Source organism: Platalea leucorodia (genome assembly GCF_965183815.1).
Source record: "Platalea leucorodia genome assembly, chromosome: 10".
Classification (NCBI taxonomy): domain Eukaryota; kingdom Metazoa; phylum Chordata; class Aves; order Pelecaniformes; family Threskiornithidae; genus Platalea; species Platalea leucorodia.
Window position 1 is genome coordinate 12,885,718 of NC_138832.1, and position 136,135 is coordinate 13,021,852.

The following is a 136,135-nucleotide window of genomic DNA, read 5'->3' on the forward strand; positions in this document are numbered from 1 at the left end:
TTAAGTACCCTTCTTAATCATAGTGAGCCCCACAAGTCAAGAGACAAGGGCTCCTGATGATGTTGAGAGTGAGGAAAACCCAGTGGTAGTGGCAGGATATTGGGATAGGAGATCCAGGCTTCCCTGGACAGAGGCAGCAGCTGTCCTTGCCTCAGGGAGGCAGGAAAGCAGCTTCCAGTATTGCATGCATACGGCTTGGGAATTTCAAAGGGAATTAAGGGCATACAAGTCCATGTCTTCCTAATCCTAACTCTTTTCATACTACTTCCAGGAATGAATCAAGGACAAACCCCAAACAGCTCTTCTGTTTGCCCAGGTGAATTTACCACAAGAGCTGGTGAGCTTTGCTCTGCAGTCCTGTCTCAGCCCCTACGTGGCCTGTGAGCAGCCCTTAGCAACCATCTCGCTGACTACACATAGTCTTAACTACAGGCTCATGTTGTGCAACTGATCCTTTTGGTTTCTGCCAAGCATCTCTTAGGATGGATTCCTTCACTCACAAAACTCTCACAAGTATTTTTGACACTAGCTCTCCTCCAAAACTATTTCTGTATAAATAGTCACTGTTCTCTGCTTGCAAGTATTTTTGTGCCTGGAAACTCATTGACTGAAGGAAAGAAGGTCCCTGCAGCCTCAACACCTGTCCCTGAACTTAAGAGCACCATTTCTGAACAGTGCCAGACTTTCCCCAGCCTAATTAGGGCTGTCTGAGTCTGACTAAAACCAGTCCTTCCCTGCGCGGCCAGATGCTGCATTGTGCCGCTAGCCCAGAGAAAAAGCAAGCAACTTAGGCTGTACTGACAAAATTCCTAATGGAATAATTAAACTCAAATAATTCAATTAACATTTCAATTGAGTAATTGCATTTAGAGCATTGCTGTAATTGAGCAATATTTATATTGTACCAGCAATGAGGATAGGCACAGTCGCCTTTCAACAGACAGAGGGAGACAGATGGTGCTAATGAGGGGCAGAAGATGAATGCGAGGTCACTAGATTAAGTGCTCTTCCTTTTTTGGCTAGAGAAGAAAGTCAAGCCAGTGTGATCCTGTTGCCTTTTAAAGCCTAAGTAACAGAAACAGAAGACACCCTGCAGGATTGCAGGAGTCTGCTTTACCATTAATTACATTTTATTGAAAGCTCACAGCCTGCTTGGCATTGCATCAACAAGAGGGCAGCTGTGGTCCCTACCCAGCTACTCTGTTATCTTAATCGAGCGCTACTTCAGAGTTCAGACAGCAGCAGCAAATGGGGAGCTAAGACTTTGGGAGGAATTTCTGCCTCCCTTAGCAACTTGAATGAGCCTGCAGCAAGTGTCAGGCCAGAAGTTAGGAGACCAGAAATCAGTAAGATGAAACAGAGACAAAAAAAACCCCAAACATTCAGTTTTAGGATGTCTCACTTGTGCTAGGTGTAGCTGCATCTCGAGAGTCTGCAGGACTGAGACCAGTGAGGATGCTCTGGGTCAGTGAAGATGGCAGTTAAATTACCAATTACCACCCATGCCACCCCCACTTGCATTGCAGCCCAGTTCTGGGGAATAGTGTCCAAACTGGCTGCCCCACTATCTGTCAAGTTTGGCCCAAGCAAACCCACTAACTCTTCTTTCCCTAAAAAAGAAGAAAAAAAAAAAAGTGGTATTGCAGTGAATGTAAAAGCCAGTATCCCCTGTTTACCTGTTAGTACAGGGGCTTCAGGTGCTGAGTGTTTGTCTTTCCCTGGAAGCTCAAGCTGGTGATCAGCCTTGGGAGTACAGGCACTTGGGTTTTCAAGGATTAGGCTCTAACCAAACAAGAGCTGCAGCTTACAGCTTCCTTGCCCATATTTAGAGATACTGGTGTTTCCTGGGAACCCAACTTTACCACATAGCCTAGGGTGCTGGGAATGGAGAGGTTAACACCATGGTTAACCCCTTCTAGTCTGTGAAGTCACTGCAAGCATGATGTACATCACCTTAGCTACTCTGATCTGGGTTCTTCTCAGCTTTGCTACAGTACCACAAATCTACCTCTCTCTTCCTCTCCCCAAGCAATTTCAATTTTGTTTACCCACTCCCAGAGTTCTCTAAGCAATTTAAAGTTGTTTGACAGATTTAATTTTTTTTTTTTTTTTTTTTTTTTTTTAAGAAAGAGGCAGCTGATGCTATTGTGCTGTTTGCAGCTCCTCTCCCACTCTCAGCAACTTCTGAGCTTGGTGGTTAATTACTATGAGACCTCTACGCCTCTATCAGTGTTCGCTGGAATGATGTTTGGTTTTTTTTTTTTTTTTTTTTTTTTTTTTTTTTTTTTTTTTGCTTTTACACCTTGCATATCAACAAGCAACTAGATGGAAAATAAACCTACTGATGCTCCCACTGTTGGGGAAACCAGTGTGTTGATTCAGGCTTTATCAGGTGTCTGAATCCATGTGGATGACAGGCACATCCTGCTTTGCAAGAGAGCTCCGATCACCAAGGTCCGTATTAGGTTCTCCTATGTCTGCTGCAAGACAAATCCATAGAAACTAGGCTTTGTTAGCTCAGCTCACTGCTCTTATTTGAGGCAAGTTATCCACACATGCAATGCTGACTCAGTTTAACTGTACTTGAAATACATTTTGAAGGACTTTTCACAGGCACCCATAGCCAGGAAGGAGCACGGGACCCTCTCTGGGTGGGAGAGCACTGCTAACAACCCCAGGGTCTCTTCCAGCCTGTGACTGGGAAGGGCAGCTGGCCATGGCCCACCTGCATCTCGGTCCCCATGCTGCCACTTGGGTTTGCAGAAAGAGAAAACAGAAGCAGGTCTGTTCCTTTGGGCGCTGAATGTATTGCTGCAGACTCGCGGCAGAGCAAGCCACAGAATTGAGTTCTGGCTCCTTTTCCTTCAAGGCGCACAGCAACGCAAGTATGAGAGGGGACACACATGTCCTTGTGACTGGAAAGCCACGTGATGGTGATGAGTCTGGATCTGACTCATAGACAAGGCGATGCTGTAATACACCATCACCGGCCTGCTCTGTCCACCCGAGCACTGAGGCAGAGCTTTAGCATTCGTGTCCATATTTACTGTAGGACCCCATTTTCCCACCACAAGAGCAATCCCAAATCCAGGGGGAGAGTTAGCCTTGCTTACTGTAGCAGCTTGTCTTCTGATTAAGATCTTGCACACAAGCTCATTCCTAGCTCTCTCGGGGAAGTATTACCAGTGTTTCTTCAGTTGTGCTTGGGTTTTCTGTGTGCTTTGGTTTTATCGGGTGTTTGAGTAAGAATAACTAGCATTAGCGTGCTCCAGAAAATCCCGATGTGCAACTCCAATAAGCCCAGACACACACACAGAGGCATCGTCACAGGAGCAACCCTAGTAGCTCGCTCTCTCTGCACGCTCCCTTTGGAAGCGGGGACTGCATGAACAACAAAAGCAGCAAAACCCCTGCAGTGGCACTGTTTTACACTGAGGCAGGTCACCTGGACCGACTGATACTTCCAATAAACACTGGAAAAATATCTGCAGGTTTGACGAAGCCTGCCCTAAACCTTGGAGGGTAGCAAGGTCTTGTTACCGCAGGAAGGTCCCAAGCAGATTCTCATCAAGAGCTGTGTACTGCCACGGCTGATTGCTAAACTCACTAAATGCAAACAAGAGTTGGGCTGTTCCAGCATATTGCATGCTTTCTGGAAAAGTATATGTTTTAGGGTTTCAAAGCTCCATTCTGGCTTCTGTAGTTGGGAATGCAGTTGCCATTTGCTGCTGTTTCTGCCAGTAGTCCATAGTTAATACGCTTGCTCAGAAAGTGGGTAGATATATACTGGAACTTTTTTTTCAAATAAAAGAATGAGTGAAAAGAGTGCTGTTGTCTGTGTGCGTATGTACACCTGAAACCTACAGCTCAACATCAGCAGGTGACAGCACACATATATCTCCCATCTCTCCAACTGACCTGTTGCACACTAGCTGGTGGAAAAGCAGTTGCTACCAGTCTCAAGAGTCCAGTCTCCAAACTCCCTTGCTTTCCTTGAAGAAACCCCAAACCAGCTGATTTTCCTTCAGACCGAAAGAAGGATTTCAAGTTGTAGGAAACACCTACAGAAAATTTCTTTTGGCAGGGGAAAAGGAACTCAGTCTTCCCTCCCCCATCCCAGCTTTGATTTAAGTTGAATTTTTCACTTGTGCCTCTGGTCTTGAAGGGTAAGGGGTGGGAAATATTTGCAAAGCCCAATTTACTATCTGATGACTTGTTTCATATCAGCCAGTGAATAGCCCATTTGTACTAAGAAAGGTATGCTGAAAGCCAGAACCACTGTCATCTGTCATAGTCAACAAAAAGTGCCAGAAGCTGGCTGCATGATGAGGAATAAGCTGCTCTCCATCACTTTGAGAACGCCTCCAGATCAGTGGGCCACTGCTTTTGGCTTTGCTGCAGACCTGTTCTGCAGCCTTGGGGAAGTCATGCTCCCCAGCCCAAAGACAGGACTCGGCTATTCTGCAGCTTCCAATAGTAAAATCTCCACTGCACAGAAGAAAGCGATGCCTGCATGTCTAGCAGGTTTGGGAGAGACTGAGCAGCGTGGCTCTCTCTGGTGGCATGATGCAGTACGCCAGCTTTCATGTCACCAGGCATCGCACACACTGCCTGCAGAAGGAGAAGCTGTCATCCAGCAGCATTTGGATGCTCTGCCACCTCTAAGGGAACTCGTTTTCTGAAGATGGGTTGAATATGGCACATCTTCTTCCCCCTCTTGTCCTCTGCAGTGCTATCTCCTGCATCTGTGCCCGCAAATCTGGAATTAAGTTTCTCCACCTTCCAGCACTAAGCAAGCTGATCACACAGGCTGCATCAAGGCTCACAGGCAGGGGACAACTGTCTTCCTGCCATACGTTCCAGTGTTGTATCATGTTAAAGGTTGACAGTACACCCTTTCTTCTCCTCCAGTTTGACTGACAGCATTTATTTTATAAACATCAAAACACCACTGCAGGGCTGTTGATCTGTGGGGGCCGACTGGCACGGTGCACAGTAGGGCTACGAGTTAACTTGTTCTCAATAGATATTCTCTGTACAGAGGCCTCAAGTCCCACGAGCTCAAGTGTCCACAGCATGTAATGCTTCTCACAGAAGCAGCCTTCTCCATGAATCTCTTGGCAGCATCCCTCCGACAGAAGACGTGGCCCTGACCACTTCTATGCCTGGAGGTACAACGTACGACGAGTAACTGGCCAGCAGAGAGTCCTGCAAGTTAGAGTGTCTCCAACAGAAAAATGCAGACACAGCACAGTTAAAGAGCACTGCCAAGGCTGTAGCAACCAGCTGGGGAGTGAGCACAGGGTCAGGACTTTAAACCACCACCCTCCACCCCAGGGACCTGCATGCTCTTCAGCTGAGGAACAAGCCCACCAGGACTGCTCCAAATCAAGCACCAAGGGGAAAGAGCTGCTCAACAGATGGCTTCCTGCAGTCCACCACCCCATCTTGCTCTGCAGTTCACCCCACAGGTGCTCTGGTTTCAGTCCCATCCAGATCACTGACACTTTCCTCCAACTGGTTCTGGACTTCACGTAGCAGGCTAATGCCCAAAACACAGCACATGGGTCAGCCCCATCTCCACTTCAGTCTTATCCCCTCCAGTGAGTACCAAAGCATCAGTCTGCTTCCAGGTGGCAAATTATTAAATGAAAAAAAACCACTACCCAGATGGTGGTCTTTTTTTTTTTTTCCCTTTTGGTAGGGCATGTAAGCAAGTAGATTTTCTCTTTTGATCCGCATCACACTTTCTCCTATTTTTGTCATCAACACTGCTGTATTACACAGGGTACATCTTTGTACCAAGAAATACTATAATAAACTCACATGTAACTGGTATTTAAGCTGGTCCATGATGCTTCCAGGGAGAACAATACCAACAGAAAGAAATCTAGCTTGGTAAATGCTGCCCGTGAACAGCCCCGATCATCCTTACGCTGCACTGCACAGCCTTCATTAACTTACAAATGAATTCCTGCTGTGTCTCATGGCTTTCTTCAGATGTTATTATTCCAGCCTCCAAGGACATAAACAATTCTCTTGATTTAAGGAACCAGGCTGAGATGCTGCTTGACAGTGGCCTGGGGAGGGGCAACAGCATCAGAAAAGATGTTTTATTCAAGCAAAAAAAAAATTACTTCCAAATAGAAGCAGAGGTCCAATTTAAATAAACTCACAGAGCATAAGCTAGGGAATTCATGGTTAAAGAGAACAACAGAAATAAGATTTTCCTATTACTTCAGCTATTCTCTTCATTCAGGACACATATCACAACAAACAGCTGATCACCTTCATCTTACTCACCTGAGCACTGGTTCAGGACAACCTTGCAGGATCTTTCTAGATGATGAAACCCTTCTCTTCATCCGAGAAACGTCCTGCCCCTGGTCTGAAGGTAGCACCTTGCTGCCTTGCTGAATAAGAACAACTCTAATCGCCTCATTTACCTATTTACCTACTGTTCTTAGAGCAAAGGCTTGTTGGGTTTTTTTTGTTTGTTTGTTTGTTTTTAAATAAACAAGGCCTGTTCTAAATAGGGAAAAAGATAGAGGCAAGAAGGTGTACACGTGTGGGCCTAAAACTAGATGTGACATTCACTGTTCCAGGCCAGGGCACAGCAATCTGTCACCCAGGCGCTTCACACACTAACTCTGCTTACCCAGAAAAAGGTGTGGCAAGAACAACAGAGAGTCAGGCTGTTGTAAGCATTTGAGAGGGTTCATGAACTGCGGACACATTTCCCACTTTTTTTCCCACACCAATTCCCCTTTCATCCACTGTTGATAAGAGTTATTGCACGTGCCACCTTGGGCTGACTCCTGGAGTGAGACAGGGTTCCCAGCTCAATAGAACTACATGACCTTAGCACTTGGGTCCTCTTGGAGGCCTCATAGCTATCCCAGGCACAGTCCCCTTCCCACAGCTTCTTTTGGCACAGGATTTTCAGCTCTGGTGACATTCTAACAAAGATATCTCATTTGTCCTGAGCTCAGGGTGATCAACCATCTGCTCTGACCTTCTCCTTCAGCACAGCTGTTTTAAAGAAATTTTGATCATTTCTTTCTCCTCGCAGTTGTGCTTTTGCCCAATGCACATCTCTCCCCTACTTCCACTGTCTTGCTCCATCACCACATGTACCATTTAGCCTGTTGCTCACTGCCTTACAACACAGCTCCAGTCCTGCATGACCCCCTACGCCCCTAGCCCTGAATTCCCATATAGCCCTGCCTGCACCCTCCAGCCCCGCTGGTGCTCTCCGTACCAAGGCTCAGAGCCTTGCCCAGCTCTCCACCACACACATCAGCGATGGCCTGCAACACCTTCACCCATATTAGTCACTGGCCTCCAAGCAGCTCCACAGATACACCATCATCCAGGTCTGGCAGCAAGCTACAAAAGGCAAATCACTTGTTGTACTTGGGGCCAGGGTGGCATTTTCAGTGTTTTCCTGTGACCTCCTGTATCTCCTCTCAGCACCCCAGGTTCCCCCCAGAAGCTTGTTACAGTTCTGACACTTGCTGCTGACCAAGAGCCATACATCCAGCTAAGTCACACTGACACCCCAGCCTTCATATAGTGCCCGTGACCCAGAACAAAACCAGAAACATTTCTCACCTTATCAGAGCTTCCCACATCCAGACATTGGCCAATTGTCTCTTGAATCTCCCAGGCACAGCGCAGACAGTCGCAAACCCAAGACAAATCATGCATCTTCCAGCTACCTTACTGTTTCTTATACAATAGCCATACAACTTTCCCATCCCAGGAATACCATGAACATAGCACATACTATCCCTGCTAGCTCCCATCCTTCCTCAGCTTCTCCCAGTGCTGCTCTGCAACCAGTTAACTCCTCCTGGGTGGAGCCCTCTGGCTCCCAGGTGGCTGGGATCAGCTCAGGTGAGACAAGGTAGAGCTGACTATCGCAGGTGAAGTCAACCTCTCGTTCCCCTCTGTATACTTGCCAGCTTGCCATAGTGCCACCCAAAGCTCTGCTTCAGGGATATGGCTACAGGAATCTGAGTCCTCCAGGAAAAAAGTTATTGGTCAGGAGATCCCATCACCTGGGTCCAGAGAAAGCCACGGGGGTGGTAGACTCTCATTACTTGGGCATGTGTGAGGGGTGGAACCCACCCAAAGCTCACAGCATCGTTAAGCTCAAGCATTGATGCTTACATCTGCTACAGTTCCTAGGCTGCTGCTGTCTGGGAAATGCCTGGCTTGCCCACATTATCTCCTTATGAGTTAACAAAATCAGCTGTGTCCATCTCCATTCCTATCCTCTTCCTTTTTATGCAGCTTTCCAACAGGAAAAGAATTTTCCAGAAGAGGTCTATGGCTCTTTTCTTCTCTGCTGAGCAGCTGCAGGAGATAGGTTGCCAAATACAACCTAGCTGCCTTGGCAGTCTTTGCTGGGTTGTGATACCACCGAGTTAAAATGGTGTGGATTAAAAAAAAAATACTGATCAGCATCAGAAGTGAGCTGCTACGGTGCTGGGATCCACAAAGGAGGCTCACAATTAAAGAGAGATGGTCTCTAAGGATTGTCGGTGGGCAGTATACACTACTGTGCTGGCAACTTCCTATGATCTTCTCTTCAGAAATGAGTGCGTGAAGACAGAGAAAATAGATGAAAAGGAGACCTTGAGAGGAGTAAGCCCAAAGTGGTCAAAGATTTCAATGGACTGAGAGAAATACTCCAAAACCAAAGGTACTCTTGTGTTGCCTGTGTCACTGTTGCCATGGACTGGATCTCAAAAACTTCTTTAAGTACTCATCTGGGACACAGAGAGACACATCGGGAAGCAGAAAGAAACTTTACAGGCCTTGGGAAAGGCTGAAATTCTGAATGATTCTGACTTTTTCTGAATTGGCTCATTCCTTTATAACCAGCTCTACTTGCACCAGGGAGCTGTGGGGCTGGCTACGTTTGAAGCATAGTCTCCAGCAGGTCATGCCCGTGCCAAGAGGCCCCTCCTGCATTCTGTCAACACTCCTGACACAGCTTTTGTGCCATGGTCCTTCAATATAACAGCCTTAATGCAACCCAGGTTCTGACTGTGGTGCCCCTGCTTGTGTTCCCGTCCCATGCATGCGGACCGGACGCACAGCAAGGAAGGACAAAGTGCTTCACCCGGCATTAAGCTGAGCGAGGGGAGATGAATCACACACTTCACCAACATGTGGCACATCCAGCAAGGGTCAGATCCATCAACTGCAACCTGTGAGGAGCCTCTGGTGGGAAATGTCCCAGTGTGAGAATGACCAAGGGAAGTGAGATAAGGCACTTGGGAAAGGAGAGAAGAGATCAGAGCTCCCTGAAATGAGCACAGAACAAACAATCGGGAGGGAAAAGGAAAAACAGGGACTGGCTGTTCTGCATCACAATCTGAAAGTAAAATCTACCTGAAGGAGAAGACAAAGAGAGCACAGAGAGACAAAAAAAGAAAAATTGTTTCCTGTTTGTGAAGATTATAGGAAAGAAATAACCAAGCCCTCAGCAGATTCCAGGCACCTTCCTGGAGCCAAGACCATAGGCAGACAACAGTGACTGACTGTCCGTGGCAGCAGCTCTTGAAGGGGATCCCAGAGAATAAGGATGAATCCAAGCTGCAGGTGCTGCAGAGAAGAGGGTAAAGGCCTGCCACACCAGCAGGTTCAAAGCACTGGCTCCAGCACGAGAAGGTGCACAAGCAGTGGATATGTGAGCGCGCAGTGAGCCTGCTGGACGTATTCAAAGCGCTGCCTGCGTGGTTTGGCATTGGTGCGTGCCCTTGCCCATCGGTCTGTTTTGCTGTATATCCAGCAGCCCATGCTGCCAAACATCCTGAGTAGATACTGCTAAAAGCAGTCACCTGCTACCTGAATGAGAAAATCTGGCAGGCCGTGGGGACAGAGGTTATGTCACTGAGAGTTTCCTTTGTGTATTCGCACTCCTCTGAGTGTCGGCGTGCAGCACAGCCTGCAAGGGATGCTGCAGAGCTCCGTTTTGCCCGCAGGACTCCAGTCCTATGCACTGTCGGGGCCCAAGGTTAGATGAGAAAGACAGATGCAATACCAGTCTTGTCTCCTTACTTACTCTGTAGGCTGTAGGGGAGAGATCTTTCTGTACACATAGATACAGATTAGTTATTTTAGATAAACTTTATCTGGAGGGAAGCAGACACCGATAAAGCACTGTTTCACACAGTGAAAGAAGTACATAGAAATTTTGGATACAAACTTTAAACTGAACAGCAGAAAAATGAAGTAGTCTTCCTTTTAAAACAAATACAAGGGGTATATGATGATACCAACAACAGACCTGGAGGAAGATGGGAATGAGAGCAGCCCAGAACTTGACTGCAGGTTTAAGGGAAAAATCTAAATTTAGGTTCTTGCTCTGTCTCAGGTTTTTATATGGAGCAACTCTTCTGGGTTTTCTCTTTCTCAGGCTGTAGAATGAGGGAAGTATCTTCGCCTCAGAAGGTCAGTATGTGGACAAAGGGGAATATGAAGAGAAGTGAAACACAAGCTGGGCTGTGTACTTCATCACACCACCATAGTTCTGACAGGAGGCAGGAACAAGTCAAAATGGGAATGGTGGCTGGCTCTGCCACCACAGCTGGAGGACAGAATGCATGGCCAAGGCGAGATGACAACCTACAGTTTATTGGGATACTACTGTAAACAGCCTCTATCTCATTTCCACAGCTACAGTACCCTCTACTTAACTGCAATACATTTAATCAAGATGTTTCTTAGGGAACCAAATAAAGCTTGATGATGCTTAATGGCTGGGGCTTAATGGCTGGGTTGTTTAACTGGGCTCATAATTTTGATTAATTAAGATGCCTGCAGGTGTTGGAGTGGTACTTAGGCAACCACTTCGATGTTTAGAGGCAAAGGGGGTTTTGTATCCCCTTCAAAAGGATTTCTGCCAGTGCTAGTTCAGCAAAGCAAAACTGCCTTCAAACCCTTGCAAAAAAGTTAACTCTCTTGTAGCTGGCAGTAGCCCCCCAATTTCTGGGAAGCTTGGCAGCCTACATGTCCTTTTGACCAGTTTCCTCTTGGGATGATCTGCGATCAGCCTCTGTCTCCTTGATAGGAAGAAAGTAAGAATGTGAGAGGATCTCCAGGTGGTGACGGTGCATTCAGGCAGCAGACCCGATGAGAACAGCAAGTTGCCCACCCCCAGACCAATGTTTCTACTCTACTGAAAACAGCAGCAGAGCTTGTCCTTTTGAGCAGTGGAAATTACAAAGCCTGGCTTCCTATGAGGTTGTCCCCTGTGTTCATATACCCTAACACTGTGATTTCAGCTTTCCCCTGCTGGCATATCTCCCTTTCCCTGCAGTACCTTCCCTATCCTGCTATGTCACCAACTTGCCAGCTTCTCCTCACGGAGCAGTGTGGATGACCTGCCGTAGCCTGGAGTATGGGTGTGCAGAGTGACTGACCAGCAGGTGCAAGAAATCACACTAGAACTTACCCTTAGGCAGCACTGATTTGTATTTCCCTTTTCTATTCAGCAGCCAACTTTCTTATAAAACATGCTTACCTCAGATTTTTGTCTTGTGAATGCAGATAAAATGCCTCCAGGTTAAAAATATTTGGGGAGAAAACAGGACATGGATACCAGTGTGGCATATGCTCATTTCCATAGGAAACTAAAACGCTGGACAGAGGCACAATGAGCCAAACACATTGTTGTTTTCAGTATCAAGCATTGACATTAAATTAAGCAGAACTTGATGATTTAAGGCTTAGTAAATTACTACTGCCAACTATAAAGGCATAGACCACCATGGACAGAGCACTGGAATAGGGCTCAGAAGAGCAGAGTTATACTCTGCTTTGCCATGGATTTACTGAATGAATTTGAGCAAATGTTATCTTCACATATGTATAAATACAGGTCAATCTTCCACTTTTCTTGTAGTCTGTATAAGTAATGCAAAAATGAAGCAGCATATTGTCTAGGGACCACAAAGACAACCTTTTTCCAAGAAACAGCCTTACTGTAATTTCTTGGCAACCACAGGCAGTACAAACTGAGTCAGGAGGAATGATCTCAGCCTTTTCATACATCTGCATTGTTCCCCTCCACCAGAGCTTTGTAGAGTAGGAATAAGAGGCATTCAAATGCAGTTTATGGAAACTTAAGCAAATACAAATTGGAGTAGCCCGTTAGTGTTATCAGCATATTCAATAGCTTGTGATGAATCATAACTGAGGTATCTGCTTTCCAGTGCATTAACACTAAAGCAGTATTAGTAGTAGCAGTATTATTCTGACCCAAGCAATGAGTCCACTTTTAAGGGAAGTGGTTGAAATGTCCAGACACCAACTTAATTTGTCCTAGAGTTATAATGCAGTATATTACAAACACACTGTGAATTCTGAAAATTCCTGACAAAACAAAAAAGTATACCCGGAAACTCAGTGTCAGTGTCTTCAATCTGTCATGGAGAATTCATCTTCTCATTACAGCCTGCCACAAATTTAGCTGCATGGGTACTGTCTGCAACCTAGCTGGTCAATTATTTTCCTCTACTTCTACACCAGAGGAATGCAGGACCCAAGCCATTTTGTTTTTAAAGTGCTTGCAAGCTTTTGGTTAAGGGTACCTGAAGTCCATCAACATGCAAGGCCCTGCTTGTCCTCTCCACTTTGATCATTGAGCCAATACCTTTGTTTCCTGCATGATTAACAATGTTAAATGAATGTATTTGCCCAGAAGCTAGTCAGAGAAACATTTTGGTTACCCATCTCTGTATTGGACCTGAAGGCCAAAGAAAAGCTTTTGCCGCATTTCAGGCCTTTAAGTGATGCTTTGTTATGCAAAGTTCCTCTTATCTCACTTTTAGGAAGTCTCTTGGGACCTAATATAGAGAAGGCAGAGTGAAAGGTAACTGGAATTGTTCATTGGAACACATTCTTTTATTAATCAAGAAAGATCAGAAAAATAGCTGGGGGGACAGCAGGTGAACAGATGACACTGAACCACACATTGTCAAAAATTGTTCAAAAGAGCTGAGCTGTTCAACAATCCAACTATGGCTGGTTACCTTGTTCTGCCAGTGTAAAGGAGCCTCAGATGTGGATATAGATCCCTGAGAGCTTTGATCTTCTCATCAAGAAGCAGCTAAGACGAGATTCTGAACTGGCCCCAGTCCCAGCACTGGAGGCCAAGCAAGAATATTACCATTTCCAAGTCTTGCAACAGTAATGGAGTACCAGACTCATTGGCCAGAGCCTCACTGTGCCATAACCACAAAAAAAAAGGGACTTTCTCTGGCTTACAGACTTGTAATCTCCTATTTTCTGATTCAGAGCTTGTATCAGACTGAAGGAAGCAGAACATTAACCAGAGCAGCGCAAGAGCTGGACAGCCTCAGCTTATAAAACCTATGGGTGCTATGTTCCTCCCGAGTCATTCGATTTCTCCAGGGATATTCCCCCTGGACTGTTCAAGGGAAACAATCCACTATTTCATGACCAATTAGGTTTCAAGAAGACTTCAAACTAACAGATTACTTTTGCAAACTTTCTCTATTTCTCTATCCATTAGGCAAAATTTATGAAATCAAACATCCTTGATACTCTCAAGGTGACTTCCAAGGTCTCCTCTTCAGACAGAAAACGAGCTTTACCATTCTTGCTGTCTACACGGTAGGGGAGGTGCAGCAGCAGCTTCCTGTAAAAGAGGACACAGAGAATTTCAGTGTCTCAGACTGGGTGAGCAATTGAGGTAGCATTGCAAGTTACTCTTGCAATTCGCCAATCAGTACACCAAGGAATGTTCTTTCAGTATATCTCGTTTTCCTGACAGGTTGTGGGGTTCCTGCAATACCTGGTGCACAGCTATACAGGCCCTGAAATATTTCCAACACTATTCCTTTCTTTTGGCTTTCTTTTGACAATGGCTTCCAATGATGGATTGTAGGCTCTCTCCACTGTTCTTGCTTTTGGACAGTGCTGCATTTTAAATGCAGAGGAAGGAGGAGCTGCATTGATAATGCTCTCCTGGTGGTAAAAATCTGAATAATGCCTAAAGCCTGAACATGTCTTCAGGAGTTTGTCTTTTCTAGTAAAAAGAAATAAGTGGTGCAGCCTGATTACAGATTCTGGCCAGTTCAGTTTCACAAAGGATATATCTGCACTGCAAAACACAGATCAGGTATGAGAAAGGATTGACAGTTATGAAGCTGCTGAGATTTTAACCTACATTGAAGATTAATTCAGTGATCCCCTACCTGTGGCTCACACACATAATACACAAAGAAAGGCTGGATCTTGGACTCAGGAACTATTCCACAGTCCCTCGCTATGTTAGACATACAGCTTTTCCTGGAATGGCTGACAAGCCTTCTGGTTTGTCTCCTCACGAGGATGTCTCACACTGGACCCGTTCAACTCTTCTCATTGACGACAGTTCAAACTTACTTGCTCATGGAGAGTCTGGACTCTTTCCCCTCTTATCCCAGGCTTATATATTAACAATATGAATGATGGGCCAGTCTTGGACCTCCACTCTATTGACAGTGCAAACAGAATCAAGGATGCTTTACGATCAAGAGATGTGCCCAGCGAAACTATAAAGCCCAACAGGACAACATGATAGCATAGATGGGGCTACTTTAAACTGGGGCTTAAGTCACACTGATTCTTTCTCAGACCTTTTCAGCTGTCTTGTAGGAGCCATGGCTGAAAGAGGTACAGCCGAAATACCTTTGCACCACAGCTACTGAAGGCAGCCATTTGCTATAATTTGGAGAAGTCCCTAAAATCAGCTTGGCTTAGAATCAGCCCCAGAACTACAGAGCTGGAAACAGTTCCTTTGAGCACTCCTACACACCTGTGAGAGTACAGTGTTTTTCAGTATCTAAAACTTCAAATCTTGTTTGTTTCTTTCATACTGAGAAGACTTGCACTTATATTTGTGAAAGCAGCACTGGCTCAGGCTGTACCCAAGCAACCATTAGATTTACAGCAAACTTTTTATTTGTTAGGCTTGTGACTAGAGACAGCTGGATACTAAGAAGATAACAGCAGATCTGAGTCACCAAAAAGATAGAATTACAAAAGAAAAAGAATGCTGAGGTTTTCCTACATCTGCAGTATTGCATTAAGCCACCTCTTATTACCTATAGGTTCTGCAAGTCATTAGCTGAACAATTATTCCTCCTGATTTTCCAGTTTCAGAGCTAGCACTTCCAAACATTCTTCCACTCCTGATGCATCTTTGGGTTAAATCCAAGCAGGGGGTAACTGACCCAGCCTGGTTTTGTCTGTGAGAAAGGTAGCTTTTCTATAGTTAGTCCACTAGGGACAGAACTTATTTCGGCCTTAATCCATGGCCTGCACCTTGAATTTATTTGCAGGAAGTTATTCACATATGGATCTTCCCACATCCCATTTAATGCAGCAGGTCAGCCCAGAGAGAGGATTAAGCTTTCTTTTGAAAGCACTCTATTGTGAAGAAGGACTTAAAGCAAAACAGACATGGGAATTACCTGGAAATCTCAGGCAGGGCAATTGCACACTGAGGGAAATGTGGAGGAAGACTGAGAAGTCTGAGAGTATATCAGTCAGTTGATTATCTTCGTAGGTTTGAAATAAAAAAAGAACTCAAATGAAATCTCTTTAGGGAAACCTTGTAACATTTCCAGCTCTGCATCCATGCCTGGATATGTCCACAATTTGGCTTTCAACTTCTGAAAATGTATCTGCACATTTTTGACCACCTTCAGTTATATATTTGTACAAATTAGTATTTAGAAAGCAAACTCCAAAGAAGTCCTTCAAGACCGTGGGCAGTTTTTGCCAGACATTTTGGGCCCTTAAAGCCTTGCTGTTTAAGTAGCCAAAATCTGTCTTAAAGCTATTTTTGCTAGAGCAGTATCACAGATTCAAAGATAGCACACTATACACCTACAGATGGGCTATGGTTGTTTTTGTCTTTATCTATTTCTCATGTGCAATTAATAACCCGATCTTCATCTTTAGCTTTGCTTTCCACACAGCATTCAGCTGGAGGCTTGGGTAAACCTCCTTTCAAACAAGATATTAACTGTACTTCTATCAATTATGTTTCACTTACTTTTTTGGAGTTCGAAGGTCAAGAATCTTGTCCTGGATATCTAATGTGATGTCTGAGTACTTTGTCTCTGGCAGCTTGATTTTAATCTGAAATGATGGGCAGAGGTAAAGCTGAGATTAGATATGTAGCCCTACAAACTATAAAAGATCTCATCTTCATTTATATTTTGATGCTAGTGTTAAAAAGCAACATTCTAAGTAGGTAATTTGTATCAGAGAAAATATGACAGTGATAATCATTGCTTTCAATAGCTTAGTGATGTGTATTGATATCCTATTTTCTTAAAAATCTTGAGCTGATAATGTACTTGACAGGTATTCTACAGCCAGCAGAACCCCTTGGCTTTGTGTATTCCAAGGACAGCTTGCTTCTACTAGAAAAATTGCACAGCAGTTCTACCTGTCCTGAAGTTCAGAAAGCAGGGAGGTTTTCTATCATATAATAATAGGACAAGATCTGATACTTGTACCTTTAAAGACTGTCAGTATTGTAGCATTCTGCTGACACACACCTTGTAATAAATGCAGGCAGATGAAAACCATCTCTTTCCCAGCCGCTCTCCCCTCCAAAATTGTGTCCAAGATGAAACTTCATCTTAGAGCAACTTTTTATTTCCCTCAAGTCTGTATGTGGCATATGCATTTGCACAGATTCTCTTGACTACACTAGGTCCTTGAGGAGATACACAGGAGCTCCTCAGGTTAGCAAGTGTAAATATCATCTACAAATGCTTGAAGAACTACAAGAAAATCCTACAGGAGGCCAAAGGCAGCAATACAGCGTGGTGTTTACATTCTGTCCCTCAAGAAAGCAGCAAGATTGAAAAGAGTGGAGAAAGAGCACAAAGAAGGGATGGGAGATATAGGTTCAGCTCACCACCATATCTTCGCAGCAGGCTGTGGAGGGGTCTTTTCTGCTCATCCCAAAGAAGACATCCTCTGTTCCCACACACTGTTTGAATAAAATCTGATACCTGAGAAAGAGGAGTAGTTGCCTAATAATACTGGAGAAGGGGCAGAAGACTAAAGGAGACTGTATTTCTCAGAGGACCATAAATACCCTCATTGCATTGTCTCTCCTTCTTTTCAGTCTCCCTTCAAGTCTTCAGCCCATCTGCACTGGGTTTCTGTTCAGAGCCATGACTGAGTTAGCTAGAACACAAGTGAAGATCATTCACTCCACCTTCTAATGCACTCACTTTGCTGCCTCTACTTCACTAACCAGCCTTTGCAGGATCAGGAAATGCATCCTAAGTGAATATGATTCTTGTCAACTAGTGAAACACCACAGACTCTTGGGAAACAGATTTGAAAAGGATGCTGTCGCAATTACACGTGTTCTGTTCTGTCATTCAACATATTCTTGCAGCCTGAGCATAACACTCTTTTGTCAAAACTTAATTCTTTTGCATTCGGTCAACATTTATTTTCTACTCCTCCACATCTACAAAATGTAGAATCACGTACTCCCTTGGTCTTGATACTTGATGAATGAGGAAATACAAACTAAAGATTGTATTTGGAACATACATTACTCCTACTAAACTGAGCAAAATAAGTGGAGTGAGTCACTTCTCTAAGCTGTTGGAAAGAGTCTATGGAAACTTTTTCACATCTCCAGTGTTCATATGTGTATGTAATAATTCCTAAGTCAATGAGAAATCTGTCTAATAGCTCTGGATGCACCTCTCTACCCATCTGTTTTCATTTTGGGCCATTTTCCTTGATTCAATTTGATGAACTGTTACAAAGACTCATACTCCCTTTCATCTGTGCAACACAGGTCATAATTGCTTGAGGCTAGAGAAGCACTGCATTTTACCCAGCGTGGAGGGGAAGGGTCAAAAAATGGCATGAGAAAAGCTTCTGTTGTGCTCACAATACAAAGAGAGCATGCTCTATACCTCACAAGTAACGGTTTCAAGAACAATTGTATGTGAGCCTATAGGTGAATGCCAAATCATTTTCAGAAATGCTGAGGCTAAGTTCAGGTGGGTCTCAGTCCTGTGTTTAGATCAGGAGAATGAACACCTAATGGCATGACTTACGTGCAGGGAAAAATTAGGATTCTGGACTACAAACTAGTGAACAATATGCAGCTTCATGGGCTTCAGTCCATCTGCTCCAGGATTTAGCACTCCAGGATATGGCATCAAAACACGATGATTCGAAATGCAAAGGCTGCTTTGTGGATTGGCCTTGAAGGCTTTCTGACCTCTACAAACTACAACTAACATGCCTGATTGTATCTATTTCAAGAACGTTTTTGCTATTGTTTTTTTTTTTATGAGCAAGGGAAAAGACGCTGGTTTTAGGCTGTCCCTTGACAGACTAAGATTGAATGACAAGATTTAAAAGTTCAAAACTGCCTGCATATAGCCTTCCTTCCTGCAGTACTATTTGTCTCTAAAGAGCTTAATTCTTTGAAATGCAAATATAAGTTGGAGTACTTTATGAATTTATGAAAAATGAATGCATCTTGGTTGCAATGGGAAAAGACAGGTATTTCACACAAATGGCATATTTGAAAGCTAGTAAATTGTTTTGCTGGCCTACTTCCCCTCCTAATCTCACTTTATACAACTATCTGACACTGCAAGTAATCTTATGATGGGAGAAACCAACTCTACATTTCTGTTATGAGATCAGCAGTTTTCCAAGGGAGAGGTTAAAATCACTCCTCACATGTTGCTTTAGATGCAACACCAATAACCTTCCTTTCTCCTTCCATGACACAAGCTTATCAGATGGCTGTTTTACTCAAATGCAGTAGGTGCTGTTTAACTCATATTTCCATTAATGCTGCGTAAAGCCCATGCAAGCAGTCTCAGCTCACTTACTCTGGCTGTTCTCTAGGGTCCCAGGTATCATCAAACTCAGATCCTTCTGGGACCTCCTCCGTGTTCCAAATAGTTTTGCTGTTTTCAGATTTCACTTGAAAAGTACCTGTAAGTGATGAGAAAAATCACACTGTCATATTTTGGAATGTCTCTGTTCCTCTAGGTTTGCTGAAAACTTAGATTTTCCTAGGCTTCAGAAAAAAACTTTGAATTAAAAGCATTCTAGTTAATGATTACAGTCTCCTTCACCTCAGTATCTTATGAATGAGAATTTGCAGAGGGAGGATGTTTTCTCTTCCTTTCCCTTAAGTCTCCTTTACCCAACCTCTATGTCAAGGAAAACCTCCTTTCAGGCATAAAATATCTAGCACTTCAAAATGGGTAAAGTGTAGAAGTATGAAATATTAATCTTCCCCAAGCCCCCTGACATGAGATTTTTAAGTGAGCAGAGTCATTTACAAAAGGACCACCTCCTCCTCACATAGAAATCCAGTTCTTACCATTAATTATTGAGCACAGCCCAGATAGGGTACTGAAGACATGTGAAAGTTCACGGGCAGAATGCTATGGTTTATGCCTGTCCTACATGGAAAAATATATTTTTTAGTAAGCTGGTAAATCTGCAACTTGAAGGTTTTTATAGTAGAATCTCTGGTTATTGTTGGAATCCCAAGCAAGAATACTCTGTTGTATTTGCCACAGTCCCTTTCCTGCTATGCTCATCCTGGTCCTTGTTGACCTTTCTTATGGTTCATAACTAAGCTGCCCAATAAAGTGACAGCATTAGCTCCAGGAAGAACTACATTAACTTTGCCAAGACTAAACTTTTATTCCTTTCTTTCCTGAGTAGTCCAAGGTGTTGGCACAAATTCAGGAACCCTCAAGATATTTGTTCTCATTGTCTGAGAGTCTGCCTTTCTATATGATGCCAGAACACCTGGAGTCAGGGAAAACATGTAACTGTCCAGGGTTTCCAGGCAAAGAACTAGATGCAGGAAGGAGAGTAACTGAAAAATGTCTCTCAGTCTATTGAGGGCAGCATTGAACAAAGCTTCTATTTCTTCCCATGTGTGGTCTAAACAGGGTTGTGAACCTTTTGAGGGGAATATGGTATGACTGTGTTTCACGGTACACTTCATAGCTCTTCCTCCTCATTAGGCATAGGCTCAGTTCCATGCAGTTTACTCCATGAAGATCCTTTCAGGTGAGTACTTAGAAGTCCATCTTCCTTCTTTGTTCTAAGTGAGCATTAACAATTCCATGAGAGTACTTATACGGAGCTTTTTGCTGCTCAGTTATGATTCCCCTCAGTCTGTGACCAGGCTGTGCTCTGCACTTTGTCATCACCACTTGAGGCTGCTGTGCTCTGGAGTTACCCTTTCTGCTTCTCTGTGTCTATTTTGCAGTTCAGCTCTCAGGAAAAGGAGAATTTTATGGTGTAATTGTAAAAATGTAATGCTATTTCCATCTCACAGGTCAGTAACCACTCTCTTATTAAAGCAAACCCCATCAGTGGTAACTTACTACAGCTGTTACAGTCTGCTAACATGGGACTGAATGCTAAAACATACAAACACTCCTCCTTACCAGTGGTCTCTTTCTTTACTGGTCCAATACTACCAGGAGTCATGGCGCTAACAGAACAGCGTGGCTGCAAAAAAGGCAAATTTTCAATAGATCCCAGCTCAGTAACAACGATAATGTCAATAAATATAAAATCTTATCTGAGGTCAAATGAATCCCTGCTAGAATCCAAAAAATATTATCCCACAATTTCATGACCAAACTACTGAACGTTCTCTCTTCTTCACTCTCACCCAGCAGAAAGTGACCTTGACACACTGGGTCTAAGCAGGACTCCCAGAAGCACAGTATTACAGACAGATGTGCTTTTTTGAGTATTAGTTTCTATGGCATTTTGGCAAAATTTCCATGTTTTGCCTGCCATGAAAATATTGCAGGAAAACAAGGGTACTTGTGAAAACCACATCACAGCATTTGGACTCCTTTAGACAGTAGAGATCATATGAGGCAACAACATTTTCCTCTAATTATGAATCAATTTAGTGCTAATAGACCAATGCCAGGCATTTCTCTATATATGAAGATTCCTTGGTTTGATAAAAGTGCCTCATATGTACAGAACATTAAATTAAATCAAAATAAAGATTTCAATTTACCCAGATTGACTCAGACTTAATTGACATCCCTTGTGGCAATTTTCCATTTCTGTCTCTGAAGTGTCATTCATTTTATTAATCAGATGTAAACAAATTCTTTTAAAATAAAGATGCTTACTGCAAAGATGTACAGCAATAATGCCAGTTTTAAAAGGCAGGCATTAAACAGCTGAAGGGTAGTTCGATTGTGAAGGGGCACTTCAACCACCTACTGAAAGGAAATTTCAAGGGATATGCACCCCTTTTATCCCAAATATTTCTCCCCCGCACACATGCATGCCTAGATAAAAGCAGCAGCTGCATGTTGCAGGAACAACATACATTTTCCAAAAGCTGTGATTTTCATCTGGTCCTGAGATGAATTGATATAAAAGAATGGAAATACATTTCTCTCATTAATCATTCAGATCATTCACCTCAGAATGATTACTCAACCCTTCCTTATTCTACAATCACCAACATATCTATTGTACTTCAGTGACCAATTATCTCTACAGTTCTTCAATACCCGATACACAGAATTAGTACACTCAGTTGCCTCTGGATATTTTAGTCTTTTCTCAGAAGTTTAGCAGCAACTTTTTTCCCTTCATATGAAGTATTTAGCTGTAATTGCCTTCATCTCTGGCAGACTTCAGGGAAAAGTAGGGGGAAGTCTAAAGTATCTAAACCTCTTTCAACTACATGTTCTCATTTCCTTGAGGCTGAAAAATTAAATCTCCCTCCCATTTTGTGGTCACAATCTCCCCTTGTTTTCCTGGGGTGTCTTCCTTATTCTCTCCCTCAAAAGCATTTTACCCTAAAAGTATCTCCTAACTGTTTCAGTCAGTCCAAAACCTTCTAAAGTTTTCATTCTCTTTTTACTCACTCTGGGAAAAGAGAGATTTGCTTCTCCTCAGTTAACAGGGTTAGGCTATGGTACAACATGTAAAGGAAGCATTTCTTATGAAAGACTCACCACATGTTCATCATCATCATCTGATTCTTGAGCATCATGAAGCAGTTTGGCAAGGAACTGTAGAGAAGAGCCTGAGGAAACACTGTCCATATCAATACTCACTGCTCACCTACGTAGAAAAAACAAGTGACGGATGAAGAAAGAACAAAATACATTCTGTACTGTCCCTAAAGCACAATTTTCCTCCTATGGTTTCTGGAAGGATAAAGTATAGCCAAACTCTTACATGTGTAAGGTCAAAACATATAAAATGGAACTTAATTAACGGTTGGCCTTGATGATCTTAAAGGTCCTTTCCAACCTAAATGATTCTATGATTCTATAATCAACCTTTCCTCCCTGTGCTCAGATTATAGACTCTTTTGCTCCACAGGCATTCGCTGCAATCACAGCTCAAGCCTTACAGTGACCGCCAGCTCTGGCAAACCCCGTGTCAACTTGGGTTTGCAGCTGCTGCAGCCAGGGCGAGGGCAGCAGGACACCCTGGCTCAGGCCACGAACTGAGGGGCCACGCAGAGGTCCTCAGGCCGGTTCTCTGCCCACCCGCCTTGCTCCAGGCCCAGGCCAACGGAGGCACCGCGTCAGGGACACCCGCCCTCACCACGGCCCCGCTTGCCGGCCGCACGGCGGCTCCCGACCCCGCGCTGCGGGCAGCGGGGCAGCCCGCCCTCCCACAGACGCACCAGCCCCGGCCCGCGGCGGCCGGGTGTCCAGCGGCAGGGCGCAGCCGCTCTGGGCCGCCCAAAGGCCCCGCTGCCGCCCGCCGCCTCCGGCCGCGTCCCGGTCCCCGCAGCAACGGGCGCCGCTGCCGCTCCGCGCCTCCTGCGGCCCCGCGAGCCAATCCGGGCGGGCCGCCCGTGAGCGGCGGCGGGGCGAGCCAATCGCTGCCGAGGGCGGGAAGCGCCGGCCGGTGGTTGGGAGGCGGGGGCGCGGGGCGGGCGCGGGGCGGGGCGGTTGCGCCGTGCGTCATCCCTGCGCGCGCGCGGCGCCGTGCGGCTCGGGCGGTCGGGGGCTGAGGGCCGTGGGCGCGGGCCCGTCGCCGTCGCCTCCCGGTCCCGGCTCTCGCCGGGGCGGCGGCCCCTCTTCCCGCGGGCCGCGGCCGCCATGAACCAGTTCGGCCTCGGGTCGGGCGCGGCGGGAGGCGGCTTCACGTTCGGCGCGCCGAAGACGGCCGCCACGACGGCCGCGACCGGCTTCTCCTTCTCCGCGCCTGCCGCCTCGGGGGGCTTCAGCTTCGGGGGCGCGGCCCAGACGCCTGCCAGCAGCCAGCCCGCCGGGCTCTTCTCCTTCAGCACGCCGGGCACTGCCGCGCAGCCTGCCAGCTTCAGCTTCGGGACGCCGGCCACGGCCACCGCGGCCCCGGCAGCAAACGTGTTCCCGCTGGGGTGAGAGGCCCGGGGCCGGGGCCGGGGCTTGGCCGGGCGGCCCTGGCCGCTGGGGAGGACGAGAGGGCGATGTCCCCCTCGCTGCTTCGGGGGCGCTTTGCAGGTGGCTCTTGAGGGAGCAGAGCTGTTGCTCTGGCGCCTCAGAGTTCCCGCCGCGCTACGGCGCGTTCGGAAAAGCGCTCGGTGAGGGCTGTTGTCGGTCAGCGCTGGCTTTTCCAGGTGGGCGTTAAGAATAAGCCGTCCCACGCCTCGGCCTGCAGTTGGGGTAGAGACGCTTGTGTGAAGAAGCGATACAACTTGGCGTCTGAGCGTGAAAGGTCTTGTCCTTTCTGATCTGGCTCTGGAGCGCTGTGAGCGTTTCTGGAGGCAGGTGGGACCGCTGTGTCCCTAGGGAAGGCTGTGAGCTTTGAGGCGGCTCTTCAGAGCTGCCGTTGTCGAAGCTTGCCAGATGGGAGCAGTGGGAAGGGAGCTGAAACGGGGACTAGCGGTGAAAGTTAGCTGAAAAAAATAGTCTTATGTAGAGGAGGTGAAAAGGGTGCTGGGAGCTGAGAGAGTAAGCGGCGTCACTTACACTGCCATAAATGCCTTCGGGTGCCTGGATGGGCGGAGGCCGTTAAGGGGGAGTCGGTATGAAGAGACTTAACAGGAGGGCAGGTGACGGGAGCTGCGTCTTTGTCAGAACTGAAACATAAACCTGGTTGAGTGCACATCTTTTTGACAGGCGGTTTCTGCTGTCAGCAAATGATCTGTAAGAAAGCCGACTCAGTACTTGACTGGATGTACGTCTCAAACAGATTGGCGTCTTGTCTTTGCTTCCCTAGGGCAAATGCACCAAAATTAAACTTTGGAGGCAGCACTGCAACTCAGGCTACTGGAATCTCGGGGGGCTTTGGATTCAGTAGCTCTGTACCAACCAGCGTGCCCTCAAGTCAAGCAGCAGCCCCTTCTGGCTTTGTGTTTGGATCTACTGGCACCACCACCACCACGACCGCCGCGGCTGCTCAGTCTGGGACAACTGGAGGGTTTACTTTTTCCAGTGGTACCACAACTCAGGCAGGAACAGCCAGCTTTAACATCGGCACCGCAGCTCCGCAAGCAGCGCCGACGGGGTTGACGTTTGGAGCAGCACCTGCAGCTGCTGCCACCACTGCTGCCACCTTAGGAGCTGCGACGCAGTCGACAGCCCCCTTCAGCCTTGGGGGTCAGCCTGCAGGTGAGGGCCTGGGCTTGGAACGGCAGCTATGGTCAGCAGGGAGGGCAGCTGGGGCTGGTGTGGGGAGGTTCTGCGGCCTCCTGCTTCTGCTGGTGTGACATGAAGCTCGCTGGCTGGAATCGGTGGGGTTTCTGGTAAGCTTATGCAGGGTCTTCGGTGACGAGTAACGACTGCTCTTTATCCTTCGGCACACTGTTTCTGTGGGAAGTAGAGGCCTGCAACCTCACGTGTTACTGATCATTTGTTTTCCTGAGGCCAGCAGGTAATACAGCCAGAAAACCCCATCCGCTAGGATCCCCGCAGGTGCGCCAGAATCCATTTGTTTCTTCCCCTGACAGTAATTGGCAGAGTTTGAAGATGTGTTTAAATGAGCTAGTGAGTTTGTCTCTTGTCTAGGCCAGTCTGGCCAAGCAAAGCCTGCATCTGGGGAAGTTTCTCAGGACAGCGCGTTGGTCTGGCTGGTTTTTGTGATAAGGCACCGCTTACCTTCCCAGCGGCAGGAACCTGCCCACTCCTGCGGAGTGCGGCAAAAGTTGAGTTTGCAGCTTTTGATTTACTTGTTGGTGACAGCGCAGGCCTCGGAGGGAAGGTCATCAGTTCTGGGGCGAGGGTGGCGTTCATCTGTGTTAGAACGATTCTTGAAAGTCTTTTTACATAGTGAGCTTGTTGGCCCTAGTTCGTTTCCTGGATAACGCGGAGTATTTGTTCCATTGACTCTTAATGTTTTTTCTTATGCTCTTATTGCTTCTACCTTGACCGTTGCTGTGATCAGCGGAAACTGCAGTGCGTCTGTAGTAAAAGGTTCTCCTTTTCCTTGTGCTACTTGTTCCAGGTCTAAGCTTCGGGTCGTTGCCTTCAACAGCAGCCACGAGCGCACCCACGGCAACGCTGACCACTAGTACGAGCCAGGGACCCGCTCTGTCCTTTGGAACCAAACTTGGAGGTCGGAAGTGATTTTAGGAAAGACTTACTCAAGACTGTGAATCTGCTGTCCTTCTGGGAATGGTTTTCGGAACTGGAGCCTGGAAATGGGCTAGAAGTGTTTGTTGCTGTGAATTTACGGCCACAAAAATGATCAGAGGGCTGGAACACCTCTCCTAGGAGGAAAGGCTGAAAGAGCTGGGGTTGTTCAGCCTGGAGAAGAGAAGGCTGCGGGGAGACCTTATTGCAGCCTTTCAGTGTTTAAAGGGGGCCTACAAGAAAGATGGGGATAGTCTTTTTAGCCAGGCCTGCTGTGACAGGACACGGGGTGATGGTTTTAAACTAAAGGAGGGTAGATTTAGACTAAACACAAGGGAAAAATTTTTCACAATGAGGGCGGTGAAGCACTGGAACGATTTGACCAGGGAGGTGGTAGATGCCCCATCCTTGGAAACATTCAAGGCCAGGCTGGACAGAGCTCTGAGCAACCTGATGTAGTTGAAGATGTCCCTGCCCATTGCGGGGGTGTTGGACTGGATGACCTTTAAAGGTCCCTTCCATCCCAAAGCATTCTATGATTCTATGAATATGCAATGGCATCAGTAATCTGTGACGGTTCGTACAGCCATTGCACTTAGTATCCTGTTTGTGTGTGTGTTTTTGTTTTTTTTTTTTTTTTTTTTTATTGTGTCCCATGTGCCGAATTCTGTTCTGTACCGCTTGCTGGAGCGTAGTGGAAGGGAGCCGCCGGTTTCAAGGGTACATTGGAAAAGCGAGAGAGTTGAGGTAGACTAAGAGGAAAAAGAGTTTAAAATTCTTCCATCCATCAAGAACTGGTGTAGACAGGCAAATGTGTATCTCATTCTCAGCATGGTTGTTTGAGACCTGCGCTTCTTCTGTTTGTAGTGACATCCACAGCTGCTACAACAGCCTCTACCACCACAACCTCCATTCTTGGTTCAACGGGGCCTACATTGTTTGCGTCTGTGGCGAGTTCGTCAGCACCGACGTCGTCTACCACCACGGGCCTCTCACGTAAGTCACAATGTACAGTTCTTACCCGTTGGGGGAATAAGCGAGCAGCGTGGTTGGTGCTAGCTGTCAGTAGTGGAGCTGCAGGTGCCGGGATGATATGCGAGAATGCAAAAGGCCAGCTCTTCTTGCTGTTTGCCACCCTCCCTCTTTGTGATTTCTGGCAAACTGTCTTCAGCGGTGAGGCATGGAGGGCTTTGTTCAAAGCAAAGCAGAGCAAAGCACACCTGAGGTTCTGAGTGGGCAAGCAGCAGTTTTAGCTGTATGTGTATTTTTTGTTTCTCTGCCTGGGTAGCATGGCCACAAGTGAGCTTTCACGTGATGTTTTAGCCGCTGTCTTCCAGACCCCCCAGTGCCTTGAGTCTGGTTACGTCTGCCTTTGACTCTTGCATTAGGCGTTCACACTTCTTTAAGAAGAGCGGCCTGTGACAGCGGAGATGCAGTGTGCTAGAAACAAGTGGTCACACGGCTGTAGGTTTGCAAGTTCCTCTGGTAATAAGTGGCAAGTTTCCTCTTGCAAAATTACTTTTACGGCATGAAATAGTGTTTGTTTTCTGATAGCTTTAAGGCAGGAGCCCAGGCTTGAAGCCGGTCCTGACAGGTTTCTTTCTCAGCCTGCAATGAGCTGTCAGTGCTTCAGCTCCCTTTGATTATGGAGACTAGCTACTGTAAATGTTTACAACTATTCCATACATAGTGCTGTCTTATACCTAGCTCTGAAAATTTAGGCAGCTGTTCCCAAGGACCTTGGCAAGTTTTCTGTGAAAGGCACGCTGATGACTTTGAACTAATGAGCTGTGATTTGTAGATACCGTATATCCCAGCCTAACAATTTGTATTTTTAGTAGCTCTACAACGCTTTCATTGCTACTCTGGTTCCAGAGCCGACCTTAATCTTGGTGTTTAAGAATGCTTTTAAGCTGATGGGCATCCTCTGTTTCTCAGGATGTCTGAAAGCTTGTTGTTAGATGAGAAGAGGTGGGTTGTTTCCAGGCAACTGAGCTGTGGCCAGCGTGTTTCCTGTAGCACGTGCAATTGTATTGCTTTGGCAAGTAGCCTCATGCAGAGATTGCATTTCTTGCCTGCCGGGGTCCAGTCCCCTTTGCTTCTTTCAGCATTCAATAGCCGTGAAATGTTAGCTAATCCAAAACAGGTAAGGAGAAGTGACGGTAGCTTGGCACCTGGGTTGGTAAAGTTTCCTGGAAGAATCGCAGAGCATGCTGGCTAACGTATAGCTTCAGCCTGCCTTTTGTCATGTCGTGTCTGGATGATCCTTCAGCTGAACAGTGATCCTGGTCAATACAAATAAAGACCAGGAGGAGTCTGGTGAGCAGGCAGGGTAGGGCTTTTCAAAGGGCCTCTGTCTTTAATGGGTTGCGCAAACTCTTAATGTTGTCTTCTGTTTACAGTCGGTGCCCCTTCCACTGGGACAGCCAGTCTTGGGACGCTTGGGTTTGGATTGAAGGTTCCTGGAACAACAGCTGCCACAACGAGCACTGCCACCAGTAAGAACTAGATGCTGAAAGCAGCTGAAGGGATGCAAGCCTGACTCCAGCGCTCCGTAGTAGCGTAAAGGGCCACGCCGGTGTAGGGGCAGAGCAGTTCTAATTTCTAATGCCCTCCAGTAACGGAAAATAGCACAGTATTTCTTTCTCCGATCCTCCTTGTCCATCTCGCCAAATGCACGGTGACTTACGACTTTTGAGAGCGTGTCCACAGCAAAGGGGCTTTGGGTGAAGGAAGGCCCGTAGGCTGTGGTGTTCTAGTCTGGAGCAAGTAAAGTAAAGAGATCAGCTGCTCCTTCTCCAGCCTGCCTGTGGAGGTGCAGAATTGCTCGAGGAGGTGGGGGAGAGATGTCCCGATGGGGGAAGGGAGAGGCCAAAGGCTCGTTGGGAGTGTTATGGAGAGAAGTTTTGTGTTTCAGTTCTGCCCCATTCATCTGCTTCTTCCATATTATACGTTTCAAAGGGTATGATTTCAGTAACTTTTCTACAAAAAAAAAAAGAAAAAAGATAAGTGCTGTATTGAAGTAGCAACCCTCCTGTGAAAACCTGCAGCGGAATTTGCTGCTGCACAGTGTTGGGCTTCAGGACTGAACATCCTTTTCTGGAGCAGTTACCAGTCAGTTTTCAGTGTAGTAACGTGGATGCTGCTCAGCTCTCGAGGTCTTTCTGAAGCTTGTTTCTGGAGTGCCTGGGAGGAATTGGAGCTCAGTGCCTAGAAGTACTGTGTGACTGGCTGACAGTGCCACCTGACAGATGCTCCTAGCTTTGTGAAAACCGAGAGATCTCATCTCCTGCCAAAATGCAGGAGAGGAACTGGGTGTGCTGGTAGTTATGAGGTCTGATATTGAACCAGGAGGAGATTGAGAGGGGTGCGTGGGCTAATGCTGTGTTTCTTTGAATAATGCCCCGGTTAAGTGCAGGCTGCCAGTTCCTCAGTTTACTAGAACTACTAGTCGGGCCTGTACAGTCCGCTGCTTTTGTGTCAAGATGTGCTTTGTTCCCTTCTTGACAGACGTGGGATTTGCTTTTTGTCCCTTCAGAGGGACCTATTTGAGCTTACAGAGCACTGTGCTCCAGAGCGTATATTGGACCTGTTCTTGATTTGTTGGCTGTCAGATGTGTCCTCTTCTGTTGCTTGACTTGAGCCCGTTCTTTCAGGCACTACTTCTGCTTCTGGCTTTGCTTTGAATCTTAAGCCATTAACTACGACTGGTGCCATTGGAGCTGGGACTTCTACAGCTGCCATAACCACGACGACCACCAGGTGAGCATTTTGTTCTAACTGGCTCTTTCCCGATTGGGGCAAGAGGGAGTATTGCTGCTGCTGGTGCCTGGTGGAGGGAGGGGAAATGAGTGTTGTCGTGTTTGTATTTTGGTTTTTGATCTTGTGCTCTGTGCTGTCTCGCACTTCTTCTCAGTGCGCCTCCAGTGATGACTTATGCCCAGCTGGAGAGTTTGATAAACAAGTGGAGTCTGGAACTGGAAGACCAAGAGAAACACTTTCTCCATCAAGCTACGCAAGTAAATGCCTGGGATCGGACGCTGATAGAGAATGGAGAGAAGGTAAGGTGACATCCAGCGTAACCTGATTTTGCTTGCTTAGGTCCTTAAAGGCCTTCCGTGTTACAGATGCAGCAAGTTATCTCGTGGGACGTTCTGCTTGTAAGAAACCAGATGTGAATTATACCTGGGTGCTTGTGAAAGCCTCACTGTATGTCTGTTCTGGTCTTTAGGGGTTGAAGCTTGGGAATCTGTTCTGTGGGTTTGTGCTATGGTAACAAGTTGTCTTTAGGGTGGAGCTTTCAAAGCCAAATGTCCATTATGCAATTTTGGGTCTGTAAATCTTTGTGTAACCGTTTCTTGTTTCTGGTAGACGTTTGTATGGTGCTGGCTTTCTCAGTTCCAGCACTCTTCTTTTATGAGTTGACTTTTGAGTTTTCGTAGTATGATTAAGTGTCTTCTGTTTCCAGATTACTTCATTACACAGAGAAGTAGAGAAAGTGAAGCTTGATCAGAAGAGGTACGAAACAACGAACACCTGAGATGATTTTGTTTCTCGTTTGCATCTTCTTGCGTTCTGGTATGGCAGATCTAGAATGTATATAACCTCTCAGTGGAGTAGTTAACGTTTTCTCTTTCCAGGCTGGATCAGGAGCTGGACTTCATTCTGTCACAGCAGAAAGAGCTTGAAGACTTGTTGACCCCTCTGGAGGAGTCTGTGAAGGAACAGAGCGGGACTATCTACTTGCAGCACGCAGATGAAGAGCGGGAGAGGACGTAAGACAAAAATCTGCTTTGAACGTGTGATGAGCAGACTAACGTGGTGGTGATCGATCAGCAAGAAGTAGAGTTGGGGTGCATGAGGCCATTGATCTATCAACGGCCTTTGTCAAACACGTAACCCTGTTTTATGCATGGCAACTTAAATTTTTCCGCATTAGAAACAAGGGAATTGCGACTGGAAGCCCTTGAGTCAGCAGGAAAAGCTCTTTGGATGTTGGTCTAATCAGCTGTCTCGGAAAAGGTTACTAATTTTGGCATAATCTCTGGAAACTAGTGATTATTGAGTGATAGAAGTGATAAGAGCCGAATGCACTATGTGTGGCTCAAGCCTCCTTGTAAGCCTTAAGTGTTGAATCATGCTTAAAAGAAGTGTTTGTCTGGTTCAAGAGAGAGGAGTCTTGAAGAATGTGGACTAGCTGGTTCCTTCTGTTCTGACCACACCTTCCAGAAAGCCCTCCACACTATTGCTTGTCTGTCACCATGTGTCTGTCAGAGAGAGATTAGGAGTTACTTCGTCTGTGTTACAGAATGTCTCTTGTGGTGCTGTTGCCACGTATCTGCCAGCCTTGGTTGAAAGGCATGGAATCTACTTCTGACTGCCTAGAGTTGGTGTTACTGGGAGCAGGTCTTCTGGGAGTTCTCTTTAAATATTCCAACCTTGGTTCCCATGTGTTTTGCAGCTATAAACTGGCTGAAAACATAGATGCTCAGTTGAAGCGTATGGCACAAGACCTGAAGGACATCACTGAGCACTTGAATACATCAAGAGGCCCAGCAGACACAAGTGACCCGGTAAATCCAAGCTTTATTTTTTTGTTAGTTGGTAAAGAGGCAAGGGATATTTAAACAGATATTGTAACTCTTTGTTTGTCCACTCGTGGATACTCCGCTGCTTTTAGTTTCAACCTTGGAAGGGTATTTTGTTTTGTCCTGGGGTTGGTTCTCTTCTGGTAAAACTTGCATTATAACACAGCACAAGCCAGCCGGAGTCACGTACTGGCTCTGCAGTTCTGTTAATAGTTGTCAAAGTGTCTCATTCTGGTATGAAGTCTGGTTATTTGCTCGTTTTCTAATTTTTGCCTGGATTACAACTTGTTTCAGAGGCGTTTCTTAACGTTGATCTGGCCTGGTGGTTTGTAGGTCTGGACTGGAATAAACCAGTCTGTTTTCTTGGTGGTGAAGAGAAGCAAAGCAACACAGTTGCTGCACAGACTTCCCCGGGCAAGCGGCTGTTAAGTTAGTGGAGCTGTAACTATGAGAAGTTTGATTGCATCGTGTTGCAAAGGCAGGGACAGGCAGGCTGTCCTTTACTGCTCTTAGTTGTTATGTACTGTAACAAATGACTTGCACCTTCTCTTTCTGCTCAGCTTCAGCAGATCTGTAAAATTTTGAATGCACACATGGATTCCTTGCAGTGGATTGACCAGAACTCAGGTGAGAGTTGTCTTGCAGCTTTTTGGGAATGTAAATGGAAAGCATGGAGCATGTGTGCAAGTGTTTCTTGAACATAAATGAATTCCTGAAGATCTCTGAGGCATCTTCTCCTCACCTTCAATGACGTACTCCCTCCTCTGCTTGAATTCTCCCTGATGTGCATTAAAGGCCTCTGCTGAGAAGTAATTCCTGGCAACTGCTAACGTTTTACAAAAAAGCATTGCTTGAAATGCATCAGTGCAAAGCAAAGGACTTGAAAACCTTATGCTTCATTCTGTCAGACTAAGGTTATATATTTTGACTTCTAAAATGTTGTGGGGTTTCTCTTTGGAATAGAAAAGTTAGTGAGGGGGGTGTGTGTGTGCGTGTTTAATGTTATCATCCTGCCAGACCCCAACAGGAAAGACAAATCCAGGGAAGACTGAGCAGCATGCATTTATCTGCAGGCGTTGTGACTCTGGAGTAACAGTGTGGAAATTTCACGGTCGCAATAACTGGAGATGTAGCGCAGAGCGGAAGATGCACTCACTCGTGAAAACCTGATGGCGTAGTTACTGTTGTTTCTTGTCTTGGATTCACCCTTCACTAGCATACCGTGGTGCCATGCTAAAAAGAAACAGAACAAAGGAACTCTTCTCACAGGGAGTGCCTCCTTGTGAGGGATTCAAGAATTCTGCACGGTTTTGGCTTTAACTGATGTTAGCAGCCGCACGGGGGCACGGCGGAATAAAGCAGCGCTCCTCTCACCAGCACCAAATTGCACTGTCTGGCTGCAGTGCTGTGACAGTGCTCACACCGGGTGTCCGTCTTGGGTGAAAGCAGGCATGCTACTATCCATCTTGAAATAGTACTATTGGCTTAGGTCAGGATTTAATTTGGCTTTTCCTTCCAGAACCTATGTGCTAACTTCTGCGTTCCAGGCACGCCTTTATGGGGAAATCTGGTGCAGCGCCTGTGGCATCAGAATTCTGACTTAGAGAATGTGTGTGAAAGTAGCAACCTGTTTCCTTTAAATTTTCCTAGAAAGGCGACCCGTTTTTTTGCTCTGTCCTTCAGTACCGAAGAAATTGTCTGATCGGTTAATAACAATTCATTCTCACAGTGGCTATTAACTCGTCTGCCTCGTTAAAGAATTCTGTGCAACTGTGGCACTTCATTCAAGTACTGTTGCCTACACTGCCACAATTAAACAGACTTGCTGAACATGGACGCAGGGTGGTGCTGCTTCCACAAGGGAAGGGAGTGTTTGGCCAGAGCCTTGTTCCGACCTCCTGCCTCTTCCTGAGAGAAGCAGGCAGTCTTCTCTTTTGTGGTTGTTCCATAGCTGATTCCCGAGTTGAGCGAGCGAGATCTGTGAGACAGTGAAGCAGGCTGCCATTTTATGCCATAATCCTTTTTGCACGGTGAATTTTTGAAAAGTGACAAACTGAAATGCGTTGCTTAATATGTTACCGGAAGATTCTGGGCTTGGCACGCGGTACGAAATAGAACCTAACCTGGAACGTCTGTCTCCAGGCCTCAGGCTGGCATAACGCCGTAGCCCTGTTGAATAGCTTCTGATAAGCGTTCATGGAATGAAATTAGAAATCGCTTTAGCTTGTGCCAAGACTTTTTGTTTATTGCGGTGCCTGCTGCACGTAAAGTTGGTGGTCGGTCAGTGGCTGACGTGTTTCCAATTCGGTGATCTGCAAATACCAGATGATGGGTGTTGTGGCTGCAAGTGCTCTGCAGCTCCGCTGTGCGAAGGCACTGTCTTTTCTGTATTTACAGTTAAAAGCTTGTTATGGCTGTGTGATATCCTGCAAGAAAATATGTATGTACTTGTAACAGATTGTGTGGTTCGCCGGTAATTTGCATAATTCAACGTGAGTTTAGCAGGAGGTGGGTAGGGGAAGCTGGTTTATAGAGCAATTGCTTTTTCTCAAGCTGCAGACCAGCTTGCAGCTCCTGTTGAGGGAGGGTTTGCTCTGCTCCCTGATGCAGTGCCCTGAAACTGCAACAAACTGGCATGGCAAGCAGCGTCAACAACATGTCCCAGGACTCTTCCGATTCTGCCTGCCGGTCCCTGAATGCCTCGGAATGCTTTTTAGACCATCTTCGTTGCCTTGGAGGGTTAGCAGTGCTTTGTGTTGGGTTTTCCTCCTTCTTTGTGCGCTGTCAAATCTGAGTGGCTGTCAATATCGAAATGTTTGTCTTTCTCCTTCCGCAGGCTAACCTGCGCAGGGTTGTGTTTCGGGGTGATTATAAGATTAATGACTTGTTTCTCCCACAGCTGTGTTGCAGAGAAAGGTAGAAGAGGTGACAAAGGTTTGCGAGAGCCGCCGCAAGGAGCAAGAGCGCAGTTTTCGGATCACGTTTGATTGACAGACTCAAAGTTTAACGGATTAACCTAAACTCTCCACAGAAAACAGAGGTTGTTGGGGACCTAGGTCTCAAAAGATGAACTGGGTTTGTTTCTTTTCTTGCAATAAAACTTGTTGTTTGTTCCAAAGCCAGTCTCTGCAGTGTCTGACTGGAATTTGCCCGCTCCAGTCCGAGAGACTGCACGAAGTTTGTGCTGAAAGTACGTGCTCTTCGTCTCTGTTCTTTCTAACTGCATGCAGGCTGGCGAGATACACAAGCGGTGCTCTTGAGGGATTTAAGCAGTATGTGAGTCCAGGGCTGAGCTCTCCAGGACTTAAATGTGACTTGAATATGTTCAGGCGGGACTTCCTAAGCTTTTATTCAGGTCCTTACAGAGATGGTTTAATGAAGAGCTGTCCTCGGAAGGAGCTGCAGCAGTCTGAGAGACTCGGATTCCTCACATTGCTCGCTGGAGTTTGTGTTTAAATTAGGTGTGCTTCCAGTGGCGGACGCGGACCCTGGTTTCTGTACTTTTGGCAATAAACTGCTTTTGTGCTGGTACCTGTAAGCAGAATTTCTGCGCAATTAAAAATTATTAGATGTGCCAGTAGAAGAGTGGTACTGGTGTGGTGATTTGGTGGGGTGCAGCTTGTTGGGGGCACAAGGGTGCGGGGAGGAAGGTGGCCAAGAAGTCTGCTGGGAAGCCTTTAAGAGGCAGAGTCCTGTCACTGCTTTTTGATGAAAGTGTGACTGAGGCACATCCCAGTGTATCGTTAGTGATGGAGGGAAGCGAACGTTCATGTATTTAGCAGAACTCGCCTCATACTCGATTCCTCTTTGCACTTTATGCTTGCGTTCTGCAAAATGCTGAAGGGGTGCAAGTAATGTGTCATAGGCTTTACTTTATATTTACCTTCCTCTGCCTGCTCCCCATCTGCCTCATCTTATGCTTTGTCCCCTGGTGAAAGGGAAGGGCCCGCTTACTAGAATAACTTACTGACTTCAATGGGAGTTGAAACTTGTGAGTTGCTCGTTGACTTGGCTCAGGGCAGAGGTCCTCAGGCCGGTTCTCTGCCCACCCGCCTTGCTCCAGGCCCAGGCCAACGGAGGCACCGCGTCAGGGACACCCGCCCTCACCACGGCCCCGCTTGCCGGCCGCACGGCGGCTCCCGACCCCGCGCTGCGGGCAGCGGGGCAGCCCGCCCTCCCACAGACGCACCAGCCCCGGCCCGCGGCGGCCGGGTGTCCAGCGGCAGGGCGCAGCCGCTCTGGGCCGCCCAAAGGCCCCGCTGCCGCCCGCCGCCTCCGGCCGCGTCCCGGTCCCCGCAGCAACGGGCGCCGCTGCCGCTCCGCGCCTCCTGCGGCCCCGCGAGCCAATCCGGGCGGGCCGCCCGTGAGCGGCGGCGGGGCGAGCCAATCGCTGCCGAGGGCGGGAAGCGCCGGCCGGTGGTTGGGAGGCGGGGGCGCGGGGCGGGCGCGGGGCGGGGCGGTTGCGCCGTGCGTCATCCCTGCGCGCGCGCGGCGCCGTGCGGCTCGGGCGGTCGGGGGCTGAGGGCCGTGGGCGCGGGCCCGTCGCCGTCGCCTCCCGGTCCCGGCTCTCGCCGGGGCGGCGGCCCCTCTTCCCGCGGGCCGCGGCCGCCATGAACCAGTTCGGCCTCGGGTCGGGCGCGGCGGGAGGCGGCTTCACGTTCGGCGCGCCGAAGACGGCCGCCACGACGGCCGCGACCGGCTTCTCCTTCTCCGCGCCTGCCGCCTCGGGGGGCTTCAGCTTCGGGGGCGCGGCCCAGACGCCTGCCAGCAGCCAGCCCGCCGGGCTCTTCTCCTTCAGCACGCCGGGCACTGCCGCGCAGCCTGCCAGCTTCAGCTTCGGGACGCCGGCCACGGCCACCGCGGCCCCGGCAGCAAACGTGTTCCCGCTGGGGTGAGAGGCCCGGGGCCGGGGCCGGGGCTTGGCCGGGCGGCCCTGGCCGCTGGGGAGGACGAGAGGGCGATGTCCCCCTCGCTGCTTCGGGGGCGCTTTGCAGGTGGCTCTTGAGGGAGCAGAGCTGTTGCTCTGGCGCCTCAGAGTTCCCGCCGCGCTACGGCGCGTTCGGAAAAGCGCTCGGTGAGGGCTGTTGTCGGTCAGCGCTGGCTTTTCCAGGTGGGCGTTAAGAATAAGCCGTCCCACGCCTCGGCCTGCAGTTGGGGTAGAGACGCTTGTGTGAAGAAGCGATACAACTTGGCGTCTGAGCGTGAAAGGTCTTGTCCTTTCTGATCTGGCTCTGGAGCGCTGTGAGCGTTTCTGGAGGCAGGTGGGACCGCTGTGTCCCTAGGGAAGGCTGTGAGCTTTGAGGCGGCTCTTCAGAGCTGCCGTTGTCGAAGCTTGCCAGATGGGAGCAGTGGGAAGGGAGCTGAAACGGGGACTAGCGGTGAAAGTTAGCTGAAAAAAATAGTCTTATGTAGAGGAGGTGAAAAGGGTGCTGGGAGCTGAGAGAGTAAGCGGCGTCACTTACACTGCCATAAATGCCTTCGGGTGCCTGGATGGGCGGAGGCCGTTAAGGGGGAGTCGGTATGAAGAGACTTAACAGGAGGGCAGGTGACGGGAGCTGCGTCTTTGTCAGAACTGAAACATAAACCTGGTTGAGTGCACATCTTTTTGACAGGCGGTTTCTGCTGTCAGCAAATGATCTGTAAGAAAGCCGACTCAGTACTTGACTGGATGTACGTCTCAAACAGATTGGCGTCTTGTCTTTGCTTCCCTAGGGCAAATGCACCAAAATTAAACTTTGGAGGCAGCACTGCAACTCAGGCTACTGGAATCTCGGGGGGCTTTGGATTCAGTAGCTCTGTACCAACCAGCGTGCCCTCAAGTCAAGCAGCAGCCCCTTCTGGCTTTGTGTTTGGATCTACTGGCACCACCACCACCACGACCGCCGCGGCTGCTCAGTCTGGGACAACTGGAGGGTTTACTTTTTCCAGTGGTACCACAACTCAGGCAGGAACAGCCAGCTTTAACATCGGCACCGCAGCTCCGCAAGCAGCGCCGACGGGGTTGACGTTTGGAGCAGCACCTGCAGCTGCTGCCACCACTGCTGCCACCTTAGGAGCTGCGACGCAGTCGACAGCCCCCTTCAGCCTTGGGGGTCAGCCTGCAGGTGAGGGCCTGGGCTTGGAACGGCAGCTATGGTCAGCAGGGAGGGCAGCTGGGGCTGGTGTGGGGAGGTTCTGCGGCCTCCTGCTTCTGCTGGTGTGACATGAAGCTCGCTGGCTGGAATCGGTGGGGTTTCTGGTAAGCTTATGCAGGGTCTTCGGTGACGAGTAACGACTGCTCTTTATCCTTCGGCACACTGTTTCTGTGGGAAGTAGAGGCCTGCAACCTCACGTGTTACTGATCATTTGTTTTCCTGAGGCCAGCAGGTAATACAGCCAGAAAACCCCATCCGCTAGGATCCCCGCAGGTGCGCCAGAATCCATTTGTTTCTTCCCCTGACAGTAATTGGCAGAGTTTGAAGATGTGTTTAAATGAGCTAGTGAGTTTGTCTCTTGTCTAGGCCAGTCTGGCCAAGCAAAGCCTGCATCTGGGGAAGTTTCTCAGGACAGCGCGTTGGTCTGGCTGGTTTTTGTGATAAGGCACCGCTTACCTTCCCAGCGGCAGGAACCTGCCCACTCCTGCGGAGTGCGGCAAAAGTTGAGTTTGCAGCTTTTGATTTACTTGTTGGTGACAGCGCAGGCCTCGGAGGGAAGGTCATCAGTTCTGGGGCGAGGGTGGCGTTCATCTGTGTTAGAACGATTCTTGAAAGTCTTTTTACATAGTGAGCTTGTTGGCCCTAGTTCGTTTCCTGGATAACGCGGAGTATTTGTTCCATTGACTCTTAATGTTTTTTCTTATGCTCTTATTGCTTCTACCTTGACCGTTGCTGTGATCAGCGGAAACTGCAGTGCGTCTGTAGTAAAAGGTTCTCCTTTTCCTTGTGCTACTTGTTCCAGGTCTAAGCTTCGGGTCGTTGCCTTCAACAGCAGCCACGAGCGCACCCACGGCAACGCTGACCACTAGTACGAGCCAGGGACCCGCTCTGTCCTTTGGAACCAAACTTGGAGGTCGGAAGTGATTTTAGGAAAGACTTACTCAAGACTGTGAATCTGCTGTCCTTCTGGGAATGGTTTTCGGAACTGGAGCCTGGAAATGGGCTAGAAGTGTTTGTTGCTGTGAATTTACGGCCACAAAAATGATCAGAGGGCTGGAACACCTCTCCTAGGAGGAAAGGCTGAAAGAGCTGGGGTTGTTCAGCCTGGAGAAGAGAAGGCTGCGGGGAGACCTTATTGCAGCCTTTCAGTGTTTAAAGGGGGCCTACAAGAAAGATGGGGATAGTCTTTTTAGCCAGGCCTGCTGTGACAGGACACGGGGTGATGGTTTTAAACTAAAGGAGGGTAGATTTAGACTAAACACAAGGGAAAAATTTTTCACAATGAGGGCGGTGAAGCACTGGAACGATTTGACCAGGGAGGTGGTAGATGCCCCATCCTTGGAAACATTCAAGGCCAGGCTGGACAGAGCTCTGAGCAACCTGATGTAGTTGAAGATGTCCCTGCCCATTGCGGGGGTGTTGGACTGGATGACCTTTAAAGGTCCCTTCCATCCCAAAGCATTCTATGATTCTATGAATATGCAATGGCATCAGTAATCTGTGACGGTTCGTACAGCCATTGCACTTAGTATCCTGTTTGTGTGTGTGTTTTTGTTTTTTTTTTTTTTTTTTTTTTTTATTGTGTCCCATGTGCCGAATTCTGTTCTGTACCGCTTGCTGGAGCGTAGTGGAAGGGAGCCGCCGGTTTCAAGGGTACATTGGAAAAGCGAGAGAGTTGAGGTAGACTAAGAGGAAAAAGAGTTTAAAATTCTTCCATCCATCAAGAACTGGTGTAGACAGGCAAATGTGTATCTCATTCTCAGCATGGTTGTTTGAGACCTGCGCTTCTTCTGTTTGTAGTGACATCCACAGCTGCTACAACAGCCTCTACCACCACAACCTCCATTCTTGGTTCAACGGGGCCTACGTTGTTTGCGTCTGTGGCGAGTTCGTCAGCACCGACGTCGTCTACCACCACGGGCCTCTCACGTAAGTCACAATGTACAGTTCTTACCCGTTGGGGGAATAAGCGAGCAGCGTGGTTGGTGCTAGCTGTCAGTAGTGGAGCTGCAGGTGCCGGGATGATATGCGAGAATGCAAAAGGCCAGCTCTTCTTGCTGTTTGCCACCCTCCCTCTTTGTGATTTCTGGCAAACTGTCTTCAGCGGTGAGGCATGGAGGGCTTTGTTCAAAGCAAAGCAGAGCAAAGCACACCTGAGGTTCTGAGTGGGCAAGCAGCAGTTTTAGCTGTATGTGTATTTTTTGTTTCTCTGCCTGGGTAGCATGGCCACAAGTGAGCTTTCACGTGATGTTTTAGCCGCTGTCTTCCAGACCCCCCAGTGCCTTGAGTCTGGTTACGTCTGCCTTTGACTCTTGCATTAGGCGTTCACACTTCTTTAAGAAGAGCGGCCTGTGACAGCGGAGATGCAGTGTGCTAGAAACAAGTGGTCACACGGCTGTAGGTTTGCAAGTTCCTCTGGTAATAAGTGGCAAGTTTCCTCTTGCAAAATTACTTTTACGGCATGAAATAGTGTTTGTTTTCTGATAGCTTTAAGGCAGGAGCCCAGGCTTGAAGCCGGTCCTGACAGGTTTCTTTCTCAGCCTGCAATGAGCTGTCAGTGCTTCAGCTCCCTTTGATTATGGAGACTAGCTACTGTAAATGTTTACAACTATTCCATACATAGTGCTGTCTTATACCTAGCTCTGAAAATTTAGGCAGCTGTTCCCAAGGACCTTGGCAAGTTTTCTGTGAAAGGCACGCTGATGACTTTGAACTAATGAGCTGTGATTTGTAGATACCGTATATCCCAGCCTAACAATTTGTATTTTTAGTAGCTCTACAACGCTTTCATTGCTACTCTGGTTCCAGAGCCGACCTTAATCTTGGTGTTTAAGAATGCTTTTAAGCTGATGGGCATCCTCTGTTTCTCAGGATGTCTGAAAGCTTGTTGTTAGATGAGAAGAGGTGGGTTGTTTCCAGGCAACTGAGCTGTGGCCAGCGTGTTTCCTGTAGCACGTGCAATTGTATTGCTTTGGCAAGTAGCCTCATGCAGAGATTGCATTTCTTGCCTGCCGGGGTCCAGTCCCCTTTGCTTCTTTCAGCATTCAATAGCCGTGAAATGTTAGCTAATCCAAAACAGGTAAGGAGAAGTGACGGTAGCTTGGCACCTGGGTTGGTAAAGTTTCCTGGAAGAATCGCAGAGCATGCTGGCTAACGTATAGCTTCAGCCTGCCTTTTGTCATGTCGTGTCTGGATGATCCTTCAGCTGAACAGTGATCCTGGTCAATACAAATAAAGACCAGGAGGAGTCTGGTGAGCAGGCAGGGTAGGGCTTTTCAAAGGGCCTCTGTCTTTAATGGGTTGCGCAAACTCTTAATGTTGTCTTCTGTTTACAGTCGGTGCCCCTTCCACTGGGACAGCCAGTCTTGGGACGCTTGGGTTTGGATTGAAGGTTCCTGGAACAACAGCTGCCACAACGAGCACTGCCACCAGTAAGAACTAGATGCTGAAAGCAGCTGAAGGGATGCAAGCCTGACTCCAGCGCTCCGTAGTAGCGTAAAGGGCCACGCCGGTGTAGGGGCAGAGCAGTTCTAATTTCTAATGCCCTCCAGTAACGGAAAATAGCACAGTATTTCTTTCTCCGATCCTCCTTGTCCATCTCGCCAAATGCACGGTGACTTACGACTTTTGAGAGCGTGTCCACAGCAAAGGGGCTTTGGGTGAAGGAAGGCCCGTAGGCTGTGGTGTTCTAGTCTGGAGCAAGTAAAGTAAAGAGATCAGCTGCTCCTTCTCCAGCCTGCCTGTGGAGGTGCAGAATTGCTCGAGGAGGTGGGGGAGAGATGTCCCGATGGGGGAAGGGAGAGGCCAAAGGCTCGTTGGGAGTGTTATGGAGAGAAGTTTTGTGTTTCAGTTCTGCCCCATTCATCTGCTTCTTCCATATTATACGTTTCAAAGGGTATGATTTCAGTAACTTTTCTACAAAAAAAAAAAGAAAAAAGATAAGTGCTGTATTGAAGTAGCAACCCTCCTGTGAAAACCTGCAGCGGAATTTGCTGCTGCACAGTGTTGGGCTTCAGGACTGAACATCCTTTTCTGGAGCAGTTACCAGTCAGTTTTCAGTGTAGTAACGTGGATGCTGCTCAGCTCTCGAGGTCTTTCTGAAGCTTGTTTCTGGAGTGCCTGGGAGGAATTGGAGCTCAGTGCCTAGAAGTACTGTGTGACTGGCTGACAGTGCCACCTGACAGATGCTCCTAGCTTTGTGAAAACCGAGAGATCTCATCTCCTGCCAAAATGCAGGAGAGGAACTGGGTGTGCTGGTAGTTATGAGGTCTGATATTGAACCAGGAGGAGATTGAGAGGGGTGCGTGGGCTAATGCTGTGTTTCTTTGAATAATGCCCCGGTTAAGTGCAGGCTGCCAGTTCCTCAGTTTACTAGAACTACTAGTCGGGCCTGTACAGTCCGCTGCTTTTGTGTCAAGATGTGCTTTGTTCCCTTCTTGACAGACGTGGGATTTGCTTTTTGTCCCTTCAGAGGGACCTATTTGAGCTTACAGAGCACTGTGCTCCAGAGCGTATATTGGACCTGTTCTTGATTTGTTGGCTGTCAGATGTGTCCTCTTCTGTTGCTTGACTTGAGCCCGTTCTTTCAGGCACTACTTCTGCTTCTGGCTTTGCTTTGAATCTTAAGCCATTAACTACGACTGGTGCCATTGGAGCTGGGACTTCTACAGCTGCCATAACCACGACGACCACCAGGTGAGCATTTTGTTCTAACTGGCTCTTTCCCGATTGGGGCAAGAGGGAGTATTGCTGCTGCTGGTGCCTGGTGGAGGGAGGGGAAATGAGTGTTGTCGTGTTTGTATTTTGGTTTTTGATCTTGTGCTCTGTGCTGTCTCGCACTTCTTCTCAGTGCGCCTCCAGTGATGACTTATGCCCAGCTGGAGAGTTTGATAAACAAGTGGAGTCTGGAACTGGAAGACCAAGAGAAACACTTTCTCCATCAAGCTACGCAAGTAAATGCCTGGGATCGGATGCTGATAGAGAATGGAGAGAAGGTAAGGTGACATCCAGCGTAACCTGATTTTGCTTGCTTAGGTCCTTAAAGGCCTTCCGTGTTACAGATGCAGCAAGTTATCTCGTGGGACGTTCTGCTTGTAAGAAACCAGATGTGAATTATACCTGGGTGCTTGTGAAAGCCTCACTGTATGTCTGTTCTGGTCTTTAGGGGTTGAAGCTTGGGAATCTGTTCTGTGGGTTTGTGCTATGGTAACAAGTTGTCTTTAGGGTGGAGCTTTCAAAGCCAAATGTCCATTATGCAATTTTGGGTCTGTAAATCTTTGTGTAACCGTTTCTTGTTTCTGGTAGACGTTTGTATGGTGCTGGCTTTCTCAGTTCCAGCACTCTTCTTTTATGAGTTGACTTTTGAGTTTTCGTAGTATGATTAAGTGTCTTCTGTTTCCAGATTACTTCATTACACAGAGAAGTAGAGAAAGTGAAGCTTGATCAGAAGAGGTACGAAACAACGAACACCTGAGATGATTTTGTTTCTCGTTTGCATCTTCTTGCGTTCTGGTATGGCAGATCTAGAATGTATATAACCTCTCAGTGGAGTAGTTAACGTTTTCTCTTTCCAGGCTGGATCAGGAGCTGGACTTCATTCTGTCACAGCAGAAAGAGCTTGAAGACTTGTTGACCCCTCTGGAGGAGTCTGTGAAGGAACAGAGCGGGACTATCTACTTGCAGCACGCAGATGAAGAGCGGGAGAGGACGTAAGACAAAAATCTGCTTTGATTTGCCACGTATCTGCCAGCCTTGGTTGAAAGGCGTGGAAGCTAATTCTGACTGCCCAGAGTTGGTGTTACTGGGAGCAGGTCTTCTGGGAGTTCTCTTTAAATATTCTGACCTTGGTTCCCATGTGTTTTGCAGCTATAAACTGGCTGAAAACATAGATGCTCAGTTGAAGCATATGGCACAAGACCTGAAGGACATCATTGAGCACTTGAATACATCAGGAGGCCCAGCAGACACAAGTGACCCGGTAAATCCAAGCTTTATTTTTTTTGTTAGTTGGTAAAGAGGCAAGGGATATTTAAACAGATATTGTAACTCTTTGTTTGTCCACTCGTGGATACTCCGCTGCTTTTAGTTTCAACCTTGGAAGGGTATTTTGTTTTGTCCTGGGGTTGGTTCTCTTCTGGTAAAACTTGCATTATAACACAGCACAAGCCAGCCGGAGTCACGTACTGGCTCTGCAGTTCTGTTAATAGTTGTCAAAGTGTCTCATTCTGGTATGAAGTCTGGTTATTTGCTCGTTTTCTAATTTTTGCCTGGATTACAACTTGTTTCAGAGGCGTTTCTTAATGTTGATCCAGCCACCTGCTCCACTGCTTGCATCTTTCTTGTGGCAAATCTAAATTTTGTTCAGAATGCCCTCCGTAGCTGCTGATTCTTTTTCCTTATACTACTCCTGTATCCTCATGGAAACAAGACCTGAATTGCCAGCTCTTTCTGATATGTATGAAATTGACGTTGGTATTCCGCGTGGCTTTTCTGAGCAGCTTTTTTTCAGTAAAAATTTCCCTTCAGCATTGCGGACTGAGTTTTTTCCCATTCCTTTTTACTTTTGCCACCTCAAGCCTAAGGTGATTCATGTCCTGGTGGTTTGTAGGTCTGGACTGGAATAAACCAGTCTGTTTTCTTGGTGGTGAAGAGAAGCAAAGCAACACAGTTGCTGCACAGACTTCCCCGGGCAAGCGGCTGTTAAGTTAGTGGAGCTGTAACTATGAGAAGTTTGATTGCATCGTGTTGCAAAGGCAGGGACAGGCAGGCTGTCCTTTACTGCTCTTAGTTGTTATGTACTGTAACAAATGACTTGCACCTTCTCTTTCTGCTCAGCTTCAGCAGATCTGTAAAATTTTGAATGCACACATGGATTCCTTGCAGTGGATTGAGCAGAACTCAGGTGAGAGTATTTCTTTGGAATAGAAAAGTTAGTGTGTGTGTGTGCATGTTTAATGTTATCATCCTGCCAGACCCCAACAGGAAAGACAAATCCAGGGAAGACTGAGCAGCATGCATTTATCTGCAGGCGTTGTGACTCTGGAGTAACAGTGTGGAAATTTCACGGTCGCAATAACTGGAGATGTAGCGCAGAGCGGAAGATGCACTCACTCGTGAAAACCTGATGGCGTAGTTACTGTTGTTTCTTGTCTTGGATTCACCCTTCACTAGCATACCGTGGTGCCATGCTAAAAAGAAACAGAACAAAGGAACTCTTCTCACAGGGAGTGCCTCCTTGTGAGGGATTCAAGAATTCTGCACGGTTTTGGCTTTAACTGATGTTAGCAGCCGCACGGGGGCACGGCGGAATAAAGCAGCGCTCCTCTCACCAGCACCAAATTGCACTGTCTGGCTGCAGTGCTGTGACAGTGCTCACACCGGGTGTCCGTCTTGGGTGAAAGCAGGCATGCTACTATCCATCTTGAAATAGTACTATTGGCTTAGGTCAGGATTTAATTTGGCTTTTCCTTCCAGAACCTATGTGCTAACTTCTGCGTTCCAGGCACGCCTTTATGGGGAAATCTGGTGCAGCGCCTGTGGCATCAGAATTCTGACTTAGAGAATGTGTGTGAAAGTAGCAACCTGTTTCCTTTAAATTTTCCTAGAAAGGCGACCCGTTTTTTTGCTCTGTCCTTCAGTACCGAAGAAATTGTCTGATCGGTTAATAACAATTCATTCTCACAGTGGCTATTAACTCGTCTGCCTCGTTAAAGAATTCTGTGCAACTGTGGCACTTCATTCAAGTACTGTTGCCTACACTGCCACAATTAAACAGACTTGCTGAACATGGACGCAGGGTGGTGCTGCTTCCACAAGGGAAGGGAGTGTTTGGCCAGAGCCTTGTTCCGACCTCCTGCCTCTTCCTGAGAGAAGCAGGCAGTCTTCTCTTTTGTGGTTGTTCCATAGCTGATTCCCGAGTTGAGCGAGCGAGATCTGTGAGACAGTGAAGCAGGCTGCCATTTTATGCCATAATCCTTTTTGCACGGTGAATTTTTGAAAAGTGACAAACTGAAATGCGTTGCTTAATATGTTACCGGAAGATTCTGGGCTTGGCACGCGGTACGAAATAGAACCTAACCTGGAACGTCTGTCTCCAGGCCTCAGGCTGGCATAACGCCGTAGCCCTGTTGAATAGCTTCTGATAAGCGTTCATGGAATGAAATTAGAAATCGCTTTAGCTTGTGCCAAGACTTTTTGTTTATTGCGGTGCCTGCTGCACGTAAAGTTGGTGGTCGGTCAGTGGCTGACGTGTTTCCAATTCGGTGATCTGCAAATACCAGATGATGGGTGTTGTGGCTGCAAGTGCTCTGCAGCTCCGCTGTGCGAAGGCACTGTCTTTTCTGTATTTACAGTTAAAAGCTTGTTATGGCTGTGTGATATCCTGCAAGAAAATATGTATGTACTTGTAACAGATTGTGTGGTTCGCCGGTAATTTGCATAATTCAACGTGAGTTTAGCAGGAGGTGGGTAGGGGAAGCTGGTTTATAGAGCAATTGCTTTTTCTCAAGCTGCAGACCAGCTTGCAGCTCCTGTTGAGGGAGGGTTTGCTCTGCTCCCTGATGCAGTGCCCTGAAACTGCAACAAACTGGCATGGCAAGCAGCGTCAACAACATGTCCCAGGACTCTTCCGATTCTGCCTGCCGGTCCCTGAATGCCTCGGAATGCTTTTTAGACCATCTTCGTTGCCTTGGAGGGTTAGCAGTGCTTTGTGTTGGGTTTTCCTCCTTCTTTGTGCGCTGTCAAATCTGAGTGGCTGTCAATATCGAAATGTTTGTCTTTCTCCTTCCGCAGGCTAACCTGCGCAGGGTTGTGTTTCGGGGTGATTATAAGATTAATGACTTGTTTCTCCCACAGCTGTGTTGCAGAGAAAGGTAGAAGAGGTGACAAAGGTTTGCGAGAGCCGCCGCAAGGAGCAAGAGCGCAGTTTTCGGATCACGTTTGATTGACAGACTCAAAGTTTAACGGATTAACCTAAACTCTCCACAGAAAACAGAGGTTGTTGGGGACCTAGGTCTCAAAAGATGAACTGGGTTTGTTTCTTTTCTTGCAATAAAACTTGTTGTTTGTTCCAAAGCCAGTCTCTGCAGTGTCTGACTGGAATTTGCCCGCTCCAGTCCGAGAGACTGCACGAAGTTTGTGCTGAAAGTACGTGCTCTTCGTCTCTGTTCTTTCTAACTGCATGCAGGCTGGCGAGATACACAAGCGGTGCTCTTGAGGGATTTAAGCAGTATGTGAGTCCAGGGCTGAGCTCTCCAGGACTTAAATGTGACTTGAATATGTTCAGGCGGGACTTCCTAAGCTTTTATTCAGGTCCTTACAGAGATGGTTTAATGAAGAGCTGTCCTCGGAAGGAGCTGCAGCAGTCTGAGAGACTCGGATTCCTCACATTGCTCGCTGGAGTTTGTGTTTAAATTAGGTGTGCTTCCAGTGGCGGACGCGGACCCTGGTTTCTGTACTTTTGGCAATAAACTGCTTTTGTGCTGGTACCTGTAAGCAGAATTTCTGCGCAATTAAAAATTATTAGATGTGCCAGTAGAAGAGTGGTACTGGTGTGGTGATTTGGTGGGGTGCAGCTTGTTGGGGGCACAAGGGTGCGGGGAGGAAGGTGGCCAAGAAGTCTGCTGGGAAGCCTTTAAGAGGCAGAGTCCTGTCACTGCTTTTTGATGAAAGTGTGACTGAGGCACATCCCAGTGTATCGTTAGTGATGGAGGGAAGCGAACGTTCATGTATTTAGCAGAACTCGCCTCATACTCGATTCCTCTTTGCACTTTATGCTTGCATTCTGCAAAATGCTGAAGGGGTGCAAGTAATGTGTCATAGGCTTTACTTTATATTTACCTTCCTCTGCCTGCTCCCCATCTGCCTCATCTTATGCTTTGTCCCCTGGTGAAAGGGAAGGGCCCGCTTACTAGAATAACTTACTGACTTCAATGGGAGTTGAAACTTGTGAGTTGCACGTTGACATTTTTTCCTGCGTGCAGATTTCACTGTCTCTAAAGGAGAGGGAGGGGAGTCTCATCGATGCTGTAGAGGAGGCCGTTGTGGAGGGAGATGGGGGAAACCCTCGCAGGGGGCTCCAGACCCTTCACTGTGGGCTTTCAGCAAAGCGGAGCCGTTTCCCTGCCTCAGCGACTGCTCGTAGGAGCTGATTTTATCCCTGAGGCTTGCAGCGAGCGGGAGGACGGGAGCGTCGGCCGGCCCCTGCTCGGCCGCGCTCTCCCCGGGCAGCCCCGGCCGTGGCGCGGCGGCGGGCCCCGCTCGGCCCTTCCGCACTGCGGCTCCCAGCGGCCTCCGCGCCGCGGCCGCGGGCGCTGCTGGGAGTTGGAGTCGCGGGCGGCGGCGGGGAGGGCCGCGGCCATGCGGAGGTGAGCGGGGTGCGCGGCCGGGGCGGCCTCCGCTGGGGCCGGGCCGGGCTTCCTCGTCTTTCAGAGTGGAGCTCCTGTCAGCCCTTCCTCCGGGCGGCACCTGGCGCCTCAGCGGGCACGGCCTTCCTCTGGGGACGGCGATGCCTTGGAAAGCGTCCGCCGGGGGCGCCAGGCCCGCCTGGGGCTGCCGCGGCTCCAGAAGCGGCGGCGAAAGCTTTCACCTGAGCCCGGGCTGCGTGCCCACCGCCGCCTGGTGCAGGGGCGGCCCAGAACGGCTTCCCGGGACAGGCGGGGCTTCCCCTCCCAGCCGGCGGGAAGACTGAGCCGTGCTGGGGCCCGCGGCCCGGTTCCGGGGCGCCCGGCGGCCCGGCAGAAGCCCGGGCTGTCGGGGCGCCGTCTCCGGAGCAGGGGTCAGGAGGGGCCCGCTGCCAGGCGCGCTGTCTGCGGGGTGAGGGCGGTGTCTGTCTGTCCGCGTGGAAGCGGGTGACCCCAGGAAGGGAAAAGGGGGCTTTCCACAGAGTGCTGATCAAATTCACTGTTTATCTCCTCCCTTGCAGTTTTCTTTCTTTCTTGAGTCATTTGGAACTAGCAACGTCTGTTTAGATGCTGATACAAAACAACTTTCCAGCAATAAAAATAAGATTGCGTGTGTTTTTTTGTGTTGGTTTTGTTTTCTTTTAAAAAAAAAAAAAAACCCAACAAAATTCTCCGGGATAGTTTTAACTTTCTCAGAGTAGTCCCAAATCTGTTGGTTTTTCTAGTTAACATTAGTGGGAGCTTTGGTCAAGTAGTTTTGGTTCTTTGTTGTGCTTTAAATCCCATAAAAACAGTGAAGGAGGTAGAGAGGCCATAGCGCTGGTGTGTTTTGAGCAGCATTTTCCCTGTTGCCTTACTGACTGCCTCCGTGCTGTGCTTGTGTGCCCCAGGGTTAACAGCAGCCTGTCCAGTGATGAGCTCCTCCTGGAAGACTTGGAGACAGAAGGAGAGAGGCAGCTGAAGAGCCTCCTTCACCACCAGCTCGATACCACTGTCTCCATCGAGCAGTAAGTCCTGATCTGGCTGCCGGAGGGGCCACTGAGCGGAGTCTGGCCATGTTAGAGGCAGCAGCAGTGTTGTCTCACTGGGGCCTCCTCCCTGGGAAGATGTTTGGTGCAGGTTGTTGTCTGCCAAAACAGCTGTGCAAATCCTTCCTCCTTTGCTGGGTCTCCTGCCTGGACACCTCAGTAGGAGATAAGCACTCCTTGCCTCCTGGAGCAAACGCTGATGGTAACTTACTTTCACTCGTTAGGTGAAAATAACCAGTTTGCCTGGGACAGACACAGAGGTGAGTTTCTAGGCTGGCGAGCTCGTCCCCACCAGGCTGGCCTGCATTTGCACCTGCGGGGAGCTGGGTGTTACAGTGTCGTGCCTCCTGTCTGGGTTGGGGCAGCATCCTGCCCTGTGGGATCTCGTGGGCTTGGAAAAGGGTCAGGAGAGTGTGGCTCAATTGTGTTTTGGAAACACGTCATCTCTGCCTAGGTGCAGCAGGACCAAGCGTGGTTGGGGGGAGAGGCCAGCCCCTTCCTGTTCCCCCAGTTTCTCAGTGCTAAGTTGTTTCTGCTGTTCTGTTGCTTTGGGTTATAGGTGCAAGTCAAAGCGGAGATGCTTTGCCCCTGCAGCTTTTTACAAGCCTTTTGGGGAAGAGGCTGCAGGGGCTTTGACCTTGTCGCAGTTCCAGGCCCTGCAGGAGAGCAACAAAGAAACTGCCTCTCTGCGGGAACTCGGGCTGTCCGACTCGGAGATCCTGCTCTGGAAGAATCGAGCTTCAACAGGGAAGGTAGGCATGCTCTGCTCTGACGTGAACGTGGTCAAGTCCCTCTAACCCTGTGGCACCCTGGTAGAAAATTCAAGTCCTTTGTAAGCCCTCTAGTAAAGAATGGCTGCTCCATGTATCACTTGCCTTTAGGCCAGCATCATCCCACATTTCTTCTGGCCTGTTTTCTTTGGTGGAATTGTCTGTGCTAGAAGCTGTGGTGGAGAGAAGAGTTGGGCCTTTGGAACACAGCAGGACCTGACTATGTTCCTGCCTCTGCCTTGGTGGTCTCAAGCAAATCATTTTGCCTGTTTATGCCTGTGTAAGAAGGATTTAATGGCTGGAGGGGAAAAAGGAGGAAACATTTCAAAGCGCCTCAACCTCCTCCTTTCTGTATTCTGACACATCCCTGGATCCCATGGCTGGCTTGGGATAGGTGTCTGTAGGGAGGGTTTTGTATGTTCTCCTCAGGGGCTTGCAGGTGTTTCAAGGGACTTGAAACAGCCACGTAAAAATAGCAGTGCAGAGCTGTTAGTCTAAGTGTGTGATTGCAATGATGTGCTCCTCTTTGGGTGCAGTTTGCAGCAGAGCAGTGCCAAAGCAGGTTTCTCCCCTTCCCCTACCTTCACCCTTTTCTTTTACATTCCAGAGACAAGGGGCTTTCAGGGTTGTCCTGTGTCAGGTGCGCTGGAGTGTCCTGCTCTTAATTTGGTAAATGAGAAGGTGCAAAACAGGACTTGGGCTGACCCTTGGCTTCCCTCTGTCTCTCCTCCTCTTCCTGAGCAATAGCTGTGTGCAGGAGGAAGCTGTCTGCGGTAATCATGGGTTTGCCTCTCTTCAGCTGAAGTCATTACTTGCTTTGGTGTTTACAAACTCAGCCCTGGTGTGGCCTGCATTAAAGCTTAGGTTGGAGAGGAGTGGTGTTAATTTAAGAATGAAAATTAATGTCAACAGTACCAGCTGTTGTATTTGGTATGAAATCAGTTTTGAGATGTTTAGAAATAAAGATTAGCATGGAAAACACTACTCTGACAGAAAGAACCAGTGATATTAGGGCACATCTACAGCTTGTTAGAGAAGAAGAATATTTAGAGGGAAACCCCAAGTCAGGTAGCAATGTGCAGCTTTGTATGTGGAGGCCCCAAGTGAAAGATTCCATCAAGGAGGAATCAGCTGAGACAGAGAGGACTTCAGATTGCCCGTGGAGCTCTCAGCAAAGTACTGAGTGCAGGCTTCTGTTGTTTTTCAGCTGCTAAATTGCAGCTTTTTTTGAAAACAAAGTACTACAAATGATTTCCCAGAATTGCTTTTCCATATAAACAGCCTTTTGTGCCCCAGGGAAGCTGTGAAATGGTGAATGGAAGCTGTGCAGATGTGGGCCCATGCAGTCAGGCGGGAAGGGAGAGGTACCCATGGGAGAGTCTTTGTTAGATTGTGCTCAGTGCAGGGAGAAAGCCTGCTTTCTTGCCTGAGGCAGAAGGATCTGCCACAGTAATTCTCAAACTGAATTTGAGAAAAGAAAATCCACCTACCGGCCCATAAAAGTGCATTCTCTGGATTCTGACAGAGGTGGATGGGGGAACAGAAATGCCCTTCCAGGATTTGGGGTATGCCTCTCTGCTTTGGCAGCACGAGTCTGGTGAATCTTAGCAGTGCCCTGGCCCCATGCAGTGAGGTTTATTTATACAGGAATGCTCGCCCATGGCCAGGTTAGCTATGAGGTCTGTGCTGCAGTAGCTGGGTGGTTTCTGGGGGCTGGCTCATGTGAAGCTGGTCAGGGGTTTAGTCCTCAGCATAAACCTACCGCCGGGTGCCAAATGGCAGCTTGGGGTCCACTTTTCAGCAAATAAGGTTCCCTCAGTGACACCAGTCATAGACCAAAAGCTTGGGGAAACTTGAGCGCAGGGATGCTATAGGGATGGCAAAAGAAATGCCAAAGGGGGTTTGTGCAGTTACTGTAGGTGGCCTTAGAAAATGGCTATAGCCAGCAGAGGCAAGGACTGCTGGGACAGAGGGACACAGGCACCAGCAGACAGTGAGGCCAGGGGAAGGAAAGCAGCACAGAAAGGTCAGGAGAAAGGGGCTGTTTCTCCACTTCTCTCAAGAGCTGAGGCTTGCTGAGTGGTTGTATTTCTGTCCTACCCTTGCAGTTACAGGACCTCTTGGTGACCTGCTCTTTGGGGGATGGTTCCTAGTTGCACCCACTCCAGGGCTGGAGGATGTGAAGTCTGACTGCTGGCCGAGGCTCCGAAAAGGAGGCACATGCCATATCTGAGCAAAGCTGTGCCTGTCTTCCAGGGCTCTGGGCTGGGAGCAGCCCCGGAGGCCACACAGGACCGACTCCATGCCATCCAGGAGAAGATGGAAGAGCGTCAGCGCATACTCGCCCTGCCCCAGAGGTTTGCTGGCAGCAAGCAGCTGAGCCGGCGGGAGATGGAGATTGAAAATGCCCTCTTTCAGGGAACAGACCGCCACTCTTTCCTCCGGGCACTCTACCACCAAGGTTTGTGGGCTGAAGGCTATTCCTGCCTTTGCTCCAGCACGGAGAGCCAGGGTGTGTGGGAGTCCAACACATTTCTGTCTGGCCTTCTGTCCCTGAAGACATGGTTCTGTTTTGGCACTGTGTGGGAGGAGATATTTTCCTCTCTTACATGAGCAGATAGAGAGTGGGCTCTCTGAAGGGTTTAGTATAGAGGCTTGTAAAGTCCATCTCTGTTTGGAGAGCACGGATCTTGTTGATGTGCTGCATGTAATGCAGAGCCCAGCTCGGTATGTGGAAGAGCAGCTGGGGTTATGCTTTTGTAGAGCCCAGAGGTCCCCACCCAGCTGCACTGAGTGACACGAGGTGCCTATGTGGGGCTAGAGATCGTCCCTTCTCTGATTTAACTGCAGTCTAACAAGGGTGGTAGGGAAGCAAAGGCACAGAACAGGAGAGAGTAGGAATGACTTGTTGAAGGGCCCTCCCAGTAGCCGAAGTGGAAATGGAGCCCAGTTGCTGATTCCCAGTACTGTGTCCGGGGGATGACCACACGTCTCACCCCAGCAGTGTTGTCCCTGAGCCTGTGGCTTAATGTGACTTCTGGACAGAGAGTCAAGTGTTGTCCAGAGATGGCAAAAAATGCTCCAGTCTGCTTTAGCTGGAGAACATGCGGGCCTGAATCTCTGGCCCAGACTGATTTTTGTATGTAAGACTATTAAATAGAAGATGAGGAGGAACTTATAAACTCCAACTCCTAAAACACCACTTTGATCAGTGTTGATGCTGTTCAAGCTATAATGTCCACCTGACCCAGCATCCTCTGGCCCCTGCTCCCTCCTTTTTGGTGTCAGTGTTGTGGCATTTAGCAAAACCAAAAGTCAGCAAAGTTAAGGCTCGTAGGCTGGGAGATGCGCCTCTCACTTCTGTCCTCATTTCCATTAAATAGAGTAAAGGAGATACCACTGGTCAGTCCATGCCATGCACCTTCTTTAAACCTAGGAGCTTAATCTGATGTCCCTGGAAGCAAAAAGTTTATATTCCACATAGTGTAGAAAGGCAGCGTGGCACATCCCAGCCCTGCATGCAGGAGGAGGGAGGTGTGTTGAAGGAGTCACTAGGATGTGCTGAAACGTGGCTGCAGATAAACTAGTGACGACATCTCTGGAAGAAATGAGCTCTGTACAAAGCACTGGTGGAGCTGCTGCTCTCTGCAGGTTCATCCTGAGCTGGGACACCAGCACTTGCTGGCTGCTGGGGCTACTCTTCTTGTTTTAAATAACCTGGAGGGCCTGGTTGGCGAATGTATGGAGGCTGGGTCAGAACAGTTTCTCCCGTCTGTGTTTCTTCCTGCAGTCTGTGCATTTTCCAGGTTCTTGGTGGTAGTCACATCACCATGTTTCTCTGTTGTGCATTAGATGACACTCAGAAGAAGGTAACAGATGAAAAGGACCCCATGGTTCATCTGGAGAGTGTTTACCAAGAGCTGCTGAGCAAGAAGTGGCCTGAAGAAGTCCAGCCTACCAAGAGTGACCCATGCTTGTGCCCATCCCCACCTCCACAGGGGCCTGTGGCTGAGGAGCCATCACTTCCAGACCAGGAAGAGCAAGCAGAACAGGCAAGAAGTCCCAGCCTTCCTGCAACAAGGCCCCACCAGTCCCCTCCAAGGTCTGTGATTATCAAAGAGCCTGTAGAGTTTGTCCCGGAAGAGGAGATCTGCAAGAACCGTCTCTCAGAGGAAGAACTCCGGAATATACCCAGGTTCTCGTCCTACCATCCTGGGGAGCCCAACAAGGTATGTTGAGATGAACTAGGATTTATTCTTCCTCACTAGCATGCCCTGAAGCTGCTTCAGCAGGCAAAGGCTCCTCTTTGCTGTTGACTGGCTGTTGCCCCAAGGGTGCTTGTTTGATCCTCCTGGCCCAGGGAGGGATCTTTGGATCTATTCGGAAGTCGCCCAGCCTGGCAGAGCGCTGTACTTCAGACCCCAGCTCTTCCTGGCTCTGGCAGGTCACTCATCAAGATGCCCTCTCCCTGTTTAGGCCTGACTGAGACCAGCTGTGACTTTACTCAAACTGTGCTTAACTGGTAGCTAGAGCTTTTTGCGTTTTATAAATAACTGGAGCTATCAGCACTTGGCACAGGCAAGCATGATGATGCCTTGGGTCCAGAGCTACCTTTCTCTGTGCACCCACCTGCCTTCCAAACTCCACCATTAGCATGGTGGAGAAGGACTCCCACCATGTGGGAGAAGGACTCTGGGATGGCAGAGGGGCTGAACTAATTCATACCTTTGAGGTGTACGCACTTGGGACTAGGTTGAAAGATGTCTGTTTGCATGGCACAGGCCAGCTGACCCTCTGTCTCTCTGGAACAGGTGCTGTATTTGAAGAACCTGGGCCCTCGAGTGACGGTGAAAGACCTAGTGTCCTTGTTTGCTCGGTTCCAGAAGGAGGACAGCCCACCGATCCAGTTCCGCCTCCTGAGTGGCCGGATGAGGGGTCAGGCTTTCATCACCTTCCCTGGTGAGTTGCTGCCTTGTGCCTCTCAGTTCTTCCCTGACCCACAAAGGTGCCACATCTTCCCGCAGCCAAGCCTGCTCTCCAAGGAGAAGGGAGTTCACTCCCTCTTCTTCCTATCACGTCGTAGTCTTTTCCCTGGACTGGAAGAGGATTCACCAAAACAGAAGGGATGCACTCTGTTATGTGCTGTATTTGTATTCAGCAAGTCACTCTGGCTGGAGGATCACCGCACTGGACCATGGTGCAGGCTGAGGGTCCGTGAGCCAGGAACATCTGCGTGAACACCACGTGTGTCTGTGCCAGAACTTGCTGTGTAACCTGCGCCCGTTTTGCTCTCTTGTTGCAGATATTCAGTTGGCCCAGGATGCCATGCTGTTGGTGAATGGGTACAATCTACAGGGGAAGCCACTGGTGATTGAATTTGGGAAAAGCAAGGGGCATTCCCCAGAGGCTGACTCTGCCATCCCCTGCTCCTCTGCTGGAGAGAACCCCCTTGCCAAGTAAGGGATGGATAACTGGGAACCTTGTGCGCGGGCCATGGGAACTCCTTGGTCATAACTGGGACAGTGAAGGACTGTTGGGGGTTAACATGCAGGTCTGTAAATCTCGAAGTGGGAAGGGAGAGAGCTGGAGACTAGGCTCTTCCTTGAGAGAGATGGGCGCTGTCTTTACACTGTTGGGGTGTACTGGCTTTTTCCTCCTGTTGTACATGTGTGTCTGCCTTCTGAGCCCTTTCTGGCAAGGAGCGAGGAGGAAGCCATGTAAATAAATGTATTTATTATTTCCTTAGTGTGTGTTTATTCACCTTTGCCCTGTGCAAGTCTTCTAGAGCCAAGTGTGCTGCACTCTGCTGATGTGGGACTGGGTCAGCAGAGTTCTGTCCTGGCCTCTGTGCTGGGAGCTCGAGTACCTGACTGATGCGGGGACTGGTGGGGCTGCTGCCCCATCTCTGGTGGCAGCAGATATGTTGCTTTAGGACAAGAAAAAGGGCTGCCTCTTTTCTTCCAGACACTTTGGCTGCACAGGTATCTAATTACACAGATGCCTTATGATCACAGATGTGTCTTGGCTCCTCACTGTTGATCCCCATAAAGCCCTGTGGCATGGAGGATGGTTGCTTTGGTGGGGTACCATTGTGGCAGATGCCGTGGTTTATCTGCTGACCTATTTTAGTGCTTTTTGTGAACAAGGCAAGCTAATGTCATATGCTTCCCACAGCATCCCAGAGCTCCGGGGAGAGCAACATCCGAGCTCTTGGTGATGGTGGCTGAGGGAACCCAGGCTTTCCCAGCAGAGCCAAGTTGCAGGCCTCTTCTGCATACCTAAATACAGCCATGTGGAGAAGAGGAATGTTCCCAAGAGCTGCTGTTTTTCTCCCTGCTGCCATCTCCTCCTCCAGGCTGCGTGACTCCCCTTGCAACTGTCCTTCTGGTAAATGCACTTGCAACAGCACAGATATGCCAATCCAGCCAAGGCTGCACTGGATCGACAGGAGGTGATTCTGGTTCAGAGCAAATTGAAAGAGAAAAGGGCTCTGGTCTTGCTGAGCACCACCTTTGCCCTGGCACCAGCAGGCTTTCAAGTTGCGGCAGGGGAGGTTTAGGTTGGATATTAGGAAAAATTCCTTCACTGAAAGGGTAGTCAGGCATTGGAACAGGCTGCCCAGGGAAGTGGTCGAGTCCCCATCCCTGGAGGTATTTAAAAGACGAGTAGATGTGGCACTTAGGGACATGGCTTAGCGGTGGACTTGGCAGTGCTGGGTTAACTGTTGGACTTGATGATCTTAAAGGTCTTTTCTAACCTAAACGGTTCTAGGTTTCTATTCTAAGCTCCAGAGGAGCTCGTGTTGCCGTGGGGTGGTTCTGGGCCCCAGAGCTGTAAGCAGACCACACTGCCTGCCCTGTCCCGGTGGGAGAGCGGGACGGTGGCAGAGATGGGCCCCCGGGGCTGCTTTCAACCCCGTCCCCGGGAGAGTCGCCTAGGCCCGTCTGGACCTACACGCCGCAGGAGCTCCGTGCCCTGGGCTGAGGCTGCCACCGGCCACTTGCCCAGGCTGGGCTTTGCTGGCACAAGCCCTGCCAGCCCCGCCCGAGTACTGCAGCCGCCGCCGGCCTCTGGTTTCTGGCACCTTCACCTCCGAGGGGAGAGGCTGGGGTCTCCCCGCGCCGTTACCCGGTGCTTCCGGCTCGACGCCGGGCGCCGCCATCTTCCTGTACGGCACAGGGCGCCGCCATGTCGCCGCGCTCGGCGGGGGCGGGAGGGGCGTTAACGCTTTCAGCCGCCCGCCGGCGCGGGAGCCGCTGTCGCGGTGTCGTGCTGCTGCGCCGCAGAGCGCCGCGGCGCTGGGGCTGCCCTGCTCTGGCGGGCGGCGGGCTGAGGGAGCGGGGGCATCTGCTCCGCGCCCCGAGTGCGGGCCCGCCCCGCCGGTACTGGCCGCCGCTGTCTCAGTCCGCACGGAGAAGCCCCCGCTACCTGCGGAGCCCCTCGGTGCCGTGGCCGAGCTGCTCGGTAGGCACCGGGCCGCAGCGGGGCCCCCGCGGCGGTGCGCCCTGAGAGGGCTCGGGGCGCCCTGACGGCAAGCCCGCGCTTCAGCCCCGAGCCCGGCCGGCCGCGGCGGCGGCGGCGGGAGCCACGCTGTGTTTTGGAGAAGATCCGCACGTCTACTGAGCCGCCTCCCGCCGCGGGTTGGGAAGGGCGTTCCCTGCCGCCCGAGGCGTAGCCGGCTGCCTCCCTGCCCGGACACAGCCGCCCGCTGGGAAGGGAGGAGGTCTGGGAAACGGCTTTTGCTCCTCGGAGCTGGCCTGAGGGCAGAGGGGGTTTGGGAGGGAGCGAGGGCGAAATACCGTTATTTCTTACTGCCCAGAGTTCTTCTTCCATAGACAATGCTTCGCATCGCAGCATGACGGCTAAGGTTTTCCGCATTGCTGTTGTGGAGCTCAAGGGTCACCTTTGTCTAATTTTTACAGATAACGGGGCAGGAATGACTCCTCACAAACCACCGTGTGCTCAGGTAATGAGCTACGAGCCCTCCCACATCCAGCTCCTGGGCTGGATTCTCCTCTTGCCTGCCAGCATTGCCACTGGCCTTTGGCTTCCTATCGTGAGCACCCAGCATTAGTGCATATGCCTCTCCCTGCTTCTTCCTCACTTTCCCAGTGTGCAGAAGTGCAAAATAACTGCTCTTATACATGTACACAGTCTGCCTCAAGGTGTAATGGGGGGTCTAGGGACTCAGCAAACTTTTTGCTTGTCATGAACCACCCTAACATAAGCCATTCGGCACTTGGTGTGTGAACTATGTAAGAAGCAGGGGAGGTGCTTTTATGCTGGGACATAGAGAAGGTCCACATAAAACTGAACATATGTGCCTGAAGTCAAACCAAGAGTCCTTTTCTGTAGACTTGTGTTACGGAGGAGTTTCCCCTCTTGTCTGTCTCACCCTGTGGATGCTGAAATGAGTCATGGCTTCAGAGGATGTGTTTATATCATGTTAATCTTTCTATATGAAGTATTTTTTATAGCGATGAGAGAGAATGAGGCAGGCTAGTGATGAGATTTAAAGCATGTGATAAGGAATTTCAGTTCAGTAGGGCTTGTCTTTTAATTACATAACTAACTTCAATGAAAATAGGTTTTAAGCTTCTACTTGAACAGTGATGCGAGCCTTACAGAGAGGGTATAACTTTACCAGAGCATTTTGAGCCCAAACACAGAAAGGCCTTTGCCAGGATGAGTTTTTTTTGCCAAAGCAGCTCTGCCTTCTTGATGCTCCTTTGGTTGCCTCTTGGACTAGAGGTTTTTAAGGCTGGAGGAAGGAGTCTTTCAATGCGAAACTGCTGCCCTTTCTCTTTTGCTATAGCTTATCCACTGGGGTGAAGGGGCTGGGTCTTCGTTTTGTTTCTATCTGACCATTCTGTTTGACACAAGCAAACTGCGGGGGAATAAAGCAGAGAAGGTTGTTTCTTTAAATGCAGGAGACATAACCACAGCACTTCAGAAAAGTGATTGGGGTTCAGGAAATAAAAACCGGAGTCCCTCTCCCCTTCCTGCCCTGTCATTGCGAGCAGTGGAGGAGGGCCATCCCCTTGCTGGTACAAACCATCCCAGAGAGGACAGTGAGAGGTGGGGCTTGGTGCAGAATTATCAAGAACAGGCACATGGGGTTTCCCTGGCTGGCTGTTGGCCTAGGTGTGCAGTGCTGGAAACAGATTGCCTTGCTCCTCTGCTTCTTGATTTCCCTGCTTGTAATGTAAAAAGTGTTGTGGAGGCGCTATGAGTAAATTAGGGTTTGGAGTCCTTCCATAGATGCTAAAGAAATCCTCCTTATGAGGATCTTCCTGACCATTTGTGTGGGTCTTCAGTGGTGAAGGCAGTATAGGACTGGCAGGATTTGGCTTCTTTACCGGCACTGCAACCATCTTGAGCCTTCCCTGTTGAACAGGATCTAAGCTCCCTTTGCAAATGTTAAGAGCGGCAATGTGGAACTGTGCCTGGAGTGAGGCAGGCACTCCCCATTTCCAGCCCCTGTCTGCTTTGCTTGCTTTCAGCTTCGGTTTCATGTAGAAGACTGTGAAGAGAGACAACCTGTCCATTGGATTGTATGGCTTCAAGTCTGGCTCCACGCGGCTGGGGAAGGGTGCCATAATCTTCACCAAGACTGGAGGGGCTCTCAGCATGGGGCTGCTTTCCCAGACATACATGGACTGTGTCCATGCTGAGACAGTGATTATTCCACTGGTGTCATTCAACCAGCAAAACGGTATCCTCCCATGGCCAACTGGCCAAGCCACTACCCACCTCCAAAGGGACATGGGGTCCAGTGGCGCTGCCACGATGCTGAGGGCACAGGCTGCCTGTGGCTGTCCCTTGGCCACGTGCAAACAGCACAATGTTTGGAGAGGGTGAGAGTAACTGTAATCAGTGCTGCACTTGGAGAATCCCTGCGGCAGGCCTTGCTGTTAACACACTGCCATGCAGCATTATTCCCTTTTCCTTGGGCTAGAACTTGTTGTGCGTCTGCTTGGGGGCATCTGCTGCTGACCTGGCTCCTGGAAAGCCTTTGTAGTCATGCCACCAGCCTATGGGCTACCTGTTTCTGTCCCTTTCCCCCCCGCCATGCCGACCCATGTACACGTCCCTGGCCCAGGAGCTATGCTCTCTGCTGCTTTTCTGCACCTGTAATGGCTTTTGGTGCCACCTGAGCATGCTGGCATACTTCCAGGCTGTGTTTCCTTCACGCCAAAGGGAGTTGAGAATGTACAGCTCCCTGGCACCGCTTGTATATTATCAGCTGGCATGACATTGGTGCCCCCTGCTTAGCTTGATACTTGTAAAGTGTTTTTCTTCAAAGCATCCTACTGTCATGTCTGTCCTGGTTCAGTCTTTCTCTGAGACCATCCTCCTGTAGTCTCTCCTGTGTCACACTTCTCTGGAGTGTCAGGCCTGTGGCCAGGTCTTTGCAGCTGGATTTTTTTGTGCCCTGGTGGCAAAAGGGAGGTAGGTGGACTGCGCAACTCTGTTCTCCTTGACTCTGTGGCTTCTAGAGGAAATGATTGTTACTGAAGACTCTGTGTCTAGCCTGGAGGCCATCCTGGAGCATACCCTCTTCCAACACTAGGGAGGAGCTGCTGGCATAGTTCGATGCCATTCCAGGCAAAAAGGGCATGTGCATCCTCATCTGGAGTGTTCGCAGGTATGGGGCTGGGGCATGCGGCAAGGCAGCCGTGCCCCGAGGATGGGGAAGAGCTAAAGCAGAGACAGCTTCAGGACAGTGCCTGGCCTGGGTGGTCTAAGCCTGCTGTCATCCAGCCTGGCTACTGGAGGAAAAAATGCTGGGATTTCTCCCTCCTCCCTCTGTATGACTGACTGCTTGGGGTGCTGTGCTGGGAGTTAGGAGAGATGGGTCTAGTCCTGTCTGTCACAGGTGTGCTCTTTTTTTCAGAGGAAACCAATTAATACATTTACTTCCTTTTCCCATCTGTGCAATGGAACTTCCCTATTTCTGTGTTATCAAGACTGTTCTGAAGTGTTCTCCTACTTTGGTGTTCTGCACAGAAATACCTGTAATTAAATGACTGACTAATGAGATCCATGGAGTGTGTGAAATAAGCTGTTTTATGTGCTCCTCAGGATGTTCCCTTGGGATGCTGATACAGAAGAGCAGACCGAGGTGCTGATGACTGGAGGAGACTGTCTTTATTTTTGTGTTCGGTGTTTTTCAGAAATAAAGATGGGAAGCTGGAACTGGATTTTGATACGGACGAGCATGATATTGAGATAGCAGACTTCCTTGCAGACAACAGCGAGATTCCCAGCAGAAAGGTTCTGCACTCTCAGAAGATGGTTCCAGAGTTTCCTGGCCCAGAAGTGGCTAAGTTGATGAGAGCTGAAAAAGAGCAGGATGGCCCCTCCCCAGCTTTATTCTGTGCATGACTCACAGGGGATGAAAGACATTAAATCCAAATTAGATTTTGGGTTCACCTGGAAAAGATTACACACGACTAGAATTCTCCTGCCTGTTCTGTTGTGCTGTCCCCTCTCCCAGGCATACTGCAGTATCTTGTACCTGAAGCCTCGCATGCGGGTCGTCCTGCGACAGAAGGTGAACACTCAGCTGATTGCCAAGAGCCTGGCCAACATTGAATATGATTTTTATAAGCCAAGATTCATCGTATCCTCCCTCCCTTGGCACTCTGCTCTCACAGCGGCCTCAGCACACTGCGGGGTTCCAGACCAACCTCACAGCTGGGCTCAGGCCTGCCTGGTCTGATGCATAGAGAAACGCAGGATTTAAATGAATAGAGAGGCTGAATTATCTTCTCCTTCCTATCTTCTGGTCACCTTTGAGAGGCCATATCCTGATGTGAAGCTTAGAAGGGAGCCCTCAAAGCTGCTTCTGCTGGAGCAGTGGGTGATAGGGCTCATGGCTCACCCTGTACGTGAGCCGGTTCCTGCCGTACCCCAAAGCCGATGTGCTGTGTCAGGGGAGAATGAGGTGGAGAAAGGCTTGAGGCTTTTGCTAACTGCTCGGTTTTGCTTGAGAAAATATCCACTGAAATATATTTTAAATGACAGCATTATTCAATTCACTGGAACAAACACTTTATCGAAATGTATAACGAGACCAGAAAAGCCTTTCTTCCCCTCTGTCCTGTTCATCAGCAGCTGGTGGCTGACTTTTCCCGGCTGACTAGAAGTTGGTCATTTGAGTTCTTGGAGCGTGTTGATTCTCATTCCCAGCACCCGCTCCTAGGCCACCCCAGTTCTTTGGGAGTAAGATGACTTTTTTGGCTTACCTGCTGCGATGTGCTTTTGGAGAGCAGTGTCCCCAGAACAGAAACCAGTATCCCCAAGTAAAGCCAAGTGCAAAGAACAATCTACCCTTCAAATCCCTTTTCTTTTTTTTTTTTTTTTTTCAGACAGAACTTTGCTTAAGCTGTTCTGAACTACACCTGAGTATCTTTTGTTCCCCCTCCTCCTACATGCTTTAAAGGTCATTTTGTGTCATGAATTTCTGTGCTTATCTAAATATGAAAAGATTGACCCAAGATGAAAAGGCGTTATTTAAATTCTGTACCTATGTACTTAATCAGGAGTAGGAGAACCAACAAACCTGCTTTCCTGCTTTTGTAGCTTCACAGTAGAACACATCTGTGTGCTAATGCTTTCTCCAGGGATTGCACAGCCACTGTGTTTTGAGATGATTTGCAGAAATGCGGCAGGTTAGAAACCTGTAGTGGTAGTGCCCAAGCAGCAGTGGTTTTCCACTTGCTTTCAAAGGTGCTTTGGCCTTGCATAGCTGGTGTGCATAAAATAACAGATCATCGAGATGTGGAGTTTAGCACCTGTTGCGTACAAATAAAGTAGCATTGTATTGGAAAGCACGTGATGACTATGTACATTGCAAACACATGAGTTCTGACTCTAAGAAGTAAACAAATTAAAATATATTTAGACAAAAAGTGGTTAACTTTAATCCTAAACCCACAGTTCCCCATCTGATAGTGGTCTGTCTAGAACTGAATTTGTGAAACTGGAGTCTGCTGAAGGAGAGCTTGCTCTTCTTTGATGGACCTTGGTGTCGTCGTTAGTCATTAAGATTTCTTCAGCCCTGACTGGATGTGTTTGATTTGGTTTTGTAAACAATGGTCATTTATCTTTTAATCACAAGTAAAATTGTTACTCATTAGTTGTCTCATTTGTGATACACTCCAAGGCAGTTTTCTTTGGCCAGATCTTTCCTGTTCTATTATCAGGGTAATATAAATGCATATCAGAGTTTTTATTAAAGCTATAACCAAGGCACATTTTGACTTGGCAGTGACAGACTGGCTCCGCTCAGTACAGCTGTGTCCAACTCCCCTCCAGTCAGCTATGCGTGTTCTTATCTGTTATTGTTGGCTGCGTGCACAGGGTGATTGTTACTAGGCCAAGGCTGAGCGCGTTTTCCCTGCTGAAGAGGGAAGGTGGTGTGCTGAGGAACACAGTGCGGGCTGCTTGATGCTGCGGCCTCTCTGGAGTGTTTCATTCCTTCCTGTGGAACTTGGGCATCTCCCCCACTCCTCCTCTGGAGCTTGTTGTTTATTTCTTCCTTGACACATTTTCCCTCAGAGCAAAAGGGTGAAGATCACCTTTGGATTCACCTGCAAGAATAAAAGCCACTACGGGATCATGATGTACTGCAACAACTGGCTCATCGGATCTATGAGAAGGTGGGCTGTCAAAGGAAGGTGAGTAGTTGGATCTGGGAGAGGGGAGAGTGGGGCTTTGCAAAAGCAGCCTCGTCTTAGATCCTTACTTCTACATTGCACAGAGTTCAACAAGGAGACCTGGTGTGTCGCTAGGATGAGATCAGTGTGTGCAGCAGCACAATGGGTGCCTGTCCAGGTTTTAGGTAACTAAAGATGTCCAGCTGCTGTTCAATACTGCTGTGGCTGGAGGTGCTACCAGAGGATGGGCAGCCTGCCTCTCCTCCAGGGTGATTTCCAGAAGGGGATCTGCTCTGGCAGGATAGCCTGGACTCTGTTAGCTGTGGATGCAGCTTGCATGATAGCACGGGAACCAGTTTGCCACTGCTCTGATCTTTGCCAGCGTTAAAGGCCTGGGGGTTTCCCTTGGCCAAGGTGGGGTGGGAATGTGCCACCAGGAGGAGCAAAGGCTGCCGAGGGGTGACTGGACTCCTCCTTCCTATAGGGAATTGAGATTTGAACCTGTGGAGTTTGGTCCAGTGGTTACTGGGAGGGATGCCACACCATGGGCAGGGTGTCCCCAGGGGAGCAGAGACGTGTTGGCTGCCCCGGACCATCCCATGTCCTGTCCAAATGGGCTGGGATTGCTCTGGGGTCAGGTGTCAGTGCTCTTTCTGAACAGCCTTTCCTGGTGTTTACTCCACACTTGAAATACTCAGACTGAGCACTGTTTTTTGCAGAGAGAGACCAGACCAGACATGGGTACAACGTGAAGAGTGTCTGAAGTGGAGGAAGCTCCCTGACCAGGTTGACCCTACATTGTTATCAGAAATCTGGTTTTGTCATCTCCATTCCCTCCCCAAATACAGGTAGGAGACTTGTGAATTGAGTCCCGGATGACTTTTTTCCATGCCATCTAACATCCTTGAAATACAAATGGTTTCTGTCAAATGCTTGACTTCCTGCTTTCCTTCCACATACCTGCGAATACAGATCTTCACTAAAATAGGCAATGTTCAAATAGGAACATGTTTCAGTACGTGCTTGCTTTGGTCACTGCCTGACCCCTTTTTTGCTGATGCCTTTAAAATAACAGCCTTTGATCTAGAGGAATCTGGCCATTTAAATGATAGTGCTTCTGAAGAATTGGATGGGTTTTAGTTAAATGTGCTGATTGAATTCCAGTCAAATGGCAAAACTGCTAATAACAAAATACAATTTCTTGTTGAGATCTCCTGACCTGTTGGAGAATAAAAAAGCTTTACTTCCTTACCAAATGCTAAGCAGAAAGAACTGGTAGAGTTGGGACTGAGACCAGCTGTCTGGGTGTTACTGAAGGAAGATCCTTTTCTCTGATCAGGAAATTCCAGGGTGCAGCCAGTTTGTACAGCTGAATTGACATTATCTGTTGAAGTTTGGCATTCCACAAAGATAGATAAGATAGCCTTCATGATAAATTCATGATAAAATATTAAGGAAATTAGTTGGCTCTGGGGGCCGAGGAGTAAGTTTTTATAGCCTAGAAACTAGATAATAAAACCACCTTTCAATAGAGGAGGAAGCTAATACAGGACTGCCTCCATTTAAATCTCTAATACATTAAAAGTCAGTGATCTGGAAGAGGAAGCAGCACAGATTACAGATGGGAGACAGTTCTTTGTCAAGCCAGACAAACAGACTGTGGGATTCGTGAGTACCTTCAGACTGACCTGGTTCCACTGAGCAATCAGCAAGGTGGTGGCAGACCAAAGCAAGCAAGCAAGGTACTGCAGAAGGACTAATTAGGATTGCCTAGGTGTACAGATCATTTCTAAGTTAGCAGTTTTGTCTGAGGACAGAGACCTAAGAATGTGCTGGATAGTTCAGTGAGAACACCTGCGTAGTACTTGTGGCCGCCAGAAAAGCAATAATAGCATTTCTGTTTTAAACCTGTGTATGATTTTTATCTTGTGCTTCAGGACATCACTGCAAATGTATAGTGGTGAGTAGAGGGATCTTTTCCTGTAGACTGTTTCCACATAACTCATGACTGACAGTTCCTTTCCTTTGAAGCAGCTGGTATTAATGGTCTGTGCTCCTCACATGGGTTACGATGCATTTCTCTGTCAACTCAAAGCAGAAATGACTGGCATAATATGTGGTGTGCTGAACTCTGCCTCATAGTCTGTACTTCATTTCATCTATGTTATTTTGGGATTCAAGTGGCTCTTTTTCCCTTTAGCCCTTAAGCACAGTGTTTGATTCTTCAGCTGTTCTCTTGATCTTCTTTTATCTGAAATCCTAAAGGATTAGAGATATTGCATAGATGTCCAAACCACGGAGATTTTTGGTGGGAGAGGGGAGTCATACTGTTCTTTCACACACTCAGGCATGGGTGCTCTTGTTGCAGAAGCTGTTTGGCACCCAAGGAGCAGGAATAGAGTGATGAGGAGAAGAGACCCAGATACAGACAGAAATGCCAGAAGGGCTGAGTATATCCAGTTCCAGTTTGCAGCTCAGCTACCTGGAGCAAGGACGGGGGAAAGAGAGGTGTCGGGCATCCTGCATACAGGAGATGTCTGCTGCTTTTCTCTTGTTGAATGATTGTTCTCCAGGTGAAAGAACGTTTTACCCCTTGGCAAGACAGCAAGGAGAAACTTGCTGTTTTTCTTCCCTTTTGTTGGTCTAGGGAGCTGGATGGAGAGAGGAGGAGACTGTCGTCATCATTCGGGGAGAGCGTGGAACAGCAAGTGAGGCAGGAGGGAGAAGACTGCAGGAGCCAGCACAAGGAAAGCCTTGATGCTTGATGCTGCAGGGCTTGGCAGGTTCTCAGTCCTGCCTCACTGTTATTTGTGTTTCCTCCTGCCAAGAGAGATGCCAATGCATGAAGATGTTGGAGCATCATATAAAATGAGACTTTGATTCTTGTTTATATACAGCTTGGACGTGCTTAAAACTCTTAACAGTAACAGGAATCAGGGCAGTTCCTGTTCCTGCATTCAATCCTACCCTGTCCTGCCTAGTCCTCCTGTGTTTCTTCCTGCCTCTCCTGGCTAGAAGAGGATGCAGAAAGCTGCATGCTTCTTCTCTTGGGGTTGCAGCACTGGTCCTGCGTGGCCTCTTTCCCCATTTTTGGGTTAACTGGTTATATTAAAGACTCTGATGTTTTGAATTTTCAGGGGAAGTGTCTTTTGGACATAGCTGCCCAAGATGGGTTCTCCAGGCAGTTCTGTGACACTGCAGCAAGGGACCCTTTGTGGCAGTTGGTGTTTTGAAGACTGCTGCAAATGGGGAAGCTCCTGTTCAGCTCTTCCCTTTTGGTTGGAAGGCAAGACGAGGTGAGCAGCTCTGGTGCTGGCATGACCCACAGTGGAGCGCTCTGGCGCGGGGTACCAGGGGGTTTTCTGAACTGGGGAAACCTCAGGGGAGCAGAGAGACCCGCCAGGAGCTGGCAGCTCGTGTGAGAGCAGCTGATGAGACCTGGGTGATGCCAGGAGTAGCTGCGGTCAAGCCCCCACAGCTATAAAAGAAACCCCTGGGGAGCATCAGCCAGGGCATGGCACGGCAGGGTGCTGGAAGGGCGCTGGAACTCTGCCGGCTTGATCAGTGCTCTCTACCGGGCAGAGGGCTGTGTCCCCAGATGATGCAGCTTCCCAGGCAGAGCTCCGATGGAAATGTGCTGCTTCCCAGGTGCCAGGCTGCAGGGTGTGCCCTGCTCTTATGCCAGTACCAGATGGCTGCAATGAGCACACCTGTGGGAGGTGTGCCCCGGCAGAGGAAATCCTCAGCTTAGTGGCAGAGCTCCGGGAGGAGGTGATCAGGTTGAGGAGCACCAGGGAGTCTGAGAGAGATCTGCACCCTGCCTTCCCTGGGACAGGCCTGTCAGGCAGACAGGAAACATGATACGGAGGATTCGCTATCCTCTCTCCACCTGGCAGAATGCAGTGGCTTAAGGGGTAGGGGGCAATGGCACCAAGTTCCTGCCTGACACAGCAGGCGCATCTCCTCCGTGACTGCCCCACCTTCCAAGGTGCCTTTGCATAATACGAACGAGGCTCTGCAAGTGGAACCAAACAGTGACGAGGAGATGGTCCATCTAGGTTGGAGGTGTCACCAAGGTCAAGTCGGCCTGCACCCCACATCAAAACCACTTCCATTAAGAAAAAAGAAAGGCTATTGTCATAGGAGACTGTCTTTTGAGGGGAACAGAACGCTCAATATGCCAACCAGTTAGTAAGGTCCTTTGGGAATCTGCTTGTGAAGGTATTGGGGTCCATGAATGCTGGTCACTGTTTAAGAGCCATCTCTTAAGAGCACAGAAGCAGGCAATTCCAAAGTGTTGAAGTCAAGCAAGCAGGGCAGAAGGCTGGCTTGGATGAGCAGGGATCTTCTGGGACTTAGGTGGAAAAAGAAAGTGTATGGACATTGGAAGCAAGCACAGCCGACACAGGAGGACTACAGAGATGCTGTTCACCATTGTAGGGAGAAAATACATGTGGCCAAAGCTCAGTTAGAGTTCAGGCTGGCCAGTACTGTGAAGGACAACAAAAAGGACTTTTTAAAATATGTTAACATCAAAAGGAGGATCAGAGATAACATCGGTCCGTTACTTGATGAGGTCGGTCACCTCACAAATAGGGACATAGACAAAGCAGAGATGTTTACTGCCTTCTTTGCCTCTGTTTTCAACACCATTGATGGGCCTTGGGACCCCCAGAGCCCTGTGTTGGAAGACTGTGACTAGGAGGATGATAAACTCGCAGCCAAACCTGAACTTGTTTGAGACTTGCTGCTCCAGCTGGATGTGCAAAGTCTATGGGGCCTGATGGGATTCATCCCAGGGAACTGAAAGAGCTGGCTGATGTCAACATGGGACCTCTCTCCATTATTTTTCAATGGTCTTGGGAGTCTGGAGAGGTCCCAGTAGACTGGAAGCTGGCAAATGTTGTCCTAGTTTCCAAGGAGGGTAAGAAGGAGGACCGTGGTAATTACAGGCCTGTCGGTCTCACTTCAGTGCCTGGTAAAATTATGGAGAGTTATTATTCTGGGAGTTACTGAAAAACAGTTGAGAAACAATGCAGTCATTGGTCATAGCTAGCATGGGTTCAGGAGGGGAAAATCCTGTTTAATGAACTTAATTTCCTTTTATGACAAGATCACCCATCTAGTTGACCAAGGGAAGCCAATAGATGTGGGGTTTTCTGGATTTTAGCAAAGCTTTTGATACTGTCTCTCACAGTATCCTTCTGGACAAAATATCCAGCACACAGCTAGACAAGTCCATAATACGATGGGTGAACAATTGGCTGATGGGTCGGGCTCAAATGGTTATGGTAAATGGGGTTACATCAGGCTGGTGGCCAGTCACCAGTGGGGTTCCCCAGGGTCCAATATTAGGGCCAGCGCTCTTAATGTTTTTATAAATGGCCTGGACGCAGGAATTGAATGTACATTAAGTAAATTTGCTGATGATACTAAACTAGGAGGAGCTGTGGATTCCCTCAAGGGTAGAGAGGCCTTAGAGAGAGATCTGGATAGACTATAGAGCTGGGCAATCACCAATGATACGAAGTTTAACAAGAGCAAGTGCCAGATTCTGCACCTGGGATGGGGTAATACTGGTTATACATACAAACTGAGGGTTGAGAGGCTGGAGAGCAGCCCCGTGGAAAGAAACCTGGGGGTTTGGGTTGATGGCAAGCTGAATATGAGCCAACCGTGTGCCCTGGCATCCAAAAGGGCCAACACTGTCCTGTGGTGCATCAAGCACAGCATCACTAGCTGGTTGAGGGAGGTGATTGCCCCAGTCTACACTGCACTGGTGCGGCCTCACCTCGAGTACTGTATGCAGTTTTGGGCACCTCAATATAAGAAGGACATCAAACTATTAGAGTGTGTCCAGAGGAGGACGACCAAGATGGTGAAAGGCCTCAAGAGCAAGACTTACGAGGAGCGGCTGAGGTCACTTGGTTCGTTCAGCTTGGAGAAGGCAGCTGAGGGGTGCCCTCATTGCAGCCTACACCTTCCTCAAGGGGGGCAGCGGAGGGGGAGCTGCTGATCTCCTCCCTCTGGTGACCAGCGATAGGACACAAAGGAATGGAATGAAGCTGAATCAGGGGAAGTTCAGATTGGACATTAGGAAAAGGTTCCTCATTGAGAGGGTGGTCGGTCACTGGAACAGGCTCCCCAGGGAAGTGGTCAGGGCACCAAGCCTGTCAGAGTTCAAGGAACATAAGGACGATGCTCTTAGTCATATGGTTTAGCTTTAGGTAGTCCTGCGAGGAGCTGGGAGTTGGACTTGATGATCCTTATGGGTCCTTTCCAACTCGAGATATTCTATGATTGTGTGATTCTACTTGATAGATCAAAGGTAGAGAAAGCCCCATGCCTCAGCAGTGAAGACAGAGGAGGAGGAGACTTGCAGGTCCTTAACACACAGGAGCAGGAGGATATCATAGGGTGGGAGAATGTGAGAAGACCAGTGGAGAATCGGAAGAGTAAAAGTGAGAAAACTCATGGGTTGAGATGAAGACAGTTTAATAGGTAAAGCAAAAGCCGCGCGCACAAGCAAAGCAAAGCAAGGAATTCATTCACTACTTCCCAGCGGCAGGCAGGGGTTCAGCCATCCCCAGGAAAGCAGGGCTCCATCACGCGTAACGGTTACTTGGGAAGACAAACACCATCACGCCCAATGTCCCCCCCCTTCCTTCTTCCTCCCCCAGCTTACATACTGAGCATGATGTCATATGGTATGGAGTAGCCCTTTGGCCAGTCTGGGTCAGCTGTCCTAGCTATGCTCCCTCCCAGCTTCTTATGCACCTGGCAGAGCACAAGAAGCTGAAGAGTCCTTGACTAGTGTAAACTCTACTCAGCAAGAACCAAAACATCAGTCTCTTATCAACATTATTCTCATCCTAAATCCAAAACACAGCACTCTACCAGCTACTAAGAAGAAAATTAACTCTATCCCAGCTGAAACCAGGACACCTGGGTAGTCTGCTCTTCCCTCCCTTTTTGAGAGAGGGGTCTGCAGGACTCAAACGCTCGTTCATCCTCCTGTGTCCAGACAGAGAAGGGGAGCAGGGCAGAACAGAGGAAGGAACAGAAATTCTTGCCAAGTTGATGTTTTTAAATCCTCCTGGTTTATGTGTAACAGTGTTAACACCTTCACACCCCTGTGAGCTAAATTCATCTCCATGCATATATAGTTTCCAGCCCCGTGGTCAGTCGATGGCAGCTGACGTGACTGCCTCTCCACTGCTGGAGCATTCAGCTTTGTCTGTCTATGAATTGCTCTGTACAGGACCCAAGAGAAGCCAGATACCTTTTGGCTTCCATCAAAGAAGCAGGTTTCTGGCTGAGAGAATTTCTCTGGATAAGTCTCACATTCTCTTTAACTTTTGGGGGGGGGTGTGGAGATATGATTTATTTATTAACTTATTTATTTTCAACTTCTCTCTTTCACCGCCTCCTGAAACCCTTACTGCCCATGTCATGAGAGAGCAGTGTGGGCTGCTCCCACACGGTGGCACTACTTGCCTGGCGGAGGGGCTGCCTGGCTGTGTGCCGCACTTGTCCCTTCTGCCTGCCACGGGGCTTGCCCACTGGTTGCCCAGGAAAGGCCTGCAATGAGGCTGCTGGGTTGTCATGAGAGCAGTCGAGTGGACCTTGGCACCTCTCTCTCTGTGGCCCTCTGCACACGATGCAGCTGGTTGGTGGATCACAGATCTCTGGTTGACCACCTGCTCCTCCTTGCAGGATCTTGGGGAGGGAGAAGGCCACAGGGTTATACAAGCTTTGAAAACATTGTGTGATAAGAACAGTCCTGCTCATCCCTAGCTGGCTCAGAGCAGTAATTCTCAAAGCTGCTTCTCTCATCATGATGGTGGGGCCAAACACCTCGTGTTGCTCCTGTTTTCCCTGCCTCAGCTCTTTCCCAGGCCCCTCTTGTTTCTCTTCACTACTGCTATGCCAAACTACTTTTTCCAAACATGAGCTCTCCACAGCACCTCCAACAAGCTCCATCAACGTCTTTGCCCTACAACCCTGTTCATCTCTCCCAACGTCCCTATAACTCCCCCACACTCTGCTTTTTCCTATGCTCCTCCTTGTGCCCAAGTTCCTTGTCCTGTTTGCCCAGCGCTGTTGGGAATCCACCTGAGGGCCTGGGCCATAACACAGACTTGCAGATGGACTGGCCTTTCCCTTCCTGAAGTCAGGCTTTTGATTGTGTTACAAATGGGTCAGGTATCCAGGGCTCTGCCAGGCACAGGATCTGGTTGGGTTTGTGGACAAACACGCTCCAAATGATTTTATAGCTGAAGAAGCTCGGAATGGCAGCCTGTCAGAAACATAACTGCCTGCCATGTTTAGTGGAATGCATCAGGGAGATGTATTTCAGGCAGGACATTTAGCAAATTTCTGTGTTTTTTTTCTTCAGGGACTGCAGTTCAACCCCACTGCTGTCTCAGATGGGAGACAGGCAGTGGGGCTGGGTAGGTAGGGAGCTAGGGTCTTTGGGCTTTGTAGCTCTGCTACTGACATGTCCCGAGCATGAAATGAGCATGATAGCTGCTTGTCCTAAAATGAGAGCAAGCGTCAGGAGCATTACGCTATAGAGAGGGGCCGATGCCATGAGTTTCCCTCAGCAGCAATCCTCTGTGCTGGGGCAGCAAACACCTGGCCAGGAGGAGGATTGATCCCCACGGTCAAGGGATTGGTAGTTTGCTACAGCTGCAGCAGGTATGGAGGTCTGAGGTCAGCTCTGCTGTGAACTGGGGGCACTCCAGCCTGCTCACCCTCTCTTTTTCTCTTTTCTTTTTTTTTTCCCCAGCAAGCCCAAGTTGACCATAAAAGAAGAAATACTAGAAAAGCATAGGGACCTAGTGGAAGCTTCACTGCCAGACCTGACTTGTCCCAGGCGCCCTACTTCTCCCTTTCAGAAGAGCTTTGCAGTACTTTACCAAGAAAGGGAAAAACTTCCGCACATAGAACAGGAGGATATGAATGTAGGTGGCAGCTTGCACACCTGTCTGCTCAAAGAGCAGCTGGGCACTCTGAGCAGCACCAGCCCTGCTAAGTGTATCACGCTGCCTCGAGGCAGGCACTCCAGCATTGCCCAGTACCTCAGCAGGAGATCGGAAGGAGACTGGTGTGGTCCAGAGGAAGCTGGAAAAGCAAATGCCGAACTTAATAGCCGAAAGAAAAGCTACAGACTTGAGTGTGTGTGTAAAATCATACAGGAGCACAAAAGACATAGACAAGGGATTCTTTGTGGCAGTTGGTGTTTTGAAGACTGCTGCAAGTGGTGAAGCTCCCATTTGACTCTTCCCTTTTGGAAGGCAGGCAAGACTTAACAGACCAAAGGTGGAGAAAGCCCCATGCCTCAGCAGTGGTGACAGAGGAGGAGGAGACTTGCAGGTCCTTAACACACAGGGGCAGGAGGATATAATGGAGCAGGGGAATGTGAGAAGACCAGTGGATAATATCTTTGTGGAACTGAAGACTACGTCAACAGAGTGGGATTTGCTCCAGTGCAAGGTAATGAATTTGTGGCTGTGCTTCCCTGCTGGTTTGGAGGGTTTTGGAGAGAGTAGGTCAAAGTGGGTTGAGAAGCGAGGAGTGACTTCTCCATAAAGAATGTAGGGGATCCTTCTTTGATCTGCTGAATTTTTACTTCTTCAGGCCTGGCAAAGCTCTTTTTATCTTGCTGGTTGTGCTGGTTTTGGCTGGCATAGAGTTCATTTTCTTCCTAGTAGCTTGTATGGTGCTATGTTGCTATGTTTTAGTGTTGTGACTAAAACAGCCTTGATAACACACCCATGTTTTAACTATTGCTGAGCAGTGCTTACACAGCGTTAAGGCCTTTTCTGCTCCTCACACCGCCCCACCAGTGAGTAGGCTGAGGGTGTACAAGAAGCTGGGAGGGGACACAGCTGGGACAGCTGACGCCAACTGACCAAAGGGATATCCCATATCATATGACGTCATGCTCAGCAATAAAAGCTGGGGGAAGAAGAAGGAAGGGTGGGACATTCGGAGTAATGGTGTTTGTCTTCCCACGTAACCATTACGTGTGATGGAGCCCTGCTGTCCTGGAGATGGCTGAACACCTGCCTGCCAATGGGAAGCAGGGAATAATTCCTTATTTTGCTTTGCATGTGTGCGCCACTTTTGCTTTACCTATTAAACTGTCTTTATCTCAACCCATGAGTTTTCTTACTTCTACCCTTATGATATTCTCCCCCATCCCATTGGGGGGGGAGTGAGCGAGTGGCTGTGTGGGGCTTAGTTGCTGGCTGGGGTTAAACCACAGCAGTCCTTTTTGGTGCCCAAAATGGGGCATGAAGGGTTCAAGAGAATGACAGATTTGATTGGAATGTGCTATGTCGAATTAATAGCTTTTATTGCTGTTTTGCTATTAATTGACAGGCTCCTGTGCTTGCCATGGGTCTTGCTTGTCTTACTGTATGTAACAGTCTTGTGCTCGTTTGTGGCTGCATTTTGCTTTTGTTGCTTGCTGTACTGCTTATCATCTTACTCTGCTGTGCCTGGGAACGTTTTGATAACAGCAATGGCGATGCGCCTGGGCTGGCAGATGGCCAGGGCATCGCTGCTGTTTCTGTGCTGCTGTATTGGACAGGCTGGAACTCCGGTGTGAGCTTGAGTCAAAGGGACTGTGACCTGTGGATGAGTCCATGCAGGAGCAGGACACCCCGAAGTGTCAGTGGCTATGGATAAGTCCACACCAAAGCAGGTACACCTCGAAGCATCTGTGGCCGTAGTTACGTCTGTGCCGCAGCAAGTACACCTCTGAAGGGATTGTGGCCCAAGAATAAGTCCACGCTAGAGTAGGTACACCGTGAAGCATCTGTGGCTGTGGATAAGTCCATGCTGCAGCAGGTACACCTTGAAGCATCAGTGGCTGTGCATGAGATCGTGCTGGAACACTTCAAAGTCCATGACACTGCCAGTATACCCCTGAAGGAAATGCAGCCATGGGTAAGGCCATGTTGGAGCAAGTTCACTCCTGGAAGGACTGTGGCTGTGGGTAAGGCCACGCTGAAACAGGTATATCTCCGAAGACATTGTGGCCCATGGAGAAGGCCACGCTGGAACAGGTGCACCTCAAAGTGACTGTGGCTGTGGATAAGTCTATGCCGCAGCAGGTATAACCCTGGAGAGACTGTGGTGCATAGATAAGGCACCACTTGGAGCAGGTACACCCTTAAGGGACTGCAGTCCATTGAAAAGTCTGAGCCAGAGCAGGGGCAAGGGGAGGAGTTCATTGCAGTGTTAAACCCTGTAACCTGACCCAACAGGACCGGGGTGGAGATTGTAATAGATATACCTTTAAGTTGTTGTAACCCATGATTTGAGTTGCATGTTACAGGAATTACTATAGCAGGAACCACCTGAACCAATGGAGGACAAGCCTTACAAGAAGCAGTGCAAGTGCAGCAGTGACCTGACGTGAGGTGGCTTTGGTGCCCAATAACTCCATGTGGGCTCTAAACACCTGCCTGCCGATGGGAAGTATTGAATTAATTCCTTATTTTGCTTTGCTTGTGCTCATGGCTTTTGCTTTGCCTACTAAACTGTCTTTATCTCAACCCACGAGTTTTCTGACTTCCCCTTCTGATTTCTCTCCCCCATCCCACTTGGGGGGAGTGAGCAAGTGGCTGTGTGGGGCTTAGTTGCTGGCTGAGATTAAACCATGACACCAATTGATATAATTCCTGTGCATGCAGCCTCCTCCCATTTCAGGTGGAGAAAACTGAGTGCGAGAAGTGTTGCCTGAAAACAGAGGTCTTGGAAATGCCAACAGGAACTGGCACTGCTCAGAGCTCAGAAGACAAAAGGCTTGCCCTGCAGCAAGAAATACATGTGTTACTGCCAAGCTGTGTGGCAGAAGCGGAAAGCAAAGCTGGCGAGGTCCGCAGAGGAGAAGGGTGAACTGACAGAGAGACTCAAGAATACAGAGATGCACTGAGGGGTGCTGAGGGAGGCACAAGTTTCCTGCAGGGGCCCAGAGGAAGAAGATGTGAAGAGGTCAGAGCTGTGGGTTGGCTGGTTGGCAGTCCCTGTCATCCCTAAGGTGGGGGGAGAGGGCAGGAGTCATTGTGGGCTGCTATTTCCAAAGGCCACTGCTTCCCTGGTATCCGTCAACCTGCTGTATAGGTGCCTGGGTTGTAAGTGAGAATCCTGCTGTTGTGAGGAGGTGGAATCACCAGATGAATCCAAATAATTGGTCCGGCTTCAAAGATGCCCTACAGAAAGGTGCTTTGTCCATACTGTCTCTGTCCTATACTGTGGTACCTTGTTGCTGAATCCCTTGCACAGTGTTCGGTCTGTAATGGAGGTAAGGATGGGATGGAGCAAGGAATCCCAGTGCACATAGTACTCCTGGTAGGAAGGGGGATAGCAGCTGGGTGTGTGATGGGAGGTATCAGATCCAGGTTCTTGCCACTGACTCTCCTCTTGGCTTTTGCCTTCTTGCCCACAGTGTTATGGAGAAACTTAAGAACCTGCGTATGAATGTGAGCTGGCTTCTCTCGTTCATCCTCCCCTGCCTGGAGTTCCAGGATATTAACTCTGAGTCAGATCAGGTGGATGAGATCCTGTAGACCATACTGGAGGATACAAACCTCATGTTGGAGTAGTCCTCTCTCTCCATGTGCCTTTTGCACATGATTATTAATAAAACCCTGGTTTCTTTACTTGTGCTCTAGGTCGTCATTCTGGTGGGGCAGGGGGTTCTCCTCACCCTCCTCTGGTCTTGCAGGACTGGCATGGCTCTTCTGCTCCCCATTGCTGGGGGCTGGGGTTCCTCAGGTGGTGGAAACCCAGAGGTAGTGTGAGCAGAGGGGACTGCAGCACGGGCATGGCTCTGAGCACAGCCAGGCTGGGTTGTGCCTGGCCAGCAGACACCTGCAACAGCCTCTTTGCTGTGCTCCTTGGCAGTCTGGGTTGAATAGCAGAGAGGTGGGGAGACCCTGGCGGTGACTGCCTGGCTCCTGGTGCAAGAAGCATCCCAGGAGAGTACAGCCTGGGCACTCCTCTGTGGCCGTGCTGGAGCCTCCTTGTGACTAACACAGCTGACTGGCTCGGGCTAGAGCAGCACGGTGCTGAGGTTCAGGATTAGGGCCCTTTCATTCTGGGAAGCAGTCTCGAGTCCATAGGTCTGATCAGCCCACGTAGCAGCTAAACTGGGTCCCTGCCTGTGTTTTCCTCTTGAGTGCATCTGTTTGTTTGTTAAATAATGCAGCAACACAAGGTTCCTTGAACTAAATTTATCTTCCCATGTAGCTATGGGAACAGTTGGTAGTATGGTGACGCTGGGGCTTGCGGTTGGATCTGCTGCAAGGCTCTGGGCTAGCGTGGCTGAGCCCAGCTTCTTTCAACAGATGCTGTCCTGTGTGGGAGCTTCGCCTTTAAACTTTCTTTTTAGGCTTATTTTCTTAGACTCTTCTTTAGCCAGCAGCATGACCATCCTTTTACCTTGGGAAATGTCGAGGACGATGGGGTGTTTGGAGGAAGACGTGGGGTTTGAGAGCAGGCAGACATGACACAGGGGAACGATCGCACTCAGACCAAGGGATGCTGCAGCTCCCTGTCCTGCCTCCAGCACGGTTCATGGGAAGAAACTAAGGGCAAGGGCAAGTGCATATAGTTCAGTATTGTTTAAGCCTGTACTTATTTCCAGCTCAGAAGCTTCCTGAATTAAACATGGTTTCCTACAGGTATAACATGACTGGCTTAAAGGAGCTGAAGGAGAAACCCCCCTTACAGTCATGCATTCACTGTCCTTTCTGAAGCACGTTCTCTTGCCCAGATGGTGGGTGTGGAGGAGAGGGTCCGTGGGTGGCCAGCACAGCATTGCTCCTTTGGCTCAAACACTTCATTTATCCTGGAAAGGCACGAGACCATGTGACAGAAACCAGTGGCTTAGGTGGTGTCACCAAACATGTGTAGTATGTGTTGCCTGAAAGTCAGAGTTGAGCAACACAGCTATGTGGACAGAGAGTGCCCCATCCTGCATGGTAAGGACTTTGCCACGTCCTTTCCCCCACGGCTGGACTTACACACATTACTGCATAAGTTACTTTCACTGTTGCTAGTGGAGATAGAAAGGACGTGTCTATACAACTGTGTTTTTTCTGCAGTCTGTAAGTGCTCTCTCTGTGTCTACCATTCCTGATTTCCTGTCTGGTTGAATCCTGGTTTATTTTCAACTCATGTTTCTAGATCTCAGAGCTGTTTCTGTGACATCTCTTGACATTTTCAGATTGTGCTGTTTACTGTGTTTTCGGGTCAGTACTGCGGGTGGTAACACTTGAGCTTGAAGGTAGCTCCCTTATCTCCCTCCATTCATGGTTTGAAGGTAGCATTTCTTATCTCCATTCATGTTTGGTTTTTTGCTTTTGACATCTAGCCAGCTGGTCCTCAAACCACAGGGCTATGCCCACATCACATTTAATTTTCAATAGAGCTGTTGAGGAGATTGAATCTGCACCAGGATATCCCAATGAGTCGAAGTTTCCTTTCACAATGTTTGGGACACTTGCATCAGTTTTTATGGTTGCATGAAATATGGTTTCTAAGGTGCAAAATAGCCAGTGATCTTGGGGAGCTGTCATGCTTCTGATCATGCTAGGAAGTTTTATCCCAAAAGCCAGTCATCTTTTGAAGCATCTACCCTGGGCAGGGGAAGAGACAGACCTTTATTTTCTTCTCTAAAGCTGCTTCTAAAGCAGGAAATGTCCACACCTCCTTCAGGCTGATTTCAGTGCTCTTCACAGCACATATGTGTTGAGCTAGTAATCGTAGCTCCTGCTGCTCCTCTTTGCATCTTGTTTATTCCATCCCATTATAACTAGCTCTGGGATCTGAACTTTATCCCTAATACTGCTTGACCTTAGTTTTTTAGAAGATTATTCACAGACATCCCCGATCTTTGTCATGTCATGTGCGGAGCCCTCAGGCTAGACCCTGTCTCCAGGAGGGAGCCGTGGCAAGGCCTGCACAACTCAGAGCTCCTCCTGGTTAATTTCTGCCACCCGGGGAAAGGGGGCCACGTTTGCGTGATGGACAGAAAACAGACACTGAGGCATTAGTGAGAGGAACGGGCTTTGCTGAATGAGGAGGTGGTGAGCAAAGGGCAGTTTTGATGCAAGCATCAATTGGCAGAGATCTGTGAGCCTACGGAAGCATTTAACAGCTTGTGAACAGTTAGCAGGCTTCATACTCTCACCTCTCTGTCTCACATTACCAGCAAGGCAAAATATATGCTCCTTACAGCAATACGTGGATCTTTTGACATTTCTTGAGCTGATTAGTTTTCCTCGGTATAAAGAAATAACACACAAAGTGGTTCTGTGATGGAGCGTTTCCTAAATGGATGTAACTTGGCAAACAGTGCAACTATTAATTTTCCTTAGATAAGCTGGTGTCAAAGTACCTGGTTTTGAAACTTGGCACTTCTCTCCTGCATCTTTTGAAGCTTGCTCAACAGTGCCCATGCCAGAAGGTTGATGCCATGGCAGTTTGGGGGGATTAAGTTGTGTAGTGAAGATAAATATTGCAGGTGAGGAGGTCAGAAAAGCATCTCAAAGATAAGGCTGTTTGGCAAAGCTTTCTCCTCCCAGAGCTCTCCGTGTCCTCCCTGTCAGTACCGTGCTGTGCCCCATGAAGTCCTGGGGCTGTAGCCGGCAGCCCTGGCAAGGCTCGGGGGGGAAACCCAGCCTGTCCTGCCCTTGCTTTCCAGCGTTGCGTGAGAGGCGTGCAGGAGCAGGCAGGTGGTGCGAAGAGCCAGGGGAGAGCAGTGCCGCGTTTCCCCTTGGCTCACGCTGCCGCGGGCAGTGCAGCTCTCTTCATCCCACGGGTGAGCTGGGAGCTTTAGTGCTGTGTTTTGTGGGCAGCCTCCCTCTGCTTTGCAAAGATCTCCCGTGGGAAAGGGTAGCTGTGCTCAGGGACAGCTGAGGATAAACTTCTCTCTTCGTACAAGACTGGGCTGCCTTTACAGTGTGTTTTGCCCTGGTTATTCCCTTTTTTTCCCCTGAGGCTTTTACTGAGCCAGAAGTACTGAAGTTGGGTGGATTAGCTGCATCTGCCTGTCACTTGTGCGGTAAAACTTACCTGTTTTCAATTGCAGACTTAAAAGCCAGAAATCAGCCCATTGGGCTTACGTGGGATGCTAGTCACCCTAGCACATCTGGGAGAGGGGATGTTTCAGTTTGGGGAAGGAGGCCATAACTCACAGTAAGTTTGTGAGCAGGCCCTGCGATGTCAGCTACAGTGACAGGTCTCCTGTGGCCAGCTCTGTCTGGGCAGGTGGAAATTTAATGTGTTAGCAGGCTCCTGGCAGCCGCAGTTCTTCATGTCTCGCTCCCTGGAGCTGAGCTATGGGGGCTTTGTGCTGGGAGCCACTTTCCCCTTCCCGGGGCTTTGCTTTGCAGCAGAGGGGTCTTCCTCTTGCTGAGGAACATCCCTGGTCCTGAAGCGCCTTCTCTCCTCACCTTGAAAACAAGGAGCTAATTGTTTTTTCCATCTGCTGTCTCTTACCTGCCGGCCTCCCCCGGGTGCAGGCAGCCTGTGCCTCCTCTGCCTGCATGGAGATGGAGAGAGCAGCCTTGCACAGGCCAGCGGCCAGACCCGGCATGAAACGACCTGCCAGTTGGCAATCTGGAAACACCGTTAAAGTAAAGGTGGGTTGGGAAGAGAGGAAGGCCAATGCGGAAGCATTCAGTCGCAGGGAAGATCAGAGGTTAATTGCCTCCTCGCCTACCCACACTCTGCGAGATGCAGTGCCTGGCCTCCGCTGCAGCGGGGGGAAAATCCAGAGGCAAAGGGCAGCACCCTCATTCCTGTAAAAGTGTACTGGAATAGCTCAAAGGGCACAGGAGCATCGCGGTCATGGAGCTCACGATAGCTGTGGTCTGCCCTTAGCTCTGTAATGCCTGCAGACTCCCTGGGCTTCTCTATGCCTTGGAAAATACTGAAGGCTGGAATTGCTCCCACCCCCCAAAAGGATGGGAGCTAAAAATTTGGGTAATGAAAATGCATCTGTCAGAGCAATCTCGGGAGCACCTGCCAGGTATAGCCGGTGGTGTGGAACTTTGCTCCAGTGACCTGAGAAACCTAGAGAGACAGCTTTTCTAGGAAAGTGAGTTCAAGGCAATTGCACTGTTTGTGACGTGGGTCTTGTCCTGGTTTTAGCCTTTTTTAGCAGGCTGGACATCCCAGAAATAGAAGGTGAAGTTCTGTGAAAAAAGGTACCTGCCTTGAGGAAAGATTAGTTCTCTGGTGTGGGAAAAGCTTCATCAAAGCACACCTTTCCTCTGAAATCCTGAGCGGAGATAGGAGGCAACCCCAGAGCTGGTGAAGTCTCCCTGGTTTCTGTGCTTACGGGGTGACTTGTTGTTTCTTCCAGACTCCTGGTGCACAGCAGAGAGCTTGGAGGGGCTCGGCTGTGTCTGGGGTCTGAGCGTCTTCTAGGTGTGAACCTAGGTTAGCAGCTGCCGAAATGTTGGTGCCCTCAAGTGTACCCCAAGCGTGGAGACGACAGGTAGATTGGATTGCTTGCGATGACTCTGCAGACTGGCTAATGTGGTTGCAGCTCAATTTGTCCACGTAAAGGTGTTTGGGATCCTCTGGTCTTCATCTCTTCTGTGCAGCGCGGTGCTGTTTAACCATCAATCAGCAGTGAAGGACAATTTCTCTTCAGTTCTGTAGGCCAGTTCTCCAGGGCAGATTTTGGGTAGAGATGGAGTCTGTTTTCATCACTGTTTCTGTAAAATCCCTGGAAGAGCTTATGTTTACACCACTATAAAATTGTGTCTTGCTGATAAAGCTTATTTTGCTCGCTGAATTGGTGTAGGTTCTACTGATAAAGCCTCCTCTCACTGCTACAGATTGCATGTATGCTACGTTGCTGAGATCACTAACCTGAAGCTCCTCTAGTGTAGATTGCACTCAAATTATGGAGAAATCTGATTGTGATGTTAATGTAATACCTGGAAGATCAAACCTCCATGTCCTCTTCACGGGTATCATGGTTTTCCGAGATAAACACTTTTTATAACTCTCTGGAGAGATTTCCAAGCTGTTGTTCAAACCAAGCCAGGAAGATGCTTTCTAGCAATCACTGGTGCACCCAAAGGTCTCTGTCCCCTGCAGTGCCATGGAGTTCATTCCACCCTGTTTCCCTCATATCTTTCTTTAAAAACTAAACGATCCTTTAAAGCGCCTTTAAACAGGTCTCTTCCAGGAGGCTATGGAAAGCTATGAGTTTGTGGACAGGCTTTTCCTCTGACTGAAGGTGTTTTCCGAAGAGGAGCTGGTTTCTCAGGACCCCTCACCTCCATTGCAACGTCTCCCATTAAAACCAGAAGAGCCAGGCACCAGTGGTCTCATGGCAGTGTCCCGGCTGTGTGACTCCAGACGGGGCCATCCCCAAGGCTTCGGGAGGGCGGGAGGCCTTTGGAGGTAAAGTGTGAGTGCAATTGCCAGCTGAGCATCATAGATGCCCTGAGGTGAAACCATGAGGCTGTTTCCCGGGCTAGAGCATGGCCACCAGCAGGGACAACAGGTGGGGCCTGAGGCATGGCTGGGCAGGGGGTGCGTCTCCCGTTCCCACCAGCGCAGTCCACGACTTGAGCTGTTGCTTAGCCCAGCCTGGGAGTCAGGATTTGAAGTGCCTGACAGCAGCCCCTCTCCATAGCGCATCCTCTGCTGCTCCTGAAAAGGCTGCTGTAACGCCATGGGTAGGAAGGGTTTGTCCTCTTCCACGCCAGTCCTGGCTTGCAGAGGGGCCGGGAGGCTGCAGCGCAGCGCGGGAGGCAGCTGGGAGTGTGCTGCAGCTGGGAGGAGGGTGGAGGAATGTGGAGGCCCTTTCCAAGTGCCTCGGCCCATCAGGAACTTGGCCTGAATTTTCTTCCCCCTCCTGCCTCTCCTATCTGAGCACTTCACGTGGGCTGCGGGCAGTGACAGGCTCTCCCAGCACGTAGCCTGATACTCCTCAGAGAGCTTGCATGGATTATTTTCTGCTCCTTCAGATCAGCTGTGCTAGGAAGGAACGAGAGGCAGGTTGGGGATGCCAGAAGGTGCTAAGCCCTGCTTGCCTGGAGGGCTCCAGGGAGGCAGGAGGCGTGGGATCTGGCTGGATCTGGGATAAACCTGTACCCTTTTGCCCCTTGGGCATCCCTACCCAGTGCTCTGCACGAGAAGAGGCTCCGCTTGCATGGGGCAGCGGCTGGGCGCTGCTGGGCCAGGGAAGCAGGAGAGTGCCTTGGCCAGGGTATTGCCAGGGGTGCTGAGGGTGGGGGTGCCCGGTGGGCAAGGGCTGGCTGCAAAGGCCTTGGTGATGAATATGTGTCGTTCCCTCTTTGGAAGAAGAAGTTGGGACTTTTTGCATGTTTGTCATGGCAATCCGATGAGGTTGCAGCCCCTGGCCCAGGTGCAGTTGCGGGTTTGGGTGTGCTGGGTGTTTATAGTGCTTCTATTGCTTTTGAAGATAAGGGCATGTTAGTATTTTATTGCCTCCTTTCTTCATCTGAGGCACCATCCAGAGCAAGAAGAGAGGGGAAGGTTTTGTTTCCTTATGACGGGGGATTAGTCATCGCAGCCTGGCGCTCCAGTGAGGGGCTGCAAGGCTCCCTGCTCCACCATGCCATGCTGCGAGGCGAGGTCTCCAGCCCGGGGGCTCGGAGGAGGGAGCCGTTTCCCACCCAGCCTTCTTCCCACCCCTCCTCTGCTTTCCCCCTGGCTGCCTGTCCCCCTCGCATCCCGCTCCTGTCCTGATCTGGGACCGTGCTCCTCCATGGCTTTCCTGCGGGAAAACCTGGAGCACCCTCAGCTTTTCTCACTGAGCTGGTGAGGGGCAAGAGGAGACCTGAGGGGCTGGCTCTGCAGCGCGCTGGCTGGCTCAGCTCCATTGCTTCGCTCATGCTTGCTGTCGGCGGAGCTGGCTCCCGGGGCAGTCTGGGCTCCCGTCCTCTCTGGCCCCAGGCTGAGCCGCATCCAGTCTGCCCTTGAGGACCCGGCTTATCGATAACGGGGAACGTGGCTATTGCGCGAGGCAGAGATAACCACCGCCACCGCATTTATGCACTCAGTGTCCTTCCCTTCCCCGTCCTCCGCTCTTGCTGGTAACGAAGTGGAAAATCCTTTTCAACCTGCCTTGCCCTGCAGCCAAGTTTGACATCTTTGGGTGCGTTCAAGTTAAAGGCTGGGGAAGCTGGAGGGGGGAAACCTTCCCCTCCCTGAGCCCACCCATGCTTAATGCAGGGGCTCCCCCTTGGCAGGGCCAGAGGCACAGGGGGCTGGGGAAAGGCTCACCCCCTTTTCAGTGTGGTGCTCGTCAGCTTCTCTCCTGCTGTCCCGGCAGCTGAAGCCGGAGTGCTGCACCCACGGAACGGGGGTCTGGCATTGCACGGGTGAGGAAGAAACCTGAGGGGCTGTTGGGGAGGTTGGGGCCCCTTGCAGTGCCTCTGCCCTGCGCTCGTCTGTCCAAACCATGTATGTTTCTGTACCCGAGCTCCTCGCTCTGCCTGTCCTTGCCTGTGCCGGCTGCCTCTCTCCTTCGGGGGCAAGCCGTGCAAAAGCTGACTCCTCTAAAACCACAAATCTTCCCTTCTGCTGCTTGAATTAAAATGTTAATAAACCCAGCAGCAATCAAACTCTGAACCGAGTGTTTCAAATACCCCTTTGTTTAATTAGCGGAGCCCCTGCACGCAGACACAGGCAGTGCTGTCCAGCCCCGCAGCCTGGGGTGGGAGGTGAGGGGCGAGGACGGCGCCCAGGAATTCCTGCTCTTCGGAGGCACGACCTCTCGTACCAACTATTTTCTCGCCTCCTCTCTGCGTCAGCTGCCCAGAAACAAAACATTTACGGCTGAAAGACTTAAATGAAGTCACGGCATCTCCTGGGGGGCTGCAGCCAGCAGGCTAAGCCCCTTGCACGCTTTCCATCCTCTGCACCCAGGGCTCTCTTATCCCCAGGACAGCAATAAGTAACTCAGCCAGCCCAGGGCTGAGGTGGTGCTTTGTCCCTTGGCCATGGAAAGGGGGTGACTGGCTGTTGCCTTGAAATCCACCCTGGTCCCCTCCAGCGAGCATCACCCTAGGGATGGGTCCCCTGGTGGCCCCTTGCTCAGTGAGGAAGGGAGAAAGTGTGACTTGCCATTATCAGGAGTGTCTTAACACCATGGCAAACATGATTTCACTGGTGCAAGGGTAACGGTGGTGACATCTGGGTGGGGAACATGGTCCCCTCCTCTCTGGGACCTAATCTAAATTGCTTTATGAGGGGCCAGCAGGTAGACCAAACCCTCCTGCTCCCTGGGGGACAGGAAGCCAGGGCATGGGGTCCCCGGGTGGCCCTGTGCTGTGGCATGGCAGCGCAGGGCTTATCTCGACCCCGGCGGTGGGATGTCAGAGGGGGCATGGTGGTTAAAATGTACTTGCTCCTCGGTGGGCTGTAGGGCTGGGCTGCCTGCGCCTCCTCTCCTCCTGCCGTGCCCTGGCACACGCCCAGCATCCCCAGGTGCCACCGGCAGCCTGCGTGAGCTGGCATGCTGCTGCTACTGTGCAGGGCTGCAACCACGCAGCGTGTCCTGCCACTGCCAAAGGGTTGGGTGGAACACTCTTGGCCCCTGCCTGCCCATCCCTTGTGGCTTATCAGTGTCTCACTGGTGGTGTTTTTCCTTCCAAAACAGCCCCTGCAAGGATCCCCGGGCTCAGGACCCATCTGCAAGAACCCTCTGCAAGAACCCTCTGCAGCTGTATTGGGGCGCTCAGCCTCTGCTGTGGCCAACAGCTGCCTTGGGTGCTCGGGACTGTGTTGCCTCCTGGGTGCCAGTGGTCACAGCATCCTGGGATGGAGATGCGGTGATGCTAGGGCTCTCCCCACTGCCTGGGGACCTTGACGTGCCACATGCACCTGGGGACAGCAAATCCCCCCGTGGACACTTCGGTCCCAGTGATACCTGCACCCTTAGAAGCGAGCAGGGCTGGGGGGTGTTGCCCGCACCCGTGGAGCCGCACTTGCCCTGCTGGCATCCTCGCAGTGGTGGCACATGGCAACCTTCCAACACGGTGCCCAGGGACAAACTGTGCAGGGGAGTGACTCCCCGTTCCCCCCACCCCAGACAGTGCTCCCGCCTGCTTGGGCTCCTGGGTGGCAAAGTCACGGCGGGGGGACACCCTCTGCACTGTGGGCCCACCAGGCAGGCCCCCACCACAGCCCACCCTGCCGGAGGAGCTGCCAGGGCCCCTCTGTGCCAGAGGAAAGCTCAGCCACAGCCTGGTTAGAAACACAGATTTATTGCGATGTTGGTTTGCAACTGTGACTCCGGCCCTGTGTGGACGCCCTGACCCCCCTGTGATACCTCCGGGGCCAGCAGGCTGGGCCCTGGGGGCACAAGCCCACCCACCCCCATCCAGGCAGGCTCACTGGGGCTTTGGGCTGGGGTCCTGCTGTGTCAGGGGCTGCCTGCAGGCTGGCAGCACGGAGGAGGGAACAGAAGCTGGATTTGGGGTCCTTCACTGATGTAAGCCACCAGCTGGGATCTCCGAGCAGTCTCAAGGCTCTTGGGATCCCTGGGGAAAGAGCACAGTCAAATCCCCCTAAGCCTGTGAGCGAGAGGGCTGAGCACGGAGGATGCCACTGTATCCTTTCCTCTTACCACGCTCCCTCGGTGCCAGCCCAGATGCTTTGGGGAGCCAGGAGAGGTTCCAGCCCAGCTCCCATCCACAGCCGCTACACGTATCCTGTCAGGTTGTAGGAGTTGAGCTCGCTCTTGGTCTTCTGCGTCCGGCTGATGGAAGGCTGGGGGCTCTTGCCTCCCAGCAGCCGGGGCTGGTAGGTGCTTGCGTAGGCGGCCGTTGGGTCCCGGGCAGGGCAGGAGGTGCAGAGGATGAAGCCGCCGACGAGGGAGAGCAGGGAGGAGATGATGCCCAGGTAAAGTGCCTCCCCAAGCTCGAACTTCATGCTGTCGGGGAGGACGGGGTTGTGGAAATCCCGCAGCACCACATGGATGTTCCACACCAGCGGGATGAAGCAGAGCAGCCCCCCGAGGATGAAGACTGCGCCGCCCGCCACCGCCACCCGGTCCTTGCCCGGCGAGCCCTGGCTGAAGACGGTGCACCTCATGCCCACGACGGTGAGGAGGCAGGCGAGGGAGGAGACGGCGCAGGAGCTCACCATCAGGGCTTGGGCCGCCTGGACATCGGCGGGCAGGTTGAGCAGGGAGCTGTAGATGTCACACTGGGTGATGCCCGTGCTGTATATGGCGCACTCCATCCACAGCCCCTTGGTGAAGCCCACGGCCGTCACAATGCTGGAGCCGATGTAGGAGCTTGTCTTCCAGCTGGGCAGCAGCGTGGCCGTCAGCGTGCCGATGTAGCCCAGGAAGGCTGTGGCGTAGCCCAGCAGCTGGAGTCCCATGGAGACCATGGTGGGGGCTGGCTGTTGCCTCCGTGGGGTTCACGGCTTCTTGTCCAGCTCGCCGGCAGCTTGCTCCTGCACGCTTACCTTCCCATGGCCCTGCTGGCGGCTCCGCTTGCTGCACTGCAGCTCCACCCCACTCCTGGGGGTGCTGGTTTTGTGTGGGCACCGGTGTGTGGGTGGGAGTCGGGGGGGAGGAGAGGTTACCTGCAAGAGTGGAAAGCAATCCCTCCCCGATTAACGATTGACCCAAGCCTGTGGAGGAGCGCCAAGTGCTCTTTCACCTCCGCTATCTCCCCAGCCAGACTTCAGAGGCAGAGCAGTGCTGCCCGGGAAGGACGCCAAAGCCCTCCCTTGCGCCGGGGCCACGGGCAGGGATTGAGAGTCAGCCGCTGGCAGGGGGAAAGTGCCTGCTGCCTTCCTGGGGGTCCCTTGTCTTCTGTGATGTCCCAAGCCAAAGAAACCAAAAAGCTACAGCTGTGCCATGTTATTTGGGACCTGCCGGAGGTGATTTCAGATGGTGGCCCTGAGGCTCCCCTAGCCGAGGACGGGGAATTGTGCCTTGTCCCAATCTGTGTAGGGCTCACCCAAGGCATCTGCAGCCACCCACCACCCACCCCAAGCTGCTGAGGCTCCAGCAGAACAACGGGATGCACCCATCTGAGATTGAACCATGGCTATCGACCTTTCCGTGCCGCTGGGGATGGAGAGGGATGCACATGCCAGTGATGCCTGCATCCCCAGGATGTCCACAGAGGCCAGAATTACAACAGGGCAAAGCACGCTGGCAGCACCTCGAGGATGCTTCCCCAGAGCGCCCAGGCCAAGCAGGACGACCTGTCCCTCAGTGGGGTGAGCACACTGGGGTGCAGCTCGTGCTCACTGCCATCAGCAGGGGTTTTTCTGCTGGTGCCATCTCCTGCCTGCAGCCCTGGGCACGGGTTGGGGATTTGGCAGAGGCGGTGGAGTGGGGTGGTTTGTTTTCCCTCTGCCTTGTTTCAAAATCCTCCCCCCCCCCCCCCCCCCCCCGCAGCGTCTTGCGAAACTGGACTGAGCCCATGCCACAGCGTGCCTACACTGCGGCTGGCGGCCTCTCGCCCTGGGAATGCTCCCGGCTGAGTGCCGCCACCGCCCAGTGCCTCTGCTCCTCAATCCCCGTCCCCTGCCGGCACCTCAAATGCTTGGTACCAAAGTTTCCCAACTTTCTGTCTCCTTTCCTGTGCGCTAACCAAGACCTCCCGCTCTGTCTCAGGGGTGTTGCTGCAAAAGAAACGCCCGAGGTGCTCAGGGTGCCAGCAAAAAGGCACAGGAGGGTCACGACAGAGCTCTGCGGTACTTACAGAGGCAGCTGGAGACACGGTGCAGGACCAAGGGTGGCTGTGGCCGGGGGTCACCCAGGACTGGAGGTGGCTGGTCAGGGCAGGGCGAGTGGCCGGGGCCCCGGCCTGGGGGATCAGGGGCTGCAAATTGTTTAGCTACAGCTTTGCAAAATCCACCTGCAAATCTCAGCCTGGATCAGAGGCTTATTGCAGATCAGAATTAAACCCTTTCGGCGTCGGGAAGGACTGGGGAGGTGGGATGCCTTGTTTTGCTTCTTGTCTATTATCATGGCAGGTTTGCCTAAGTGGCTCAGGTTTGTGGCTTGCTGTCACCTTTCTGGCCAGCCCTGGTGGCCAGTGGGTGACTGCGTGCCACTGTCCATGTGTCCGCTTCAGGCTGTGTTGCCTGCTGGGGTCGGAGGGGCAGTGAAATGCCAGCAGGTTGAACTCCCCGTGCCCACGGGGTGAGCTCAGGCTTTCGGTTCACTCCTCCTGGCCCTGCTTGTCCTCCACGGTGTTTGTTGTTGTAAGACTCCTGGCCCAAATGAGGAGCAAATGGAGACGGTAATGAGGGCTGTGCTGGCCCCATGCCCCCTCCCGCTCACCGGCTGCCGCAGATGGAGAGGGGCAGGGAGGGCCCCTGGTGACAAATTGTGCTCAGAGCTGAGCAGGGTCTGGCCAGTGTTTGGACAGGGGTGTTTGGATGCTGATAGCAGAGCTACAGCAGGGACCATTTGCTATTTTCTTCCCTTGTCCCAAATTGAAACCCTCCCAGGAGTGGGAGGTGACCTGTCTGCCAGCGGCACCTTGCCTTGAGTGCTCGGGCAGGAGCAGCAGGCAGGGAGGGGACGTGTGGCAGTGTTGGGGGGGCAGGGGAGCGAGCCTTGCACCCTCGTATCGAGAAGCTTTTCTGTACCTCCCAGTATGGTCCACATCTCAAAAAGCCAAAGGAGAGGGCAGGGAGCACTGGCAAGCACGTGCTCTCCCCACTGCACCGGCAGTGTGGGAAGGGGGCCTGGCAGCTCCCTGGGGTGATCCGAGCAGGGGCCATGGGTGCCTGAGCAGGACCATTGCCCTGCCTGCGCCTGGGGCCTACCCCTGCCGTCCGTCTTCCCTCCCTGTCCTCTCTTCATCATCCCATCACCTGCCTCCTGGTTGCTGTGTGCTTGCCACCACTGCAGCCCATCACCCTGTCCCCATCACATGCCTGTCACCCTGTCCCCAGGCCATGCCCATCACACCATCCTCATCATGCCCCTTGCGCTGTCCCCATCCCAAGCCCACCACCCTGTCCCCAGGGCATGCCCATCAGGCTGTCCCATCACATGGCCATTGCACTGTCCCCATCCCATGCCCATCAGGCTACCCCAGCACTCCCCATCCCTCCCTCAAATCCCCCCTCCCTTATGCAAATAGCCACAAAGAGCCCTTAATCATCCTTGTTAATTGTCTCTGCCCTCCCCTGTTCCCCCCTGGGGATTTTCTCACAAACGGTGTCTAACTTTTCCCTTCTGTGTTTTGCTTTTCCACCAGCGATCGCAGCCCCTCTGCCCCCAGCCTCCCCCCAACTCTGTTTACACAACTGGGACAAATTTCACACCCGGGGAACCACTGTCCACTGTCCCCAAAGCCCTACTCCCTCGCTCCCCTGCCCTTGCCCCTGTCCTGAAGAATTTGTGAGTCACTGCCGGGGCAGGACTATAAAGGTGTCCTCGCCAAGAGTCTGCAGCATCAGAGGGGCCATCATTGCCTGCCACCATGGAAGCTGCTGCCTGTTGCCTGCCTCCCCACGGGCTCCGGATGCCTGTGGCCAGTGCTTGCCCAGCCCCGGGGCTGGAGCAAGGGGGAAGGTACCTGGGTGCTGCGCAGCCTGGGGGAACTGGGGAGGGTGGGGAGGGCAGGGAGTGCGCGAGAGGTGGGATGGGGAAGGCTCCAGCCGGATTCAGGTGAAGGCTGTGCGGCTCCCTGCTCTGATGGGGACCCCTCTGATCCTGGTGGCTGCGGGTGCAGAGCCCAGGGAGCAATGCTGGGGGCTCCCAGGGGTGCTGGGGGGGCTGGCGCAAGGCGAGGAGCACTGAGGCCGAGGTGGTACGAGTGCACCTGCATGTGCCCGGCCCCCCAGCCACGCACCCGGGCAGGGTGAGACTGCAGGGCTGGGGCTGTGTGGCTGCGGTGGGGGAGAGCAAAGGGGGGAGCGGGCCAGGGTGGCCGTCGCGCTGAACCTGCTCTCTGCACCTAGATCCCTGCCTCTCTGGAGACCGTGGCTGCCGCGAGCAGAGGAGGGAACCGGACAGCGGAGGGAGCAGACAGACACTGTGAGTTTTACACTGCCTGCTGGGTCCCCCCCAGTTTCCCACTGGCAGGGCTGGGGTCCCTGTTTGGCAAAAAAACAGCCTCTTGCCCCAGACTCCATCACTCCCGGCACTGTTGCAGGGCAGCACTGCGCCCGCCTCCCCTCGTGCATCACCCCTCTGCCCCACAAGCCACGCAGCTTCGCCAGGGCAGGGCCAGGCAGACCCCCCCGGCAGCCACGGCCAGCACAGCCACGCCGCGGGGGCCTGAAAGGGCCGCCTGTTCCCAGGCCTGGCAGACATTCCTCAGGGGGTTAGCGGGATGCCTGGGCATGAGCTTTTGAGCACGGTGGGGAGATTACATTGGCAAAAAGCCCGTCGGGGAGGCGGGTAGATGCCAGCTTCCTTTGCGGGGGCAGGAGGGCCAGGGGTAGAGGAGGGGGGAGAAGCTGGCTGCAGGGCAGGCTGACCCCGCAGGGGCCTGCCAGGTCTGCAGGGCATCACCCCTGCCAACGGGAGAGAAAGGCCCCTGCCCTCGCTGCCAGCTGGGGTCCCCGTGCACCCCGCTGCCGCCACGGCAGGAGGAGGGGGTAGCGGGACCCCAGGGCCGGTCCCACCCGACTGCGTCTCCTCAGGCTCGGGCTCCGGAGGTGGCGGTGGATGGCGGCCCTGACAAAACGCTGGCGTTTTTCCACCACCCAGTCAGGTACGTGCCCTGCCGCCGGGCGCCCCGGCCGGGCCCGCGGGCAGCGGGCAGGCAGGGCACTCACCCCGGCTCTCCCCACGCAGGCTCCTCTGGCCCAAGTCCAAGTCCTTCGACTATCTGTACGGCATGGGGGAGAAGCTGCTGGAGAACTTCCCGGTGCAGGCCACCCTCTGCCTCTACGAGGACTCGGGCAGCGAGGACGAGGAGGAGGAAGAGGAAGAAGAGGAGGAGGAGGAGGAGGAGGCCGGGGACGTGGCAGCAGGTCCCCCGCCGCAGTCAGGCAGCCCTGCAAGGCCGGTGTGAGGGCGCGGCGCAGCGGGCGAGGGCAGGCCCGGCGGCACCAAGGAGGCGCAGGCAGACGCCTGCCCCGCAGGCAGCATGTGGGCAGGCAGCGGGCGCAGACCCCACCGCCCGGCGTCACCGGCCCTCAGGGGCGGCGCGGCCCGCGGCCCGGCCCCAGGCCCTGGCAGCGGCCGCGGGGCCCTGCCCGCCGCGCCCGGGCTCCGGCGGCGACCGCGCCCCAGCCGGCCCGGCCCTGCAGCGCCGCCGCGAGAGGCGGCGGACTACGGCTCCCAGCAGCCACCGCGCCACCTGCCGGCAGCCGTAGCCCTCGCTCATTGGCTGCCGGTCTCTCCCGGGTTGGGGGAGGAGCGTGTGGCCCCGCCCCCCGCCCCGCTCCGCGTCTCTATTGCAGGCGCGGGCGGAGGAGGGCGGTGCGCGCCGGCTGCGGGCGGCTCGATTGGCCGGGGGGCGTGGCCGGGGCGGGAGGGGGCGGGGCCTTCCCCTCCCCGTCGGCGGGCGGGAGCGGCTGCGGCGCGGCGCGAGGCGGCCATGAGGTACGGGCGGGGCGGCGCTGCCGGGAGCGTGGGGCGAGGGGACCGGAGCCCTGGGCAGGGCCGGGGGGCGGCAGGCGGGGTGCTGCGGCGGGGGGACAGGAGCTGTGGGGCCGGTTGCGGCGTGCTGGGGCGAGGGGGAAGGGGCTGGGGCCGGGGAGGCGGGAGCCGGGGGTCGCGGAGCTGGCGCGGGGAAGGGAGGAGCTGCGGGGGGGGTGTCGGTGGGGCAGGGGGACGTGGCAGCGGGGCAGGAGGTGGCAGCGGGGCAGGGGCTGTGGTGGGGGGGTTCGTCTGGGACCGGGAGGCCCCGTTCTGTTGGGCAAGTTCACGTTGGGGCTGATGGGGCAGGCGAGTTGGGGGGACGCTGCTGTGGGGCGGCACCAGGAGCTGAGGGCGGTGGCAGTAACGTGGAGTTGGGTTTGGGGAAGGCAGGGCTGGTGTGGGATGGAGGGGCCGGGCCGGGGGCGGCGCGAGGACCGGCCGGGTGGGGTCGGATGGGACACGAAGGCTGTTTTGGGAGGACGAGGCATCCTGGCGCCCCACGGGGACCCCGCGGTCCCTGGCAAGCGGAGCCGGTGCAGCCTCTTCTCCTCGCTGTGGATCTTGGCACGGAAAACCCCAAATATTGCTAGGATCCTGCTGAGCGGCTGGCAGCCGCGGCTACGTGATGCCAGGAGAGCCGGCGGCCTCCCTGCGTGCCGTGGCACGTCACTGGCGTCTGCAGATCCCCCGACCCGTACCTGTGCCCCCAGCCTGGCGAGGAGGTGCCGCCTCCCAGCGCGCCCACCGTGCCCGCTCGAGGTCCGCGGGCGGCCGGCACCGCGCGCGCACCATATTTTACCAGCACGATTTCCTCCTTTGGCATCGGTGATGGGAGCGGGGGCGGAGATGGGGGGAGCCCGGGGGAGACACAAATGTGCGACTGCAGCATCCTCACTCTCACGGCTGCATCCCTCGCGCCTCCTCACGGTTGCCTTAGCAACCTCCTATCGATGGGGTATTTATAGCGGAGGCGAACACGTGTTGGGAAGCTGGAGGGGGGGACCGGGACTGGGTGGGCGTCTGCTAGGTCAGGCTCCGGCTTTAGGCTTCTCGTCTGGAGTGGCTGTGTGGAGGCAGGAGGAATGCTGCTTGCTTTGGCATCAGCGTGTGCGGTGGTCCAGCTTTTCCTGCTCATCGGAGCTGGGGGAGGTCGTTAGGAATTTGCGCGTGGAAATAAAAATAAGCGTCTGGGATGCCTGCCCTTCTCCTAGGCATCACTCGTGCTTGTAGGCTTGCGTAGACCTGGCTTATTGTTGCACTGGAATAAACCATCTCTGAGCTCTGACACTGGGTGCATTGGCACAGATACTTGGAAAAAAGTTACAGATAAAATCTTCCTGACATATTAAATGTGTTGCCTGATGTATGACGTGGGTTATGGAGCTGGGGGTCCTGACAAATCTGGTCTTGAATATCTATTTCTGCGTCTCTGTTCTCCTGTCCATCAAAGGGGGAGAATGCCTGTAACAACGAGTGATACAGAGGTTTTGTGTGGAAACTCTGGCAAGTTTTCCATGCCGTGCATTCTTTTATCCTGTGGGTTTGGGTCTCTTCGTAAAAACTGACGACAACAAAAGGTCGGGTGGTCCCTGCTCAGAGCTGACGCAGCCTGTCGGGGAATGCATGGGTCCGGGGGCCTCTCGGCTGCTCTCACATCCCGCAGGGTGGCTCAGAGGAGCGGGGCTGGGTGCGCAGTTTCTCGAGAAAAGGCCTGGTGCGAGCTGCGGGGCGCAGGATGCAGCAGACCCCTCCTCTGTAATTCTGGTGCTCTGCTGCTTTTCCTCACTCCTGCCTAAACTCCGGCCTGAGGTTTGCAGTCTGAGTTTCGCAAACTGTTGGAAAGAAGCTGCTTTCTGCCTCTGGAGACAGCTCCAGGCTTGCTTGGCCTCTTGCCGCTTTTGGTGCAGGAACCTCAGAAACCACAGCAGACCTGATGTTGGCAGGGAGAGGTGCTAGGTTTACTGAGAAGGTGGCTGTTGGTGAGGTGTGGTATTGCCTGCTGTGGTGGTGTGCATCAGCCCTTCTGTGTGTCTGGATGCCTGCCTTTTATGTGAAATGAGAAATGCGTTTCTAGCCCTGCTGACCCCATGAATGGCCCTGTGCTGTCCCTGACCTCGCTTCAGCTGAGTAGATTCAAGTGCTTTTGAGATAACTGAATATCTGAAGTCCTGGACCTGAGATCAGCATGTGGTTTAGTTCCTGCTGTTTCTAACTGTATTTGCTCAATAAATCCCTGTAGGAGCTGGTTAGTCCTGTCTCCTGACAGAGTTGTGGCTTTGCCACAGCAAGGTGTCACACAAGGCGAGAGGAAACGAGTTTGCCCAGGATAGTCTGATCGGTGGGGCATCGAGCACAGGGAGAAGATAAAGTGTGAAAAACAAACGAGTGAAACTCCTCCTGTGAGCAGAGAGGGATATACTCTGCTTCTGCAGGACTTTGTTTCGCTCTTGTGGGGTTTCATTTAGTTTAGTTTTGCTTTTGAAGCACAAAAGGTGCTTTTCCGGCTGGAAAGCTGTTGTCCTGGGTGTGCAGGGAGCTCTGTCACTCTTGGTGCTGCCCTTAGCATGGCCCAACAACCTTTAGGAGATGCATATCCTTTTCTTTCCTGCTGTGTAGTCAGCTTTATGGCAGTGGAGAAAACAGTATGGTCCTGTTTATCGCAGATTGTGGGTAGGAGTTGCAGAAGTGAGAACTGGCATGGCTGTGAAGTTGATTTAAAACAGGATGACTGCTTTACCTGTATCCATCAATCCCTTGTGGAAGGGAAGAGCACCAGGCTGCGCCCAGCAGCTTCTGATGCGCAGGTCATCTTGTCTGCTGATGAGATATGGGGACTCTCCATCCAGTTCTTCCCTTCCTACTTCACTTGACTGCAGCCCCCTGAGCTTCTTGGGCAGGGCCCTGGCCCGGTGCAGCACAAGTATGGCAGAGACCTGCCCCAGGCTCTCAGAGAGCTGAGGGTGCCCTGAGCCCCTCCAGTCCCTTCAGCCGTGTGATGAGGGGGGAGGCAGCATGAGTCCTTGGCTCTCTGAAGAGGCACTGCTTGGTTGGGAACTCTCGTGGGTTCCCCAGAGAGCACCCTGCTTTCTGCATGAATCTGACCCTGGGTGATGGAGGTCTTGGGCTTCAGCGGGTGAAATTTAAGCTGTCAGTGACTCTTCTGTTTTCTTCCCTGCAGGTAGGCAGGAGTGCCCCGTAGCCGAGTGAGGCAGCATGGCAAGTAAGTGTTTCCCAGTCAAGATGGAGAGGTGGCGGTGGTGCTGGAGGAGAGAAGGGGGATGTTTGGCAGCCGCCTCTCAAGGAAGAGGTGCCTGAGCTTTTTGGGGGCTGTTACTCTGTGGGAAGTAGATGCCATCGGCTGTTATCCCTGGATGAGGTCTGAGGTCCGGCCTGACTTGCGCTTCTTTCTCCTGTGTGCAAGGTGGGAGTCGAGAGGAGGTGCTGAAGGGCTGACCTTTCTGGGACTCCCCATACGCTGCAGCACTTCTTTATTGTTGTGATGCTTGCTGTGCAAGGCAGGCCTCCCTGAGGCTCTGAGGACTGACTGGCCCCTCTGCAGGGGTTGCCGGCCTGTGCTGACATCTCCTAGCAACGGTGCTCCTCATGGGCCATGACTGGCATCCCATGAGCTGCCCATCATTGGGGCCATACTGCCTCGTAGCCTGTGTGGCTGCTGGCACTGGGGCTCTGCGTTCCCGGTGGATAGGCAGCTGCCTAACTCAACCCCACCGGGAGCTCGCTGTGTCTTGGCGTCTGAAGGAGTGCCTGGCAGATGGGGCTGCTCGGGGCCAGCGGCTAAAGCTGGGCTGAGACTGGCAAGGGTGCAGGGTGGAGGATGGCGTGTGGTCTGTAAAGAGCTGGACTCAACCCTCCCTCCTCGCTCTTCTGGGCAGCCTGCACAGAGGCTGCATGCAGCGATGTGATGGGAGCTCAAGAAGGATGGCAGTTATGAACGGGGAGATGTAGAGATCTGGCTGGGATCTCGGGATTTGCTCGGGGTGTCACCAGAGCCAGCTATGAAGGTGGAGGCAGTAGCCACGCTGGGCAGGAGGAGGACCCCAGGGATGACAGGTATGCCTTCTTTCATTATCTGTGCTGTGCTAGGTGGGGGAGGGAGCAGAGATCTTCAGGCAGTGTTTTTCAAAGGCAGTTTTAATCTTCTGTTAATGAGGAGGATACCCAGCTGGGTCCCTGCCTTCCTCCACTGCTGCCTTTTCTCCCTCCCAGAGCTCAGGTGCTGGCTCACCAGCACTTGCTTGTTGTGGGAGGTGTCCCCTGGGGTGGCAGTGTCCCCCGCCAAGCAGTCCCCATCTTGGTGACCCTGACGTGCAGGAGGGGGATGCGGTGGTCAGCATGTTCACCATCATGCGCTCTCCTTGGCTGTCGCTGTGCAGACACAGCTGCATGTCATTCCACAAAGCAGCAGCCCCAGGGATGTCCCCACAAGCCGGGCAGCAGAACTGTGGGGTAGCGGTGTGGCCAAGCCTGCCTGCCACCAGGGGCCAGCAGCACCTCAGGAAACCCAGCAGGGATGCAGTGAACGCAGCCCTCGCTCCTGCTCCCCCTGCCTAAAACTCTGATCTTTCCTGAGCACCGGTTCTCCAGCTGGTGTGGGGAGATGTGGAGAGGCACAAGGGGTCAATACTGAGGCTGCTGGGCCTTGGGAAGTCCCTCCTGCCCTGTGGTTTGGGGACACTGCCTGCTTAGCTGTCTGCTCTTCGTGTCAGTTGGGGATCCAGGCTGGAGATGAGAGTTGGCAAAGGCTCTTGTTTCCTGAAGGCTGTTGGCTTTCCTTCTCTGGTCCCCAGGCACGTGGGAGCTCTTTGCACTTCCCATGTAAGAGAGGGGAGGGATCAGTGACTTAGTTTCTGCTCTTCTGCCGTTTCTAAGTCCCTGAGGGAAATTGGATGTGGGGAGAGGCACATACCTCCATCGCAGCATTCTTTCGGTTGGGACATTGCTCGTGATACCTGCCTGCCTGTGTGTCTGTTTTTATTTCCCACCATAGTGGCCAGTTCAGCGTGGCAAAGCAGGGTGACTGGTATCTGCAGGGATGGAAAACCCTGACAGTGACATCTGCGGCCAAGCTTGTTGCTCCAAGGCATGCTGAGGAAGTTGGAAAGAGGCTCAGACTGAAGTGCTGAGGAGGGGAGAGCTGATACCGCAGCCTAATCAAGGTGGGAGGCAGAGGAGGTGAGGCCAGACTTCTCCAGCAAAGGATGGGACATTTGTGGAATGGATGGTGTCTTTGTAAAATTTCATCTCATTCTGGAAAGGCTGAAGAAAAGGTCGGCCTGCCAACCTGCTCCCTCTCCAGCCAGGATAGCCCTCCTCAACTGTGAAAGCCAAGGCAAGCTGATCCCTGCCCTCTTGCAAGATGCCTTCTTCTGTGCCTCTTAAAAATGCTTTTTTGGTTGTCCTTGTAAAAAAAAAAACCAACAAAAAAAGGTTTGCATAATAAAGTTGATTCTGAGGGAAGGTCTCTGACTCACATCATTCATGCTGCTCTTCATTCACACCTCAGTGGTTCAGCGCTCTGCAAACTCTCTCACTGAAGCAAGCCATTAATAAATCACGGGGGGAAAATGCACCTACACAGCACAAAAAAAGCACAGTGCCTCCAAGCACAGGATGGTGTAGCACGGTAACAGTAGCTTATGCCATGATCTTGTCCCTGCCTTGATATTTACAAGTACTCTCACAAATACCTTGCTGTGTTGTTTTAGGAGCAGGATACATGGAAGGTAAAGCAGAAGGAAACGTGCCCGTCTCTCTGGTAAAAGGCTCCTAATGAAAGAAGTTGGTAGCTTTTCACTGACTGTTACGTTTGATCTTCACCAAGCTCCTTATTGAAGGAGTATTTCTGTGTTACAGCCAAGCTGGTCTAATGGGAGACTCCGGCTGTCCCCTTGCCTCCTTGTCCTTCATCTGTTGATGTTGCTGCAGTGTGAGTTGCTTCACCTGGTTGATCCAACGGAAGAGTGAGCCTGAGGGTGAAGGAGGTAAATAGATTTCTGCGGATCAGCCAGCTGAACCGATTCATCTTCCTCAAGGGGAGCAGCATGATTATGTGGCTTGGTGGGAAGAGATGGTGTCAGCCTACAGCTGGGTGTGTTGAGCTGCATTACGGAGACACTCTCTTATGAAATGCTGCATGGGACGTTTGGATCCTGGAAGGGTCGTGGTTTGTGTGGAGTTTCTCCTTTCTGGGCAACAGTTTATTTGCCTTTCCTGTGCTGCTGCAGGTCCTGGTAGGTACCTGCTCCCTGCACCCCATGGAGGTCTCCCTCCTGCAGAATATGGGGGGAGAGGCTTTGAAAGGGCTGTGTCTCTTGCAGGCAGGAAGGTGCTGTTCCTGCTCAGTCTGGCTTCCTGACTGGATGCTCTGTGGGAAGATCTGATGTGGGCAACAGAGAGTCTCCCAGGCTTTGGGAGCAGAGGAAGGTTTGTGAGGCCTCTGCACCAAAATGCAGTAGGGATGAGAATATGATGCCATCTGAGGAGAGGTTGCTCAGGTCCATTTCAGTATCTGACTCATGACACCCTGTGCTGTCCCCATGTGTTGGGGATGTTTGCCCTTGGGCCTGGGAGAAGACACAGTGGTTTCTCTGAGACCTGAACAGAGTCCCTGAAGCCACCTGAGTTTACATGACCCCACAGCAGCTGGCAGCTGGGGCACTGGTTCCCAGCAGGCTGTCTGCTTTCCTCCTGGGGGGCTGTGGAGGTGTGAAGCAACAGAGGAGGCTCTGGGGTGATGGACGGGGGACTGCGGAATGATGCACAATACATTATGTGTTGTGAGTCTGTCTTGGTGCTGGCCCAATGTCTTGGCAGAGAGGCCTGGCTCTGCGTCCCAGCCCTGTGGGGTCTTGCTCACCCGATGGGATCTCCCTTGACCTGCAGCAAAGGGGCAGCAAGGTGAAATCCCATTAAGGGCAGGAGGTTGAAAATAAGTATTTTCTGAGCCTTCTGTCTCTTCTTCAGCTGCCCTGTGTGGTCTGCAGCTGCCGCTTCCCATGTCTTTAGCACCTCAGCCCTGCTGGAAGGATGCTCCTGGTGCCGTACGTCTCTGGGCAGACCCCAAGAGCCGTGTGCCCCTCTGGGTGTCGCTCAATGGGCACTCCGCTGTGCTAACTGAATTGTAGCCCTGGGCTTTTGGTGTTGGGGATGCCTGTATCACCAAAATCCTGTGGGCAGCCTGGTGGGAAAGCCTGGCTGGGCAGAGGCCAAGTGTGGGGTTGTCCCTGCTCAGCATGTCTCTGCCTTGTGTGTTGCAGTGTTCTTGGGAGCCAGGAATGCCCACTCGGTCCTGAAGCGCTTTCCCCGAGCCAACGGCTTCCTGGAGGAGATCCGGCAGGGCACCATCGAGCGGGAGTGCATTGAGGAGGTCTGCAGCTATGAGGAGGTCAAGGAAGTGTTCGAGAACAAGGAGAAGACGGTGCGTTTGTCCTGCCCTGCTCCCCAGTGGATGTGTGAGGGCTTACACCTTAGCAAGCTTGGGGCAGAGAAGGAAAGCACAGGGGGAACAGCCTCTCCTGTTCCCTTTGTCCTCTTCTGTCTGCAGGCAGCGTGCTGTGGCCTTGCTTTCCAGTGTGACTTCCCTTTCCCAGGCAATGCCCTCACCTTGGTATTGCCAGGACACCCTGCCCACAGCTACAGGTCGAGCTGGCACTCCCATGGCATGTGTGGGAAATTTGGGCTGTTGTCCCCGACTCTCCAGGCTGGGCTTGTTGTTAGCCAATTTTTTCCCTGCTTGGTGTGGGGGCTGTTGGCCACTGCTGAGAGATGTTCCCATGATCTTTTGTGTTGGTTCCCACAGCACCTCAGATGCTGGCAGCCCTGGTGAGAGTGGTGGGGGATGGCCAAAAAACTGCCTCTTTTGTGGGCCTAGGGAGGGCAGTGATTATTGCTGGTGGTGGTCAGGGGGTGCTTGTCTCACCTGCAGCACATGATGTTACTTCTCTGTTCCTGCCACAGATGGAGTTTTGGAAGGGCTACACCAACTCTGTCTACTCTGTCAAGGACCCCGGGCACAGCACAGAGCGCTCAGACGCTATGTATGTGGTGGTGCCCCTCTTGGGAGTGGCTCTTCTGATAGTCATTGCCCTCTTCATCATCTGGAGGTGCCAGCTTCAGAAGGCCACCCGCCACCGCCCTTCCTATGCCCAGAACCGTTACCTGGCCAGCCGAACGGGACGCAGCCTTCCCAGGGTCATGGTGTACCGGGAGCGGTCGCAAAGCCAAGGGGAAACCCAGTATCAGCGAGAAGCGAGCAACCGGGTGGCTGGAGATGGCAGAGCTGGGGGCACCCCCCAGCAAGACGGCACCCTTTACCCACCAGAGCATTCGGTCTCAGTCCTCTCCAGACTGTCCAGTGCCACCCCTCCGCCTTCCTATGAGGAGGTGACCGGCCACCCGGAGAGCAGCAGTGGTGAAGAGACCAGCGTCTCCTACAATGACCCACCGCCCAAATATGAAGAGATTGTGGCTACTGCCCCTGCCACGGCCAAATAGCGGGTCTGCCTCCCTCCTGCCTCTTCACACACTCACGCTCACCCACCCACCCTCCCTTTGCCACGCCCGGGACCCCCTTCAGGTGCCAGTCGGCACCCCGTCTCGCCTGTACAAGCTGGTGCCATCACACAATAGCCTTACCCTCCTAACCAAAAACGGCTGTCCCCCAGTGGGGTGAGGCTGGGCTGCGGGGATGGCTCTGGAGCCAGCCAGCCGTCTCCTGCCCCTCACTCCCTGCTCACGTAAGTGCTGTAGCAGCCGGAGCAGAGCAGCAGCTTGTTCCTGGCTCAACGCGGGGGTCTCCCCATGGTGCATTTGATTTCCTCACTTCCCCCTCAAACGGACATAACATTTCCCATGATTAAAACAGCCTCGCTGCCTCCCTGGGGTGCTGCTCAGCCTTACCCCATGTCCTCACCGGGCCCTGTTTGCTGTTCGGGGCTCTGATTAGGAGTTGGGGATGCAGAAGGGGTGCGGCAAATTTCTGTGCATCCGCACAGTCGGTGTCCACACTCTGTGTTGGGGGAGAAAGTGCTTCCCTTGTGTGGATTTGCTGCCAGGTGGGAGTGGGGAGCCCGGTCCACCCTGCGGTGCCTGTAGCGATATTCGCTGTCCAGAGATCAGGGAGAAGCAATCAGGGAGGTGCTTTCTGATCTCCTAGATCACTTTGGAAAGGGAGAAATGCTCATGGTGGTCTTGTACGTGAGGTAAGTGACTTTGGAGTAGCAGGCCCTTTTCCTGATGCTCTCCACTTTCCCCCTGTGGGGTGCTGGGCAGCTGGAGCTCTGGCTGTGGCAGAGCTGGCCAGTGGGGTCATCTCTGACCTTGAGCCAAAGGTGATCCCATGGCTTTAAGCGGTGGGGATGCCGCTCTTTCCTGGAGCATGGCCTGGCTGGTGTCTGCCCCAGAGGTGGGATGCCAGCACAGGGAGCCTGCGGATGGGCCAAACCTCCCCTCTCCCTACCCCAAACCTTTCCATCCTTCCTGGCCCCTCTCTTTGGGGCTCTTTGTCGTCCAGAGCAGATAAAGGGTAATGCGAGACCCCGCTCTCCTCCAGGCCCCTCTGGTGGGCAGAGCGCTTGGTGGCCACGGCCATGGCGTGGGGGCTCTGCTGACAGAGGTGGCTGCAGAGCGGAGAGCTGACTGATCGTGCCGCCACCCGGCGATGCCAGTGGGTCAGGAGTAGGGCCAAACCCCGTTGCGCCTGACCACTGGGTGGTTGTGGTGCCAGGGCAGGGCATAGCCAGGTGCTTTGCTGTGGGACCTCTTTTCCTGGGCAGCTGCTTTTGGGGTCCAAGCAACGGGGATGTCCTTTCCCAGTCATGTCTGATGGGTTAAAAAGGGGTTTGTGCTCACCAGCCCCCCAGGAGTAGCCCAGAAACTCCCAGCACTGCCACCCCTTGGTGTTCACCCCAGCACCAGTCTCTCCACCAGCACCGAAAGGCTATTGTACATCCACTGGCTGCCTGCACCCCCTCGGTCCCAGCAATGCTCTCACAGCAGATGCCCTCAGCCCAGAGCTGAGGCTCACCCAGCGTGGCCGTTCCTGGGGCAGGACGTGGGGTTTGCAGCTGCTGGCACCTTGTCTGTCTCCTCCCAGGCCTTTACTTTGCCTTTTGGCCTTAGCAAATTGGGGTTAAGGAAGACCCGACAGCGAGTGTCAGGGTCAGAGCCTGGAAAAGATGGGAGGGAGACAGAAGGGTGCTCTGCCTCCTCTGTCTTTGATGCTCAGTCATTATCCCTGCAGTTTGTATTCTGTAAAACTAGGTATATTTCTGTGCAAAAAAAGGTATTTATTAAAAAACCCTCACTGTCTGAGTGGCACAGGGTGGCTTTTTCCCGCAGGGGGGATGTCTCATTGGGCACAGCCGGATTTCCATCTGGTGGGGGTGCTGGGGCTCAGCTCTGCGGGGTGATGGGGGCAGCTGTGGGACGATGGCACCAATACCCCCTGCCCTGGGCACGGCTGCAGCACGGTCCCCAGTGAGGAGGGGACCATCTCTGGAGATCGGGTGTGTGCTGCTGCGGGGCTGGGATCGAACCCCACGCATCCAACAGGAGCCTCTGACTTCCCTGGGCAATGTGGTGCAAATCCCGGTGAGAGCTGGAGGGCGTCCCGTGAGCCCTGACCCCTCAGTAGAAGTGTGGGGGGATTTCCTAAGGTCTTTGAGGGGATTTAGGTGCACAAGTTGTCTTGCCGTTCCTCTGTGTGCTCCTAAACCTCTTAGATAATCCCCTTTAAATAGCACGACTAGGGCAGCGTGGGATTTATTTTAAGCCCTTTCAAAACCAGATTTTACAGTCAGGTCTTGGACTCTGTCCCCATTCAGAAGTGTTTAAAACTGTCGTTCATCCCAAACGGATCATTTTATCGCTATGGACTCTGCTGCGAGGCAGGGGAGATTAGCTCTGGCACAGCTCGGTGCTTGGATGGCCGCCGTCCCCGCTCCTGCCCGGGCTCCCACGCCGGCGTGGGGCCGTGCCGTGGCTGGCACTGCCACGGGCAGTGGCGTTGGGGTGCCAAGAGGAGACGGGCTGAGACCTCACCTTGGAGTGGGGGCTGGTTTGCCTGCAAACATCCCTGGGCTGCCCGTGCCTGGGGACGGGGGCCCGGTGAAGCTGCTGGGTTTGCTTCTGTCCCCCGGTGTTGCCCCTGGCGAGAGCAACCCTTTCGCTCCGGCAAAGCTCTGACCTTCGTGGTCAGTGCTGGGAGAGGCCGACCTGCGGGCGGGGGCCCGGGGGATGCCCGGGGGATGCCCGCGGCCCGCGGCGGGGCACGGCGCTGATGACTCGCAGCCCGTTCCCTGCCCCGGCTGCGGCTTTAAGCGCGGCGGGCGGGCCGTCGGGAGGGCGGGCTGCCCCGGCCGCCACCGCCCCGGCCCCGGCCCCGGCCCCGGCTGGCAGCGGGCGCGGCTGTTTACAGCTCCGACAGTTGCCTTGGACTGCAAAAAAAAAGTAAGTAAGTGGCCCCCGCACTGGCCCCCTTTGCCAGCCGCAAAGCCGGCGGGTGCCGGAGCCGGGGGGGCCGGGGCGCTGCGGGCACCCCAGCCCCGGCGGGGGAGCGCCTCCGGCAGCGAGAGGCGCTGGGGCGGCCCGGGGGGCGGGAGCCCTCCGTGCCCGCAGCCGCCCCCAGCCCCGCTGCCTCCCCGCCTCGCTCCCCGCCGCGGGTGGCCGGCTCCTCACGCGTGTCCCGTGGCCGGCGCGGCTCAGACCCGCCGCGGTGGTGGGAGCCGGGGCGCTGGGCCTGGGGCCCCGAGCCCTTCGCCCCGCAGCGCATCCCTCAGCGGAGGCGGGCGGCGGAGGGGCCACCCCGGCCCTGCGGGGCCGGCTGCGGCTGGGCTGTGGCAAGGGTGACAAAACCCCTTCCCCTCCCTGTTAGCCCCTCTCTGTCGTGACAAGGGACAGCCCCAAGCTGAAGGGCAGCGCTGCGAGCCAGGTCAGCTCCTCTAGCAGAGGGCTGCTCACCCCAGCACCCCATCCTGAGAGCACCCCATCCTGGTACCCTCGCCTGCCTTGTATGGAGCATCCTGGGCTGGGGAGGGATGGAGAGAGGTAGGTTGTGGGGTTTCCCTCCCCAGGGCAGGTTTTCCCGGCTTGCAGGACTTAAACCTACTCACAGGCTTAGCAAGCCGGAAATTTCCAGTCGCTGCAAATGCAAGAAGTGCCAAAGCAGAGGCTGAGAAGCAGTCGTCTTCTGCCGGCGAAGGGGGGTTGCTTGGCAATAGCCAGAAAAAGCCCTAAAGAAAGTTAAAGGAGGAAATCCAGCCACTTAAGCATTTTGTTGTTACGGGTTTTGACAGCTGATTTTTTTTTTTCTTTTCTTAATAGCTTAGTCTCTAAGAGCCTGCTTCTCACTCCCCTCCCATCCCTCTGCTCTTTGGGAGCTGCAGTAGTTTCACAGGTGATTAGAAAACGAACTGATCTGCCCTCTCCAGATTTATTGTTATTAATATATGCTGGTTTCCCAGAGAGCAGGCTGAGAAAGCGACACAGGGCATTCACTCCTCTAAACCACCAAAAATGTGAAGGAGAAACCTGCTGGTCTCCACGGTTGTGGACCGTGGGGCTGGGTGTCTGATGCAGGTTTCTCCTGTGGGTCTGACACTGCTTTGGGACCGTCCCAGGACTTATTGTCCCGCTCCTGAGTGGGGGGGTTCCTGCAAAAATCCACTTTCTTTGAGGTTTTGGGGAGAAGCAGGGTGCATGTGTGTTGTGACACCCATGGGCTGGTGTCACCCATGCCAGTGTTGGGTCTGGGCAGGGTGGTGGAGAAGGTGCGGGGCAGCTGTGCCCCCGCACACCGCGTCCCCAGCACCGCCTCTGGGGCAGGCCCGGTTGCAGAGACGGGATCTTGTCTGTGCAGAGCGGGAAGCAGGAAACTGCTGCAGCTGATGCTGGGCAAATTTCTGTCTCTTTAATTAAAAGGTTTTTAATGACAGAGGAGGAGAGAGCAGCACAAGGCAAGTGATCACTGGAAGTGCTGGTTATTGCAGATGCGGAGCCGGTTCTGCCGCCCTCATGTACCTGGAGTTACAGGGCCCGGCTGCTGCAGGGGACGGGATCAGTGGCCTGGGAGCCACGTCTTCTGCGGTCCTTTGGGCTTCGGGAGATGGTGCTGTTCCCCAGGGATTTGCCTCTGCTCCTCTCCCCTGGGTGATATTACAGAGGGTGCCAGGGAGCTGGGGCAGGCGAGGGGGTCTCAAGTGCCCTGAGAAGCAGCAGCAAGAGTGGCAGTGGGCAGCCCTGGCTGCTGCTGGCTGGGAGCAGCCTGATGGGCTGGAAATGCAGCGTCAGACCCGGCTGCTAAATATAGTCCCCGGAGGTGATCAAAGAAGGCAGGGCCCCTGCACGCTCGTGCTTGCTCGCCTCCTCCTGTTTCCCCTCCTTGAGCTTTGAAGAGGAAAACCTCTCCTTCCCCCGGCTGTTTGGGCTGTGCTGGAGAAGGCGATCCCTCTTATGGTGGAGATTTTAACCTGGAAGCAAAGGAGGACCTTTTTGGGCACGACGAGCTCAAAGCGCGGCAGCAAGGAGGGTGCATGTGGGATTTCTGGGATGCCGGGGCAGCGCTGAGGTCCAGCTGGGGTCTGCCAGCCTCGGCAGCCCTCGCTTGTTGGGGTTTTCTCCTCGGCTGCAGCTTTTTGAGAAAGAATAAAGAGTACATGTGCTGGGAGCCAGGAAGGTGTTTTCTGGGGCTCCTCTCCCAAAAATGTGTGTTGATTGCCCTCTGCTCGCATAGCTCGGTGAAAGTGTTGGGACATTGTGGCCCCAGAGCACTTCCCAAAGCCCTGGGACTGGGCAAAGGGGAAACTGAGGCACGGGGCTGTTGTGCATCCTGAGCAGCTGCAAAGCCCCAGTTAGTGTCCATGTCCCATGTCCTGCTCCTGCTGTCAGCTGCCCCCAGGAGCAGTGAGAGCTGGGGACTGTGTCCCTCCTTGGTGCTGGTCCCCTCCTGGGAGAGAGCCGAGCTGGTGCTGGCCTGGGGGAGCTGACGTGTGCTTCTCCTTCCCCGCTGGGAGGACAGTTCAGCATCTGGCAGCTCTGCTCAGGGCAAAGTCCAGCTTGTTCAGCTTGATGTGGGTCACTCGAGGACATGGGTGCTGGATCGGGTGGGGAATGGGGTATGGCCCTAGGGGATACTGCAGTGAAAATGTATACAGAGAAAGAGTTTAGTGCTCCGTTTTTCCTGTGGTAACCTGGAATCTTATCGCTAAAACGTGTGTTTTGTTTTTAGAAAACCTCATTTTTCCTTGAAGGTTTTTGAACACAAAAATGTGCTTCCAGCCCTCCAAAAAACTTTGCTCCTGGGGTATACTGAACTGCTGTTCTCCCACAGGTGTGCTGAACTGTTGCCCTCTCCTGGCTATCAATGAGGCAATAGGTGCGAAGCTCATGCTTTGCTCCCAGGACGTGTAGGAGTTTTCTCCTTTCTCACCCTGCCGGGCAGGAGTTCCCAGCTGCAGTGGCCCCTCTCCCTTGCCCCCGCCAACTGGGCTTCATGGGACACCCCGTTCTCTGGGACAACTCCAACGGCATCTGCCTTTTGGGTTGTTTCTGCCTGTATATTTTAGCTGTTTTATAGCACGTGTTGTCCCTGTGGAGGTGCCAGTTTGGAAGAGCTGCTTGCTACCACTTTCGCTCGGCTTGCTTTTCATTTGTGTGAAACCCCAGGGTGCTCAAGCAATCTGCGGAAATCAAAAAAGATGTGGCCATTTTGGGGATTGGACCTGAACCGAGTCCGCTGTGACCTGCTCTTCACAGAAGCCATCAATCAAAGGATGCAGGTTCCCAACAGGCTGAAGGTAGCAGATAGCTTCAGCCCGGTGGACAAGGAGCCAGTGACAGAGGATGTCCCTCCTTCCTTTCGGATGCACATCCCTGATAGGATTTCTCTTGCAGGTAATGTCCTGGGTTGTCTTTTGGGGTGGCTAAAGGTTGGTGGGGCTCTAAAACATCCTAGGGAGTAGGATCCCTTTATAAAGTCCCCAGTGATTTGCTTTGCAAGAGGAGAGGACAGGGTCAGATGTTGTAGTCAGCTTTCTTCTGGAAGGTGGGATGGTGGAGAGATGCTTGGGGAGAGGTGGGCAAAGGTGACCAGCGGAAGGCAGGAGGGGTCTTAGTTCCAAAAGGTGAGGAGCAAAATGTGGAGACATCTCCCTCCATATCTCTTACAGTTCCCTCTTGGCCTTTGGTAGGCTCCCTGCTTTGAGATGCAGAGACATGTAGCCCTTTGTCTCTGAAAAACAGCTCCCAAACCTCACTTTCCTGGAGCAGTGTGTCTGGGCCTCTCCGGGCTGTCCTGCTGCTCACACCCGCGGGATGTGGTTTTTGATGTACGTCTGGTAACACTAGACACAGGGTTGGCTTTCCTACATGGTGGATCTCTCTTCTCTCCTGTCCTGAGGACATTCAGGTTGGTTTAATTCTTCCCTCTCTCCTCTCTGTAGAAATATCAGATGCCAGTTTGAGGCCCATCCTGCTGAACCAGCAAAGGAAGGTCCCCTCTGTCGTAGTGCCCACGTCCCCGGACTCCTCTGCACAGCCCACCCGCCTCGGGGAGCTCCCTTTTCTGCATGTAGCCAGCAGATCAAGCTCCCAGAAACGCAAACGATCGGTACTGTACTAAGAGTGAATGGGGTTGTCTGTGGTGGGAAGGGGGAGCAATCCCAATGTTGGGTTTCTCCAGAGGTCTGTTATCAGCCCAAGCCAGAATTCATCTTCCAGAGCGCTACCTCCTCCTAGGAGGTCCTAGGAGTCCTAGAAGCAAGGGTGTAGGGGTGGTGGGATCTCTTTCTGTCCCATAACGAGTACTCACCTGTGTGCTAGGACATTGATTTGGCCAGATATCCTACCACATTTTGTTATAGGCTGAGGTAAGTGCAGTTCCCCCACAACCTCCTTCTGCTACTTTTGAAGTCCCTTTTCAACCACTGTTTCTCCTGGAGGAAGTATGAGATGGAGCTGTTTCGTCATTGCAGCATAAAGTGTTCTAGTGTCCGAGCTGAAAGCAGATTTTAACCTTGTGTGAAACTAATTCAAAGAGAGGCCCCTGACATGGGCAGGCAAAAGTTTGGTTTGCCTGCTGATCTGCCTTCTCAAGTGTTTTCACCTCCCTGAGATTCAAGAGCCGTTCCTGGATGCACTAGGTTCAGGATTTTTGATCTGAATGGCGATCAGATCAGTGGGCTCCTTGCTGGTGACCCTCCCACCACCGAGTGCGTTCCCTGGGTTGATGGGCTCCTGGCCCTGCAGACCGCGCAGAGCACCGAGCTGGACTCGCCCCGTGCACGGTCTCTGCGCTAATGCGGTTGTGTTTGATGCCAACAGGGCCATCACAGCAGCAGGTCACGGCGGGAGAGGACTCCAAGTGACTGTGCCCAGCTGGTCTTGCACAGCCCGGGCCAGCACCATGAGCGGTGAGCACGAACCCAGAGCCATCTGGGGTGGGTGGGGATCAGCATCTCCTGTCGTCTGTGCTGGTTTGATGCTCTCTGGTGTCGGTGCCCCAAGGTGGGGGGGTATCCAGATGAGGGCAAGGCAGTGCCTGGTAAGTCCTACTCTCACACGAGAGGAACATGGCTTCTGATGTCAGAGGGATTTGTGCCAGGCAGTGTGGAAGGCAGCAGTGTTGGTCCCCAGCGTGATGAGCTCTCTGCTGAGATGCACGTGGCAGAGCACGTCCCCTCTTGCAGCAGGCTGGGAGCGCTGTCCAGCCTTCCCTGGCCATTGGGCCAAGAGGACCTCGCTGCCCACTCTGGCTTGTCCCAGTCTCTCTGGCTCTGCCCATCTTCCTCTCGGTGCTTTGCAACGTGCTCTCCTGCTCCACCACCAGCATGGCAGAGTGCTGGGGACTATGGGCAGGTGACCACTGGCAAACAAGGCACCGGGGCTTAACCTGTTTCTACAAGGGTTGTTGAAACTTGGAGTGCCTTGCAGACAGGGTGGGCTAAGAGCACACTTGTTTTTCAGCTCTTTGAGTGTCGCTTGTGAGCAGTAGCATGGTGATAGTGATCCTCTGCTCATGGCCTTGGGCTCCGGAGTCTCGCCAGTGGAGAAATTGTCTCTAACTTAATCCCAGAGCAGAGCCACCTTTCCCCCTAGAAGTCCAGGGTTGTCCTGGGTGGCAGGAGAGCTGCCTTCTGCAACCCCTGTGAGAGCAGCTGGTGAAGGTCTGGTTATCACACAGCCATGGTTGGCTTTGGAGGAGTCAGGCAACTGCCTCTGAGCCTGGAGGCTGCTGGAGGGGGCTCTCCCACCTGGTGATGTGGGGGTCTGGGTGCTGATGGCATTGCCCAGAGATGCTTGGAGCTGCTGAAGGGATGAAGGGCACTGCCAAACACCAGGCTGTGCCCGTGCTGTACGAAGCCAGGAAATAACAGGTGTGATTCTGTGTGCACCCCAGGCCAGACACGTGCCCCCTGCCCATGCGCAGTGCCCCGCTCCCCCTCCTTGCGGAGACAGGCAGGATCTACTCCATGCAGAACATCTTCCAGACCATGTACCTCTTGGGGCAGGTGCTCTTCCACCGTCTCCAGAACTCTCTGCAAGACCCAGTGCCATCCAGGTGACTTTGGCTCATCTTGAGCCACCTCCCTGTCACTCTGCAAGGACTTGCCTTTGCCTCGCTAAGGCATGAGCATGGCGCAGCCTGCACGGCTGCCCCAGACTCTCCTCCTTGCCTGTCCTGTCCGCCAGCTCTGGGTGCCTGGCCCAGGAGCACCGGGTGCAGCCAGCCTGGGTGCAGCCTGCTAACCCAACCCAGCTTGTGTCTCCTGCTTAGCTTAACACCGGTCCCCCAGACACCCCGAGTGATTGAATGCCACCTGTGACATTGCTGGGATTTTAGCTGCCCTTTACTGCTAAACAAGTGCTAATTTTTCTGCATGCCTTGATATCTTGATGGAGAGAAATGTGTGAAGGGAATCAAAATCCAGAACAGATGGCCTGACCCAGGTCCTGTCGCCGAGACACCCTCCCTCCCAGCACCCTTGGCTGTATCTTGGTCACTCTTAATTAACCTTTTCCAATGAACTGGCTGCACCAAGTTACTCATCCCATAGCCAATGCCTCTGGCCAGGGTACAGTATGCCTGCGTGCTCACTGGAGCAGTTGTGCAATGACCTCAGTCTCTCTGGATGTGCTGGAGCAACTGTCTCTACCACACTCTTTATCTCTGCAAGTGCAGTAAATTTAATGTGTTCAAAGACATCACTGCAGCCTTAAGGTGTCTCCACTGCTCTAAGGCTGCTGAGCACCCGGAGGAACATCTAAATACTTCTAATTCTCCTTGAGCAAAGCCTCCAGGCAGAAAGGGAGGAGAGTGAGCATCCATCATCAGTGGCACATCCTGCCTTCCCTCCCCAGCTGGTGTGGAGGTGCAGGGAGCTGGCTTCTGCCTGTGGACAATGCAAAGTGATGTACCTGCTTTTAACCACAGTTGGCTGACGGTCTTCATGTTGCTTATTTTTTTTTAACAAAATCTGAGCATGCCAACAGATCTGGTTAGTGGCTACATAAGACCTTCTCCCTCCTCCCGTCAGCAGTAGAGGAGGTTTAGGCCATGGTACCATGAGAGGTGGTAGCTTGCAGAGCTGCTGTAATGCAGTGGGGGGAGTCCCAGGCCTCTCCCCAGGTCTCAATCTCCCTTTGAAGCCAGCCACCTTGAAACGCCTCTTCTTGGTACTTTGCATCACTTCACATTCATACAGTATCTCTTTGATATGACAACTTTGTACCCTGTGCAACAATAAAAATTGAAAAAAATGACTGAGCTGATTTGTTTGTCCTGAAATTTTAATAAAGAAAAGTCTGGTCTTGGACAGAGACTGGAATATTTACCTGACAGCGACCTCTTGAAGGGTATGAGTCATTGGAAGATAATTTCTAGTCTCTACTCTAAAGGGTGTTCACTTGTATCAACTGGGATTTTTCAGTCAAAAGTGGCAGGATGTGTCCCTTTTTAATGGCTCTGTGCTGGGGGAAATTGGATTTTCTTTCTGTTGTAACTTTCATTTTACACTGCAGCTACATTACGTGGAGGTATTATCTCACAAATGTATTTTCAGATAGAGATTCACTGAATCTCCGCATGCTGTTCTGGCTTGTCTTCAGCGAGATCAACATCATGTTGCAAACAGGAATAAATACCCTCCCCAAGGTCTCCGAAGGAGCGGTGTTAGACACTCGTTAACCCGTATGGTATCAGCAAGTGCCCGTGCGAGTTGTTGGTGTGCATAGGGGAGTTTTCATTATAGAAGAACTGATGTAGGGCTAGCCTATGATGATAGGAACAACAGACTGAATATGGCAGTTTTGATTTTTCTTACTGTGCATCTACTTTATTTTGTGGCTTTATTTTGTGGCTTGGTGCTGTGGGCCCTGCATCAAGGCTGTGTCTCCAGGGGATGCCCTGGAGATCCATGCTCTGTGTTGCCTCTGCCAGTGCAGCAGCTAATCCCAGTGGTAGCCCCTTTGTTTGCAGGGATGGAAGAAAGTGGTGCATGCTTGGGTGGCTTGTTTATGTTTCAAGTTGCAGGTAAAATTTGCTATAAGAGCAAAAAGCGATACTTTTTTTGTTGGAGGGGTGGGGAAGGTGAGTTGTGGTATCTGGAGATACCGGAGAGGAACAAATCCTTGTCTCAGCAAACACAGGACCCTTTTCTGCTGCCTGATGCACTTGCTCAGATAGTTCCCCCCAGTTGATGGCTGCTTCCCACCAGCGGGATCCTCACCTGCTGGTGTAAATGAGATCATCCCTCCATTTCGGCATTGGCCCTGTGATACGTGTTTGCCTGACTGGCTCTAAAGATGATTTATCCAACCCTCAGTGAATTCCTCTGATGACAGAGAACGGATGCTCGGTAAATATCATGTTTCTCTCTGTTGGACCTCTAAAGAAATACAAGCATGCGTTTTCCCTGTTGTCTGTCATGGCATGTGCTGTATGTTTTGTTGTGATCACTACGGGGTGCATGGTGGAGGGGTACAGATATGCATGATGGGAGTTAAGAAGAGATGAGTAGATGCTGTGCAGGTGCTGTTTCCTCTCTCCTGATGCTGCATCCAGACAGCACATCCTGGGCACACACACGCTGCCTGCATGGCTCAGCTCCCCCTGGCAGTGCCGCATGTGCGGGAAGGCAGTTGCACCTCTTGAACAGTGTTTGTCCATCTGCATCTCTGTTTTTCTTCCCCAGCTCCCAGGAGGCTGGCCCAGCCCCAGAGAGCACCTTGGAGGAGGTCGGGGCAGCTGAGATGGCAGCAATGAGAAATCAGGTGAGATGGGGGTGAAGGGCTGCAAATGTTTCCTGGGAAAGCCATAGGAGGGTGGGTGAGGAGGTTCCAGGGGTCTGTTGCTCAGTCCTGATGGGCTGGTGTTGCCAAGCTAGTCCTGGCTGACGCTGCTAATGCAGAAGCAGGGGAGGACTTACATGTGTGTTGACCCATCAAGGTCCTACCCTGAAGGGCTGTAGGGCTACAGGAGACAGCCAGACCCCTCCGTCTGCTGGCAGTAAAGGCCTCAGATGCCCTTCTGATGGGAAGGACTTTTTCCTGAAGCATCTGCTCAGGAGCTGAGGTACTGCTGCTAATTCTTCCACACAAAGATAGCTGCTGCTCTAGAAAAGGAGGATCTGAAGGAGACGGCAGCTCCCATCCCTCCGTCCCTTGCTGTCCCACGCCTCTGGGGTGTAGCCAGTGTCCTGCACTTTGCTGCAGGGCTGACAGCAGCCCCACTGCTTCCCTTGCAGTTGACGAGGATCTCGGGGAGGCTCCGCGTGCTGGAGGAGCAGTGCAATGCCTGGCAGCAGAAGGAGGCCCTGGTCTACTCTGTGCTGATCTCCGCCTGCCTCATCAACACGTGGCTCTGGCTGAGGAGATGATTTCCCATGCCCTGACCTGCCTTGCCCAACCCTGGCAGGGTGGGTGAGGGCAGGGAGAGAATCCTTGCTTGTGTACTTGCAAACAGTAAAACTATGTGTTTCTTCTTAACTTGACCTGCTTTTTGCACTGTAGGCCCTTGAGGACCTGTGTTCTTTAGGCCCCGATTACAATGAAGGTGTCATCCCTCTCCCGTGCTCTGGCATCAGAGGTGGGTGAGGGAAATGATGAAGCTGGATGTTGTGCCACAGCAGCTGGAGACGGGTGTTAGGGAGAGGTGGGGTACAAGGAGTATGGCCTACAGGCATAGTCCAGGGCTGGGCTGTGGCTGCAAATGCTCTGTGTATGCTAGCAACCACCTTGTATGTTTGATGGGGTCAGTGATTGTGTGGGAAGCTGCTGTGAAGAGCCCAGGTCTGATACCGGAGTGGTGGCTGTCCTGTGCAAAGCAATGGTGGCTGATACAGGAGGTGTCTGTCCTGCGCAAAGCAACGGGAGACCCTCTGGCCCTTGGGCTGTCTGCCAAAGGAGGTGCAAAACCAAGGCGTTGGGTGTTTGCGGACATGGGGTCCTGTTACAGTCTTAGACTGTGGTGGGCCCAATCTTCTGATCACGTCCCACCTTGGATAACTCAATTCTGAGCCCATAAAAGTCCTCATCCAACTGCTGTGGTCTGTTCCTCATCTTCCACCCTAAAAGCTTATGTAGAGTGGTTGAGTGTTTTTAAACTGCTGGTGGGTTTTCTTTTCTTCCTTGCACAACTGCTTTTTCTTTGGTAGAGGTAGTACTGCCAGTTCTCCTGTGCCGTAGCCCCTGCTGTAGGAGGTATGGAGCTGGAGGAGCCAAGAGCTCCCATCCCTGTAGCCACTGCTGTGCCACCATCTCCTTGGCTCCCGTCCTGCTGGAGGCAGTTCAGCAGCGGGTTTGCAAATGTTCAGATCCAAAAAGTGACTGTAAGAGCATTGCTGAGGTCTGGGCTTATCCAGGAGCTTGGCTTTTTCCCAGAGAGATTTAAATGGGAAACCTCCCCATGGTGACTCTCTGGATTATAAGACCTCGTACCAACAGTGATAGCACCAGACAGGCCATGGAAAATTGCCCATTTGGGCAGCAGCAGATATTTGTTAGGTTGCCAGTGCCAGAGGGCAGGATCACTCCCAGGTCTGCTGCCAAGCTGTAACTTCAGCAATGGTGCAAGAACACAGGTGAGGGGAATTCTTGGCCCACACGCACTTTAGCTAAAAACAAGCCCAGTTCAACAGCTTTGACATTTCTTTCCTTCTGTGGAGTTTAGTAACACTTGGATCTGAGGTGACTTTGAGACACTTTCGGTGGTTCATCCAAGCACATCGGCTGGAGTTGCACTTGCAGGCTCTGGGGACAGGTTTTGGCATGGCCTAACAGGACCTCTCTGTTCCACCTATAAGCTGGATCTGCAGGTCATCCAGATGCCCCAGTAGCTTATTTACAGACATGAATGCTTGGGTGTTTTCTGCCTGCAACTGCATCAAGCATCTGTGACTGTAAATCTGGCAGCTGGACATTGACTAATAAATAACTGTCCCACAAGTAATTGCAGGTCTGAACCTGTGCCTGATGGCTGAGCTGAGGAGAGCACTGAGATTTTTTGCAGATGAGAGCCAGGGTGGTGTGGTGGGCTTGGCGTGCCGTGCCATGGCAGGGTGTATGTAAGGGATGGGAGCACTGGTGCAGGGGTGGTTCTCGTGGCTTGTGGCTCAGGGATGTGGTGAGGGTTACCAGGGGACCTTACAAAATGGGTCTGCATAAGGGGGCTGCCGCTGTGTGACTCGTGCCAGGAAAGCAGGTAAATCGTTTGGCTGGTTTCTCTTCTCCGAGAGGTGCGAACGTGTTTTGGATGAAGCTTGTGGTTTGTTTTTTTTACGATGTATTTTAGGGTGAGAAGGGCTGACCTTTGGGGGACACACCACCTTCAAAGTGTGGATTGAAGATGTTTAGAGGAGAGATGACCGAACTATGTGTTCTCAAAGGCTAATTATTGGCAGGTTGCAGGGGATACAATATGGCTTTTACATAAGGCATAAATCCTGGTATAAATCTGGAAACACTGACCCATAAAATGCATATTTTAATAAACTCCATGTGTTCTGGACATGTTTCTTCTACCAACCGTGGAGTCTGATTCTGGTATCCCAGTGGATGGGAACAGGTAAGGTTTATTCCCTTGGCAGCCACGCAGGCTTATTTAATCGGACACTGGACTTCTGACATCTCTAGAGCTACAGGCCATTTGGCCCGCTGGTGTAAAAAAGCATGCCAGCCACCCTGGCCGGGAGGGATCTGTAGGAGGAGAGTTTCTGGTTAATGCCATCCCTGTTGGGGTGCGATGCTTTTATTTATTTCCTTTCTCTCTTCCCTGCCTCCTCCTCTGGGCTCTTCTTTGTCCCAGGGCAGCACATGTGGCAGGGCCGGGTGTCTCCTAGGGTCACTGCCACAACAATGTGCATGGAAAATAAAGTGTCTTGTGCAATACAGTGCCCGAGGGATCTGTGAGGGAGCAGCTCCTGGAGTTCCCGTGTTGCTGTTGAAGGCAGCTGCAGGCAGGGAGCAAGAGGAGAGGTGGAAGGGGGACACGTGCCGCTGCTCCTGGTCTATGAGCTACCCCAGTGCCAGGGTCTGTGGCGTGGGGACAAGAGCAGGGTCATGCATCCCTTGCTGCTGGGTGCTCACCCAGGCAGCACCCAGTGCTGCCAGCAGCCAAGTCTGCAAAAATTCCGTTTCTTCCTTCAGGTTCCCTGCTGTCCAGGTTTTCAGTGAGATCAGAACAAGTGGAATTTAAGGCTTTGAAGGAAAAAAAAAAGGTAAAGCTTTGACAGAGAAGGGGCTCCCAGTGCTGGTGCTTTCAGATCAGCCCTGCACCTGGTGCAGGACTCCATGTGCACGGCAGGGACTGGTCCAGCCTCAGCCACTGCAAGCAGCTAGATGCTGGAGGAAGCAGGTAAAAATTAACCTCTTCCTTATTGCCTTGGGGATGCAAATTTTTTGCTAACAGGTTATTAGAATGGCTTTGTGAGCAAAATATGAGGACAGAAATTGGTGAAAGATGCATTTCATGATCATCTTCAAACTCTGCAGCTCTCTTTGCCGGGACTCCATAGCAGCACATTTGGTCTCCTGCTGGACGTGAGAAGAGGTAACTGGATGGGAGGGTATTAAAATGTGGCTACTTCTGCAAATTTTCCATCTCAGCATTAGCTGTGGCACAGCCTGTGAAGCAGGGAAGTAGTCACCAGCTTTGTTTTTCCCTAGGGCAGAGGGCTGGGAGGGGAGCAGAAGCAGGCGGCCTGTGAGGCAATCCCAGTACATCTCCTCGTGCGGCAGGACCAGGGCCCAGCTGGGGGTCTGCTGGCTGTGCCTGTCCCTGGGTGGGCAGTGATCCTTCCCTGAGGTTTGCTGGGGACTTAGGAGCCCCTGGACCCAGAGCTGCTCAGGAGAGCTGCGATCTCCAGCTGGGCTCTGCCCTGAGAGATGTCTGGGGTCCCTCCAGCCACTGATGAGGTGGCAGAGGGACAAGGGCATGCATGGATAGGGAAATGGAGCATCCCTGAGCAGCACGTTTTCCTCCTTCCCTTTCATCCCCCAGACAAACAGCTGGCTGCTATTAACTCCTCTGAAGTGCGCCTTTGCTGCTCAGGGCATCGAGGATGCTCAGGGGATGGGCGTGCTGTAGTGACGAGACTCACACACGCGCGTGTGCATCCCCTCTGCGCACTGCGGAGGCCCCTCTGCCACTGCCAGGGTGCTGGCCGGCCGCCTTGCCTGCATCCCTGCTTGGGCAGGGGAGAAGGGCAGGAGTGCAGACATCTCCGCTTGTGCTGGCTTTGCTTTGCAGCTCAACAGGTGTTTTAAAAGCCTGAGTGCTCCAGCGACCACCCGGGAGGCTCCCGGGGGACGGATGCTCCCCAGCCACCCCTGCTAGCCCATGTTAGGCAGCAGCCAAGTGTTGAAGGCTTCGGGGGACGCCAAGCTCGTAAGTGGACAGTGGTGGCTTCTCGGCAGCAGCTCCGCTGCCCCGGGGATGTGGCTTGCCTGGGCGTGCATGACTGTCCCTGTGCGTGCAGCGTGGATGTAGTCTTTGTGCGTGTTGGTAGAGGTGTACAAGGCATTACCTTCCCCCAAGCAGAGCCTCAGCTGTGGGCTGCACCGTGTGAGAGAGCACAAGTGTGTTGTCTCCAGGAACTTGCCTCATCTGTGCATTGCAGGTATGGAGGGCATACTGCGCCCCGGGGGGAGCAGGCAGGGTGGCCAGGGTGGGAATACGTCGGCTAGGTAGGGCTGGGCAATGCCTGTGTGCCTTTGCGTCCATGCGTGTGCAAATCTGTGTTTCTGTGAGGTGCTTTTGCATGGTGTGGTCTATGCTAGGGTGCAGCAGAACAGTGAGGGCTGCGTGTGATGTTGGGGCTGGGCAAGCCCCATGGGCATCTCTTGCTTTTTACATAAACAAACTCTGGTGAAATCCCGCACCTAACAGCTCCACAGTAGCCTCTGTGTATTAATGTAGGGTCTTCTCTGCTGCTCTCTGAAACCAGATGGTAGCTCCTGCCAGCAGGAACCTCAGCAAGGCTGTTTTGAAATAGAAAACCTTAATTTCCAATGCAGGGGAGATTTCTGTGGTGACGAGAGGTGGGGCTCGCTGGGCAGACCACCAGCAGGTTGCAGTGCCCTGGGGAAGGAGGGCAGTTGCTCCAGTGCAAACACCCTTGTACATGCAAAGTCTACCCCATGCTGCTGCACCACAGCATCTCCCCGCCAGGGCTGGCCTTGTGCTTACATCTCTTACGAGTCTATTTTCTTGTCCTTGGGCAGGCAGTGGTGCTGAGAGCCGTGGGCTCGTTGTTATGGCACGGCTCGCTGGGGATGCTGTTGCCCCGGCAATGGCTGAGGAGCCTGAACGAAGAGGAGAGCATCTTTCATGGGCCACAGGCAGATGTGGGAATCTCTTGGGGAGGGTGAAATGCTCTGCAGGACTCTTACTGCAGCATCAGTGACGGCTGGTAGTGGAAAACATGGGGTGCCCACATCCCATAGGGTTTGACCCTCTCTCTTCCCATGCTGCGCCATATCTCTGTGTTCAAACCATGTGATATGTCCTACATGGCTCCTCTTGTAGCTGTTTTTTGCTCTTTTCAGCTCTCTGGGGCAGGGTGTGTGCCCATGGTCTCATCACATGGAGGATGACGGCCAAGAATAATGGTCTACACATCTCACCGGCCAACTGCCACCCCTGCCCACCCACCCAAGCCCGAGTAGAGTGTGACGCGGAGAGGACGGGGCTCAGCACCAGGAGGTCAGGCTGGTCCCTGGTTTGGTTGAGGGAGGCAGTGGTGGGGCGGGCGAGGGGAGGGCCAGCTCGGTGTGTCTGCCAAGACCTGGCGTGGGCAGGCTGTGATGCCAAACCTCAGCTGCCTGCTTCCTCCAGTTTGTGTGGCTGTGGGGAGGTGCCATGATGACACGGTGTGGCTGTGATCCCCCCTTTTCCCCACTGCAGGACCCGCTCAACCCAGGATGACACCTCCTCAGAGCTGCGGAGAGGGGCTCCCCCGGATGGCGGGGAGCAGCCGGCTGCCTCCGCTTTCCAAGGCAGGCAAGCCTTGGCCAGGTACCTCTGTGTGTGCCGCCAGCCCAGGGTGACCCTGAGCCTTTTGTGCCTGGCTTTGACACTGGGGACTTGCGTGGAGTCAGGATCCCCTCCTGCTGTATGGCATTCAAGTGTTGCAGGGACCAGTGTCTGTGAATGCTGCTCTGCATGCCCCAGTGCCCATGGCGGGGGCTGTGGGAGGGGAGGGCTCCATCACCTCTGGGGCCCTGCGAGGGCTCAGGCTCTCCTTTTCCTTGCAGGCAGCCTCACTCTGTCCCTGTCGCCCACACATTCCTCATGTCCCTGTGGGAATGGCAGCAGGGTTAGGGAAGGAGCCATGGGACTCTGCCAGGGTGGGCTCTCTTGCTTTTATATTCTTGGTCCCATACCATCACTACAAGGGGGGAAAAAGGAAATGTTTGGGCTTGAGAGGGAGCTGTGAGAGTTTTCTTCTCAGCTGTAGCCCCCCTGCTTGCTCTCAGGCTTTTGCTTTCTCCTTGCTCCTCAGACACCTCCTGACTCTGCCTCTCTCCCCTGTCCAGGATAGTCCGGCTGGTGCTGGTGCTGAGGGACTGGGCCAGCAAGAGCTTGCACGAGGAGCAGCAAAGGCCAGACCCCTTCCTCGAGCGGTTCCAGGGCCCCGAGTTCCATACAGTGACTGCAGGCACTGGCAATGATCTAGAGGATGAGGAGACTGAGGAGGAAAACAAAAAGTAGGGTCCCTTCCCTGTGGCCCCAGTCGTCCTTGGCTGGAGAGCAGCCGTGCACGGTGCTTGGGGCTCCCAGCACTGATGGCTAATGGAGGTGGATGGGGATGGAAAAGGGGGAAGTAGGATGCAGTGGTGGGAAGGGTCCTCCCTGCCCTCTCCAGCCCCTGTCCTGGCAGCCAGCCTGGCTTTGCTGGGCTGTTGTGCAGGCACACAGGACCTGGTAGTCTGTCCCTGTGGAAAAGACCTGGCCTGTCCTTCACCCGTGGGATCTTCTCTCCCCTGGTTCACGCCCTGGTAGGAAACACACATTGCATGGCTCATGACAGCTAGCAGACCTCTCCATTTTCAGAGCAGTTCAACACTAGGGTTGGCATTTGGAGCCAGCCCTGGGTCTGTAAAGAGATGCACCTTCAGCTTGTGCGTATGAGGAGCTGGGGACAAGCCAAGGGATGTGGGGTTTCCAACCAGGAGACCACAGCAAGTGCAAATGCGTGGGATTTGCCAGTCTCATTCATCATCTTCAGGATGAAGGGAGATGAAGTGAGTGCATTTGCTGCCCATGCCCCCCCAAGAGCAGACACTGTGACGGCAGCTTTCTGAAAAGGCTCTTTCAAATCCAGCCCTTTCATCTCCTCAGCTCACACTCCTGGTGAAAAGCAATAACCTGGCTTTTCTTCTGCTGGCTAATTAAAGGGCAAAGCTCACAGACTACTCTGGACCCTACTATTATACATGGTAATTAAAGCACCAAAAAATGATTGTTTTCTGTAGGAGCAAAATATCTGAGCCTTGTATCTGGGTCTTTACTAGTCATGGAAAAAAACATTCTGCCCTGTGAGGTTAAGGGGAGCTTGTTAATTATCAGAGGGAGCTGAGGTGTGCTGTGAAAGGGCTGCTCGGTGCCAGTGGGCTCCTGGGCAGATGGTGGTAACTTCTGCTGTTTTCTAGGTCCTCAGCTCCACAGATAAGAAGAGCCCCAAGTCTGGTAACCCCGAACGTGAGCTGCTGTTCACGGCTGCGGGAGCCTCCACAGTTGCAGGCTTGGGTGGAAAGCCTTCGGCAAGAGGCAGATGATTACTCCCTCTTCCTGGGTTAACCCAGCACCCTGGTTTTCCAGCCCTGGCCCCGCTGTCAGTGTAATGTCAGTGACTCTGGCCACCTGCCCTATGCAGCACTGGTGATTTAAAGCTGAAATTACCAATGTAATTAACACCATTATTGAGGCTATTAGTGCTTGTGGGTGTTAACAACAGTACTGGCTGGCTGCAGGTGAGTCACTGCTTGCCGTGCTGTATGTCCCAGCAAGCAGAGTCCCTTTCTGAAAAAACATTTAAGTTACAGATTCTGAGCAAAAGATAAGCACTTTTAATGGGGAGGTTGGACCACCTGCCTGTCTGTGTCTGTACCCAGAGCAACCGTGAAGGACTGCCACTGGTTTTGCACCAAGTGCTGGTCCCCATGCTCTGGGCACCGTGGGTGCGGCTGCCTGTGCCGCTGGGGAAGGAGACTTCAAGGCAGAGGTTTTGCTTTTGAAGCTGTCAGAAGCAGTGGGGTGGGCACGGGGAATCTGTTGGCAAGTGGGTTGTTTTGTTCCTATCACTGGAGGGAGTTTTGCATGTTCAAAAGCTGGAAGGGAGGGAAGAGGGAGTTTTGCCCTACCAGGCTGCAGCAGTTAAGCCTATCAGCCCTGCCGCAGAGTTCCTCTTCCCCGGCTTCTCCATTGAGATCTGGTGACTGGAGCACACTCATCGTATCTCAGAGTCTGAAGATGAGCAGGATCAAACACTTGGGAGCAGTTCAAAGGCTGGACCCAGGACTGAGCAGACTGCAGGCAGGCAGCTGCGAGCAGCATGGCGATGGCAGCCTTACAACACCAGCTGCCTCCGGGTTGCTGCTTTGGGGCTTGGGCATCCCCTCCTGGTACTCCCACTGATCTGCAGCACGCTTTCCTTCCTGCTCTAATTCGTCTTCTCCTTAAGATCTGTCTGGCACCAATCCATACCTCATCTGGGAGAGGCAATATGTCATGTAAGGAGAAGTATTCTGATCACCCTCTTCCCTACATCTGTTTCAGGCTCTGCCACTGGGGTGCTGTGTGCCTGTTGGCCCCCTGCTTTGCCTTACTGTTCTACAGTTTCCTCTTCTGGTACATTACTGAGCCCAGTTTGGGCATAAAGGAGCTTAAAGAGTGCCGGACATTTTTGCTCAGCACTGCGGGGACTGGTTTTAGCTTACAGACTGGCACGCAAGCTGCAGCTATGTTTGAGCTAGTTTAGTGCAAGGGATGAAGGATGTGGCTCGGATGGTTCCTTCTAACCCTATTTTCTATGTTTAGCCCTTTATTCATACATTGCCAGCTCTGGCTTCTCTCTGCTTCCAGGAAGAAATGGCAGATCTTTGTGGTGGACCCTGCGGGGGACTGGTATTACCGTTGGCTGGCTGTCATTGCAGTTCCTGTCCTCTATAACTGGTGCTTGCTCGTAGCCAGGTGAGCTCGGAGGTATAGGGTCCCTGTCTCCTCTAATCCTCCTGTTTACCTGGTTGTCAGCCTGGCTGTCTGGCTGTCAGCCTGGCTCAGCCAGGATCAGATAACTGATGCCTGTGGTGCTGGGGCTGGTGGGAACCTAAAGGAAAGGAACCCCTGCTAATCACTGTGACTTCTGCAGTGCAAAGGTAGAGCATCCATCCTCTGGCCCCAGCTGGAAAGGACCCTGATTTCGGGGTAAAGCTGTAACATGCATTTGGGAGGTGGTTTCAAGACGTTGCTTTACCTAGGTCAAGGGAGGGCAGATTTTTCAGAGACGGGGTTTTGATTTCTAGGAGAAGAGGGGCAAGTGGCCAAGCTCTGTTGCAGAGTTAGGAGCCTCAGAATCAGCCTATATTCAGCTGTAATAGTTGGAAAGGATATGATGATTTGTTGGTCTCACCACCCTATTTTACGACCTTCCTCCAGGGCTTGCTTCAGTGACCTGCAAAAGACCTATGCTGTCCTCTGGCTGGTGTTAGACTATGTCTCAGACTCTATCTACATTGGGGACATAGTGATCCGTCTGCGCACAGGTAAGCAGAAGCAGCATCCTGGCTTGTGAGTGCTTTGCTTTAATCCCCTAAAAGTGGAGATGAGCTGCAAGGGAGAGGCCTAATCTACAGCTCCATTAGAAGGAGGGTTTTTTCTACCTTGGCACTTACTAGTATGAAGCAGTCTCCAGAGAAAGAATCTAATTAAAAGATCTGAGAAACGGAGTAAGTTTCAGAATGAAAGATTAATCATCCCAGCTTTCAACTTCACCTTTGAATAATTGTACAAAATTACCTGCATTACTATTAGTATTCGGGCATAGTTGAAGGTCTGTATCTCCGATTTTGCATCAGTTCAGCTAATGAATTATCTACATGGAAAAATGGTAGAATTTAATGTTCTCGGAACGCAGCAGGTGGCTGTACATTTTCTGTCAGAACTGCAATAATTCATGGTCTGGAGGATGGAAACCTTTGTGTCCCCATTTCTTTGTGACAACAGAGTAAATCTCTAAGTGATACCTGTAGGTGGCTTTTGCCAGGTGAAGGTCTTGAGTGATAACAAAAGCTTGTAAACTGAGTCGATCAGGTGGAACTAGTAATATTTGGATGACCTTGTGTATATATGCACACATGTGCATGGCGTTTCTCAAAAGTGCTTAAAAAACCTGCAGAAGAGCTGAACATAAGTCAAGATAATTCTATCATTTACTTCTCTGTTAGGTTTCTTGGAACAGGGCCTCCTGGTTAAGGACCTGAAGAAGTTACGGGATAACTACATCCACACCTTGCAGTTCAAGCTGGATGTTCTCTCCATCCTGCCCACAGACCTGGCATACTTTGCTGTGGGATTGCACTGCCCTGAATTGCGTTTCAACAGGCTGCTGCACTTCTCCCGCATGTTTGAGTTCTTTGATAGGACTGAGACCAGAACCAGCCACCCCAACATCTTCCGCATCAGCAACTTGGTTCTTTATATCCTCGTCATCATCCACTGGAATGCATGCATTTATTATGCCATCTCAAAGGCCATAGGCTTTGGAGAGGACACCTGGGTCTATCCTAACGTCACAGACCCTGAATATGGGTATCTGACCCGGGAGTACATCTACTGCCTCTACTGGTCTACGTTGACTTTGACTACCATCGGAGAGACCCCTCCCCCTGTGCGTGATGAAGAGTACCTCTTTGTGATCTTTGATTTCCTCATCGGTGTCCTCATCTTTGCCACCATTGTGGGGAATGTGGGTTCCATGATATCCAACATGAATGCCACCAGGGCAGAGTTCCAGGCAAAAATTGATGCCATCAAACACTACATGCAGTTCCGCAAGGTGAGCAAAGACATGGAAACCAAAGTCATCAAGTGGTTTGACTACCTGTGGACCAACAAGAAGGCAGTAGACGAACGGGAAGTCCTCAAGAATCTCCCTGATAAATTAAGGGCAGAGATTGCCATCAATGTTCACCTGGAGACACTGAAGAAGGTGAGGATTTTCCAGGACTGTGAGGCAGGTCTACTGGTGGAGCTGGTGCTGAAGCTTCGCCCTCAGGTGTTCAGCCCAGGGGATTACATTTGCCGGAAAGGAGACATTGGGAAAGAGATGTACATCATCAAGGAGGGGAAGCTGGCTGTGGTGGCCGATGATGGAACGACACAGTATGCTTTGCTCACTGCAGGAGGTTGCTTTGGTGAGATCAGCATCCTCAACATTAAAGGGAGCAAAATGGGCAACAGGCGCACAGCCAACATCCGTAGCTTGGGCTACTCTGACCTCTTCTGCCTGTCAAAGGAAGATCTTATGGAAGCAGTCACAGAGTATCCTGATGCCAAAAAGGTCTTGGAGGAGCGTGGCCGGGAGATCCTGATCAAGGAAGGGCTGCTGGATGAGTCAGCTGCAGAGGCAAGCACAGAAAGGAAGAGCACGGAGGAGAAGCTGGACAGGCTGGCCTTGAACCTGGACACACTGCACACCCGCTTTGGCCAGCTCCTGACAGAGTACAATGATGCTCAGATGAAGCTCAAGCAGCGCATCACTGTTCTGGAGTCCAAGATGAGGCAGCACGATCTGGAGGACTTCTTCTCTGATAGCTCAGACAGTCTGCTTGAGGATGAGGAGAAAGCTTTACCTGGTGGGATGCAATGAGGGGGTGCAGCAGTCAGCTAGATGATGTCTGGCCTTGTGCTGAGACAGTGTTTGCTATTTCATAAGGCAGATCCTGTGGCTGCCTTGCCAGGGACTTCTCTCAGGTCCTTAGCATTGCTGCTGCCACTGCCTTGATGGCAGCTCCTGAGATGGCTCCAAATCAGGTGATTGTCCTAGCTCCTCCTCTGGCCTGTCCCTTTTCTTGTTGCCTTGATCTGAGACCTTGGACTTGGATCACTAGAAAGAGGAGAATGGCTAATGCCACTGCTAACATTTCCTTCCAGCTTCTGCAAAAGGTGCCCATCACACCTCCTTCCTCCTATTTGCCTTAATAGAAGGTGGGACATGAACCTTGCAAGGAGGGGTACCTGGACATGCTGACCCCCCATGTATGTTGAGGAGACACAGAGTCACGGTGGACAGAGCCTGCCATGTGCCACCTACCCATCCACACAGGGACCAAGGAGGAGACGCGCTTTGGAAGATGCCACATTCCTTGCAGATAACAAAACCACCCCAATGAGAGAGACCAAAACACAAGCCAGATATTTATAAATGCATTTTGGGTTCAGCCTTTAAAACTCACTTTAGGTAAATAGTCTTCACTGAGTGTCTGCGGACACCCAGTCTGCACCAAGAAACTCCTTACCCACAAGATACCAAAACTGACTAAGACAGCCCAGTCTGTGCCTCTTATGTCTGCAAATGGAGAGACTTGTCCGGTTCACTGTCACTACCTACGTTATCTCCACCACCCACACTGAGGCTGGACATCTAGCTAGAAGCGCAGGCAGTTGCCATCCTCCTGCCTACCTCTCCCTTCCCTTCTGCTGTATTTGGTGCTGTCAAATGGCACCTGGCGCAGGCAGCTCGGTACCCTGAGCACCACACCTTCCTGGGGGACGGGCATTCCCAAGCCCTCCTGTTGTGGAGGCAGCATGATTTCCACTTGGGCTACGGAAGTCTTGGATGACAGGTACAATACAGAGTTAAAGACCGCGGCTCACTGGCCTGACCGCCCCTGTTGTGCTATGTGCAGAAGGGAGACAGTAACTGTCTCTCCTCTATCTAATGACGGCCAGATGTGCCAGGAAGGGTTTGACTGAAATGACATGTTTTTAAGGAACAAAGCAGTGGCGGGACCCAACTGTGCCCATATTTGCTTTGCTGTGGGTAGCTCAGAGAGAGTGCAGAACACATTTATTTTCTTAGGCAGGAGGTTTTCTTGTACTCAGTGGGAGTTTTGGGGCTTTGCAGACCAGTTGCCTCCTGGAGGAGAAATGAGTGGCAGAGCCACGGGGACAAATGTGCGAGGGTGAAAACATGGCACCATCGCATGCACCGGCAAAGCTCTGCCAGTCTGTGCTGCGGCCCTGCGGGCCCCACAGTGCGAGCAGCTCGTTGATGAGGGGTGCAGTGCAGGAAAGGCCACCAAAACCCTGCAAGCAACAGCAACCTCAGCACAAGCAGTAATGCCACCCATGCCTAACGGTGCTGTGCAGGTGCTGGGACTGGAGGATGCAACCTCATTTCTTGCTTCTGTTGCGTAGCTTGCCCTGGCCTGCGTGTAGGCATGTGGGACCTCCTGCTCCTGTCCACTGGGTCCATGGGCTGGCCTGGGGCTTGTTTCCATGGAGGAGAACATTTGGTGGAAAAGGGAATTTTGGAGGAATTCATGTTCTGGTTCAAATTCAGCCAATAGTTTGGCTAAAATAATGGGATGACACATGGGGAGGTATCAACCCAGAAGGGTTCATGGTGGAAAACTGAGGGTATTTGCTTTGTTCTTTCTTTTCCCTCCAACATAAGACTGCCTCTCTTCATTTTGTGTGAGAATTTTCCATTTAAAAATAATGGCCTCGCTTTTTGGGATTGGTGGGGGAGGGAAGGTTAAATTATCAAAATTAGAATTTGGGGTAAGATAAGTTTTTTGTCATCTCTAAATTAAATTGTAGGGTTTCTGTTCTTTTTTTATTACTAAGATGATTTTGGTTGAAGAGGAGGTGGTTTCTGCTCTGCTTTTTCTTATAACACCAAGAGCCCTGGCTCCCAGCTTTCCCCTTCCCTGTGATTTATCGCTCCCGAGTTTGCCGCTGGTCCTTTGCCTGCGGCCGGCGGGGAGGCTGCGGGCGGGCAGGGCAGGGCAGAGCAGGGTAGAGCAGAGCAGGGCAGGGCAGAGCAGAGCATCCCCCCGCCAGCTCCGCCGGGGAGCAGAGCCGGGCCAGCACCCACCTCCGCCGCTGCCGCCCAGGAGAGGGTGCTGTGAGCCGCCGAACCGCCGCGCCCGCCGGCCGCGGCACCGGACCCCTGGGGCTGCCGGGGGCTGGATGCGGCCCCGGCAGCCGGCGCCCTCCCTGCGGGCTGTGGGTTCGCAGCCGCTCGTGGTTCAGCTGCGGGGAGCCGAGCGTTTGGGCAAGGCAACACTGAGTGCTTCCCGATGGAGCTGCAGCTCCTTGGAGGGCGAGTTGGAACCTCTTCCATCACCCCGGCGCTTCTCGGGTCCCTTCTGCCAACCCCGCGCACCGAATCCGTGCCCCTCTCCGGGGGCGGCACGTTGAGAGCCTGGGGCTTTGCTTCTCTGCCGGTGCGGAGCAGGGCTGGCCGGGGAGGCAGCCAGCCCCGCACAGCGGGTGTCTGTGCCCCTGCCTGGCCCTGCCTGTCTCCGCGACAGGGCAACTCCTGCCTCCGGGCTGGGGAGCCGCTGGCAGCTTAGGGGATATTCTGGTTTATTCCGGGGGGGGGGGGGGGGGGGGGAAGAAGCAGAACCCACTCCCTCCCCCAGTTTTAATCCGAGATAATAATCCACTCGGGAAACTTTAAGTCTTCAGACAAATTACCCCGGAGGATGGCTTTGTGAATTCAGAGCAGATCCCGCTTGTTTCCTCACGGCGGCAAGCCAGGAAATCATAGATTGATGAACTGCTTGACGGGCCTGCTAATGAAATTAGCAGCAGCTCCATGATTTTTTCAGTGAGCAGGACAGGCAGATGTGCGAGAGAAGCACACAATGGCACAGCTGCACTTGCAGGCTGCCTAAATTCCCGGCAGAGAGGACACGGGGCACAGCAGATACAGCTTTGGCTGCTGCCCATTTTACAGGTGGTTTTGGTATGTACCTTTCCCCGTAAGGCTCTCCTGGAGATGGGAAGCAGAGGGCTGCCAAAGGCTGTTCCTCAAGGCTGGCACCCAGGAGGGTGCCCACTCTAAGGGTCTGTTGAGCACCCTGCAGAGACCTGCCCATGCACCACAATACATTAACCTGCTTGGTCCACATATTATCAATTATTTCCTTCTTTTAGATCTCTCCCATTGCAAAAAATAATCTCCTATACAACAGAAGCTTTCTCAGCTGTGTGCTGTGGGTGGGAGACATCAAATATGGAGCAAATATATTGACCTCCAGAGAGATCAGGCGGGTGGGAAACGTGTGTGCCTCACCCAGCAGCCACCCCTTCCAGTTGCATCGAACCGGGGAAGCCCCCTGACTTCTGTGGCAGATGTTGTCTGCAAATCTGCTGCTACCAAAGGGTGCTTCTTCAGACCTCGCCTGCCTCTACCAGAGCTGCAGGAAAAGGGCTGGGATTCTCAAGTGCATCAGCCATAAATGCATTGTGTGGTCCTGGGTTTCCCTCCTTCTTTCTGAGCACCGCTTCTAGGAATGAAATAATCATCGCTGGATGATAACCAGAAAAAGCTTTCTCATCGGCCTCTGGAAACTGTAAGTACCCATTTCACAGCTGGGGGAAATGGAGCGAGCTTATCAGGACACAACGGTGATAACTCCTGCCTCCTGGCTGCCTGCTTTTTTTTTTTCTTAAGATGTGCATGAAGGGGCCATTTTGGTGATTGTGAACAAGCCCCAAAATAACCTCTTCTCCTTAGGCTGTGGACAGCAGGGCTGGAGACTGCAGCACAGGAGACCATCTGACTTTGCCCCATCTCCAGAGGTCAGTTAGGTCAGCAAGCTGCAAGCAGGGTTCATATGAGCTTGGACCACTGGATTTTGGGATTGCACTCTGCAATCAGTGACAGCCCAGGGTCTGTCATGAAGCCAGAAGCCTCTGAGTCTTGCAGCACAGCAGGCTCACCCTGGTGAGAAGATCTGTTGCGGTGCCTGCAGTGCCGGGGGAAAGGTGTGAAACGCAGAGGTTGTGGGGATGGTTGGCTCATGGCTCACCAGGATCCCTGATGACTGTGGTTCTGGTGTGTGGTGTGGCAGGGGAAGCAGTACAGCTGCTCTTGGTGCTGCTGAACTTGATAGTCTCCATAGTGCTGTGCTGCTGCAATAGTCTGCTCTGCACTGCTGAGATGGGGTCTGGCTGTCTAGCCAAGACCTCTGTGGTGTGAAGCAGTGGGCAAGCTCCAGTCTTGCTCTGTCTTCCTGACTGCATCGTGTCTCTCCTATGGGCTCAGCTGGACCGAAGTCTCTTGAAAATCAGGAAAGTTTGGAGGCGGCTCCAAGCTCTCCAGCATGGGCCCCTCTGAGTGCTCCCTAGATGGCTTTGCCTCCCCCAGCTCCTGCCTCCTCTGCACCCAAGGGAATCAGGACTGCCTGCGCACTGCTGGTGCTGCCTTCCCAGGAGTGAGGCACTGCATGCAGAGGGATGCCATGAGCAAGATTTCCACCCATTCTCCAGGGGCTGGGATGTGGAGATGGTGTAGAAGGTCACCAGACTGCCATGCAGCTGTTCCCTGGAAGGGGGATGGCTTGCTCGTGATTGTTTGCATTCAATAACTCTGAAATCAAAGCACTGCCTGCTTCTCCTGAAGGTATGAGTGGGGTTTCAAAGAAAAGGCTCTACACTCAGCTTGTTCTCATGGTCCACGGGTGATGCTGGATGTGCTGTGTCCTAGGGCTGCTCCTGGGAAATGGCTGGAGAGGACATCCACCACCCACCAGCGTAGGAGCTACTGCCAAAGGGTTTTTGGTGGTGCTAGGCAATGTGTGTTTTCTTTGCAGCCCCTGATGAGTATCTCAGGACCTTCCTGAGGTGTTTCAGTGAGTTTTGACTCACTGAAGTGTGGTCTGCCCTTTGGAGGGGAAGGTTGGTGCTGAGCACCAACCCAGCACGTCATACAGACTGGTGGATGCTCAGTCCCAGTTTTGTCCTGTGGAGCTCAAGCCCTCTACCAGCTGTGTTTTCATGTGGGGTCTTGGTGTGGCATGGGGACAGTATCACCATCCCCATGAGCATGTTTGCCAGCCACGAGGAGCAGAGGTGAAGTGGCTGATTATTGCACCCCTCTTGCAGGTGGCAGGAGGCTGCAGACTGCACATCGTGCAGGTCCAAGTCAGCCTCTCTGTGAGCTCCTGTGCTGTCTTGCTTCCTCCCCTCCTCCTTCCCTGTTCAAAATACCAGGGTGCTTGCCTTCTCCTTGGTTAAACAAGCAGAAGTACCCATTCCTTCCTGAATCAGAGCGTGTGTTGCTATGACAGCAGCTCAGGGTGATGGGTGAGCAGGAGGTGAAGCCACCTCAGCCATCTCCCTTGGAGGGATGGAGGGAAAACAGTGGGATGCCTTCCCCACCCCTTCTCCCCCTGACCCACCAGCTTGGGGCTCCTGAAGGTGAAGGCTTCCTTGCCCCATCGTCGGGCTCTCCCTGGTGTCCTCCTCAGCCCAGCCCTGCAGGTGGGCTCCTAAGAGAAACTCCCCCAGGCTGGTGGTCCATGGGGGAAAGGCTCAAGCTGAGATGATGGTCAGTAAATCAGTTGGTGCAGGGTGGGGTTGGGAGAGCCTAGAAGGCTCTGCCCATTGCTGGGAGCTCCACAGTGCAGGTAAGCTGTGCCAGGGCACCGCAGGGTGTTGGAGCCAGCCAGTCTTGGCAGGGTTGCAGTGGTAGGGTCTGAGTTGGGTCTTGAAGCCAGGATCCAGGCTTGGGCCGGGTGACATTGGGACAGGACTGGTTGCCTGTAAGCTTGCCACCTCCTGTGGGGACATCTGCCTTGGCTGGTTCCTCCAGTCTCTGGGATGGGACACATGTCTCCTCCATGCAGTTGGTTTAGGGTGAGAGCCTGCAGAGCCAGGATCTGCAAGGAGGGATGTTTGTAGACTGCAGGTCTCCTTCCCTCTCCTTCTCCTGAGACTTCAGTCACCCTTGTCCCCTCCCTGCCCCAAGCGACATGTTTTTCCTGGACCTGTTCCTAAACATTGCCTTTTGGTCTGAGCCACGTGTCACATTACATCTTCTGGACTAGAAGGTGGAGGGGAGGGAGGGGAAATACAGTAGAGGATTTAGGCTTATCCTTCTTGGAGCAAGATAAAGTCTGCAACAGAGAGTGAATCCCTCTTCCTGCCTCCCGGGCCGGATTACCTGCAGTAGCAGGACCTTTGATCTCCTCCAGCACTGTGATCCCTGCGTGTGGTGCAGGATGGGGCAGGGGGTGCTGGAGGAGTGGCCGCTGGCCCTCCCCATGTCTGACTGTGCTCTAGGCAGAACTGCCTGGGTGCTTTGCTAGGCAGGATGGTCTGCAATAGCTCGGGTAGAACAGGCTGCTGTCTGGGGAAAACAAGATAGGCTGGAGGAAGCGGAGAAGGAGCTTAAGCATGTGCCTGCAATCCCCCCCGGCTTTCCCTGGAGCTCAGAGGAAGCCCTAATAACACACCAGGCAGAGGGTGAAGATCCTCCTGGGGCCCATGCCCATGATGTGGATGCAAACCTTGCTGAGGAGGCTGCCAGGGCAGTTCTGAAGGTAAGAAGTTTTGAAGGTACTCTGGCACTTTTCTGAGAAACTTCTGGAGCAAAAGTCCTTGCCTGCAGGATCATCCTTGCTTCTGAATCCTCAGATGGTGATGCTGCACTTGGGTACCCTGCTCCCTTTGTAATCTAGGCCATGGTGGCATCTGCTTGGTGTGTGTGATCAGGGGGATGGGGAGCAAGCTTTCAGTCCCAGTTTCTGGCTCTTTTCCGACCCCATGAGGACAGCTGTCGGTAGCTACACAAGACAGAGGGGTGGGGAGATGGTGACATGGGTAATGTGGAGCAAGAGAGCGGCAGTTTCTCACCTCATGGGTGGCTGTGGGTGCTTCTGAGTCTATTCATAGCTCTGTCACTGGCAGAGCGCTGTCTAGATGCTCTTCACTTGGCTTGTCTCTTGAGACACAAAGTTTTTGCTCTTGTTGAGAAGTGAGGATTCAGCAGCCACCTTCCACTCCAGACAGACACATGCTGGCCAGGCACAGGCAGTCTCAGCTCCTGTCTTGTCATAAGCACCTTCCTCATCTAATGAACTGGGTGTTTCTACTGAGAGAAACCTAGCCACGGCAGAGACCCGAGTCCTTGGTGATGGCTTCCATCTCCCCTGCTCCCATTCCCATGCGAGCTATCGGCACTGACTTCAGCGCTAAAAAACATCTTTTGTAGCAGGGATTCAATGGTGTGCAGAGCGGATGAGCTGTGGACCATCTAGACTGGAAGTTGTCTGCCTTTGCTGGCCCCAGGCACCCTCCTAGTCCTGCACGTACCTGAGTCACAAAGACAACATATTCTGTGTGTTTGCATACGGCTTCGCAGATGTGAAGGTCAGAGGGGATCGCAAGTGGTAACCTTTGAGTGTGCTGTGCCATTGCTGTAGAAACATGTCCCAGCTGTGCTTCCACCCCCACCCCCACCCCCTTTCAGGGTTTTTGTCTGCCTGCCATCAGCTAGTCTTAAAAATATATGGGGCATGCCAGGCTTCAGTGAGGGTTCACATGGAGCTGATGTAATGGGAATCTTGGAGACTTCCCTGGTAAAGAAAAGACCCAGTGTCTTGGGGACAGTGCATTGTAGGAGCAGGATTGTTAGAGCAGAAGAGTCTTCCCCATGGTAAGAAATCACAGGGAGCAAGGATACACCCATCTGGAGCATTGCAGCCCTGCTATCCCCTCTTCTTCTTCCAGGCTCCTCATCCCTCTTTCCCCCCTGGCTTGTTCCAGATAGTTTTGAATGCCACATGAATCGATACTTTTAATTAGCTGCCATTCCTCATTTCTGCTTTATTGCTTGGGTAAGCAAATTAAAAGTGAGCATGTTGTAGTGAACTGTTACTCTGGGTGGCTGTAAGCACAGGCTGTTTCTTGCCCCTGGGAGGACTGGGAGGCTACAAGGCACTGGGACAGTGGCTGAGATAAGGGGCCTGGGGGGTATGCAAAGGAGCTGGAGAAATGCCTGGCTTGCTTTGGGGTGCTGGGGGGGAGCTGGACAAAGTGCCCCTACTTGAGATGAGGGATCTGGGGCCACCCAGCTCTCTGCCAGGTGGCCAAGCTCCTCTGTATCCCTCCACCTGATTTTCATTGTGGGGAAAGCCTCTGGACTGAGAAGGTGCAGTGGGCATGCACACACAGAGGGGTTTTGCCAGGTTAAGCAGCTCCACACAATGCCAAGTTTTGGGATTGCACAGTGGGGCAGAATCTAGGGGGCTGTCAGGCCCATGGCAGCCTTCAGGATGGTACCTGTCACATCTGCCCCCAGCAGCATCCTGCAGGAGATGGAGCAAACAGAGGTGGACCCTGATGGGGGTTGGTGTGGGGCTGAGCTCTTGCTTGCTGGCAGATACCCTGAACTCAGCCCTTTCTCAGCTCCACAGCATCCTTCCAGCCCTGCTCAGGGCCAGGTTAATGCTGTGGCCAGATCCATGGTGTCTGCAGGCGGGAAGCCCCGGCAGCCACAGGGGGATGTCCTCTGCCCTGAAAAGGGATCCTGCTGATCCCCATGCGTGGGAGCAAAGGGCTCCCTACTGCTACAGGGGCTCAGCATGGTGTAATACTCTCAGGAGCTTATACGAACCATTAACACACCGCCATCTGCATGGGTATAGAGATGCTTTCCCATGGGCAGACTTGTCCTTTGCAGAGGTTTAAGGCCTCCCTTTGCTGCCTCTGACCTGGGCTGCTCCTGGGATGTGGCTCAGCCACCTGGAGCACGGCTGATGTAAGCCAGTCACTGCTATCCCCTTAACCTGCCTCTGCAGTGGTGTCAGCAACAGACAGATTAAGGCTCTGTGCTTTTCCACTATGCCTTCGCGTGCCAAGGCCTTTGATGCAAGGCAGGGACTGGTTGCTGAAGGGGCTTTCAGAAGTCACAACGGCTGCGGTGGGCAGCCATGCGAGGTGGAAGCAGTGAGTTAGTCTGTGCCCTGACCCACAAACATTGCTTTGCAGGGGGGAGAGCTGTGAGGCATTAGCTCTGACTTTGCCCCGAGAAGGGTCTCTTTGAAGGGCGTGGTGGTGACCCATTGGGAGGATGGCAGCTCCCTGCATCCCATCCACCCCAGGAGGCAGGGCAGGACACAGATGTGTTAGCTGAGCTGGGGGATGTTATCCACCAAAAGCCAACCACACCTTCTTATGCCAAACCAAGAATTTATTGTTAGTCTAATTAAAACTTTTAACAATATAACCAAAAATGCAATGAACAGTTGTTATTATTAGTCCAGTTAAAATGATACTAACACTGACAGCCTATCGATTCTGCAATCAATACTTAACAAATGCCATCAGCAGCGCTGCAGTTACAAGCTGCTGTGCAAGTAAAAGCCAGTATTTCCTCTGTGCCCCTGGCGCTGGGCTGCCCCCGGGTGCCTTGGGGTGCAGGCAGTGGAGGCAATGAGCCATCACCCTCCTCAGCTCTTTGCCAGAAGCAATGTGCCGTTCACTGAGTTTCTTCCTCCTCTTGCTTGAGTCCACTTGAGGCTGATTTTATCTGTTTTCCAACAGGCCTTATGCTCAGCTCACTCTTCACTGGTCTGCGAGTTCACATTGCATCTGACTTGACTAAATCTGGTGCCTTGCACATATGCAGGTCATCTGCTCTCTGATGTTTCTGTTACCCCTGGGAGGGATTTTGCTCAGCTCCCAGTTTGCAGTGGCATCCATGAGATGTGGGTAGCCCTGTGGTCTTTTGCATCATCTGTGCCCACATCTTTAAGGCTCGGACTTGTAACGCTGCTGCTGCAGCTTATTCTAGGGCCTTAGGTAGTTCACGCTACCTCAACTAAGGACTTTTTAATTATGTATCTTTATCACAGTTATGAACAACAGGCGCTGTACTCCACAATGAGCCTTCTCTGCTCCCCTCCTGGCCTGGCAGTCCCTCCTCCTTCTTACCCGGTCTCCGGTCTCCAGCTGATGGCTGCTCCGAGCAGGTGTCCCTGGGCCACCCCTTGCATCCTCAGTGGACTCATGAATCTGGGCTGGTGTTAGTTGCAGAGCCCAGGCATGGGTCATGCCCACCTCCCAGCCCCCTCAATGAAAGAGAAGTGTAAATGATTATTCTTAATACCGTGTGCTGATACAAACTCTTCTTGGACCTAGCCCCCCATGATGCTGGCTTGCATGCTGTTTGGTCTGGGTCATGTCAGCTGTGGTCCCTGCTCGGGTGTCATCCTCCAGAAGGACTGGCAGGAGCAGAATAAGTTCCTTGTGGAGTTTCTTCGCCATGCTCAGGGCTGGAGGAGGACCCTGCACCCAGCGACCGGGCTCTCCTGCCTGCTCTGCAGGCGACACGGAGACATGCCCTCCTTGATAAAAGGCTTCAGGAGCCCTGCTGTTTCCTGATGCTCTCCCCTGCCTGCTCACTGGGGACACAGTGAGTCTTATTCCTATTCAACCCCTGTGATCCCTGCAAATCTTGCCATTATCTGGATGCTCCTAAATTTGGGACTGTTCTGTATCCTGCTACCTGGATAATGTCCGCTTTGAGATTTCCTACTGTGGCCACCTACTGCAGTATCTCCCTGGCAGTAAATTGAATTGTAAGACTTCTCCTGTGTGAAGGCCTGCCTTGTGCTGGTGCTCTCTGATAGTTTCTGATAGTGCACTGGCCTTGAAGGGAAAACTCCATTAGGAAAATAAAAACATTGAATGCAAAACCTTGAATGTAGCCAGAAGGCAAAATGTGGTCTGACAGTTCCTTTGGCTTGTCAGAGCCTCTGAGTGATGGGCGCCAGTGGGCTGCTGTCTTTAAAAATGACCTTTTGTGAAAGACAAATTGAGGGAAAACGTCTCATGAAAAAAACCCAAGCCAGCAATTTATGGAAATCTCTACAGCAGAGCAATGGCAAAGGTTCCCTGTAAGTTGGCCTTGGCTTGATTGCTTTCTGTCAGGCACGAAGGGCATAGCTTGTGCTTTCTGTGAGAACTCAGACTTATGGACCTGTTTGCATGGAATAGGCTGTTATTCCTTTCCCCTTCTCCAACCTTTGTCTCGGACCGGGAGGCTGGTGAGGCTCCACTGCTGACAGACCTCACCTGAGATGTTTCCTAGCTGCTCATCAGCACAGGTCATATTATCTCAGGAGCCAAACCACAGCCCAGAAAATTTCTCAGCTGCCACCTCCAGACCCAGGTCTGGCCAGGCCCAGCAAGCGCTCCGGCGACCTACCCAAGCTGACTATCGTGCTGCCGTGCATTGACCCACCCAACTCTCCTGCTTGCTCCAGCACGAGCTATTCTGCATTGGTTTCTGCCATGACAGCTTGTGACTTTGCCATGCAGCGCTATGCTGGGTGCCACCATGCTCCCTCGTGGCTCCACGTCCCCATGTGCCAGCCGCAGCTGGGATGCAGGGGAGGGGGATCCTGTCAGCTGGAGGGCCCCAGGCTAAGCTCGGCATCTCCAATGGCCCTTCCAAAGCAAATCCCAGTCCCTGGGGCCTCCCATCCCCATGGCACTTCACTGCCTGCTTAAACCCATGCCCATCCTTCCCAGCCTTGTCTCTCTTTTTGGAGTGGGTTGGCTTTACGCTATGGGATCTTCAAAGAGTCAATGAATCATATTGATGTTGTTAACGTTCTCTGTAAATTCAGAGAAATTACCAGATGAATATTTGATGAGGCTAATTAAGGCTGAATTACAGCCACACTCCTCCTTCCCTTCCTTCTGTTCTCTTTGGAGTGTGGATGAGTGTTTCATTCCCTAACAGGTTCTGTCTCCAAAGCCTGGGTCTTCTGGTCATCACAAACCACAGCCGTGGCCTGT

The 136,135-nt window shown here is 51.9% G+C and overlaps 9 protein-coding genes across 17 annotated transcripts; 7 read left to right on the forward strand and 2 right to left on the reverse strand.

The window, feature by feature from the left end:
• Positions 1-13,369: 13,369 nt before the first annotated feature.
• Positions 13,370-22,862, reverse strand: DNAAF6 (dynein axonemal assembly factor 6). The gene is made up of 7 exons (XM_082322830.1): positions 22,745-22,862; positions 22,062-22,170; positions 20,511-20,574; positions 18,924-19,029; positions 16,961-17,057; positions 16,085-16,170; positions 13,370-13,678 (listed from the first exon to the last, which is right to left on the reverse strand). The coding sequence occupies exons 2-7, from the start codon at positions 22,149-22,151 to the stop codon at positions 13,549-13,551; spliced, it is 573 nt and encodes a 190-aa protein (XP_082178956.1). The 5' UTR covers positions 22,152-22,170; positions 22,745-22,862; the 3' UTR covers positions 13,370-13,548.
• A 217-nt stretch (positions 22,863-23,079) lies between these two features.
• Positions 23,080-34,802, forward strand: LOC309595954 (nuclear pore glycoprotein p62-like). 2 transcript variants are annotated; one of them, XM_082323580.1, is made up of 12 exons: positions 23,080-23,446; positions 24,268-24,659; positions 25,492-25,602; positions 26,487-26,615; positions 28,022-28,117; positions 29,276-29,381; positions 29,536-29,680; positions 30,088-30,137; positions 30,260-30,394; positions 31,081-31,192; positions 31,768-31,834; positions 34,107-34,802. In XM_082323580.1, the coding sequence occupies exons 1-12, from the start codon at positions 23,166-23,168 to the stop codon at positions 34,196-34,198; spliced, it is 1,716 nt and encodes a 571-aa protein (XP_082179706.1). In that variant the 5' UTR covers positions 23,080-23,165; the 3' UTR covers positions 34,199-34,802. The 2 variants fall into 2 exon arrangements, 1 of the variants encoding a protein (XP_082179706.1); XR_014229413.1 differs by lacking the exons at positions 31,768-31,834; positions 34,107-34,802 and adding an exon at positions 30,559-30,641 and having other exon boundaries at positions 31,081-31,161.
• Positions 34,803-35,731: 929 nt separating this feature from the next.
• Positions 35,732-46,865, forward strand: LOC309595953 (nuclear pore glycoprotein p62-like). 3 transcript variants are annotated; one of them, XM_082323578.1, is made up of 12 exons: positions 35,732-36,098; positions 36,920-37,311; positions 38,144-38,254; positions 39,142-39,270; positions 40,677-40,772; positions 41,931-42,036; positions 42,191-42,335; positions 42,743-42,792; positions 42,915-43,049; positions 43,207-43,318; positions 44,176-44,242; positions 44,313-46,865. In XM_082323578.1, exons 1-12 carry the CDS (start codon positions 35,818-35,820, stop codon positions 44,345-44,347), a joined length of 1,659 nt encoding a protein of 552 aa, XP_082179704.1. In that variant the 5' UTR covers positions 35,732-35,817; the 3' UTR covers positions 44,348-46,865. The 3 variants fall into 3 exon arrangements, with proteins under 3 accessions (XP_082179704.1, XP_082179703.1, XP_082179705.1); XM_082323577.1 differs by having other exon boundaries at positions 46,195-46,865; XM_082323579.1 differs by lacking the exon at positions 44,176-44,242 and having other exon boundaries at positions 46,195-46,865.
• A 797-nt stretch (positions 46,866-47,662) lies between these two features.
• On the forward strand, positions 47,663-61,055 carry RBM41 (RNA binding motif protein 41). 4 transcript variants are annotated; one of them, XM_082323581.1, is made up of 8 exons: positions 47,663-47,705; positions 48,632-48,748; positions 49,329-49,521; positions 51,796-52,000; positions 53,392-53,768; positions 54,351-54,498; positions 54,842-54,995; positions 60,717-61,055. In XM_082323581.1, the coding sequence occupies exons 1-8, from the start codon at positions 47,698-47,700 to the stop codon at positions 60,925-60,927; spliced, it is 1,413 nt and encodes a 470-aa protein (XP_082179707.1). In that variant the 5' UTR covers positions 47,663-47,697; the 3' UTR covers positions 60,928-61,055. The 4 variants fall into 4 exon arrangements, with proteins under 4 accessions (XP_082179707.1, XP_082179709.1, XP_082179710.1 ...); XM_082323583.1 differs by lacking the exon at positions 60,717-61,055 and adding an exon at positions 59,043-59,109; XM_082323584.1 differs by lacking the exon at positions 60,717-61,055 and adding an exon at positions 57,462-57,505.
• Positions 60,978-75,193, forward strand: MORC4 (MORC family CW-type zinc finger 4). The gene is made up of 4 exons (XM_082323585.1): positions 60,978-61,165; positions 63,106-63,224; positions 63,923-64,051; positions 71,995-75,193. Exons 1-4 carry the CDS (start codon positions 61,073-61,075, stop codon positions 72,470-72,472), a joined length of 819 nt encoding a protein of 272 aa, XP_082179711.1. The 5' UTR covers positions 60,978-61,072; the 3' UTR covers positions 72,473-75,193.
• A 10,726-nt stretch (positions 75,194-85,919) lies between these two features.
• CLDN2 (claudin 2) lies at positions 85,920-86,766 on the reverse strand (the record flags this gene model as incomplete). The annotated part of the gene is made up of 1 exon (XM_082323148.1): positions 85,920-86,766. Exon 1 carries the CDS (start codon positions 86,613-86,615, stop codon positions 85,920-85,922), a length of 696 nt encoding a protein of 231 aa, XP_082179274.1. The 5' UTR covers positions 86,616-86,766.
• A 4,935-nt stretch (positions 86,767-91,701) lies between these two features.
• On the forward strand, positions 91,702-100,311 carry PRRG3 (proline rich and Gla domain 3; the record flags this gene model as incomplete). Of its 3 annotated transcripts, none has more annotated exons than XR_014229311.1 (4): positions 91,702-91,758; positions 94,976-95,017; positions 95,691-95,868; positions 96,806-97,227. XR_014229311.1 is itself a non-coding variant. In XM_082323071.1 (4 exons), the coding sequence occupies exons 2-4, from the start codon at positions 95,011-95,013 to the stop codon at positions 100,309-100,311; spliced, it is 792 nt and encodes a 263-aa protein (XP_082179197.1). In that variant the 5' UTR covers positions 91,702-91,758; positions 94,976-95,010. The 3 variants fall into 3 exon arrangements, 2 of the variants coding, with proteins under 2 accessions (XP_082179197.1, XP_082179198.1); XM_082323071.1 differs by lacking the exons at positions 95,691-95,868; positions 96,806-97,227 and adding exons at positions 99,075-99,235; positions 99,775-100,311 and having other exon boundaries at positions 94,976-95,104; XM_082323072.1 differs by lacking the exons at positions 91,702-91,758; positions 95,691-95,868; positions 96,806-97,227 and adding exons at positions 99,075-99,235; positions 99,775-100,311 and having other exon boundaries at positions 94,873-95,104.
• A 6,174-nt stretch (positions 100,312-106,485) lies between these two features.
• On the forward strand, positions 106,486-112,688 carry LOC309595669 (mitochondrial fission factor homolog B-like; the record flags this gene model as incomplete). The annotated part of the gene is made up of 6 exons (XM_082322909.1): positions 106,486-106,707; positions 107,256-107,422; positions 108,136-108,224; positions 109,211-109,372; positions 112,005-112,083; positions 112,557-112,688. The coding sequence occupies exons 1-6, from the start codon at positions 106,512-106,514 to the stop codon at positions 112,686-112,688; spliced, it is 825 nt and encodes a 274-aa protein (XP_082179035.1). The 5' UTR covers positions 106,486-106,511.
• Positions 112,689-117,899: 5,211 nt separating this feature from the next.
• CNGA2 (cyclic nucleotide gated channel subunit alpha 2) lies at positions 117,900-124,178 on the forward strand (the record flags this gene model as incomplete). Its single annotated transcript, XM_082323416.1, has 6 exons — positions 117,900-118,012; positions 118,214-118,324; positions 118,846-119,016; positions 121,394-121,501; positions 121,967-122,073; positions 122,755-124,178. The coding sequence occupies 6 exons, from the start codon at positions 117,900-117,902 to the stop codon at positions 124,176-124,178; spliced, it is 2,034 nt and encodes a 677-aa protein (XP_082179542.1).
• Between the last annotated feature and the right edge of the window lie 11,957 nt (positions 124,179-136,135).

What these genes read in the sequence shown, in the direction of transcription:
- DNAAF6 (XM_082322830.1), bottom strand. Translation starts at nt 22,151, where the DNA reads ATGGACAGTGTTTCCTCAGGCTCTTCTCTACAGTTCCTTGCCAAACTG. An exon ending in ATGATGATGATGAACATGTG is followed by an intron (nt 20,575 to 22,061) that starts GTGAGTCTTTCA and finishes CCTTTTTTGCAG; the next exon opens with CCACGCTGTTCTGTTAGCGC. An exon ending in AGTAAAGAAAGAGACCACTG is followed by an intron (nt 19,030 to 20,510) that starts GTAAGGAGGAGT and finishes CATCACTTACAG; the next exon opens with GTACTTTTCAAGTGAAATCT.
- LOC309595954 (XM_082323580.1), top strand. Translation starts at nt 23,166, where the DNA reads ATGAACCAGTTCGGCCTCGGGTCGGGCGCGGCGGGAGGCGGCTTCACG. An exon ending in GCAAACGTGTTCCCGCTGGG is followed by an intron (nt 23,447 to 24,267) that starts GTGAGAGGCCCG and finishes TTGCTTCCCTAG; the next exon opens with GGCAAATGCACCAAAATTAA. An exon ending in CAGCAGACACAAGTGACCCG is followed by an intron (nt 31,193 to 31,767) that starts GTAAATCCAAGC and finishes CTTTCTGCTCAG; the next exon opens with CTTCAGCAGATCTGTAAAAT.
- LOC309595953 (XM_082323577.1), top strand. Translation starts at nt 35,818, where the DNA reads ATGAACCAGTTCGGCCTCGGGTCGGGCGCGGCGGGAGGCGGCTTCACG. An exon ending in TGATAGAGAATGGAGAGAAG is followed by an intron (nt 42,336 to 42,742) that starts GTAAGGTGACAT and finishes TTCTGTTTCCAG; the next exon opens with ATTACTTCATTACACAGAGA. An exon ending in GTGAAGCTTGATCAGAAGAG is followed by an intron (nt 42,793 to 42,914) that starts GTACGAAACAAC and finishes TTCTCTTTCCAG; the next exon opens with GCTGGATCAGGAGCTGGACT.
- RBM41 (XM_082323581.1), top strand. An exon ending in CCGGGCACTCTACCACCAAG is followed by an intron (nt 52,001 to 53,391) that starts GTTTGTGGGCTG and finishes GTTGTGCATTAG; the next exon opens with ATGACACTCAGAAGAAGGTA. An exon ending in GGCTTTCATCACCTTCCCTG is followed by an intron (nt 54,499 to 54,841) that starts GTGAGTTGCTGC and finishes CTCTTGTTGCAG; the next exon opens with ATATTCAGTTGGCCCAGGAT.
- MORC4 (XM_082323585.1), top strand. Translation starts at nt 61,073, where the DNA reads ATGCGGGTCGTCCTGCGACAGAAGGTGAACACTCAGCTGATTGCCAAG. An exon ending in TTTATAAGCCAAGATTCATC is followed by an intron (nt 61,166 to 63,105) that starts GTATCCTCCCTC and finishes ATTTTCCCTCAG; the next exon opens with AGCAAAAGGGTGAAGATCAC. An exon ending in AGGTGGGCTGTCAAAGGAAG is followed by an intron (nt 63,225 to 63,922) that starts GTGAGTAGTTGG and finishes TGTTTTTTGCAG; the next exon opens with AGAGAGACCAGACCAGACAT.